At 34.7% G+C, this 144,179-nt stretch overlaps 9 protein-coding genes across 12 annotated transcripts in view; 1 reads left to right on the forward strand and 8 right to left on the reverse strand.

The window, feature by feature from the left end:
• The window catches only part of LOC139853909 (oleoyl-acyl carrier protein thioesterase, chloroplastic-like), a 7,546-nt gene extending 1,066 nt beyond the window's left edge, over positions 1–6,480 (reverse strand). Inside the window, exons 1-4 of the mRNA XM_071843249.1 lie at positions 6,115–6,480; positions 5,756–5,868; positions 5,541–5,654; positions 5,040–5,135 (exon numbers count right to left, since the gene is read on the reverse strand). Of these exons, the coding sequence (XP_071699350.1) occupies positions 5,040–5,135; positions 5,541–5,654; positions 5,756–5,868; positions 6,115–6,480 (689 nt within the window). The remainder of the gene's footprint in view (positions 1–5,039; positions 5,136–5,540; positions 5,655–5,755; positions 5,869–6,114) is intronic.
• Positions 6,481–9,014: 2,534 nt separating this feature from the next.
• Positions 9,015–13,337, reverse strand: LOC139851850 (oleoyl-acyl carrier protein thioesterase, chloroplastic-like). Its single transcript, XM_071841029.1, has 7 exons — positions 12,964–13,337; positions 11,039–11,172; positions 10,829–10,942; positions 10,472–10,567; positions 9,707–9,794; positions 9,554–9,622; positions 9,015–9,414 (listed from the first exon to the last, which is right to left on the reverse strand). The coding sequence occupies exons 1-7, from the start codon at positions 13,318–13,320 to the stop codon at positions 9,130–9,132; spliced, it is 1,143 nt and encodes a 380-aa protein (XP_071697130.1). The 5' UTR covers positions 13,321–13,337; the 3' UTR covers positions 9,015–9,129.
• A 25,828-nt stretch (positions 13,338–39,165) lies between these two features.
• LOC139855626 (uncharacterized) lies at positions 39,166–42,623 on the reverse strand. The gene is made up of 2 exons (XM_071844869.1): positions 42,319–42,623; positions 39,166–40,708 (listed from the first exon to the last, which is right to left on the reverse strand). Exons 1-2 carry the CDS (start codon positions 42,558–42,560, stop codon positions 39,397–39,399), a joined length of 1,554 nt encoding a protein of 517 aa, XP_071700970.1. The 5' UTR covers positions 42,561–42,623; the 3' UTR covers positions 39,166–39,396.
• A 618-nt stretch (positions 42,624–43,241) lies between these two features.
• LOC139853910 (secreted RxLR effector protein 161-like) lies at positions 43,242–43,937 on the reverse strand. Its single transcript, XM_071843250.1, has one exon. The coding sequence runs from the start codon at positions 43,935–43,937 to the stop codon at positions 43,242–43,244; it is 696 nt and encodes a 231-aa protein (XP_071699351.1).
• A 5,680-nt stretch (positions 43,938–49,617) lies between these two features.
• On the reverse strand, positions 49,618–52,649 carry LOC139855422 (DNA-directed RNA polymerase subunit 10-like protein). The gene is made up of 4 exons (XM_071844647.1): positions 52,518–52,649; positions 52,350–52,408; positions 51,108–51,202; positions 49,618–50,141 (listed from the first exon to the last, which is right to left on the reverse strand). Exons 1-4 carry the CDS (start codon positions 52,551–52,553, stop codon positions 50,116–50,118), a joined length of 216 nt encoding a protein of 71 aa, XP_071700748.1. The 5' UTR covers positions 52,554–52,649; the 3' UTR covers positions 49,618–50,115.
• Positions 52,650–67,455: 14,806 nt separating this feature from the next.
• Positions 67,456–71,239, forward strand: LOC139852832 (FHA domain-containing protein FHA2-like). Its single transcript, XM_071842168.1, has 3 exons — positions 67,456–68,187; positions 69,280–69,437; positions 70,893–71,239. Exons 1-3 carry the CDS (start codon positions 67,524–67,526, stop codon positions 71,100–71,102), a joined length of 1,032 nt encoding a protein of 343 aa, XP_071698269.1. The 5' UTR covers positions 67,456–67,523; the 3' UTR covers positions 71,103–71,239.
• A 504-nt stretch (positions 71,240–71,743) lies between these two features.
• LOC139855703 (uncharacterized) lies at positions 71,744–74,099 on the reverse strand. The gene is made up of 4 exons (XM_071844950.1): positions 74,000–74,099; positions 73,505–73,618; positions 72,810–72,914; positions 71,744–72,266 (listed from the first exon to the last, which is right to left on the reverse strand). The coding sequence occupies exons 1-4, from the start codon at positions 74,094–74,096 to the stop codon at positions 72,007–72,009; spliced, it is 576 nt and encodes a 191-aa protein (XP_071701051.1). The 5' UTR covers positions 74,097–74,099; the 3' UTR covers positions 71,744–72,006.
• Positions 74,100–75,173: 1,074 nt separating this feature from the next.
• On the reverse strand, positions 75,174–79,362 carry LOC139852944 (ethylene-responsive transcription factor-like protein At4g13040). Of its 4 annotated transcripts, none has more exons than XM_071842294.1 (7): positions 79,147–79,362; positions 78,160–78,216; positions 77,851–77,975; positions 77,157–77,229; positions 76,342–76,516; positions 75,793–75,914; positions 75,174–75,519 (listed from the first exon to the last, which is right to left on the reverse strand). In XM_071842294.1, the coding sequence occupies exons 2-7, from the start codon at positions 78,197–78,199 to the stop codon at positions 75,389–75,391; spliced, it is 666 nt and encodes a 221-aa protein (XP_071698395.1). In that variant the 5' UTR covers positions 78,200–78,216; positions 79,147–79,362; the 3' UTR covers positions 75,174–75,388. The 4 variants fall into 4 exon arrangements, with proteins under 4 accessions (XP_071698395.1, XP_071698396.1, XP_071698393.1 ...); XM_071842295.1 differs by having other exon boundaries at positions 77,157–77,226; positions 78,160–78,220; XM_071842292.1 differs by having other exon boundaries at positions 78,160–78,220.
• A 17,403-nt stretch (positions 79,363–96,765) lies between these two features.
• On the reverse strand, positions 96,766–97,409 carry LOC139853912 (uncharacterized). Its single transcript, XM_071843252.1, has 3 exons — positions 97,187–97,409; positions 97,018–97,112; positions 96,766–96,873 (listed from the first exon to the last, which is right to left on the reverse strand). The coding sequence occupies exons 1-3, from the start codon at positions 97,407–97,409 to the stop codon at positions 96,766–96,768; spliced, it is 426 nt and encodes a 141-aa protein (XP_071699353.1).
• Positions 97,410–144,179: the final 46,770 nt, after the last annotated feature.

Here is a 144,179-nt window from a genome sequence, read left to right on the forward strand (position 1 = left end):
AGCAAAATGCTCCGGCAGGTTAGGTAACTTATCAAAACAAGTAATACTGTTACTGTTGGAAACTAAACTTGATTGTGGGCTATTTGTTTTGGATTTGGGCTTGCAAGTATACAAATATTTTGGATCAAGATTATAGCCCATTATGTAGAAGCTTCTTGTAATATGTAGTAGTGAAAGTGTGTAGAATGTGTGTAGAATAATCTTGTAAAATATCTAGGTCTAGAAATACTAAGAAATATCTAGATAGTAGTAGATGATGGAGTGATCTAGACTACTCCATTGAGTAGTATAAATAGAGGGCTTCACCCCTCATTTGTAATCAAGCAAAAAAGCAATTCAATAAGCAATAAAAGAAGAGTTTTCAAGATCAATCAAACTTCTAAATCATCAATCATCTCTCCCACAAATAATATACATAACCTCCTATTTTCAACAAATTGGTATCAAGAGCTTGGTTCGACAAGATGATGGCCAACAATGTCATCACGTTTCCTCGCCTCACAAAGGATAATTATGATCGATGGAGCATCCAAATGAAGACCTTCCTAGGTGGACAAGACTTATGGGAGATTGTGGAGGAAGGCTATGAGGAACCTGCAGAAAAAGGTCCTCTCGGCAAGGAGAAAAAATTAATGAAGACGAACGATCAAAAGGCTCTTTCCATCATCCAACAAAGTGTAGATGATGGAGCTTTTGAGAAAATTTCAAGTGCAACCACCGCCAAGAAAGCATGGGAGATCTTGGAGAATTCTCACAAGGGAGTTGAAAAGGTGAAAAAGGTTCGACTACAAACACTACGAGGTGAGTTCGAATCCTTAAATAAGAAAGACTCAGAATCAATTTTCGATTATTTTACAAGAGTCTTGGCGATTGTCAATCAATTAAAGAGGAATGGTGAAACTCTAAGTGATGTAAGAGTCATTGAGAAGATTTTTAGATCATTAGATTCGAAATTCGACTATATAGTCGTAGCCATCGAAGAATCTAAAGATCTAGAATCAATGACTATCGATGAACTCATGGGTTCACTACAAGCCCATGAAGAGAGGTTCAATAAGAAAAATAAGGAGCCTTTGGAGCAAGCTTTACAATCAAAACTGTCTTTCAAGGAAGAGAGTAGTGAAAAGACTCATCAACCGAGTCAACGAGGTCGTGGTCAAGTACGTGGCCGAGGACGAGGGCAAGGATATTCCAAACGTGGAGGTTATAGTTCTTATAAAAATGAAGAAAGAAGTCAAGATTTTCACCCGACAAGAGGTCGCGGGAGAGGCTACACAAGTAGAAGGCCAAGGTATGACAATTCTCAAACCAAATGCTATAATTGTCATAAATTTGGCCACTATGCCTCGGAATGCGAGAAATCAAACAATTACGTGCAAGAAAGAGCAAATTTAGTGCAAGAAGATACCGAAGCCGTGAAAAACACTTTGTTACTAGCATGCAAAGGTGAAGATAACGGAGAATCAAATTTGTGGTATCTCGACACGGGTGCAAGCAACCATATGTGCGGTGACAAAAACATGTTTGTGGAGTTAGACGAGGTAATTAGTGGAAATATCACCTTCGGAGATTCCTCTAAAGTCCCGGTTAAAGGCAAAGGTAAGATTCTCATCCACTTAAAAAATGGAAGGCATCAATTTATCTCTAACGTGTATTATGTGCCTAATATGAAGACGAATATACTGAGTATTGGACAACTCTTAGAGAAAGGCTATGATATTCACATGATAAATCGTACTCTTTCTTTAAGAGACCAAAAAGGAGGTTTGATTGCTAAGGTGCCAATGTCAACGAATAGGATGTTCATGCTAAATATTCAACATGACATTCCAAGATGTTTAAAAGCATGTTTCAAAGATAATTCTTGGCTTTGGCACATGAGATACGGGCACTTAAATTTTGGAGGGTTAAAATTATTATCAAGTAAAGGAATGGTGAAGGGTTTGCCTCCAATTAATCATCCGGATCAAATATGTAAAGGATGCCTTCTAGGAAAGCACTTCCGAAACAGTTTTCCAACAGAAGCTTCTAGTAGAGCGAAGAAACCTCTAGAACTTATTCACACGGATGTGTGTGGACCCATAAGCCCACCGTCTTTTGGTAAAAATAGATATTTTCTTCTATTCATTGATGATTTTAGTCGAAAGACATGGGTCTATTTTCTAAAAGAAAAGTCGGAAGCTTTTGGAATGTTCAAGAAGTTTAAAGCGTTTGTGGAGAATCAAAGTGGTCTCACCATAAAGGCAATGAGATCCGATCGTGGAGGAGAGTTTACATCCAAGGAATTCAAGGAATTTTGCGACAACAATGGCTTACGACGTCCTCTAACTCTTCCATATTCACCTCAACAAAATGGTGTTGCGGAAAGAAAAAATAGGACCATTCTTGATATGGCCCGGAGTATGTTAAAGAGCAAAAGGATGCCTAAGGAGTTTTGGGCTGAGGCAGTGGACTGTGCGATCTATCTAGCAAATCGCTCGCCCACTAGAAGCGTCAAGAACAAAACGCCCATTGAAGCTTGGAGTAGAAGGAAGCCCGGCATCTTACACCTTCGAGTGTTCGGAAGTGTGGCATATGCTCATGTGCCAGATCAGAAGAGGACGAAGCTCGATGATAAAAGCGAGAAACTCATATTCGTGGGCTATGACTCAAGTTCGAAGGGTTACAAGTTATACAATCCCAAGACCGGTAAAGTAATCTCAAGTCGAGATGTGGTGTTCAATGAAGAAGCAACATGGGATTGGAATGTTCCCGAAGAGGAGAACTACGACTTTCTCCCTTATCCATTCGAGAGTACTGCAAGGAACGAAGAATATATAGAAGTTCAAGAATCTTCTAGTACACCATCTCCGCACTCTCCACGTACTCCAACCACTACACCTAATGAAGTGACACCAACATCAGGAGGAGAATCAAGTAGGCTACAACATCACACAAGGAGCATTGAGGAGTTGTACGAGGTAACCCAGCCTATGGAGGATCTATCATTGTTCTGTCTTCTTGCCGACTGTGAGCCAATAAGTTATGAAGATGCAGCAAAAAGCCAAAAGTGGAAACGTGCTATGGACGAAGAGATTCAAGCAATCGAGAAGAATAGTACGTGGGATCTTGCCACACTACCAAAGGGACATAAGGCTATTGGTGTAAAATGGGTGTACAAGGCCAAGAAGAATTCCAAAGGTGAAGTTGAAAGATATAAGGCAAGGTTGGTGGCGAAGGGATATAGTCAACGAGCCGGCATAGACTATGACGAGGTATTTGCTCCCGTTGCTCGTCTAGAAACTATAAGATTGATAATCTCACTTGCGGCTCAACATAATTGGAAGATTTATCAAATGGATGTCAAATCTGCGTTCCTTAATGGCCACTTAGAAGAAGAAGTCTATATAGAACAACCTTTGGGATACATCGTGAAAGGCCAAGAGAATAAGGTGCTAAAATTGAAAAAGGCCTTATACGGGTTGAAGCAAGCGCCTCGGGCATGGAATAGCAGGATAGACAAGTATTTCCAACAGAATGACTTTACGAAATGCCCCCATGAGCATGCCCTCTACACCAAAGTTAGCAATGATGGAGATGTTATGATTGTGTGCCTATACGTGGATGACTTGATATTCACCGGTAGTAATCCCAAAATGTTTGAGGAGTTCAAGAAAGCAATGGTTCGGGAGTTCGAGATGACCGACATTGGACTTATGGCTTACTATCTTGGGATCGAGGTAAAACAAAAGAAAGAAGGAATATTCATATCCCAAGAAGGTTATGCGAATGAGGTGCTCAAGAAGTTTAAGATGAATGACTGCAAGTCAATGAATACACCGGTGGATTGCAATCTCAAATTGTCAAAAGATGATGAAGGATACTTGGTGGACCCAACACAATACAAGAGTTTGGTTGGAAGTCTGAGGTACCTAACCTGCACGAGGCCAGATATTCTCTACGGAGTTGGACTAGTAAGTCGATACATGGAAGCACCTACAATAAATCACTTGAAGGCGGCCAAGAGGATACTTCGCTACATCAAAGGTACGATTGACTATGGCCTGTTTTATTCGCCTTCTAAGCACTTCAAGCTAGTTGGATACAGTGATAGTGATTGGGCTGGAGACATAGATGATCGTAAGAGTACGAGTGGTTTCGTGTTCTATATGGGAGATACGGCGTTCACATGGAGCTCGAAGAAGCAACCCATTGTGACTCTGTCAACGTGTGAAGCCGAGTTTGTAGCAGCAACATCGTGCACCTGTCATGCAATATGGCTCAGGAAGTTACTAAATGAGCTTAAGTTTTTTCAAAAGGAAGCTACGGAGATATATGTGGATAACAAGTCTGCGATTGCTCTAGCAAAGAATCCAGTCTTCCATGATCGAAGCAAGCACATCGATACGAAATACCATTTCATCAGGGAGTGTGTTACAAATAAAGAGGTGCAGATAAAGTACACGAAGTCATTCGACCAAGTTGCTGATATTTTCACAAAGCCTCTAAAACACGAGACTTTTCAGAGATTACGGAATATGCTCGGAGTGACGAAATCAAGTTTAAGGGGGGCTGTTGGAAACTAAACTTGATTGTGGGCTATTTGTTTTGGATTTGGGCTTGCAAGTATACAAATATTTTGGATCAAGATTATAGCCCATTATGTAGAAGCTTCTTGTAATATGTAGTAGTGAAAGTGTGTAGAATGTGTGTAGAATAATCTTGTAAAATATCTAGGTCTAGAAATACTAGGAAATATCTAGATAGTAGTAGATGATGGAGTGATCTAGACTACTCCATTGAGTAGTATAAATAGAGGGCTTCACCCCTCATTTGTAATCAAGCAAAAAAGCAATTCAATAAGCAATAAAAGAAGAGTTTTCAAGATCAATCAAACTTCTAAATCATCAATCATCTCTCCCACAAATAATATACATAACCTCCTATTTCCAACAGTTACAGTTTGGACTGTTTGTCAAAACAAGTAATATGGTTACTTGGTTAGTTTACATATGACCATATGTAATTGGTTACATTATGTATAACCAGAAGAAAATCACCTCAACGTCTTTGGGCAGAAAACTGAATATTCGTCTATGACGTCATCACTGAATTTCTGGAGTTTTCGAGTCTCAAGATTCATCGTCACCCATTTGCTGCAGTTTTAACAGGAAATTGTTAGCTTATATTTTTTAGATTATTTCATTATGCACAAAATATAACATAAGGAATGAGTCTTACTAAATATGCAACAGCTGCAACCTAATATTATTTACTACCATTAAAAGCCATTTACATCCAAACATATGAAAATGAACTCTTTCATTACAATATTCTTTTACTATTTTTTATTTTTTAGTTCAGATCTTTTATAAAAGTCACACACACACGCGCGCGCACACACACAATTTATCATTGATATACTGTATACATATTTTTCCATCCTGTAACAACCTCTTGGTTACAAAGTTAGCGCGATAATTATTAATTGAGCTTCTTTCATTGTACTCTAAATTTCCAAATAAAAAAATAAATAAATAATAATAATTATTGTAATGCACCTTGTAGCCCTTCCAATGACCTCGCCATTAGCGTAGTCTCTAATAATCCAATCACGTCTAATTGCAATCCTTCCTTCACCTTGACACCAAGTCTCGATTTCAACCACATCCCTCCTATTACAAACACCAACACATGAACAATTATCTTATACCCAACTTTATAAACTAATTAAGTGAAAACCATTTTTAGAACGAAATAAAATAATTAATTATACCAAGCAGGGTATCTGTAAATTTCGATATGCATTCGTGCAGCCACCATTATATGATGCTTGGCAAGTCTGTGGGTGATAAATCCAGCACAATGAATATGATTACCCACACTTTCCTGCAATTCATTTCATTAAATCATTATTACAATCTACAATAGATATTATAGAAGAAATTACTCAATAGAGCTCTAGGATCCACATGACCGTATGGATTGATGGATCAAGTCTCTGTTATGCGGTTCGGGTTTCCGCTTGGAAACGCATGTGTGTGGTCCATAATCAGGTGAGTGGTTTCTATCCGCGTCAGCGATTTCAAACTCAGCTTTCCAAAAAAAATGTAGAAGAAAAAAAAAGAGACTAACTTGTAACAAATTAGCCATGGTTTCAATAGTGGCAGTTTTGTTAACACCTACTTCATACCACCTTATAAAAAACCTTTCCTTATACGATAATCCATCTTCCGTCAAACTTCCTAACCGTAACTGTTCTTTCAAATTCCTTCTTTCTTCCTCTGAATCAACCGCAACGCCGTTAGGATGATTAACTGTTGTCGCTGCTACCGGAACAAGTCTCGCGTTCGACAAATTACGTAACAAATTGTTTTTTCGTAGGCGAATTGAGGTGGAATTAAAGGTATGTGGAGGAATTAAGGCAAGTGAGTAGTTATTAGTGATAGCATTGCATCCTGCAGTGGTTGCTGCAGTTAATGTGCCCATTGAAATCATCATGTTTACAAATTTTATTGTTTATTTTTTATTTTTTTTGCCTGATATTGAGTTTTAAGGAGGGGGAGGAGAACTGTATATATGGCCGATTAAACCAGAATGGCGATGTTTGGATAATTGACATGAATGAAAATGTATTTGAGAGATTTTAAATTTAGTTCACTAGAGTCAATATTGGAGTGTAGTACTTAATTAGACCACTAATATTGGTGGAGGCTTACACCATGCTGTCAAACTTTTTACTTCCTGAGAGAACACTAATATCACAGGGCTCTGCCAAAGAGCGTTTTCAAACATTCGGCCTTACTCTTGCCCTTTCTCAAATTTATTTCAGAACAAACCGTTCTCAATTGTGGCTTTAAATGTTTCTACACTCTGCGTTAGTGTTTGTAACTTTGGTTTTTAAGAAAGGTGTCATGGATGGTATATGAGGTCCTTGTTCAGTTTTCAGGAGTAAGTGCTAAGGTGTCGTTGATATGTAAATCAATTATAAAAAGTAAGTGTGTTGTTGAACTCTTAAATTGTGTTGTTTATTGAAAAAGTCTTAACTGTACTTTACACTTTATGAATTTCATTTAATTTAGTCAAACACTCAATGCAATTATTTCAGCAAATTATTTTATATCATTTAATTGGTATTATGAGTATGATTATGATATTTGCCTGTAAAATGCCTTCGATTTCATTAAAAGCCATACATGACTCAAAGCCTAACCAAAGAATTTAGTATTCAGTTACGGACTACGTGCTACTGAATGGATCAATGAACTGATTATCTTTCCGAACCCGACTGAGAATTGATGAATATAAGTGTTTTGGGGTTTTTCCCTAAAATCAAACACGATTATTGAAATACTAAGGAACTAACTCATAAGTAGGTGGTCATTAAGTAGCTACTGAAGCAAATTTAGCAACTTAGCACACTTAATATTATCGTGTGAAATAGAGTGTTTTTCAAGTCATCAATTTACATGTTACATAACGTAACGATAACAATACTTGCAATACTCTTTTCTTAGAACTATCTATGTCGTTTATTATGCTTCATTCATACATCTAATTATACAAGCATGAGTGACAATTTGGGTCGGATTGATGAGTTGAGTGTCCGATTCAAAACCAACTTGATAAACAAGTTTATGGGTCAAAAGTATCCAGGTAAGAAAATATCTGCATAACTAATTTAGATGAACAGACAGATTGGCAGGCTAAATTTAGGTTAACGAGTTGGGTGCCACCGGGTCAGGTAGCAAATGAGTCAAATTTAATGGATTAGTTTCGGGTTTAAGGGTCGCTTTTGTATCAAACGGGTAAAATTTAATAGTACATTACGTGTTGATTTGATGTTAGAATGTTAGTTTTGCGTGGTAAAATTTAATAGTACATTACGTGTTGATTTGATGTTAGAATGTTACTTTTGCATTGAAGGGTTATTTTGTGTCAAATGGGTCAAATTAAATGATTAATTTCGGGTAAATATGATATTAGCGGGTTAGTTTTGGGTTGACAGGTCGGTTTGTGTCACCCAAGCCATATTCAAAGGTTAATTTCGGGTTGTATTAATGTTAGTGGGTTTGTTTTAGGTTGAAGAGTTGCTTTCGTGCAATACAAGTAAAAAATAATGTGTTAGTTTCGGGTTGGAGGGTTGACCTTTTACCTTGAACCAGACCTGAAACAGGGTGAGTTTGAGAGTATAATAATTGATATGGAAATCATTTATTGCTTAATAAATATAAAGTAGTGTGGAATTAAATTGATCATATCTGATAAGTCCAATTTGGAGCATGCTAAACACATGGACATGATAGTTAAAATAAATCCATAACAAGTAGACTGGAATTAGTTTGACCATGTGTGTTTCTCATAAATAGGTGGGAAGAACCATGCTTAAGGGTACTTATTAAGTAGTTAACACAGGCAAGTTTAACATCTCACAACACATTGATGTCAAATAAAGGGTGGTTTTTAAACACAAAATAAGATAAGATTAGTTAAAAGGGGAAGTTGTGAAGAAATGTAGATCATGTGAGGCGTGTAATACTCAAGAAGGTAGCCGGTGAAGAACTATGGAGGTAAAGTTGACGACGTGTACTACCACATAGGCGGAATGGTGACATGGCAATAGGTGATAACAGGAGTTGACTAGTTACACACATACGCAACCAATCCATTTTGCACTTGGTTGCAGTAACACAGATCCAAAGTTTCACTTTTTTTCCCTCGTGATTTAATCAGAAGTATCGAAAATTTGGTTGTTTAACCATTTGCAAAGAAAGTTTGATGGTTTAATCCTTACGTTTATCTTTTATAAAGATTTTACCATTTTAAATTAATCCATATTAATCATCTAAGTTTGATGGTTTAATCCTTACGTTTATCTTTTATAAAGATTTTACCAATTTAATTTTTTCCATATTAATCATCTAAGTTTCAAAATTTTGATGGTTTCACGAGTTAAACCAACAAGTAAACGCAAACTTGAAGGATTAAATCATTGCGGAAAAAACTTAGATGGTTAAAGCATTATGATTTTCAGGATTAAACCATTATATTGGCTCTAGAAACTCGGTCCAATAACATAGACAAATTGGCAAAACCAAAACAATACAACTGATAACATACAAACCATTGTATATTTAGCTGTTATGAAGCTCATCTTTTTACCGGTTTTTTTCTCCATTCAGTGCGACACCTATTTATTTCAAGACCACTATTTATTTCAAGACCATCACCAGATGATCTCAGTAAATGCAAAAATTTATTCAAATTATCCCCACTTTCATTGGAAGCAACGGATCCAATTTTTGAAACTGAAGCAGCTTCAAGTGGTTCAGGAGTGGTTAGAGAATCGACAATGTCATCATGCTGGCATTCGCGTCTGTAGTCTAAAGTTATACTTTGCAGTTCTTGAGTGTCTATAACGTCTTGTGGTATGCTCTATCGATCACAAATACATCAGAAATGGATTAAAAAAAAAAAATGATATGAACACATGGAGCATTGAGATTTTGAGGCTTGAAAAGCACATTGAAACAGTCTTTTACTCGTAACGTAGAAAATAGATAGTCTGACTAACCTCAAGAACCCATCCAATGTAGGTAACGTTGTTGACATGCCTGTTCATATCCAGATCAGCTCTTCTCGGCTATATATTGTTAAGATTACTGATAGTTAATAGTTATTTATAGAATTTTAATTTTATAAAATGAATATATAAATGTAGCCTTACCACAAGTCCTAGCCTGGAATATTCAGCTGGATCTTCCAGTTTCCCTATTTTCTTCAGACTGTTATTGTTCTCTTCAGGAAATGCTAATCTGAACCCACAACGTTATTAGCAATCATTAAAGCAAAAACAAATTAATATAATTATAACTTATATCTTATAAACAACTGGCATTGCTAGAGGTGGCAAGTATGATTACATAATTTCAGCTCTAACCAGGGTTGCAGAACTCGGAATTACTCGGTTTTTGCAACTGGGGGATTACTCAGCAAGTACTTGGTCAAACTCGGCCAAAACTCGGGATTACTTAGAAAATCGGTCAAAACTCGGCCACAACTTGGGATTACTCGGTAAGTTGGTAAAATCGGTCAAACTCGGTCAAATCGGTCAAAGTCAAACTTTGGTTAACATCCGAGTACTACCAGAGTTGTCGAGTACTCCCTAAAAATTCCGAACGGGGTACTCCCCGAATAGCGACTTTTGCAACCTTGACTCTAATAATGCATTGAAAATATATTTTCTACAATTTTTTATCCTTTTCCTTAAATCTAATTTCTGTATTTGACAGGTTAAAGATAAACTCACTAAGAACCTATCATATAGATGGGTCACCTCTATCGCCAACTGACACAATTATCCTGTTAAAAAATGCCTCAAGTTATTTGTTTCATTTAGTTTAAAGCTGTAATTATTTACATCACTCTCGACAATTCACAACGTGTTTTAGAAGGCATCAACATTTAAAGGAAAATCGAGATGTAAATCTACCTCAATGTCTTGGGACAAAAAACTAAATATTCGTCTCTGACATCATCACTGACTTTCTGGAGTCTTCTAGTATCTTCATTCATCATCACCCATTTGCTGCAGTTTTACGTGGAACTTATTAACTTATTATTTTGGTGCAACAATATTTATTAATTTTTGCCCACAACATACAACAGAAAGAATTAGTATTAGTATTAGTAACGTTTTACCACTTGTGGCCTAATATTTGGATTCAAAGCCATTTAAATCAGAAGAAATAAGAATGACCTCTTTCATTACAAGGTTCATTCATGTTACTTTTGTCATATACGATTTATTTCCAAGAAAAAGATAAAAATGAAAAATCATGTAATGCACCTTGTAGCCCGTCCAATGACCTCACCATTGGCATAATCTTTAATAATCCAATCACGTCTAGTTCCAATTCTTCCTTCACTTTGACACCAAGTCTCAATTTCAACCACATCGCTCCTAATACAAACAACGATATGTTGAACAAAAAAACTATTTCCAAAGCTATAAAATATGTGAAAATTGAAAGTTTTTAGACAGATCAGAGAGTTATACCAAGCCGGGTATCGGTAAATTTCAATATGCATTCGTGCAGTCACCCATATAAGATGCAATTTTCTCATCGTCGTTGTAGTAGCAAATCCATCAGTCGAAAACCCAACACTCTGAGCATGATTACTCCCAACCTCCTAGAATTCATTCATTACTCATTATTTATATAATTACAATAAATGCTATTAAGAATAACATTCAAAAGACTTCTGAGATCTGCAGCATTTACAGCATAGAAACACAATTGCTAAAATTTCAAAGAAGATCTTTGATAATTAGTATATATATTGACCAATTCATCGATGAAACATAACTAAAGTTGCAAACGAGGGCAGCCAAGCTCAACCTCGAAAGGGATTTAAATGGTTTGAGTACAGCTCAAAAAACCTCATTCATGTTAAAAAGAAATACATGATAACCATAAGTAAAAAAAGTATCATCAATAATTCTTTGCCCCCTAACAATTTATTTGCCCCTTATTCCTTACAAACCTCCCCTCAAACCCAAGTCCATCTGGGCCTCCCCTCCAACGATAGTCCGGATCCAACCTTTACCGCCGCCAACTCGGAACTCTCAACCTGGTGGGAGGGCAGGGAGATTTCGATACAAGGCTTCCAGGATCAACTCATCCGTCCACCACAACGGGGCTATAGCCTAGCTCTGATACCAGTTGTAAGGATCGCATAGCCCAAACACAATGTCCTGCAACATAAGCTCAAGAGTCCATCCTTTTCTAAAACCAATTGGTGATAGAATGACTTTCCCTTAGACTTATATACATACATTTGTTTTGTCCCATGACCGATGTGGGACTTTGGTTTGCACCCTTACACTTATAACATATGGTAGGGTTTACATTTCACTCTATTGACAAATGGTGGATAAAATAATTAAAAAAAGAGAATTAAATTAAATGTGTACTGTATATATTTGCTCCCTCACTATAAATACTCTAGCTCAGCCTATGGGGAACATGAAAGTAGTGTTTCTTTAGATTTAATTCTCATCCATGTATTTGACACAAAAACTCTTATCTAGTGAAATATTCATTTCAATGAATATATAAACAAAATAATTTCCTTTAATTATGTAAACACGGATCCATACATGGTTGTAAAAGTCCCCAACTAGTCGGAATTTTGAAGTAGTTTGATTGTTGGTGTTTTTAGTGTCATCTAACAATCATCTTAGTCAGTTGCGATTTCCTTGAAACCAAGAACTGTCTAGGTATACTTAACAAAGGGTTTGGAGACTGCAGAGTGCATAACGGTAAGAGTTTACTAGACACTGTCGTGGAAACAATGGGTTCAAGGGGGTCGCGCCCCTTGCGCGGTCTAGGGGCAATGCACCTAGTTGGGGCCCCGAAAATTATATGTACTACATTGTATGCCTAAGAGTTGCATCCCAACATATTTTCCCGCCAAAAGTTGTGACTATTCAATCAAAAGGTTTTCCTGTCAAAACGAATGGTTGCACCCTTTCATTTTCAAAATGTCATTAACAGAGTTTCAAATTCATTACTATGACATATTTGCTTTCATTCATGAACACACATAAAACAGAAAACGCAAATACTCTGATATTGATTAGTGATTTCATTTGCAAAAACACTAATTATTACTCTTGTCTTATCATTATAAGGATTTAGTGAACCTTGGCATCAATTGAGTCGAAATATCTAATAGATAAAGTGTTCACACGATTCAAGGATCAATCCAGGTCATCAATTTCAACCATGTTTTCTAACATTGACTAGTCCCGACTAATCTACAACTTGGCCGATTTATTCGGTCAAAATCAGTCAAAGTAGGTCATATATTCGATCTCTAGGTGCTCAATAAAAAGCCAGAACACTTCATATGTCAATATTATATTCACATTCACACAGCAATTAAAAGTAAATTAAAATCAAATAAAAAAAAACTAACCTGTAACAAATTAGCAATGGTTTCAACAGTTGCAGTTTTGTTAATACCTACTTCATAACACCTTATAACAAACTTCTCCTTATACGATAATCCATCTTCCGTCAAACTCCCTAACCGTAGCTGCTCAGCCAAACTCTTTTTATCCTCCTTTAAATCGACGGCAACGCCGTTAGGATGCTTGCCTGTCACCGCCGCTACCGGATTAACTCTCCGGTACGACGGATTGAGTAACAAAACGTTGTTGCGTAGGCGAATTGAGGTGGAATTGATGGAATGCGTAGAAATTAGGGCACCAGAGTTGTAATTAGTAACGGCATTGTATTTTGCTGCCGTTAATGCGGCAGTTAAAATCATCATGTCCACAAGTTTTTGGTGTGGTGGTTGAGTTTGACGGAAGGGAACGACAACTGGAAACATATATGGCCGGTGGAACCGAGATGAATTACAATAATGACATTGAAGTTGGAGTTATTTTACATTTTTACCACTAACGTGAATTTTTGTGCTTTTATCTTTTGTAAAAATTTAAAAAATTTAGTTTTTGTTATAATTCAGTACGCTTATAATTACCTTTAGTGGCCTAGTTCTTGACTGTAGACTAATAAGTATATAGAGAGAATATGAGAGAATATATTTAGTGTGTGTTTTATAAACTCATAACACACATATTTATACTCAAAAAATCTACTATACAATATCTATCTATAATAATAATAAAATTAACATCCAATTTAACTTTTATAACACTCCCTCTTGGATGACAATTTTATTAGAGAATAACTAGTACTGCCTCGTTAAAAACCTTGCTAAAGAAAACCCATTGGGATAAAACTTTAGCTAAGGGAAAAAGAGTGCAGCATAGAGTTGACTCCCCCTCAAGTAGGCAACGCCTGAATTGTTACATCTTCTGAACATGCCTCATGCCAATATTATGAATGTGTGTTCTGAAAATAGCAGTTGGAAGTGCTTTGGTGAAAAGGTCAGCAGAGTTTTTGCTGGACTGAACATATCTCATTTCAATCTGGTTGTCCTTAATGAGATTTTGAGTGTATGAGAAGAATCTAGGAGGTATGTGTTTTGTTCGGTCACTTTTGATATACCCTTCTTTCATCTGTGTTATGCAAGCTACATTATCTTCATAGATAGTTGTTGGACTTTTATCGCGTTCTAGTCCACAAGAATCAGTAATGAGTTGTGTCATTGATCTCAACCAAAAACATTCCCGAGTAGCTTCATGTAATGCAATCACTTCGGCATGATTTGATGATGTTGCAACAAGTGTTTGTTTTTGAGAACGCCATGATATTGCGGTACCTCCATTTAGGAATACATATCCATTTTGAGATTTAGCTTTATGTGGATCAGATAAATAACCTGCATCTGCATAACCAACCAAATCTTGTTTCGATTCGTTAGAATAAAATAATCCTAAATCAGTAGTTCCTCGAAGGTATCGAAATATGTGTTTGATCCCATTCCAGTGTCTTTTGGTAGGAGCTGAGCTGAACCTTGTCAACAAATTAACTGCAAAAGAAATGTCAGGTCTTGTACAATTTGTAAGATACATAAGAGCTCCAATTGCACTAAGATATGGTACTTCTGGTCCTAGGATATCTTCATGATCTTCACAGGGACGAAATGGATCAGTGTCAACATTAAGTGATCTAACAACCATAGGAGTACTTAATGATTTTGCCTTGTCCATATTAAAACGTTTTAAAATCTTTTCAGTATATGTTGTTTGATGTACAAGTAAACCATTAGGTATATGTTCAATTTGTAAACCAAGGCAATACTTGGTTTTTCTGAGATCTTTCATTTCAAATTCTTTCTTTAGAAGTTGAATGGCTTCATGGATCTCTTTATTTGTACCTATGATATTAAGATCATCAACATAAACAGCTATGATCACATATCCGGATGTTGTTTTCTTAATGAAAACACATGGGCAAATAAGATTATTGGTATACCCTTTGCTTATCAAGTAATCACTTAATCGTTTATACCACATGCGACCCGATTGTTTCAACCCATATAAAGACCTTTGTAACTTGATTGAGTACATTTCTTTGGGTTTTGCATTGGTTGCTTCTGATACCTTAAATCCTTCAAGTATCTTCATATATATATCACTATCAAGTGATCCATAAAGATAAGCAGTCACAACATCCATGAGATGCATTTCTAAATTTTTAGAAACTGCCAGGCTGATTAAGTATCTAAAAGTAATTGCATCCATAACAGGAGAATAAGTTTCCTCATAATCAATTTCTGGTCTTTGAGAAAAACCTTGAGCTACAAGTCTAGCTTTATACCTTGTAACTTCATTTTTCTCATTTCTTTTTCGCACAAAAACCCATCTATATCCCACAGGTTTCACATCTTTAGGTGTGAGAATGATAGATCCGAAAACTTTTCTTTTATTGAGCGATTCAAATTCAGCTCGTATTGCTCCTTTCCAATGATCCCAATCATGTCTATTTTGACATTCTATGACAGATTTTGGTTCTGGATCATCATCATCATTCATGATGTCATATGCAACATTATATGAAAATATCTCATCAAGATTTTTCATTTCATTTCGGTTCCATAATATTTTTGAATGTGCATAATTGATTGAAAATTCCGTATTGACATCATCAATCTCCTCTGCAGAAGGAGTATTGATTTGTAGTTCTTCTTGAACACTTTCTTTTACCTCATTATCAGCTGATTTTCTTTTTCGAGGATTTTTATCTTTGGAACCAATTGGTCTCCCACGTTTCTGGCGTGGCAAAGACTCAAGAATGACATTATTGCCAGTTTTTGGAATTTCAATTCGAGCTGGAGCATTTGCTGCTGGTATATATGATTTAGTCACTCTTTTTGTATCTGTAAATGCATCAGGCAATTTATTCGCAAGTTCTTGCATATGCATTATTTTTTGAACTTCGGTCTCGCATTCTTTTGTGCGAGGATCAAGATACATTAATTGAGGTTCACACCATGAAACATCATTTTCTTTATTTTTTATTTCTCCCCCTAATCTAGGGAATAATGTTTCATTAAAGTGACAATCAGCAAAACGTGCTGTAAAAACATCACCCGTCATGGGTTCAATATATCTTATTATTGAAGATGTTTCATATCCAACATATATTCCCATCCTTCTTTGAGGACCCATTTTAGTGCGTTGTGGTGGTGCGATAGGGACATAAACCGCACAACCAAATGTTCTAAGGTGGGAAATATTTGGCTGATGGCCAAAAGCAAGTTGCAAGGGAGAATATGTATGACTTGCGCTTGGTCTAATGCGAATCAATGTTGCAGCATGCAAAATTGCATGACCCCATACAGATACTGGGAGTTTTGTTCTCATTATCAATGGTCTAGCTATTAGCTGCAATCGTTTAATTAATGATTCAGCTAAACCATTTTGTGTATGCACATGGGCAACAGGATGTTCAACAATAATCCCAATAGACATGCAAAAGTTATTAAATGCTTGAGATGTAAACTCACCGGTATTATCTAGTCTCACCCTTTTAATAGTATAATCAGGGAAATGTGCTCTCAATTTAATAATTTGAGCAAGAAATTTTGCAAATGCCATATTTCGACTTGATAATAGACAAACATGAGGCCATCTACTAGATGCGTCTATTAGAACCATAAAATATTTAAATGGTCCACATGGTAGATGAATTGGTCCACATATATCACCTTGAATTCTTTCAAGAAACATTGGTGATTCTTTTTCAACCTTAAGAGGTGATGGTCTTATTATCAACTTTCCAAGTGAGCATGATGTACATGGGATAAGTGCATCATGAGGGATCCTTTGATCCGCCAATGGATGTCCATGTGTATTTTGTATTATTCTTTTCATCATTGTTGATCCTGGGTGGCCTAATCTCTCATGCCACAAACTGATCATTACAGGATCACATGATTTTTCTTTAACTACCACATTTACTTCAGGTACATTTATATGTGTATAATGTAAACCAGAATGAAGTCTTGGTAGTTTTTCAATTACAAGATTCGTATCAGTGATACTTAAATATTTTTCATTTTCTGTTGTCACTGACTGATAATCATATCCATTTTTTTATATGTCAGAGAAACTTAACAAATTTCTCTTTGACATTGGAGAAAATAAGGCATTATTTATCAGAAAATTCGTACCATTTGGCAACATGAATTTTGCCTTTCCCATTCCTTTTATTAAGTCCACAGGACCTGATATAGTATGTATAGTTCCTTCCGTTGCTTTCAAGTCTGTGAAATATTTTTTAGATTTGAGTATGGTGTGAGTGGCACCACTGTCTGCAATACAAATATCTCCACCATTTAACTGATTTTTTACTCCAGCAGTATACATCATGAACTTCAAAAAAAATATGAGAAACAAATAATGATTACATAATTCATCAATATATTACATTCAAAACATGTTACAAACGATAGCACATAATAAGGAAATATGTAGTAAACTAGATATGGTGTAGATTGAAAATCTACAACCATTTATTTAACGGGAACATATAATAGGATATATATATATATATATATATATATATATATATATATATATATATATATATATATATATATATATATATATATATATATATATATATATATATATATATTAGAAATTTATTCATTAAAGTAGTCACAAGTTGGCTCAGTGATTTTTGTATCAAGGTCATCCACAAGATTTGCTTCTTTTCGTTTTCCCTTTAGGGATTCTTGATACCGATTAACAGAATTCTGATTTGTTAGGCAGTTTTTAGACCAGTGGCCAATTTTACCACATCGGTAACAAGAATCTTCAACATTTTTTGAAGAGCCTTCTTCAACATTGTGATTTGTGGGATTGTATGGTGTTTGAATTTTATAATTTTGTGGATTATTATTTCTTTGTCCACGACCACTACCACCACGACCACGACCACCACCACGACCATTACCATAAGGGTGATTTCGAACATAGTTATGATTTTTATTATTGTTATGGTAATTTCCATGATGATGGTTTTGGCCAATATGGCCACGACATTGTCCACGCCCTCGTCCATGTGCATTTCTTCTTTTGTTATTATTATTGTTAATAGCATTAGCTTCAGGAAATGCTAGCGCACCGGTAGGACGAGATTCTTGATTTTTCATCAATAATTCTTTATTAACTTCTGCAACTAAGAGATAAGTTTGAAGTTTGGAAAAAGTTTTATAATTCTGCAATCTTAAATTTTCTTGCACAGTTATGTTTGCAGAATGCATTGTGGAGAAAGTTTTCTCCATCATATCAGCATCATTTATTTCTTGACCACAGAATTGAAGCTTTGAACGGATCTTGAACATGGCCGAGCTGTATTCACTTACCTTTTTGAAATCTTGGAACCTTAGATTTCTCCATTCTTTCCTCGCAGCTGGGAGTAATATTTCCTTTTGATTATCGAATCTACTCTTGATACTTTCCCATAAAACATGTGGATCTTTGATAGTGAGAAACATATGTTTTAAAGTGGTATAAATATGTTTGCGAATAAAAGCAATTGATTTTAATTTATCTTGATCGGAACAAGTATTATTTTCTTTTAAAGTTTCTAGAATACCCAATGATCCAAGATTTATTTCTACGTCCATAACCCATGATGTGTAGTTTGTTCCCGATACGTCTAAGGCATCAAACTCAAGCTTTGATAAGTTTGACATTTTCTATTTTCAGAAAGATGAACAACATAAATCATAATCATAATCATAATCAATTTTTTTTTTATAGACAAATAACAACATGAAATTAGAATTAGTTTAGATTCATAAGTAGCAAACAAGGGAATAATGGTATGATTACAAATAATAAAACCATAAGGGAATGATAGAATATAGGTCCATATTATATTATTAATAATATTATTATAATATATATTAAGTTATAATATATATTGTTATAATATATTTTTCTTATTTTAACTTTTAAGATTTACTTTTAATAAAAATACAAACTACTTTTTCTTATTTTAACTTTTAAGATTTAATTTTAATAAAAATACAAACTACTTTTCTTATTTTAACTTTTAAGATTTATTTTTAATAAAAATACAAACTACTTTTCTTATTTTAACTTTTAAGATTTACTTTTAATAAAAATATTTACTTTTAATAAAAAAATACAAACTATTTTTTCTTATTTTAACTTTTAAGATTTACTTTTAATAAAAATACAAACTACTTTTTCTTATTTTAACTTTTAAGATTTACTTTTAATAAAAATACAAACTACTTTTTCTTATTTTAACTTTTAAGATTTACTTTTAATAAAAATACAAACTACTTTTTCTTATTTTAACTTTTAAGATTTACTTTTAATAAAAATACAAACTACTTTTTCTTATTTTAATTTTTAAGATTATAAATTTAAGAATAAACATTAGTATGCATGAAATAAATAATGATTAATTGCATAAGTAATAATAAATGTTAGATAACATATAAAGACCCCATCGTATTCGTATTGATCGGAATTAATCTCGACCCATGGTACCGTGTTGTCAAATGACGTGTTGCGTACATAAAGTATCGTGTTGTCAAATGACGTGTTGCGTACAATCATGAGGTCTTATTAACATAAATATAAATGTTAGTGAAGTTAATAAGAGTTAGATTACAGAAAATATAATTCAGGCGGTATAACCGACCATATATAACTTAAATAACATAAATATAAATGTTAGTGAAGTTAATAAGAGTTAGATTACAGAAAATATAATTCAGGCGGTATAACCGACCATATATAACTTAAATAACATAAATATAAATGTTAGTGAAGTTAATAAAAGTTAGATAATTTCTTACCTTGATTAGTGACGTGTGCTTGCTTAGATAAACCTTGATTATACGGAGCACTTCGTGCTGATAACGTGTTATAATTCAGTAGGCTTATAACTACCTTTAGTGGCCTAGTTCTTGACTGTAGACTAATAAGTATATAGAGAGAATATGAGAGAATATATTTAGTGTGTGTTTTATAAACCTGTGACGACCCGTCCTAATCCTCCTGGACGAAGTCATCAACATCTGGTCCCATTGCGATGATCGACTCCAAGTAATGTCCTTAAAATGAGCAAATGCACAGCGGAAGACTTAATTCGTACCTGAGAATAAACATGCTTAAAAGTGTCAACCAAAAGGTTGGTGAGTTCATAGGTTTATCATAACAATCATTTCAATATTTTAATAGACCACAAGATTTCATAATCATAAACATAATACACTCGCAAGTGTATGTAAAGCATTCTAAGTGGTTGAGCACTTGGTAACCATACTTAACTATTAATCAACGTCGCATATTCCCTTTATTATGAAATCTCACTACACTGTACCAAGTGTAGCCTACAAAACGAAGTACTGTGCAACCGTTGAATACTGGTCGTCCAGTCCAGTTGGGGTTGTCAGGCCCGATAGATCTATCAACATGATTCGCATTTTACAATACCCATGTAAATAGTAGTTACCAAGCTACAGGGAAGTATGCCAGTGGTACAACTCAACGTAGAATATATTTTTAAGTACTTGTGTCTATTTCGTAAATATTTATAAAAGCAGCGCATGTATTGTAACGACCCGAATTTTTCCGATCGTTTTATACTTATGAGATTAATATTTACATAAAATAAACCTTACCAACATGATAAGCAATCCAAACTGTTGAGACTTATGTTTTTGAAAAGAGTTTCACACAACGTTTGACCGTCCAATTTGACCGATGATATCACGAACTATATAACACACGATAATTATACGATTATGTATATGTACATATCTATACATTTTTAACATGATTTAAGGATGGTTTAACATTTCATTGTGAACTAACAACAATGAGTTATAAGTATACTTTGAGACCACTAACTTAAGTTTTCAAAACGATAACTATATGTAACATTCTTTGACATATATACTTACAATATATAATGTGTTGGTGATCTATGTCACCAATATGATTTAAGTGTAATGGGATTAATTTGTAACCAAAATAATCTTGATAAATATCGAACAAGTTTGGGGAAGTGTGGAGTGCACACTTGTTTGAACTTATCTTGATTATGACGGGGGTTCGGGGGCAGCGCCCCCGATAAGTGGGGTCCGAGGGGTGGCAACCCCTGGCGGGGTCCAAGGGGCAGAGCCCCTGGCTGGGGTCGAGCTGCCAGGTCAGCTTGGAAATTTTTTTTTGGGCTAACATTGCTTTATTAAAAATGTCTTAAAATTTTATTTTGGCCCGGTTTAACCCAAAAATAAAAGCCCAGTTTTGAGCCTCTTTTACAGTTATAAACCCGTCCATATTTGAATTCTCGTTCTGATTCCTCAAAATTTCTACAAGTATATCTAGGGTATATGTAACCGTATCATACCCAGCTTCTATACGTATTTACTATTGGTATATACCAACAATAAACTTCAATGATCAGCCACTAGACATGATGTTACATGTGGGAACCAGCCATTTAACCTCATGTGTGACTTTTGTGCAAGAAAACAAACTAAATCTCCTATATATCCATCCCATAATCATGCTATTTTGCACACACACACATACAATTTCATTTCCAATTTTTTTTCAAGTTAATTCACTCCCTAATCTCTCTTCATTTACCTACTCAAGAACGTATCAATATAGTCATCCGATTTCAAGGAGATTACTTCCAATCTTTCAATCCCACTCCACCACTCTTTTGATTCCAAGATTTTTCTTACCTTTTCCAGTAGCTTTGTCCAAGTAACTTGAGGTAGTAACCTTATTCATAACCTTATTCGATTCATATTTATATAGCTATCTTATTTTGTGTTATAAAATTTTAACAACAAGAACATAGTTTGAGTGATTTCAAACTTGTTCGCAAACTAAATAGATCCTTCTAATTTGATTTTAAAAACACTTCAAGACCTGTAATATATCATATTATGACAAAATCGGATTAATCATATCTTGGCTAATTAACATAATATTTAATATATATTTACTTATGATTTGATTTTATATATTTCAGGACCACCCGTAAACAACACGAGAAGATTAATCATAAGACCTCATGATTGTACGCAACACGTCATTTGACAACACGGTACTTTATGTACGCAACACGTCATTTGACAACATGGTACCATGGGTCAAGATTAATTCTGATCAATACGAATACGATGGGGTCTTTATTTATTTTATTTAAGCAACTAATTGTGGACCACTAACATCGGACTGCTAACTACGGACTAAGAAAATATTAAAAGTATTAAAAGTATATATATATATATATATATATATATATATATGTAACGATTACTTGAAAAGAAAATATGTTGATATATTATATATATGGTTAGGTTCGTGATATCTATCGGAGACCAAGTCGAGTTAAATACCTTCAAGACAAAAGTGAGTATATAGTCCCACTTTTAAACTCTAAATATTTCGGGATGAGAATACATGCATTTTATGATTTACGTTATGGACACAAGTGATTAAAAATATATATTCTACATTGAGTTGTACCACTGGCATACTTCCCTGTAACTTGGTAACTACTATTTACATGAGGTATTGTAAACGCGAATCCTGTTGATAGATCTATCGGGCCTGACAACCCCAACCGGACTGGACGACCAGTATTCAACGGTTGCACAGTACTTCATTTCGGTGACTACACTTGGTACGGTGTAGTAAGATTTCATAATAAAGGTAATATGCGACGTTGATTAAATGTTAAGTATGGTTATCAAGTGCTCAACAACTTAGAATATTTTTATTAAAACGTTTATATATGAAATCTTGTGGTCTATATTCATAACGCTGCCGGCATTAAACCTATATCTCACCAACTTTATGTTGATGTTTTAAGCATGTTTATTCTCAGGTGATAACTAAAAGCTTCCGCTGCAACATGTTGAATTTAAGCAAGATCTTGAGTATGCATATTTGTGTCAAAAATAAAACTGCATATCGGAGGATTTGTAATGTAAAATATGTTGGAGGTCGTATTGTTATTATCACATGTAAAGTTTGTAAGTCTAAGATTATCGCTAAACGATAATCATTATTAAGTTGTTTAAACCTTGTATTTGTAATAAAAGCTATGGTTTGTATTGTAAAAACGAATGCAGTTTTTGAAAAATATCGCATATAGAGGTCAATACCTCGCGATGAAATCATATGTTATTGTATTCGTCCTTATGGTTAAGGTCGGGTTATGACATGTATTCTCAGCCCAAAAATATATATTGCAAAAACAATTAAAAAGGGGGCAATTGAAACTCACCATACTGTATTTTGTAGTAAAAATACATATAACGACATTGAACAACTAAACAATGCAAGGTTGGCCTCGGATTCATGAACCTATATCATTTGTATATTCATTAATACATATAATCATAACTGAATGAATTTATTTATTATATCTTAATTTATATATTATATATATTTAATTTGTGTATATATTCAAAATGTTCAATATTTATATAGTTATATTGATATATATTTAATTAGTATTTTAGTAAAAATACTTAACATGTTATATATAAATATTTATATAAACTTTGTTAATTTGATTAAAAACATACTTACATTCTTAATAATATCTTTAAAGCATTTATTGTCATAATCATATTACTTTTAATAATAATGATATTGATCATACCTCTAATAATAATAATAATAATAATAATAATAATAATAATAATTGAAATAATACTAAAAGAAAAGAAATCTACCTTTAAGGAATCAGTTTAAAAAAAAAAATTGTCCCGAGCCAGGCTCGAACTCACGACCTCCCGAATACTCATTAACACCCCAAACCATCGAACCGTTAGATGTTTCTTGTTATACCTCGCACTTTTATTTATTTTAACATGTAACACGATGTTTGCTTTTCTCAACCCATTTCATCATCGTGAACATTATCATTTTCGAGCAAATTTAGTAGTAGTAACAGGGAATGTTTACGATCATCATTAACATTTACCAACATAAAATCATAACAGCCATATCATCTTCCATAATCACTAACTATGACCCGTTTCCCACCTCTTTGATAAATCAATCTCAAGATCGAATATTGAGCCCAATTCAAATGTATTAACCCACTAACTAATAAGCCCACTAGAAAGAAAACGTTTAGCCCGTTTACAGCTTTTAAGAAGCAAAGGAATAGTCGATGTTTAGAGTAGACATGGAAACAAGTGGTGTAGGGTTATTCTTCTCCTTTTACAGCTCATCATTCCACCATCAACTTTAATTATCACTTATCATCTAATTCGTGGATTTAGGAGGTAAGTAGCAGCAATCGGGGTTTGCAAAAAAAAAATAAATAGGTATGTGTTTGTACAGCAGCCCATCGAGAGAAAAAAAGAAAGGAAAGTGAAATAAAATATCAGCGTTTTGTAGTTGATAGAAAGGTGTAGCAGCGGTGGTTGATGGCGGGTTGTGTTGGAAGTTCACGGTGGTTTCAATGAAGGTTGGTGATCGACTGGATGATGTTTTAAAATGGTTGTGGGTCTCGTTTGTGGTAGAAAACCGAAACAAAAACAGAAACTCTTAAGCAGTAGCAGTAACACACAATAGCAAATGGGTTTTGATTGTGTTTCCCGGCATTAATGGCTTGTGATAGTTTGTGGGTTTGTCCGAAGTAAAAACAGAAAACAAAGGTGAGAGAGGGAGAGATAGAGAAAAGGATTTAGATGATGGTTTTTATGGTGGTTTTGAGAATGGTGAAAGGTTCTTGGTGATGATGGTTTCGATAGAAAACAGTAGCGTAACAGTTTTGGTAGTTTATGATAGAGATTCAGAGAGAAAAAGAAGAGAGAGAGAGAGAGAGAGTGAGGTCGAGGGTGGTGGTGATGTGGTTGCTAAGTGATGTTGATATTAAAGGAAATAGCAGCAGCACAATGGAGAGCTTATGGTTGTTATGGTGGTCGATAGGTGATGTTAGGGTGATCCGGTGGTTAGATAGTCAATGGAAACAGAAACAGATACATGCTTTTGTGTTAATGGGTGTGTATGGTGGTGGTGGAAGGTGATAGTTTGAGTTTGAACAAGGTGGTAAAACGTGGTGATCATGGTGGCTATGTATATCCTGTATAAAAAAGGTGATGAGATGATCGAGTTATATATATATCCTCTATGAATATGTAAATGCCTATGTATATATATATACTATGAAGATGTATTATATATTTCCATATAGAACAAATTCTGGTGATCTAAATTCAAAAGCTATACAGTATTCCAAATAGTAAATTAAGACATCAAGTTGTCTCCTTCTACCGACACTTAGATAATTTTAGAGTGTTATATCGTGTCCATTGCTAAACAGTTGACGTATGAAAGTATTCCTAAAAATCCCAAATTTTTAGATTAGGCATATTAAATTATTTCACTCATTACCTGTTTGAAACCTGATTAAAAGGATTCGAAAATTATTTATTTTCTATTCCGATTTATATGTACAGAGTGCTAATATTTAAACTTAAAAAGTCAAAAATATTTTTAACAAATCTAAAACCTTCGAAATCGATTTACAGTTCAACTTTTATTTCAATCCTTTATAAACTTATATTAAATCTATATGAATGCTAACGGAATGTCAACCGAGTATTACTGACGTTTACTAATTAAACTCGAAATCATTTATATTACCTTTCTATATATAAATAGTTTTAAAATAGCAAATTTAATTACTTAAAACAAATATATTATATATTTTTGAACAAATAGACTTAATATAACCTTATATATTTACAAGTAATATTTATATACATATTTATATATATCTATATATTTTCAAATATGGTTTCAATTAATCGTATTTTATTTTATTTAGTTTACAGTATAAATCTTAATAATCTTATTATATAATATTCTAAATTATATTTCAAATTATAAATACTTATTTAAATATATATGTTATCTATTTGCAAATAGTTGTTCGTGAATCGTCGGGAATGGTCGAAAGTCAAACGAATATGTGAAATGGTTCAAAATTTTTGTGACTCAACATTACAGACTTTGCTTATCGTGTCAAAGATATTAAATCGTATCGAGAGTTTGATTAAAAAAATTAGTCGAAATTTTCCGGGTCGTGACAGTACCTACCCGTTAAAGAAATTTCGTCCCGAAATTTGATCGAGGTCGTCATAGCTAACATTAAAAATGTTTTTTTTTCATGACGAATATGAGTTGATAAATAGAGTTTTATCATTATTGAGTAATATAGATAAAACAATTCGATCATACTAAGCGTATGAGTGAAGCTATCACAAAAGAGTGAAAAGTTTCGTCTTAACTTTTGACGTTGTCTCGATTGAATTTCGGAATTCAAGGAATTTAAGGAAATCTTCTAATCAGAAAAAAAAAATGTATTAGCACGAATTATTAGCAACTGTTGGAATTACAGAAGAACAGAAATACCAAAGAAATATTTCCGTGATATGCTTAGAGATTAAGTAGAATGAAAGAGTCGTGTAACATGGTACATGATGAGGATAAGATCTGTGAATCATCACGTTCCATTAGAAATTCAGCATGACTTACTGTAATATAACCACGTTGGCCTGACGTCATTACATTATACTAACTCATGCTTCAATTCCCAACACTTCTCTAGGAAATCATTCATAATTTAACTTGAATTTTAAAGAATATAGAAACTAAAACAGTTTCTTTTAGGATGTAGCACAGATAGCACGAAGAGATAGATAATTTCGGACAAAAGTATTTATGAACGTATCTTCAGAAATATCGGAGATATTTATGACGATATTTTGGAATTTCTAAGATCGAAGGTTGATGAAGAAAAGATTTTCCGCAAGATTTTAACATGACTTTGGAGCAAGATATTCTCTAAAGATTTCATCGGATTCGGAATTACCTGAATTCTTTGAATATAGGGTTTAGTCCTTACATTTATCCTTGGTCTTCTTCATTGTGTGCTCAATCCGATTTTCAGTACCAAATTTAACTTTTAAGATTTACTTTTAATAAAAATACAAACTACTTTTTCTTATTTTAACTTTTAAGATTTACTTTTAATAAAAATACAAACTACTTTTTCTTATTTTAACTTTTAAGATTTACTTTTAATAAAAATACAAACTACTTTTTCTTATTTTAACTTTTAAGATTTTAAATTTAAGAATAAACATTAGTATGCATGAAATAAATAATGATTAATTGCATAAGTAATAATAAATGTTAGATAACATATAAAGACCCCATCGTATTCGTATTGATCGGAATTAATCTCGACCCATGGTACCGTGTTGTCAAATGACTTGTTGCGTACATAAAGTACCGTGTTGTCAAATGACGTGTTGCGTACAATCATGAGGTCTTATTAACATAAATATAAATGTTAGTGAAGTTAATAAGAGTTAGATTACAGAAAATATAATTCAGGCGGTATAACCGCCCTTATATAACTTAAATAACATAAATATAAATGTTAGTGAAGTTAATAAGAGTTAGATTACAGAAAATATAATTCAGGCGGTATAACCGACCATATATAACTTAAATAACATAAATATAAATGTTAGTGAAGTTAATAAAAGTTAGATTACAGAAATATAATTCAGGCGGTATAACCGACCATATATAACTTAAATAACATAAATATAAATGTTAGTGAAGTTAATAAAAGTTAGATAATTTCTTACCTTGATTAGTGACGTGTGCTTGCTTAGATAAACCTTGATTATACGGAGCACTTCGTGCTGATAACGTGTTATAATTCAGTAGGCTTATAACTACCTTTAGTGGCCTAGTTCTTGACTGTAGACTAATAAGTATATAGAGAGAATATGAGAGAATATATTTAGTGTGTGTTTTATAAACTCATAACACACATATTTATACTCAAAAAATCTACTATACAATATCTATAATAATAATAAAATTAACATCCAATTTAACTTTTATAACAGTTTTTTTTATTTTTTATTTTTTTATTTTTTGTGTTTTTAAATTTATTAACCTTGATTACTTCTTTAAGGTAACTTGAGTTTTCGATATTACGTTTATCAATTGAGCTTTGACCATAAAAAAAAAATTCATACCATAAATTTCTAGCTTAGATCCGATTCAAATAAGTTAAGTTACATATTGTATTAGGCTGTAAAAGTCGTTAGTCGAGCACTAGTCAATTAAAATTTTGTGGGATTGATCGGTCAAAGGACTAGTTGAACATTGATTAACTTTAGTCAATGTTGACGGATTAAATTTGACTTTTGTCCGAATGTTCGATTCTAACTAATTGACTATCATTGACCGTTGACTTATAACCAATTGAACTTAGTTCGGACTACTTAACGCTCTTGATTAAACAACTTTTTTACTATCATAGTTTTACGTTGATAAAATGTTCAATTAACTCAAATAAAATGTATCAATACCAATATACAAAGTATATTAGAATGCTACAACTATAACTATAATTTATTTTAATAATATTCATATATTCATATTCAATATAATTATAGTAAATGTTAAAAAAATATATAAAAACTTATCCTATTTGGTTCGGTTAATTCTGTTTAGTTTTCGACTGAAAATGAAAGGTCTAGAGGCTTAAACCAAACCGAAATTTTCAGGTCGTTGGTTTTTGCTTATTGTAGAGCCTAGAGTTTGCAAAACAGGTAAAAGGTTCCTATCGAACTTTTAATTTGAAATGTGTTGTTTAATCGAACATATATGGTTTTTGCTTTTAGTTTACACATGAAATTCATTTAATTTGTCAATTACTTGATGCACCTATCTTTTTTTTTGAACGGCAAGCTTGCATCAGCGTATCATTTATTTCAACGACACTCATCATTTGCACACACACACACGCGCGTTCGGGAGGAAACCCGAATCGCATTACAGGAACCCGATCCTTTAACCATCCCGAGGGGCAGGCGGACCGGGTTTGAATCCTGAATAGATCCGGGAGAAAACCCCCCTGGGGTCAATCTGGATATCCATATTTCAGACAGATTAATTAATAGGATGGGCAGAGCGAGGCTCGAACCCATGACCTAACCCCCAGCCCCAACACACAAGGTGAGGGGATGCCGTTGAAGCAATGTTTCGTTGGCTTGATGCACCTATCTTATTCTCCACATACTTGTATTATATATTGTTGGTATTATAATAGGGACCTCTTATAAAAACGGCATACATGACTCAAGCAATTACTAATTATTATACAAAGTGTTTTCATCAAAATGACATAGTGATATTTCTTTTATGAATTTTGCTAATAACGACTATCGTTAAGATGCTTTATATTACGGAGTAGTAAACAATTTGATAACATAAATGACAACAACATCCTTAAGTTATTAGCAAAATCCTTCTTTTGTTAGAAAAACTTTAATTTTTAAATTATCTTTTTGAATTATTCGCCATTTTATTAATAATTTTAAGGGATTTTGAAGATTTGCGAAAGAGAGAGCTCAAATATTGGAAATGATTTTTATCCATTCCTTTGATTATATGATATGAAAGCTGCAAATTTGTATCATAAGTAAAGACTAACTTCACTAATATTTATGGAAGATTTTTTCCAAAATTCTCTGAAAAAACTAATCTTCTATAAAAGCTGAAACTTCACTTTCTCCGAGTTTTTCATGGTTTAATGTGGTTTGGTTTTCTTAATGTGTCACGAAGCATACCTTTATTTTATGGCTGTTATTTCTTTTTGTTATAAGATATGAAAGCTTTACTTATATGATATGAAAGCTGAACTTTTTTATCATAAATAAAGACTAGCTTCACTAATATCTAGGAATTCATCTAAGGTGGTTGTTGCAAAATTATGTTATGCTGCTACGATATATCATATTTGGCAAGAAATGAATTCTCAACTCTTTAATGCTACACAGAAAACGGTGGATCAATTATCCGAGATTATTTGATCAAATGTACGGTTAAAGTTGATCTTCAAGGCGTCTTCTTGTGGCTCAAATAAAGACCGATTGGCACCTAATAGGTGTTAGTCAGTTTTACTTTGTTTTTCTAGCTTTCTTGTATTTAGTTAGCTAGTTGGATGTTTGTGGGGCTGCTAGGCGTGCTAGCAGCAGCCGTTTTTCACTATATCATTCTTTTATTATTTTTATTAATATTTGTCGTGTAACCCTTTATCAAAAAAAACTTTTCTTACTCCAGACTCATTAAAAACAAATAAAATATTTAACAAGGAGAAGAGAACAAATGTATAAATCTCAAGCTTTTGAAACTTCACTTGTATCTAATTTAATCATATTGTTGGAGTCATACCTTCTCCTATGATATTTTAAGAAATAGCTCTTACACATTTGTATAAAGCTTTTCCAAAAAAACTTCATTGTGGATGCCTTAAGACCTCTTCCATCAGTTGTCTTTTGTCACACCCCCAAATAGGGTCTGGGGTATTTGTGTCTAATTATATCAAATCACGGTTGTATAAACGAAAACGACTCTACATGTGACGTTTTGTTGAGTTTTTCAGCGGAATATAAATATGTCTTTAATTGATATGATATGTAATGAAGACTCCAAGCATAGCAAGCAATCATCATCAAAGCAGTAGATATACAGCGGAAGCAATATTTAAGTACCTGAGAATAAACATGCTTAAAAAGTCAACACGAGGTTGAGTGAGTTCATAGATTTGTCATAAATAATGATTTCAGTAATAGTATTAGACCACAAGATTTAATAAAGTAGATCTCGCAGATCCAAAAGTTGATCTCCCGCAGGATCAAAAAGTTATGCCAGTGCGTGATATTTAGACTAAACGTTGTTTGCCCCGTGACAAGTTGTTCTGTCCTTGTCGTTTAATTTCATTATCAAGTAATACAAAGACTTAGTCAAATGTATCGGGGACGTTACTCCCGATAGGCCTATCCCCAATAATTAAGAATGCCGCGGCAATTAAAAATATCACTGTAGGGACTTAGTCGGACATAGTTGGGTATAGCATAGTTTAATAGTTGGTACTGATATTTAGACTAGACTTTCAAGTTTGCCCCGTAACAAGTTATCGTTTATACTTGTCGGTTGTGGACTTGATGGTCATAGCCCAACATATCACAGTTTAATAGTTGGTACTTGTATTTAGACTAGACTTTCAAGTTTGCCCCGTAACAAGTTATCGTTTATACTTGTCGGTTGGGGACTTGCTGGTCATAGCCCAACATATCACAGTTTAATAGTTGATACGTGTAAAACAGTTATAAAAGTTGCGCATGTATTCTCAGCCCAAAAATGTAAAGAGTAAAAGGGATCATATGAAACTCACATTAAATAGCAGTTGAAGTATTCCACGCAAGAAGGAAAGTAAAGCAAGTAAGTGATCTGGATATCAACCTTGAGGTATAACGTTTGATTAGTTAATGTCTAACTTGACATAAAGTATGTTTATTAATATAGCAACTATATTGACAGTGACGGTTTTTGAGAAAAGTTCATATTTCTCAAAAGTTTCTATTTTTGGAAACCTACTATTTATGAAAAACTTCCACTTATAGTAAGCTTCTAGTTTAAGAATGTTCGGGTTATAATTCTTAACAAAGATGTTGTACAATCTCGCCCAAACTTCGTCGCTAACATGCAAGTCACTCGAATGATCTATTGTTACCGAGCGGCCCAGGATCTCTTGACCAGAATCTAAGTCTTGGCATTCGAGATCCACAAGCGTCCCATAATGGTAACAAGGATCACCCTAGGCCACAAGTAGCAGGTGATGTTTGTAGTTTTTGTACGCTATCTTTAATTATAACCTTCACGTTAGGTGCGTATATACATATATATTCATTAATTCGATTTTAATTATAACTCCTATATATTAATTCATAAAAATACTTTTATAATTTTTAGTAACATATATTACTAATTATAACATGTTATTTATTTTAATTTTAATTGTATATAATTTATAACATTATTTACATGTTTCGGTAAAAAAATAATAAATCGAAGTAAATAGTAAAAAGTAAAAAGTAAAAAGTAAGAAAAGAATAATTACTAGTAGTAATTCTTCAAAGAGAGAATGAGAGAAATTTTGGTGTGAGTTTGAATGAGAAATAAGGGGTATTTATACTTGAAAAAATTAGGTAAAAAGAATAAAATAATTAAAAGAAAAAGAAATATTTTAATTTTTAATGGGATTTTAAAATTCAAAAGTATTAAATGTTAGGTCATGGGATAATGCACAAAATAAAATAATAAAAGTAGTTTTCCATTATAATTTTTAATTAAAAAGTAATTTATTTATTTATTTATTTATTTTATTAAAAAAATCATTTATTTTAAGGATTTTTTTATATATATATATATTTTTTAAAATAAACAAATTGATTTACTACTTTTCCAAGAATATTTGTCAATATTTTTTTTTATTCATAATAACAATACTGATAATAAAGATATTAATTATTGATATCTTGTTTAAAAAGGATATTAATAATAATAATATTAATATATCAAATTAATGCGTAATTATTTACAAATAATTATTCGTGAATCGTCGGAATTAGTCGAGGTTAAATGAAATCATATAAAGATTTTTGTTTAAATTTTGCCGAAAATTTACGGGTTGTCACAGTATACCCCTGTTAATAGAAATTTCGTCTCGAAATTTAGTTGTTGCCATCAGTCGGCGTTGTTTGTAAACAGGTGAGGATATTTTCGTTTTATTTGGTCTTCATGTTCCCAGGTATGCTCGGGGCCTTTCGTGAATTCCAACTAATAGGATATTGTTTTGTTTCTAGCGTTTAAATCTTACGATCCATAAATTCTACGAAGTGCATTTTATTATTAATGCGGAGGTTATCTAAAGGATTTAACAAGAGTGTCATTGATTTGGTTTTCCTCAGAAAGAGATGATGACGTTATACAAGCATTTCAACATACATGAAATGTGTGATGAATAATAGTGAGCTTATTTAAACCTTGAGCGTTTATTCCACAATATTAGGGTAGATAAAACAGAGAAGAGTTCATGAAAATCATAGTCATGAAATTTGATAGAGATCGTCGTTCTTTACAACAAGAATGATGAATATGAGTTGAAAATTAGAGTTTTATCGACATTTAATAATATGGATAAAGTAATTCGATTATAGAAAGAGTATAAACGAAGCTATCGTAAAAGATTGAAATGAGGAAATTAAATGTTCGTCTTAACTTTTGACATAGCTAAAGTTGATTTCCGGAATTCAAGGGTATTAAAGAAATCTTCATACTCTTTATAAGATTTGATTCTCCGGTAATTAAGGAAATTAGGATTTTCTTTAATTAAATGCGGTGAATTGCCTCAATTGTTGTGTCTGAAATTTCGCTATAAATTAGCTTCTTCCGTTTCATTATCTTCACCACTTCTCTTTCTTCCTCAATCCATACTTCCAAAAGATTTGTTAATATGCTCAATCCAGTTCTTGTTCTTGACCTTATATTGGTTATCGCCACAATCTTCCTTCTTTTCCAACTCCCACCAGAGGAGTCTGTTTACTTCTATTATGCTCTAGGATTTATTGTATTTTTAGTTCTCCCGTGTCTTTATATTGCTATACGCATTGATATACACGGTTTGTAATTTCAGTGTTGTTATCGGGCTTTATATTTTCCCTTATATGTCGGAGCTCTTTGCCTTTTTATTCTCCTCTCGACTCTAAGTAAAGCGAGTAATGGTCCAGAATTTGTAGGTATAAAGTTTCGAATGTTCATAATATACAAAGCAAAAGGAAAGGTAATAGCACGATTTGATTTGTCAAATTACCAGAATATCCGGAAAGATGGAACTATCAAGAAAATATGTTCTTGATATGTTTAGAGATTTAAGTAGAATGTAAGAGTCGTGTAACATGGCAAATGATGATTATAAAGTCTATGAATCATCATCTTCCATTAAAAATTTAGCATGACTTACTGTAATATAATCACGTTGGCCTGACGTCATTATATTATACTAACTCATGCTTCAATTCCCAACACTTCTTCAAAACATTTATAATTTAAACTTAAATTTTACAGAATTTAGAAACTTAAACAGTTTTCTTTATGATGTGATAAAGATATCGCAAAGAGATAATTAATTGCGGACAAGAATCGTTATGAAGATATCTTTAGAAATATGAAGGATATTTATAACGAAGAATACGATGATATCTTATAATTTTTTAGATCCAATGACGAGGAAAATTCTTCTGTTTCCTCTACATTTAATGTTACCATATCTGAATCATTGGTTATCAATCCGAGATGGTTTCAAGAAATTTTATTTTTAGATGATTAAACGCTGATTGTAATCGTCAACAGATCTAATGGTTAACGAATAGGCATTATTGATTTTAAAAGTAATGAATGATAATTTCGGTGGTTTGATATGATAATTCATCATAGAATATGAATGAATACAATTCATGAGAATCAGAATTGAAAAATGTACAATGTAATATATTAATGTGAGATATAAATATTTCTAGGGTATTACCTACCCGTTAAAATATTTTCACAATTAACAGTTTGTACAAAAGAGTTTTAATTACAGTCTTTATGAAAATATACATACATATATATTTTCCTTCAGATGTAATCATGGATTTAATGAGTTAGTATAATATTAAACTCATTTGATTTACGGTTGAAACGAGAATGAATAATCTCCAAAACCTTAGAGATTTCATAATTGTCGCTAAATATTTCGTTAATGAAGTTATGAATCAATACATTCATCGTTACACTTGATTTATTATGAAATGGAGTTTATTGTGTTGAAGCAGTGATTAACAATTATTAAGTCATTAACAAAGGATGTACATCATAGCATATTAGTGATATGAATTAACCAAGTAGTACATACTAGTTAAGATTCACACGTAATAGCTTAGTACGAAAAGATTTATTATTGTTCCAATTCATATATATATATATATATATAATGTATACATATATAATTCTTCAGAAAGAATGAGTCAATACATCTTAACTCATTATTACTAATATTCCTTAGTATCTAAGGGGCGTATGATGTTGATGTTTGTGATGTTTGGGGTACTGAGTGTGATGTGGGATGCGGATGTTGTTGTTGGTGAAGCTGATGCTGTTGGTGGTGATGCTGATGGTGCTTACAATTCTTGTGGTGTTGATAATGTTGGTGGTACCGATGGTACTAGTGGTGTTGCTGGTGTTGCTTGTGGTACTTGGGTAGTAGGTGTGAGCCTAGCTTCCAAATTGTGTACTGTTTTCTCCAGGGTTTCTACTTTACGCTCGAGTCTATGGATTTGTTCTACCCATTCCTCCGTAAGGTTTGTCAATTCTTGATATTTAGTTCGAAGTCTTCTAACTTCTTCTAGTAATCCTATCTGATTAGAATTTGGGAGTAGAGGACGAATACTGTCTTTGACTACGGTGAGACGACCTTCGAGGTGGAAAATCCTTGCGAAAAGAGTGTAAACGGTATTACGAACAGGTTCGCCGGTAAGCGGATCGAGTACTCCGACATTTGGTGGTAAGTTTGGCTCATGATAAGGAGTACCTTCTTCGTTTCTCCATAGGGTGAGTATTTCACGAACCCATCCCCATCTTCTGAAGAAATCACGGTAGTTGATCGGTTGTTGGGTCCCCGTCATGCTGTCTTCGGAACTAGAGGAATTTGAAGAATCGGGTGAGAAATCCATATTATGTGTTTGGAATAGGGTTTGATATGAAATGAATACTGAATGATATATTTGTCTCCTTGAATACGTATATATAGCAAAAAGATTTTCGTAATTTACGGAGGAAATTTAGGAAAAGTGTTAGACAAAGTTTATTGGGATAGATATGATAAGATATGATTTGTCTATACTCCAATAATGGCAGTATGACGTGTCGAGATTATAAAATGATAAGCATGTAATCTAATAATCTTTCGATTAAAGACTTTTAATTCGTATACTGTGATAACCAAATGACATTTTCCGGTTCGCAAACCGATGCATAAAGGTATAAGGCATATAGGTACGTGATATAACAGGGAGTTATATACGTTTGAGTATGAATAGTAACAATTATAGTAGTTTCAAAAATCATGGATAATATTTCATGTAATACATATGTAATACACAAAACCATGATAGATGACATAGGAATGTCAAGAATTTCAGAAATCATGGTGTCGCATTTAAATGAGGTGGCGTAATTGGATAATACTTAGGAAAGTGAGCAGAATTCTTAGGTTGGCTCGGCATTCTAAGATAAGTAAAGTTTCTAAAGCATAGTGTAGCATTTAACAGTTAAAGGCAACTAGTAAAGGCACTACGGTCAAGGAAAGTTGTAGTCCTACATTGCTAAGGTACCTAATTGTATAACGCACACATAAAATGCAATCCTGGTTCTCTACAACAACCTGGCTCTGATACCAATCTGTCACACCCTCAAATAGGGTCTGGGGTATTTGTGTCTAATTATATCAAATCACGGTTGTATAAACGAGAACGACTCTACATGTGACGTTTTGTTGAGTTTTGCAGCGGAAGATAAATATGTCTTTAATTGATATGATATGTAATGAAGACTCCAAGCATAGCAAGCAATCATCATCAAAGCAGTAGATATACAGCGGAAGCAATATTTAAGTACCTGAGAATAAACATGCTTAAAAAGTCAACACGAGGTTGAGTGAGTTCATAGGTTTGTCATAAATAATGATTTCAGTAATAGTATTAGACCACAAGATTTAATAAAGTAGATCTCTCAGATCCAAAAGTTGATCTCCCGCAGGATCAAAAAGTTATGCCAGTGCGTGATATTTAGACTAAACGTTGTTTGCCCCGTGACAAGTTGTTCTGTCCTTGTCGTTTAATTTCATTATCAAGTAATACAAAGACTTAGTCAAATGTATCGGGGACGTTACTCCCGATAGGCCTATCCCCAATAATTAAGAATGCCGCAGCAATTAAAAATATCACTGTAGGGACTTAGTCGGACATAGTTGGGTATAGCATAGTTTAATAGTTGGTACTGATATTTAGACTAGACTTTCAAGTTTGCCCCGTAACAAGTTATCGTTTATACTTGTCGGTTGGGGACTTGCTGGTCATAGCCCAACATATCACAGTTTAATAGTTGGTACTTGTATTTAGACTAGACTTTCAAGTTTGCCCCGTAACAAGTTATCGTTTATACTTGTCGGTTGGGGACTTGCTGGTCATAGCCCAACATATCACAGTTTAATAGTTGATACGTGTAAAACAGTTATAAAAGTTGCGCATGTATTCTCAGCCCAAAAATATAAAGAGTAAAAGGGATCATATGAAACTCACATTAAATAGCAGTTGAAGTATTCCACGCAAGAAGGAAAGTAAAGCAAGTAAGTGATCTGGATATCAACCTTGAGGTATAACGTTTGATTAGTTAATGTCTAACTTGACATAAAGTATGTTTATTAATATAGCAACTATATTGACAGTGACGGTTTTTGAGAAAAGTTCATATTTCTCAAAAGTTTCTATTTTTGGAAACCTACTATTTATGAAAAACTTCCACTTATAGTAAGCTTCTAGTTTAAGAATGTTCGGGTTATAATTCTTAACAAAGATGTTGTACAATCTCGCCCAAACTTCGTCGCTAACATGCAAGTCACTCGAATGATCTATTGTTACCGAGCGGCCCAGGATCTCTTGACCAGAATCTAAGTCTTGGCATTCGAGATCCACAAGCGTCCCATAATGGTAACAAGGATCACCCTAGGCCACAAGTAGCAGGTGATGTTTGTAGTTTTTGTACGCTATCTTTAATTATAACCTTCACGTTAGGTGCGTATATACATATATATTCATTAATTCGATTTTAATTATAACTCCTATATATTAATTCATAAAAATACTTTTATAATTTTTAGTAACATATATTACTAATTATAACATGTTATTTATTTTAATTTTAATTGTATATAATTTATAACATTATTTACATGTTTCGGTAAAAAAATAATAAATCGAAGTAAATAGTAAAAAGTAAAAAGTAAAAAGTAAGAAAAGAATAATTACTAGTAGTAATTCTTCAAAGAGAGAATGAGAGAAATTTTGGTGTGAGTTTGAATGAGAAATAAGGGGTATTTATACTTGAAAAAATTAGGTAAAAAGAATAAAATAATTAAAAGAAAAAGAAATATTTTAATTTTTAATGGGATTTTAAAATTCAAAAGTATTAAATGTTAGGTCATGGGATAATGCACAAAATAAAATAATAAAAGTAGTTTTCCATTATAATTTTTAATTAAAAAGTAATTTATTTATTTATTTATTTATTTTATTAAAAAAAATCATTTATTTTAAGGATTTTATATATATATATATATATTTTTTAAAATAAACAAATTGATTTACTACTTTTCCAAGAATATTTGTCAATATTTTTTTTTTATTCATAATAACAATACTGATAATAAAGATATTAATTATTGATATCTTGTTTAAAAAGGATATTAATAATAATAATATTAATATATCAAATTAATGCGTAATTATTTACAAATAATTGTTCGTGAATCGTCGGAATTAGTCGAGGTTAAATGAAATCATATAAAGATTTTTGTTTAAATTTTGCCGGAAATTTACGGGTTGTCACATCTTTATCCTGTCTTTCGCACTTCTTTCTTTTGGTCCGTCTTTGGGAATCTTTGGGTAAAACTTCTTGGTGAAGACGGTCTAGCATGAAGAATAGTAGGACTGGTATGGGTATATATATTTTTTATTTTGATTTTATAATAACTTTTTACCGGCGAATGTGAAGCCGAAAAGTTCAATTCTTCAACCTTCCATCATTAGTGTTAAATATTTCTGAAAAAGTGTTAGACGTAGCGTTAACTGTCAATTCAATTTTCAGTTCTTTGGTCATCAAATGTTTGAGTGGTCAATTAAGTTTAAAGTGGTGTCTACTTCTGATTGAAATATGAGCATTTTATTTTAATATATCTGCTAATAACTGTAAAAAGGGCTTGATTCCATCTCCTTAATATGTCACAGAAATGAAAAATGTAACTGCAGATGTTGTAAGCATAGAACTGAAAAGCTATACAAAGCGGAAACATGCACATTGTTAATCAATGATGAAACAAAGTACTGGGAATATAATTACAATATCATAGTTCTAGTAATAAAAAATAACATTAAATAAATAAAGGAATGTTATCAACTTAAACCAGTGTCAGTATTACAACATACAAGGGACGAACATATCATTCTAGCTTCCAAATTGGTCGCCAAAAATTTACAATTGATTTGATAAGGTAGAAGTACAACATATACCTCATATGGGTTCTTTATAAAGTTTTAATCCCAAAAGTATAACTTATTAAATATTTAAATCTTAGACCCAAACTGCACATATATAAAATTCATCCAAAAAAGGATGAGATAAAACATATACAACTTTATTACCTCAAAACAGCATTAGAACGCCCATTTAGGCGACGAATGAACTGCAGCTGGTCGACGAGCCCTAATAGGCCGCTGCTGTTCCAAATTGTTTCGTTTCTTCATGATAGACGACACAGTAGGATTATAATATTCATTACTTCTTTGAGACGTTGCACCTTGTGAATAAACCTTTCTATTATGCATGTAGCTTCTTTGCTTTTCAAGAGACCGTCCACGAGCCACTGTATTAGCCTGGACCGGACCCCACCGGTTGTAGTTTACACAGCTCTGGCTCCGACCCACCTGCTGCTGACTGAACTGACCGAACCGTCTTTCTTTAGGGCTCGGGTAGTTACGGCTCTCGGCTGTTTCTGCTGAGTACATTGTAGTCTCTCCTTCACTTATATAATCATTTTGTCCCTCGTTTGGGGACGAACATGACTGCACCTCACTATCGGCCCCGTTTACCGAACCTACTGAAACGATCTCATTTTCAAATACAGGTTTTGATTGTTTTTTTATGGGTGTCGTTGGCCCGATAGGTTTATATATCTTTGGAGGGAAGTTGATGTCTAAAAGCTGAATTGGGGGATTTTGACTTTTCTTGACTAACACGGACGTCAGTTTTGGTGACTCGTATATTTCGGGTGTTGGGATTCCCTGTACATGAGTGGGCTGGTCAGAAGATGTTGTTTCATCTTGGATGGAACCGGGGCCCGTTTGGTCTTTGACTTTTGAGGTCAAATTAGCTGAAGATGGAGTTGGTGGCTCGCTCTCAGGTTCGGTTGTCTTGAAAACTTGTCGCATAGTAAAAGAAGTGCACGATTGTTCGCTCTTTTGACCAGTTGACATTAATCTGATAAGAGGTAGTTTTGGTTTGCTCATTAGATCATCGAGGTTGCCTTCCCAATGTTGGTTTAACCAATCACAAATAACAGGGATCGGGATGCCAAATTGCATATGCAAATCTTTTTTTGACAAGGTTAAAGAAGATGATGATGTCGGGGTGGATTTCGTGTTAGGAGATGTTGATAGTTTCATAGGGTCACAAACCATGAATGAAAGATTACCTTGAGCATCGAACCCAGCTGAACCAGGGCTCCATGTTACACCATCGGTGCACACCTTTATGAGGTTGTCAGTGGCTATAACCACCTTCCCTTCGCCAACCGTTAGCTCGTTATTCTCGGTGTAGCCTAAAAGGTATATAACACTTCCAAGGTTCAGAGTCGGTTTAAAACAAGTTTTCAAGTAGTGAGGCTGCGGAATCGACACATTAGAGTCTCCATCTACCGAGTCAAGGCCCACTATTGTCAGATCAAGAACAGAGCTTGTTATGAAAAACCTGTTATTCGATTCAGTTTGAAAGTGTGAGAAAGTTCTTTTTGCAGTACTTTGAAAGGTAAAACAAATAGAGTAATGCCAATGGCGACTTTAGTTGAGGACCTGTGGGGTCCTGTGACACCACTAGTTTTTCGAAATTTATCACAAAAAACTTATTTTTTTTTGTACAGGACACCATTAAATATAATATCGGGACCCAGTAAATTTTTAAAGATTATAATTTGATAATTTACACTACTGAAATATTTGAAATTAGCTCACTTATGATTTTATAGTATGTGTCATTGAATATATTTTATATAAAAATAAACAAACCCTTATCCACTTCCAATTCTTACGGCCCGACTTTCTTCTACATCACAATTCCTGACGGTTCTATCTTCAATCCTTCATCCTAGTCGATAACCATTCATGATTCAACCTACATCCTTCGAATCCTTCCTCTGGTAAGTATTTCTCCGCTCTCAATTATTAATCTCTAATCTCATCACTCATAACTACCTCACTTATTCTTTTCAAAAAGTAAGGGGAAATTGCAATTTTACAGCTAATATTAATTTTATGCGACTCATATTGATAATAGCTTGTAAAATTTCAATTTAAAATTTCTAGTGTAAAATTTATACTGTATATGAGTTAAAATACTATTGTAAAATTGTTGCTACTGTATAAGTTATGTGCTAAAATACTATTGTAAAATTGTTGCTAGTGTATAGGCTATTGCTACTTTAAAATTGCTTCTGTAAGATAAAATTGCTACTATATAGGTCAAGGGGTAAACCACTATCGTAAAATTGCTTGTGACTATTGACTAATGTTACTTGAAATCAATTTTACAGCTAATTTACAATAAACACAATCAAGAAAATGTTAAAATACTTCAAAAAGTCAAGGAAACCTAAAATTTCCGCTAGTGCTTTGGTAAACACCGTTGAAGAGTAGTCACAGGTTCAGAAAAGATTACTTGAAGAGGATGAACATCAAGCCCCTTTCAGAAAGTACACAAAAATTGATTTGAACTTCTGGCTGATCCGGGAGAGCGTCCGAGCATAGAACACTACCACCCAAGTCAGCGAGATGAAACTATGTGTTTTGGGAGCGACCCGACCCGATTTGACCCGACACATTCAATATTTTGTGCAAGAATGATATCGAAATTTTTTTTGGGACCCCATTGAGTTTCGATCCTAAAATCGCCACTGAGTAATGCAATAATAATTCCATTATTTGGGCATTCAAAGGTAAATAATCCCATTCAATATTCTCTTTTTGTGCAAACTTGAACATTAAAAAAGGACTTACATTACCCACATTGTGCAGTATACATATATGCTATGAAGCTTACTGTCCTACATACATGCTCTTCTAAAACATTTCAGGTTGAATTTAACTAAAATAATAAATCTATTACTCTATTTAAAAATGAATTTAATTAGGTCAATCACTGAGAAGCCTATTAGATCTACCAATCTACCATCACAATTTTCAAATTCAAGCATAAGTACTCAATACAAACATATAAATATAAATATATAATGATATACATTATACAGCGTATAATTGTAAAAATGTCAATCATCAGATCAAATTGAAATAGATATATATGTATACCTGTGCGGGAAAAGGTTCGCACCGACACCGTTTTGAAGACGGATCTCTGCAGCCTCAGCAGAAGCCACCGACGGAAGTATAGCGTGAGTTGTAAGCAATAGATTCCGGTGAATAAGGAATCCGGTACCGGTAGAATCAATTCGAGCCATGGCGGAGCCTTTGCCGGAATAAATTGAGGCTTTGGTTCTCTCTGACTTAATTCCGCCATTACAAAAACACCATGACTCGCCTAAAACCCCCATTTCAAATAGCTTGAAGCTTCAATTGTGATTAAGATATAGATAGATTCAGCAATTTAGGGGACACGTTTATATATGTATATGTGTGTGAGTGAGTGAAAAAGAGAGTTGAAGATGGGGACGAGAAGCTCATGAAAATATGACAAGGAAATTGAATGATGAACAGGGTTTCAACTTTCAACTACGAGTAGTTAATTTAAGGAATAATAATCAATTACTTTATTTAACGGTTTTTTATTTATGATTATTACTTTCTTATTTTATTCCGATTGGATGGATGGCAATATGGGATATAGTTTTGATTTAAATAAAAAAACTAAGCTCAACATTTAATAGTGTAATTTTTACTCAAACATTTATAATTATATGGCTAGTATGTATAGTAAAAGAATTAATAACTTGCTAGAATCAAAGTTAAGTAAACAAACACGTATGAACAAATTGAAAACTAGACATGTATTGGTTGAATTTTCTTATTATATCACCATGATAATTTGTCTAGTATTTATACTACATTACAAGAGTAAATGACAAACTAGCTTTAATAAAAGAGATATAGACAATCTCTTTATTAAATACAAGATCTATAAGAGATATACACAATCTCTATATTAAATTAAATACAAGATATATAAGAGATTTGCACAATCTCTACAAGATATATCTTGTGACAATAGAATCCATTTAATTAGATTGCACTAATATTTTAACACTCCCCCTTAGTGCAAACTCTCGATCAATAATCCCCAACGTTTCTCGAAATTCCATGAACTTGGTTTTCATTAAAGCTTTAGTAAAGATGTCGGCTACTTGAGCATTTGTCCTTACGTTTGCTAGCTCGATCTCCCCACTAAGAACCTTTTCACGAATAAAATGATATCTCATTTCTATATGCTTAGTACGTGCATGAAACACGGGATTCGAAGCAAGCTTGATTGCACTTTCGTTGTCACATTTCAATTTGACAACATAATCTACTTTTTCAAGTATGTCACCAATCAATCTTCTTAACCAAATACATTCTTGAGCCGCCATTGTTGCAGCTATGTATTCTGCTTCCGTGCTAGACAAAGCAACAACATCTTGCTTCTTGCTACACCATGAAATAACCGCGAAACCCATGTTAAAACAGTAACCCGAAGTTGAATGGCGATCATTTGCGTCTCCCATCCAATCTGCATCCACGAAACCATTTAACAAAACATCTTCACACTTCTTGTACCACAAATCGTGACCCATTGATCCTTTCACATAACGAAGGATCCTTTTTGTTGCATCAAGATGAACATTAGTTGGACATTGCATAAATTGAGAAACAATGCCAACCGAGTAAGAAATTTCCGACCTTGTGATGGTTAGATAGATCAAACTCCCAACCATTTGTCGGAACAACTTCACATCCTTGAGCTCTTTTCCTTAATCTTTCTTCATTTGAGGTTTGGTTCCATTGGAGTAGTCATAGGTTTTGACTCCCCCATGTTGAAACGTTCCAAGAGACTTCTTGCATAACTCCTTTGAGAGATAAAGTACCCGTTTTCTAATTTATCAACTTCCAAGCCAAGAAAACATCCAATCTCCCCCAGATTCTTCATTTCAAAATGAACCGAAAGATCATCACTTAAACGAGAGATTTCTGACTCGTTTCCTCCGGTGATAATCATGTCATCAACATATAATAACACCAAAACATGTAAACCTGGTTCTTTCTTTACAAACAAACTAGAATCCGCATCAGAAATCTTAAAACCACAAAAGACAAGGTATTGTGCAACCTTACCGTACCAAGCTCTCGGAGCTTGTTTCAAGTCATAAAGAGCTTTCTTCAACCGGCACACATATTCTGGAAATTGATTTGAAATGAACCCAATAGGTTGTTCCATGAACACCTCACGATCAAGCTCTCCATATAGAAAAGCATTTTTCACATCAAGTTGCCACAATTTCCACCCTTTGTAAGCTGCTAGTGAGATTATTGTTCTCACCGTTACCATTTTAGCCACGGGGCTAAAAGTTTCCTCATAATCAAGCCCATAACTTTGACAAAAGCCACGAGCCACCAACCGAGCCTTGAACCTATTAATGGTTCCATCCGAGTTCTTCTTCAAACGGTAGACCCATTTGCAAGTAACCGGTTTACATGCTTCCGGTTTCTTGACAAGCTCCCAAGTTTCATTCTTTTCCAATGCATCAGTTTCCTCTTGCATTGCTTTTCTCCAATCCGGAGAATCTTTAGCTTCTTCATAACATGTTGGTTCTTCGGTTAAGCCTCCTGAAAAGAAACAAGTTGTGACTGTGTTCACCTCATAGTCACTTAGATGTCTTGGTTATCTCTTTTCTCTTGTTGACCTTCTAACTTGAGTTGGTACTTCTTCACTAGGTGTCTCTTCTTGAGTTTGAGAAACACCATCATTCTCACTTTCTTCTTGAGTGTCGAAGCTAGGAAACATAAATTTGTAATCTCTATTTTCTTCACCATTTTTGCTTGATTCAGAAAATCGAGAAGACACTTCATCAAATACCACATCTCTTGAAGTGGTAAACTTCTTTGTTTCTAGATCCATACACCTCCAACCTTTCCTGTGAGAATCATAACCAACAAAAATACACCTTCGAGCTTTTGGGTCAAGTTTGGTTCGGTTAGATTTTGGAACATGAACATAACAAATAGAACCAAACACCATAAAATAGCTTACATTAGGCTTTTCACCATAAGCTAGCTCAAAAGATAATTTTTGTGTACCTGGCCAAGATGGTAACCGATTAGACACATGACAAGCACATTGAAGTGCTTCCGCCCATAGCTCCCTAGGCAACCCCTTGTCATGTAATCAAGATAAGCATATTGAAACAAGGTAATCAATCTTTCTTTCTGAAACCCCATTTTGTTGTGGAGTATCCGGACAAGTCATTTGGCGAGAAATACCATTTGTTTTACAATAAGTAAAGAAATCATTTGACATGAATTCTCCACCATTATCACTCCTAAGAGCTTTTACCTTTCTCCCAAATTCTGATTCTGCCGCTTCTTTGAATTCTATGAACTTTGATAAAGCTTCGCTTTTCTCCTTTAGGAATTTCACCCAAGTAAACCGAGAATAGTCATCAATTAACACCATGACATAGCAATGACCGCTATAACTTGGTGTTTTTGTTGGCCCCATCAAGTCCGTATGAATCAAGTCAAGCAAACCCTGTTTTCGATTTGTTGACTTCTTATATGGAAGTCTGTATGACTTTCCATATTGACATCCTTGGCATATTACTTCCTCACGAACATTCTTTAATTAAGGAATTCCATCAACTAGTTTATGTGAGAATATCTTTTGCAACATTTGATATCCCACATGGCCTAGTCTAGCATGCCAAATAGCTCCATTGTCGGTTTGACTTGTTTTCTTCACATAAGCCTCACCTGCGGACAACACAAACAAAGAACCTTTCTTTTCTCCCGTGAAAAGAACATCACCCACAATCTGCTTGACATTCTCAAGGACTTTCACATCCGTTGGACCAAAAAGAATATATTTTTCAGATTCGGTAATTTGAGGTACCAAAACTAGATTCTTGGTCAATTTAGGAACAAGATAAACATCTTCCAAAGTAAAAGTATTATTATTAACATCAATAATAGCATTACCTTCCTTTTTAACCGGATGAGTTGAGTTATCGGCCGTGATTACAACTCGATTTTGATTGTGATCTCTAATGTCATGAAGAAGAGTTCCATCACCGGTCACATGATGAGAGCAACCCGAATCAATAATCCATTGATTCTTCTTAACAACCGTATCAACGGTAAAACATTGCTCCCATTTGACTTCATCATCATCGTTGCTTGAACAAGTCACGTTTGCTTTTGTGACTTTAGAACGACAATATTTCTTGATGTGACCAACCTTCCCGCACTTGTAACATGTGGGAGGTTTCTTCTCATAGTTACTTTTGTAACTAGTTTGCTCTTCTTCTTTTTCTTTGCTAGAAGAACCTTTATTGGAGTTCTTCTCTTTTGAAAATAATACCGCATCATTTTCAAATCCTTTAGCCATTTGCTTGGCCAAAGCTTCTTGATTAGAGAGCAAATTCTCTAATTCTTCAACCGAAGGTTGAGTAGACCACTCCTGTATAGAGGTTATGAATGGAACATACTCTTTCTTCAAACCACGAATTAAATATCTTCGCAACCGAGATTCACTAATTTTCTCGTTTGTATCAATCTCTGAAATTTCAGAACAAAGAGTTTTCACCCGTAAGAAATATTCAGAAACTGACATACCTTCTTGTCTTGAGATTGCTAACTCATTTTCCAAGAATTGCAACTGTGCGGTATTCTTCTTGGTAAAGAGTTTCTCAAGAGTATCCCAAACCTCCTTTGGCGAGTTAAGATCACGAACATGTTCTATGAACTCTTTGCTAATTGATGTCCTCAACGCAAAGAGAACCTTCCCACACTTAATCTTCCATTTTCTTCGTGACTCACCTTGCTCAAGAGTTTCTACGGGAATTATGGCATCGCTTCTGGCCACAAGTTCCCATAGATCTTGACCTTGGAGATAAGCCTCCATACACATCTTCCAATACTTGTAGTTATTGCCTACAAGTCTTTCCATACCATTGAACATACCTCCATTGTTTACGTTTGAGACTTCCATTTTTGATTAGCAAGAAACTAGTTTACACTTTGAGTAATTGCACACAAAGTTTAACTTAGGACTAAACTTATAACCAGGTTTATAACCAAGCTCTTGATACCATAAAAGAATTAATTACTTGCTAGAATGAAAGTTAAGTAAACAAACACGTATGAACAAATTGAAAACTAGACATGTATTGGTTGAATTTTCTTATTATATCACCATGATAAATGATAATTTGTCTAGTATTTATACTACATTACAAGAGTAAATGACAAACTAGCTTTAATAAAAGAGATATGGACAATCTCTTTATTAAATACAAGATCTATAAGAGAGATACACAATCTCTATATTAAATTAAATACAAGATATATAAGAGATTTGCACAATCTCTACAAGATATGCACAATCTCTACAAGATATATCTTGTGACAATAGAGTCCATTTAATTAGATTGCATTAATATTTTAACATATAGTGTGTGACATTTTGATACGCGTTAATAACCATTCACTTTTTACCTTCAAAATTCTCGAATAACAGTAACCGAATCACTAAGTCTAGCATAAGTAAATACTAAACACTATCACTCATTCAATTTTTATATAGAAAGTTCTCGAATAATACTGAATTGAAAAATGAGTTTGACATGTCGTCCTTTCGAGTAGCATGATCTCAAGAAAGCACAAGTAAACATCATCACTTATTCAATTTTTACCTTCAAAGTTCTAGCATAATGTTGAACTGAACATCGAGGTTGCCATGTCGTCCTTCCACTAGCATGATCCTAAGAAAGCCACAATAGTATATTGAATTCGCACCATTAAACCAGTAAGTCAAACTGTGGTAAATTCACTCCATGTACTCTATCTACTCTATAAGAACCAAGGTCGGATATTGGGGCGTGCACTACATACACTTGCACATGGCCCAATATTCAAAAGGTCAAACAATATATATGTTTGAATTATTTATTTATAAATGTTTGAAGATTAAAAATTAAATACTCAAAGTTTAAGGTAGTTTACACATTTTTTACCTGACTTTCATATCTCCGACTCGATTTCAACGTCGACATTCATCAATTCATTTTACTAAACTTGTGAATTACATAGTATGAATTACCGTTTACTTATTAACAAGACGTCACTGACAAGAATATACCTACTTGCATCAAGTTCCTTTAGCATATTCCGTCTGAATATTATAGATGGCGTTCCAATCACTAAAGTCAGTGTTACTTCTTTTTACATGTTTTGTTAGAACGACAGACCATTTTTTTTTTACATATAGGACTTAGTAGAAAACTCCTACTAACCACCGCGCTTCTAGCCTAGTGGTATTCTCAATCCTTGTGTTTTGGGCTAGGGTTGAGGTCATGAGTTCGAGCCTCGTTCAGCTCACCCTCTTAATTAATTTGCCTGGAGCTCCAGATTGACTTGAGAGGGGTTTTCTCTCGGATCCATTCGGGATTCAAACCTGGTACGCCTGACCCTCGGGAGTCGGGATGGTTTAAGGATCGAGTTTCTCCAATGGGATTCCGGTTTCCTCCCGAAATTACGTGTGTACTTTGCAAATATCTGCAAGTGGTTAATTCCCTTCTGGATGATGCTAACAACTTGTCTTAAAAAAAAAAACCTTAAATAAATTTGTATTTACTGTACTAATAATGAATCCGAACCATTTGTCAACTCCTTTTCTGTAATGACAAACAAAATCTGATTTGATGTTAAAATATAGCAGTTGGAAGTCACACTATTCTATTAGAATGCATGTAAATATGGACTTATAGAGGGGACCATTGTAAGTAACAAAATAACTCATTAGAATTAAATAAAAGTTACAACTCATTTTAGTTATTGCAATATCTAACACACAAAAGCACCCCATGTGAGCTTCCTTATTCTGCAATTTTTTTTAAATAAATATTATTGCAACATTATTTCATCTGTTTTCATTAACAAAGACGCTGTAGATCATGAACAAATCCAATTGCAAGAAAAATCACGTTGCTTGTTTACCTTTTGGAGTAAAAGTACAAACCTAAAAAGAAAACAACAAATATAATAGCTTTCAACACACATCTTTAAGTATTTGCTAAGTTATTCTAGACTCGAACAACTTTATCAATTCTCCCTTAAATTCTTGATGTGGACTCAACCACACTCTAAAAAGATTCAAAGTCGAGGGAAACACCGAGTAATACAATTCTAAAGATCAAATTAAATTACTCGGTTAAATTATAAAAATAATTTCACCGAGTCATTTTTATTTGACAAGGTTCCAACAAGCTTTTCTATGAGAGAGGACCATTTCGTTAGCATACCATTGAATCGAAAAATCTACAAAAAAAGGTGTTGATACCACAATTCTAGCAAAAGATGTCACAGTATATAACCGAATAACAATAAAAATAAAAGATGAAATGAAAAATTTGCTTCACATTATTTTTATTATCTCAATAAAAAAACATGTCACATGATAAGGACCCCAGAAAACTCGCATCAATAATTGGAAGGGAAACAACCTTCACAAGTTGTAACTGGCATGCAGCCTAAATAACTTTTGACATCACACATAAGTTGCAGTATAACAAACTCCATATGGTGACGTCTGAGAATCAAGGATAATATGCTATACATATATATGTATGTAGTTATATATTAAAAAAAAACCCGTATCACCACCATGGAGCTTTACGTGAGCACAAGCAAAAGAGAGTATATTCAGATAGCCAATGCATCAACACAGACAAGTTTGCAAGCATTTGATAAAACAAACTTAAAGCTTGAAGATGTTTGTTTCCAACAAAATCTACATTAATTCTAGATAGGAACACAGTTAATCATCCAGTACATTTGTTTAAAGTAATATCACTCACCACTCCATAGGAGAGCTATCTACCAACATTCTCCAACGAGGTATCAATTGGTATCAGATTTCTCCAAAGCTGCAACAAAGTGTCATTTAGTTTTATAATAAGATGAAATTACAAATTTACTGCTTGTTCCACATCAAACATCGAAATAAGTATGATTGACATAAAATAAAAAGATTTTTTTTGTTTACAATAACCTTATTATTATATTGATAAAATACTCACCTTGTAACATAATCTTGTGAGACATTCTCCTCGTTGCAACTTTTTTAAGAAAAATTATTTAGGTCCCCTAAACTACCCCTTGATTTTATATATACCTGGCAATTTAGACCCATACTCTCAAATTTGGATCAAATGGGTCAAGCTTTCGGGTCAATTAGGTCTTGAAAAAAATTAGGCCCGACAATGTAAACCAAAACTTGAAAAAGATCCAATGAGTTTTTCTCCATCCTATTGGGTCTTATACAAAATATAAAATAACGGGTCAAATGGGTATCAAATCCTAAAGCTCAATAAATAGAGATAGGTCTAACGGGTCTTGTGAATGAGTCAAATGGGTCGAGCATAACACGTTTCGTCCGTCAATCATTTATGAAAGCATTAATGTTATATCAATTATTATGTATATTACTATGTTCTCATATATATATATATAAAATATATAATAAATATTAAATATAAATAATTATAACTAAAACAATATAGTAAACGTAAAAAATCAAATGTGAAAGTATATGACCCGTCTAGACCTATTAGACCCATTTGAGCCATTACCCGTTTCGACCTGTTACCCAAACAGACCCAACCTGACCCATTTGGACTCTTTTAAAATTTTTACCCAGTTGACCCATGACCCATTTAAACCCAAAACCATTTTGACCCGTTAACCAAACCGACTCAACCTTACCCGGTTGCCAGGTATAATTTTATACTACACGAGCATAGACATTTAACATAGTCACCAAGCAATCAGATGTAAAGTTAATATAAATAATGGAAAAATTAATTCTATCGTAATAAAAAAGGAGAGATTACTGTTGTAGTTCAGAAGCTTCTCAATGAGATCAACGTGAGTCATCAACATTCTTCTGCAACAATAGCGAACAAGCCCCAAAGCATCAAGAGCATCTCTGCAATAGCATTGAAATTGTAAAACAAATTTTAAACAAGTTTCGGTATACAAGAACACTATAGCATCATCAGACACTGACCCAAACCCTAAAAATAAGCAGATCATGTAAGCATTATGTATATCTATCTGTATCTATTAATCCATATGGTGTGTTTTGGTAACACGGATGGTTGTATACTAAAAATTAGTCACTGATTCAACAAGATGAGGTAATGACATCGAGCAATTTTAGTTCAAGTTTCCTTTATGTACAGTAGCAATCATGTTCTAGTTCAAGTCATGTTTTTGACTTCAGTCCATGTTCAAGACGACATAAGTTCAGGATTATTTCAAGTTTTTCATGCTCCAAGCTTAATTTACAAGGGTTGATTTCACTCAACAATCGTGTCAAGACATTTTGACTAATGTGCATCTTCATTTAAATCTTTATGGTATCAATAAATACTATTTCATTCTTCCCAAAGAAAGAACAGCATGTATATACATAATAGTAATCGTTAACAGATGTTTAGAATGCACATATATACATTTATTTCTTAGTTTCATATTATGATAAATATGTCATCCACTTAACATATATCAATCAATAAGGCATTTTTCTATTATGAGGTTTGGCTAAATTTTCTTCTTTTCTAAAACTTCTAGTATGATAAATTCACATTAAGTAAAAAAAACACTCATTGTGACCCCCAATCATATTACTTATATATAAACATCATAATGCTTCAGCAACTTCACCCATTGTGGAACAACTATAAAATCGATGCACGTTCAAGGTGTAATTGACTCTAATAACCATTGAACTGTAAAAAAAATGTATTTTTTTAACTACGTGTAAAGTTCAATCTTCTAAGGTCCCAAAAGTAACTTCAAATCTGTAAATTTCCAAAAAGTAACCATACAAAATGTTTAATTTGTAGAAATAAATCGGCTTGTGACCACAAAAATTTAGTTTTTTTAACTTATAATAATAATAATAATAATATAAAACGTGAATACAGAGACATTAAGCATTAAGTATCCATTCACAAGGCGGCATAAACACGCAGAGTTTTCAGTATTCCAGTCTCTAAACCCTAATTTCTTCTGTTTAAATAGAACATTTATTTATGAACAGAAGAATGATTAACATTAAATTAACTAACCCTTCGGTGTAATCAGATTGAAGAAGATCGAGATACGTGTCCCATTTGTTTCCAATAACCTAAAGGTACAGGTTTGTGAAGAAAAACAAAATTAGGGTTGGTGAAAGAGAAAAATTAAACTGCCGACGAAGAAGAAGAAATATAAGGTGGCTGAATTAGGGTTTGTACCTTGCCGCAGGTGAAGCAGCGGACTGGAATGATCATCTTTGCCCTAGTTTGTTCGCACAAATTCAAGCTGCGACGGTGGAGGGTTGAATATGATGTGGTTTCTGTAATCTAGTGTGTAGCTGTTTATATACCCCCGGCTATTATGAGGCGAAGACCCAAAATTGTAAAACCCTTTGTCTAAAAGATTGAAAATTGAATATGTTTTTATTTTTAATGAGTTAGATTAGATATAAGAAAGTTTTTTTTAATTTAGTTTTTTTTTTTAAACATTAAATATAAGTAAAAAATATTAGAAAATCTTAAATATTACAATTGAAATGTGGCATTGTCTCATTACACCACCTTACGTATATTGTACACCACAATTGATCTAAACCATAATCCACAACTATAACAAATGACCAAATAAAATAACAAACATTAAACATATACCATTGCAAACGAAACACGCATTAAACAATCTATAAAAGAACTACTTAAGCAACTATAACGTGAAACACATTGTAACATCCCGCATTTTTCCATTAAATTTATTTTTAACACCGTCTTTTTTTTTTTAAATAATACCTTTCGTTATTTAAAATCGTATTTTCCGTTGACTAACGTTCTTAATATTCCCGTTATTTAATTATAACATCACTCGTTTACTCGAGCGTTTTTAAAATATTCGTTTGGTTAATTCCCGCACCCGCTTTCAAACTTGAGGGACCAAAGTTGCAAAGGGGCCAAACTAGTTGACTACGTCAACTAGTCAAACCCCACTCTCCACCATTCATTCACTCCATCCTCCACCTCCCCATTTTCTCTCTACTTCCATTTTATGAACTCAAACACCCAACTCACAAAATCATCATCTAAATTCGAATCATGAAGCAAACATCAAAACAAATTACATTTTCGTGATCCTCTCTTCATCCTCTACATTTTGGTACCAATTTCATCACATTTGGGTAACATTTCTAAAACTCTAGATTTCTATAAATTCGTGTTTTTGACTTGAAATGGTGTTAGTTAGTGTCTATGGCTCAAGTCTAACATGAATATATGTTTGGTTTGCTCGATTTGTTGTTTTTGGAGTAACTAGCATGAACTTGAAATGGGTGTGCTTAATCTTTGATTTTGGATGAGTTAATGTTGTTAAATTGTTAAAGTTCATGTTTTAATTGTGTTACTAGTATCACTAGCTTCGTTTTGATGCGTAAGTTGATTAAGAAAACTTCAAAAACATGAATATTGATTTTTGTGGATTTTGGTTAGGGTTTGATAGACTTAAAACGAACTTTTTGATGCTTGAATGCCATGAAATGTAAATTGTAAATGTATAGTTGTAACGTATGTTTCATTACCTTCGAAACGGCATATCGTATGTGTAAATTGGATTCCCGAATCATAAAATACGTTTTACGAACTTGAAACTTTGAAAATAAACCTTTCTTGATCAATTGACGAGTTTTCGGTTATTGTAATTGATGTTTTTACGTGTGAAAGGTAGTTAATTGTATTCCTTGTCAAAAGAGCTTTCCAATGATATAAGATGCGTATTCTAAGTGTTTACGGTTTGCGTTTTGTGCTAAATTGAATTTTGGATCAAGACTTGAACTTTTGAAACTGACCAGGTACCAGGCCACGCCTAATGTCGCGGCGCGACACCTCTGGCCGCGGCGCGGCATTTGCCGTGTTTGGGTTCTGACCTACACGGTCAAAATTTAGAAAATGTTTGCTACGCTACGCACCTCCGATTCACATGTAACTTGTTCTAACATGCTTATATATGATTAAAAACCTTAGAAAAATAGTTCGGGACCCGACCCGAACGTGTTAACTTTTTCATTGACTTTGACTTGACCGAGTTTGACTTTTAGTTAAACTTAACCAAACGTTTATGCAATCGTTCTAATCTTATTTTATACTTGATTCTTGCATGAAACTTGACAACGTGATTCACATGCTATATAATCGAGTAGTAATGAGCCATAGGACTAATTGAACACATTTCGCCCGACCTTGTGTCGTAACCGGTTAATTGATACAACTTACTTGTTTAGGTCAAGGCTAAGCAACATTCATGCACACGTTTACTCTGTGAAGTACATTTATACTCGTGCACTCGAGGTGAGATCATAGTCCCACCTTTCAAACAACTTTTATGCTTTAAACTATGGGATGAGAAACATATACGTATCATACTTTTACACTTTGAATACAAGTACGAAAACGAACATTCCACGTACGGGTTTGAACAAAAAGCCTCAATTCAATTATCATTAGTTACACTTGCAGGGTGTAAACGAGAACTTATATTATGTGATCACATGGGCTTGACGAGCCTCATTCGGACGGTTCGCTACCGTTAGCGGATGAAATATATTTTCGGGTCTAGTGTATGTTCTAACACTACGCAAAGGGTGCAAAACAGTTAAGTTTGATAATTGGGTGCCCGGGATACAAATAACAACTTTTGGAATGCAAATGATTTTGATAATCATCTTATATTAAATCTTGTGGTTCAAATACAACGTTTACTAAAACACCTATGACTTCACCAACGTTTTTCGTTGACAGTTTTCTATATGTTTCTCAGGTTCATACTTGGCTATTTGTTACATGCTTCCGCGTACACTCATACTTGCTTGGAGTCAAGCATACATACATACATACGCTAGTGATAGCACCTTTGGATTCAAACTTTTGTCTACAGACTTACGCTATTTATAGCAACCGTGATTTTCAACTTACTTTATGTCGCAACTTTATTTCATTTATACATTACTTTTGTAAACTTAAACTTGTAGTCAATCCGTTTGGTAAACTAAACTTTGCAAGTCTTGTACTTTTCAAATGAATGCGACGTAATTTTGGTCAAACGAGTCTCATATAGGGACTACGACCACGTAACGGGACCTAAGTTAGCGGCGCCGTCAATGACGATTTTGCCGGGTCGCCACAGATGGTATCAGAGCGTTGGTTGTAGGGATCTAGGATGTGCATTAGTGTGTCTGACAGAGTCGTTAGGACGCATTAGTGAATCTAGACTACAACCGGATAGTTAGCCATTGCATTCTGACATACATTTGCTATAGATAGCACTTACTTGACTACTTGTGCATTATACTTGAATCATTCTTAGGCAAACTTCTTAATGGTACCAAGTTTTCATCATACGAACTCGTATTCTGCAACTTTCTGGTAACACGCGTAAATTCAGGATTCATACCCGTAAGGATGACGACGACTTCATTAGTCACACTTGTTCGGGAACTCTGTCTCCCAGATTGTTATTCGCCACCGTTTCAACTTACTATCGGTGTCACACCGGTGTACCTTACTATCTACCACTTCTTGTTACTGCCATCACTACTCTAGGTGAGTATCGTCGTCACTACTTATCACTACGATTGCGTACTACTCGTTATCATGATTCGTTGCTCTTTTCGCGCCTAAAGACATTATTGTTTGACTTGAACCGCATTGACGAGAACAATCATTTATACACTTCCCTCGGGGAACGCTTCTTTAGAGTTGCAAAAATTCTTGCGATTAAATACGAGTCACGTTGGTGACGTCGCTATGCTTTGTTCATTTTAAAACTTCACGATTACACGAACCTGAATCTATGGAGTGATGTGGGGATGGAGGTATGAGTTAGCGTAATATAACGACACTCGATCAACGTGGTTATATTATGGTAAGTCATACCAAATTTCTAATGACACGTGATGGTGGTTGGACTCGATCAACCTAATCACCACCATGTGCCATGTACATGATTTCATCTTTCTTGTTAGGTATCCGAAAACTCCGAGAATATTGATAACAACCATACCAAGGACACACCTTCGATTACTGTCGAACCATATTTATGCTTCCGAATGAATGACAAATTCTTTCGACTTCAAACATATGTTACACGTGTATACTATCTCGTTTTCGCATAATTTTATCGACGAACTACAAATGCTTGGTATGCTCACATCGAGGCGGAAACCTCTCTCGCCTTACACTCGCACTTTCGTATAAGGAAATATTTATTTTAAATTCTCAATGGAGGGATAGACTCTTCACGTTATACAAGTATTCACCACGAGGGTGAATAGTCCTAATGAACGTTTTTCAGAACCCGATACGAAACTTGCTCTAATAAACGTCTTCGAAAACCGATAAATTTTCCGCGGCGCGAAATTCTTGAGAAACAGAAACTTGTTCCAACAAACGTTTTCACGTCCTAACAAACTTTTTCAAATATACCTTAAGGAAATGTACCTCGTTTCGGATCGAGATTCTCATTTCACTTCTAGATTTCGGAGTGCCTTACAAAAAGCCTCAGGACCACGTTTAAACATGAGTACCGCGTATCATCCACAAACCGACGTACCAAGCAAACACATGATTCAAACCTTGGAAACCATAATACGAGTTTGCATTATCAACTTCAAATTTACTTGAGAAAAGTTTTTGCCTTTAACCAAATTCTCTTACAACGATGGTTATCATTCAAGTCTTAACGTCACACCTTTTGAAATCTTATATGACCGGAAACGTCATTCTCCTTTTGTAGAACCAAGTAAATGATAATCAAGTCACCGAACCTGGACTCATTCATGGAGTAACCGTTAAAATCGTTTCAATCCGAGAAAGGCTCGAGACGGCCCGTAGTCGCCAAAGGAGCTATACCAATGTTAGACGTAAACCTTTCGAATTCCAAGTGGGTAACCGCGTAACGTTAAAAGTCGCACCTTTAAAAGGTGCAATCCGTTTCGGAAAACGTAGAAAGCTAAATCCGCGATATTTTGATCCTTTAAAAATCTTGGGGCGTTTTGGACCTGTTGCTAGCCGTTTAGACTTTTTCGACTCAATTGAGCTCCGTTCATCCTACATTCCGTGTATCAAACTTAAAGACGTGTCTTGTGGAACAAGAACTTGTTATCCTTTTGATGAACTTCCTATCGATGACAAACTTCACTTCCTAGGAGAACCGGTTAAAAAATTTGAATCATGAAACCAAATTCTGAAACGACCAAAAATCCCGACTCTCAAAGTTCGTTGAAACACCCAAAGAAGTACCTTTACTTAACCGTAGAATTGACAACGCAAGATTTCAAGGAAGAAACGACAACTACTACTTCCAACTAAATTTCGGGACGAAATTTCTTTTAAGGTGTAGGTAATGTAACATCCCGCATTTTTCCATTAAATTTATTTTTAACACCGTCTTTTTTTTTTAAATAATACCTTTCGTTATTTAAAATCGTATTTTCCGTTGACTAACGTTCTTAATATTCCCGTTATTTAATTATAACATCACTCGTTTACTCGAGCGTTTTTAAAATATTCGTTTGGTTAATTCCCGCACCCGTTTCAAACTTGAGGGACCAAAGTTGCAAAGGGGCCAAACTAGTTGACTAGGTCAACTAGTCAAACCCCACTCTCCACCATTCATTCACTCCATCCTCCACCTCCCCATTTTCTCTCTACTTCCATTTTATGAACTCAAACACCCAACTCACAAAATCATCATCTAAATTCGAATCATGAAGCAAACATCAAAACAAATTACATTTTCGTGATCCTCTCTTCATCCTCTACATTTTGGTACCAATTTCATCACATTTGGGTAACATTTCTAAAACTCTAGATTTCTATAAATTCGTGTTTTTGACTTGAAATGGTGTTAGTTAGTGTCTATGGCTCAAGTCTAACATGAATATATGTTTGGTTTGCTCGATTTGTTGTTTTTGGAGTAACTAGCATGAACTTGAAATGGGTGTGCTTAATCTTTGATTTTGGATGAGTTAATGTTGTTAAATTGTTAAAGTTCATGTTTTAATTGTGTTACTAGTATCACTAGCTTCGTTTTGATGCGTAGGTTGATTAAGAAAACTTCAAAAACATGAATATTGATTTTTGTGGATTTTGGTTAGGGTTTGATAGACTTAAAACAAACTTTTTGATGCTTGAATGCCATGAAATGTAAATTGTAAATGTATAGTTGTAACGTATGTTTCATTACCTTCGAAACGGCATATCGTATGTGTAAATTGGATTCCCGAATCATAAAATACGTTTTACGAACTTGAAACTTTGAAAATAAACCTTTCTTGATCAATTGACGAGTTTTCGGTTATTGTAATTGATGTTTTTACGTGTGAAAGGTAGTTAATTGTATTCCTTGTCAAAAGAGCTTTCCAATGATATAAGATGCGTATTCTAAGTGTTTACGGTTTGCGTTTTGTGCTAAATTGAATTTTGAATCAAGACTTGAACTTTTGAAACTGACCAGGTACCAGGCCACGCCTAATGTCGCGGCGCGACACCTCTGGCCGCGGCGCGGCATTTGCCGTGTTTGGGTTCTGACCTACACGGTCAAAATTTAGAAAATGTTTGCTACGCTACGCACCTCCGATTCACATGTAACTTGTTCTAACATGCTTATATATGATTAAAAACCTTAGAAAAATAGTTCGGGACCCGACCCGAACGTGTAGACTTTTTCATTGACTTCGACTTGATCGAGTTTGACTTTTAGTTAAACTTAACCAAACGTTTATGCAATCGTTCTAATCTTATTTTATACTTGATTCTTGCATGAAACTTGACAACGTGATTCACATGCTATATAATCGAGTCGTAATGAGCCATAGGACTAATTGAACACATTTCGCCCGACCTTGTGTCGTAACTGGTTAATTGATACAACTTACTTGTTTAGGTCAAGGCTAAGCAACATTCATGCACACGTTTACTCTGTGAAGTACATTTATACTCGTGCACTCGAGGTGAGATCATAGTCCCACCTTTCAAACAACTTTTATGCTTTAAACTATGGGATGAGAAACATATACGTATCATACTTTTACACTTTGAACACAAGTACGAAAACGAACATTCCACGTACGGGTTTGAACAAAAAGCCTCAATTCAATTATCATTAGTTACACTTGCAGGGTGTAAACGAGAACTTATATTATGTGATCACATGGGCTTGACGAGCCTCATTCGGACGGTTCGCTACCGTTAGCGGATGAAATATATTTTCGGGTCTAGTGTATGTTCTAACACTACGCAAAGGGTGCAAAACAGTTAAGTTTGATAATTGGGTGCCCGGGATACAAATAACAACTTTTGGAATGCAAATGATTTTGATAATCATCTTATATTAAATCTTGTGGTTCAAATACAACGTTTACTAAAACACCTATGATTTCACCAACGTTTTTCGTTGACAGTTTTCTATATGTTTCTCAGGTTCATACTTGGCTATTTGTTACATGCTTCCGCGTACACTCATACTTGCTTGGAGTCAAGCATACATACATACATACATACGCTAGTGATAGCACCTTTGGATTCAAACTTTTGTCTACAGACTTACGCTATTTATAGCAACCGTGATTTTCAACTTACTTTATGTCGCAAGTTTATTTCATTTATACATTACTTTTGTAAACTTAAACTTGTAGTCAATCCGTTTGGTAAACTAAACTTTGCAAGTCTTGTACTTTTCAAATGAATGCGACGTAATTTTGGTCAAACGAGTCTCATATAGGGACTACGACCACGTAACGGGACCTAAGTTAGCGGCGCCGTCAATGACGATTTTGCCGGGTCGCCACACACATCAATACCCCGAAGTTCAAACATCACCAAACCATGCTTCTTATGGAACTATATGGAACGAAGATTCAAATTGAACGACAAAACACACCGTAAACCTTATCCAAACCAAACCAAGAATCATCCAAACCGCTCCTAAGAAACCATGTACACTATAACATTCCTAAATTAACATATAATAGCAGATAAGAGGTAATCCAGCCATAAAATACAGTGTCACCACCGGAAAATAAACAAACTAAAATGTTGTCCAACCCATCATGGAAAGCCCAAACCACAACCATCAGATACTAAGGCCCACGACAAGAAATATAGAAGGATAATAGTGTTCAGTTGAAAAAGAAATAATATAAGAGTAAAACGTCGGGAAAAGAAGTATGCGAGAGAAAAAATGAAAACGGTACTTGAGAACAACGGGGACATGAGGTCTACAAAGGAGTTACCACCTACACACATTGAAGAACCTGTCGGCAACTCACCATCATTGTAAAATTGGGGAAGTCCATTAAATCTGACGACAACCCATTATTCTGACAAGGAAATACAAGAGCCACAATTAAACACTCAAAACTAGATGGCCACCAGCAGTATACAGGGAGACATCCTTATTCGCTCCTGCAAAACGTCATTGAAATGGAGCAAGAAATCGACGATCGGTGACTTCACGGATAAAGGAGGTCATCGGAAAACCAAAAAGAAATCGCATTTGAGGCATTGGTGAACGAAGTCCATTGTATATGAAGTTGTATATGTAATTTGTTATTTATAACAAAAAATTAATACAGTAAGTAATTAGAGGTGAGATCTATTAAATTTGACACATTTACCTTCATGTTATAAAAGTAATAATTGGATGATAATTTTATTATTATTATAGATATTGCATAGTATATTTTTTTGAGTATAAATAGGTGTGTTGAGTTAGAGTTTATTGGATGTATTTTTTGGTTAACAAAAACACTCTCTCTCTCTAGATTCCAAATTCCACCAAACTCTCATTGTACATTTTTCTATAAATAAAAAACCAATTACTCATACCTTTTGTTCAACCTTTGTTTTCTCCGTTTTACAGTATCTCTATCTCTATATACCTTCTACAGTCAAGAACCACTAAAGGTAGTTATAAGCCTATTGAATTATAACACGTTATCAGCACGAAGTGCTCCGTATAATCAAGGTTTATCTAAGCAAGCACACGTCACTAATCAAGGTAAGAAATTATCTAACTTTTATTAACTTCACTAACATTTATATTTATGTTATTTAAGTTATATATGGTCGGTTATACCGCCTGAATTATATTTCTGTAATCTAACTTTTATTAACTTCACTAACATTTATATTTATGTTATTTAAGTTATATATGGTCGGTTATACCGCCTGAATTATATTTCTGTAATCTAACTTTTATTAACTTCACTAACATTTATATTTATGTTATTTAAGTTATATATGGTCGGTTATACCGCCTGAATTATATTTCTGTAATCTAACTTTTATTAACTTCACTAACATTTATATTTATGTTATTTAAGTTATATATGGTCGGTTATACCGCCTCAATTATATTTCTGTAATCTAACTTTCATTAACTTCACTAACATTTATATTTATGTTATTTAAGTTATATATGGTCGGTTATACCGCCTGAATTATATTTTCTGTAATCTGACTCTTATTAACTTCACTAACATTTGTATTTATGTTAATAAGACCTCATGATTGTACGCAACACGTCATTTGACAACACGGTACTTTATGTACGCAACACGTCATTTGACAACACGGTACCATGGGTCGAGATTAATTCCGATCAATACGAATACGATGGGGTCTTTATATGTTATCTAACGTTTATGATTACTTATGCAATTAATCATTATTTATTTCATGCATACTAATGTTTATTCTTAAAAGTAAATCTTAAAAGTTAAAATAAGAAAAAGTAGTTTGTATTTTTATTAAAAGTAAATCTTAAAAGTTAAAATAAGAAAAAGTAGTTTGTATTTTTATTAAAAGTAAATCTTAAAAGTTAAAATAAGAAAAAAAATCTTGTCCTTTATATTACTCATACGCGTTTTGATATAGTGACTTTATTCGTTAACTTCAACTAACGACGTTACAACGGTCATATATACATAACGGTTGTTAACGTCAACTGACGACGTTACAACAACTATATTTTTCAAATATAAAATAAACATCTCCGTTTTCACATTTTCACAAATCAATCTTCATTTTTCAGATTACTACTCTCAAAAAGTTTTTGTAAAAATGATTCACACAAGGATGATTTTTCCTATTGTATTGGTCATATTAACTATCATCATTGTTGCTAATATACCACCGGGTGAACCTATATTCTATCCTGCCCTTGTGGTTTTATTATTTGTAATCATACCATTATTCTGTTGTTTGCTGCTTATGAATTTAAAATGATTCTAATTTCATTTTATTATTTGTCTATGAATAGAAGTTGATTATGATTATGATTTATGTTATTCATCTTTATGATAATAGAAAATGTCGAATTTGAAAAGGCTTAAATTTGCTCATTTAGAACAAGTGGGAACAACTACTTAACATGGGTTATGAATGTAGAAAAACATCTCGAATCAAACTGTATTTTAGAAACCCTGAATGAAAATAACAATTATTCCGAACAAGAGAAAGCAATAGTAAGTATTTTTCTTAGCAAACATATTGACGAGTCCTTAGAATCTACATATTATATGATCGAAAATCCAAGTGTATTATGGAAAATACTCAAAGATAGATACGATATTAATTATCAAAAAATAAAATAAAAAATAAAAAATAATAAAAAATAAAAAAAATAAAAAATAATAACAGTGATCCATGAAAGAATAAAATTAAAGATATTAGTAGACGCTCTTATAAGAATTCCGGAGATTCTTATTAATGATCTGGTAACGTGGATCACCAGTATAGTATTTCTTGAATACATGAACATCTTGTTTAGCTCTACAAATAAGTCCCAAAAGAAAAGAAAACGAGAGTGAATCTGTTGACAAATCTTGATTAAATTAACCCTGAGCTACCTTGAGACTTGAATGGTTTGAATTTTCTAAGATGCCTAGTTTTTTTATGTATCACTCATAAATAAATGGTTTTAGACCATAACGCATATGTTTTATTAAGTGTTATCTTTTATGTACTTCATATTATAACTTGTTTGCAGGTAATATAATTTGATTATCTTGCTGAAATATAACTCATTATTTGCATATCTTATTTGAAGTTTTAGTATGAATCCTGCAGAAATACAACATCAATTAAATGGTAAAGACCTATGTATTGCAGATAGTAGTAACATACACACTATGATCAAATATAAGAAATATTTCATTGATTTAAATCAAATGAAGGAATTATAAATACTATATCAGCTCTTGCAAACTTGATATAAGAAACGAAAAAGGCAAAATTTCATATTACCAAATGGTACGAATTTTTTGGTAAACAATGTCTTGTTTTCTCCCAAATCAAAGAGAAATTTGTTAAGTTTCACTGATATATATCATAATGGATATGATTATCAGTCAATGATAATCGAAAATGAGAAATATCTATGTAGCACCGAAAAACGCATAGGATTAAAAGCGCATATGATAAAAAGCGCATATGATGAAAAGCGCAGCGCATATGATTAAAAACGCATATGATAAAAAGCGCATATGATGAAAAGTGCATCGCATATAATTAAAAGCGCATATAATGAAAAGTGCATATGACGAAAAGCGCAGCACATATGATTAAAAGTGCATATGGTGAAAATGATATATAATGAAAATCACATATGATGATTAATGAAAAGCACAAATAGTGATTAATGAAAAGCACATATAGTGATTAACGAAAAACACATATGGTGATTAATGAAAATCACATATGGCGATTAATGAAAAGCACATTGAGAAATAATCACCAATGTTTCTTGAAAGAATTCAAGGGTATATATATGGACCAATTCATCCACCATGTGGACCATTTTTCTAATAGACGCATCTAACGCATGGTCTCATGTTTGTGTGTTATCAAGCCATAATATGACATTTGCAAAGTTTCTTGCACAAATTATTAAATTAAGAACACATTATTCTGATTACACCATTAAAAGGATGAGACTTGATAATGCTGGTGAGTTAACATCTCAAGCTTTTAATGATTATTATATGTCTACAAGGATTGTTGTTGAACATCCAGTTGCTCATGTGCATACACAAAATTGGTTTAGCTGAATCAATAGATAAACGCTTACAGCTAATAACTAGACAATTAGAAATGAGTACAAAACTCTCAATATTTATATGGGGACATGTAAATTTACATGATGTGACATTAATTCGCATTAAATCAAGTGCAAGTTATAAATATTCTCCATTACCAACTTAATTTTGGTGGAGACCAAATATTTTCCATCTTAGAACATTTGGTTGTGCAGTGTATTTTTAATTGAACAACCACAACAAATGGTTCCTCAAAGAAGGATTGAAATATATGTTAGATATGAAACATCTTCAATCATAAGATATATTGAACCCATGACGGGTGATGTTTTTACAGCAAGTTTTGTCAATTGTCACTTTAATGAAACATTGTTCCCTATATTAGGGGGAGAAATGAAATATAAATAAAATGATGTTTCATGGTGTGAACATCAATTAAGGAATATTGATCATCGCACAAAAGAATGCGAAAAGAAAGTTCAAATATAATGCATATGCAAGAACTTGCAAATCAATTACTTTATGCATTTAAAGATATAAAAATAAGTGACTAAATCATATATACCAGCAGTAAATGCTTCAGCTAGAATTGAAATTACAAAAGCTGGCAATCACTCATGAGTCTTTGCTACGGCAGAAACGTGGGAGACCAATTGGTTCCAAAGATAAAAATCCTCGAAAAAGAAAATCAGCTGATAATGAGGTAAAAGAAAGTGTTCAACAAGAACCACAAATCAATACTCCTTCTGCAGAGGATATTGATAAATGTAAATACATAAATTGCAATAAATTATGCAATATTATGAAACTGAAATGAAATGAAAAATCTTGATGAGATATTTTCATATAATGTTACAATGACATCATGAATAAAGATGATGATCTGGAACCAAAATCTGTCATTGAATATCAAAATAGACATGATTGAGCTCAACAGAAAGGAGCAATACGAGCTGAATTAGAATCACTCAATAAAAGAAAAGTTTTCGGATCAATCGTTATCACTTTTAAAGATGTGAAACGTATGAGATATAAATGAATTTTTATCCGAAAAAGAAATGTGCAAATGAAGATACAAGGCAAAACTAGACTTGTAACTCAAGGTTTCCCACAAAGACCAGAAATGAATTATGAGGAAAACTTATCCTTATGTAATGGATACAATTACTTATTAGATACTTAATCAACCTGGTAGTTACTTAAATGCATCTCATGGATGTTGTTACTACTTATCTATATGGATCACTTGATAGTGATATATATGAATATACCTGAAGGGTTTAAGGTATCAGAAACATCTAACGCAAAACCTAAAGAAATGTATTTCATTGAATCACAAAAATTTTTATATGGGTTGATACAATAGTATAACGGATTAAGTGATTACTTGATAAGAAAAGTGTATACATATAAACTTATTTGCACATGTGTTTTAATTATGAAAACAATGACCAGATATATATCGTAGTTATTTATGTCAATGGTCTTAATATCATAGGTACAAAAAAAAGAGATCCATGAAGCCATTTAACTTAGAAAGAATTTGAAATGAAAGATCTCGGAAAAACCAAGTATTGCCTTGGTTTACAAATTGAACATATGCCTAATGGTTTACTTGTACATCAAACAACATATACTGAAAAGATTTTAAAACGTTTTAATATGGACAAGGCAAAACCATTAAGTACTCCTATGGTTGTTAGATCACTTAATGTTGACACTGATCCATTTCGTCCCTGTGAAGATCATGAAGATATCCTGGGACCAGAAGTACCATATCTTAGTGCAATTGGAGCTCTTATGTATCTTACAAATTGTACAAGACCTGACATTTCTTTTACAGTTAATTTGTTGGCAAGGTTCAGCTCAGCTCCTACCAAAAGACACTGGAATGGGATCAAACACATATTTCGATACCTTCGAGGAACTACTGATTTAGGATTATTTTATTCTAACGAATCAAAACAAGATTTGGTTGGTTATGCAGATGCAGGTTATTTATCTGATCCACATAAAGCTAAATCTCAAAATGGATATGTATTCCTAAATGGAGGTACCGCAATATCATGGCGTTCTCAAAAACAAACACTTGTTGCAACATCATCAAATCATGCCGAAGTAATTGCATTACATGAAGCCAGTTGGGAATGTTTTTGGTTGAGATCAATGACACAACTCATTACTGATTCTTGTGGACTAGAACGCAATAAAAGTTCAACAACTATCTATGAAGATAATGTAGCTTGCATAACACAGATGAAAGAAGGGTATATCAAAAGTGACCGAACAAAACACATACCCCCTAGATTCTTCTCATACACTCAAAATCTCATTAAGGACAACCAGATTGAAATGAGATATGTTCAGTCCAGCAAAAACTCTGCTGACCTTTTCACCAAAGCACTTCCAACTGCTATTTTCAGAACACACGTTCATAATATTGGCATGAGGCATGTTCAGAAGATGTAACAACTCAGGCGTTGCCTACTTGAGGGGGAGTCAACTCTATGCTGCACTCTTTTTCCCTTAGCTAAAGTTTTATCCCAAAGGGTTTTCTTTAGCAAGGTTTTTAACGAGGCAGTACTAGTTATTCACTAATAAAATTATCATCCAAGGGGGAGTGTTATAAAAGTAATAATTGGATGATAATTTTATTATTATTATTATAGATATTGCATAGTATATTTTTTTGAGTATAAATAGGTGTGTTGAGTTAGAGTTTATTGGATGTATTTTTTGGTTAACAAAAACACTCTCTCTCTCTAGATTCCAAATGCCACCAAACTCTCATTGTACATTTTTCTATAAATAAAAAACCAATTACTCATACCTTTTGTTCAACCTTTGTTTTCTCCGTTTTACAGTATCTCTATCTCTATATACCTTCTACAGTCAAGAACCACTAAAGGTAGTTATAAGCCTACTGAATTATAACACTTCAAAATTTGACCACATTAAACTCAAATTATTATTCTAATCTCCATTTTAAAATGAATTTACATCAGCGTCACTGGTTAATTTAACCGTAACATATGTTCGCAGTAAAAATTATGGAGTAACAGCGTTCGTCAGCCTATTATTACGGTTCGTCCCCAATTCCTTGGTCGAGTTGAAAACCCTAGAATCACCATTTCGAATTACAGCAATGGCAAGCAGCGATGTAGAAGCAGGTTTCGCAAAGCTACAAGGCGAAGATTTCGAATATTACATGCAGACTTACTCCATAATTCTCGGCCGTAATTCCAAAAAATCAACCGTCGATGTTGACCTTTCATCACTCGGTGGCGGAATGAACATTTCACGTCATCACGCTCGTATCTTTTACGACTTTCAACGACGTCGTTTCGCATTAGAAGTCCTCGGTAAAAACGGTTGTTCCGTTGAAGGTGTTCTTCATCTACCTGGCACGCCACCTGTCAAACTCGATTCACAAGATCTGTTACAAATTGGTGATAAGGAGTTTTATTTTTTGTTACCTGTTAGAAGTATTTTAAGCAGTGGTGGTGCTGGTGGTGCTATTGGACCACCACGTCAGCATGTTTCGGTTTCAAACCCTAATAATAATAGTAATAATGCTGTGAGTGGTTATCAGAATGTTGCTGGTGGTGGTGGTAGGGTTTTGTTTGGGGGGAAGAAGGGTGGGAGAGGTAGGGTTAGTGAGGAGTTTGATGATGCTTACGAAGATGATGACGTGGATGATGGTGGAGTTGGGAAGAAGATGAGGATTGGTGGTGGTGATGGACTTGATAGTTATGCTTATGGTGTCACTGGTGCAGCGGCGTCTGGTTCCGGCGGGAGATCGCTCTCTGGTTAGTGTTTGGTTCCAACTTGATTACACATAATTACTGTTGTTCTTTTTGTTAATATAAATATCCTGTAAGAACTGTATTGGACCAATCATTTACAGATGCACACATTGGAAATTATTTGCAATGCGCATGAATAAGATGCATATGTTTATTTTAACTGCGAATTTAAATTGATTGATTAATTGTGAGTAACATTGTTAGTGGCTTTCTGTTCTTGTGAAATGTGAGTGGACTAACAAGTTTATAGGATATTTTCATATGAATTTATGAGATTATCTGGTTAGTGACTGTAATTATTTAAAGATACGTGGTGTAGGGATATTGTTCATGTGTTAAACGTGTCTATCATAGATTAAAATTTAAATTTTCACAGACTTGTATGAACACCAGTGACTGCTGCTAACTCCAAGTAACCTTTAAAAATGATGTGAAAATATTTTAAGATTATACCCATGGGCTTGAATTAGTTAGGGATGACTGCAGCTCATCAACTAAGAATCTAACCTTCGATTCAATGTTGCACTAGATAGAAATAATGAGGGAAGAAGTAATTGAGAAGGTTGGATCATTCTCGTGTCTGAAATATTATATGATTTCATTCTAGCTGTTTATATGCAAATGTATGTAACCATTTTCTTTCTTTCTTTCTTTTTTGTTTGTGTTATTATTCCCCCTCTCCTTAGCTTAAAATTATTTATTTTGAATTGCAGTCTATGTAAGTATGGCTGCTTTATTGAAAACCGACTCAAGTGTCTTTTGCTCACTCAATGTACAATGAGTCGATGACTAATGCATTTGATACAACTATACATGTGTATGATCTGAATAATCAGATTCTTGTACATATTGGGTGCTAACAGAAATTTCCAGCTGCTCCATCATCATTAATAATCAATTTTTGCAGTTCTAACTGATTTTCAATCAATAAAATACCATCTCTTTTCTACTGAGATTTAATTGCCCAGCTGCATTTGCCATCTAAAACTCATATTGTTGTCTTGTTGGTCCTAGTATACGTAGATGGTATACCAAGGCATTGAATATGTATTCATGTGCGTCTAACTGAGACAGCATATTGTGTTGTTTTTGTAGATCGAAAATCCGAGGGAAGATCAAGGATTGACAGAGAGTCTGACAACCAACAGCTGTTGCAGTTAGAAGAGAAAGATGTAATTTCATCTGTGGCTACTGTCCTATCTGATCTTTGTGGTCCCAGTGAATGGATGGCTATGGAGAAACTTCATACTGAGGTAAGATTTCTATACTCACAACTTTGTAGGGGAATTCAACTGGATGAGTCCAGACCAGAAACTTAAGTAGTTGGGTGGTACTGGTTTTTATTCGGGTAAGTTCTATAGTTTGGTTGGTCATACCGATTTTTGCACATCACTACCAGACTCCCCTAATTGATGTTTCTGCTAATATGCTCGAACACAATGTGTTCCTTACTTTGCTTTCTGTATGCATATAAATCAGTGTTGCAGAACTCGGACTTACTTGGCGAGTACTCGTTTTTTGCAACTCGGGTAGTACTTGGCGAGTACTTTGTCAAATTCGGTCAAATTTGGTCAAAGTTTTGGTCAAACTCGGCATTAATCGGAAGCTCGGCTAAAACTTGGGATTACTCGTAAAATCGGTCAAAATCAGTCAAATTCAAACTTGGTCAGCATCCGAGTACTCCTCGAGTTGCAGAGTACTTCCTAAAAAGTCCCGAACGAGTACTCCTAGAGTAGCGATTTTTGCAACTCTGATATAAACATCCATTTAATAAGAGTGGCTGCTGGGGTCGAAAAACTTCCCCAAATGCATCGAAATTTGAAAGGGCGTACTTAGGTCGAGTTAGCGAATTTCATAGTGGCTGAGTACATTCGTAAAGTTGTGATGTGTATAATGATCCTCGTCTGCAATCATTTTGGACAAACAAATGCAAAACTGATTTCATAAGATTATTGATCCAAAGCAGCATTTTGGCGACATGTCATGCCCTCTCTTACATCGTTAAAAAACCTTCAATTGTTGCATTCCAGATTTGACTCTTTTAAGACCACGTGTTTCTGCCTTTCTGGGCTCTTGATGTGTATAACTAGGGTATACAAGCAGAGCGCGGTTCTAATTTTGCGACTTAATTTGATAATTGGATATGTGTATTTGTCAATCAGCTGTGGTTTAAGTTTTCATTGTGTCCAATGAAACTGTATGTACGAATTCAATTTGGAAAAATAAGCTCTGGCGTGATATAAACTAAAACTTTTTTTAATATTAATGACAACAATGTGGTCTTTTTCTATGTCATTACGAGGTCTGGGTGTTTTTGCACTTCTAATGCCTGATGCCGGATAACTGTGAAAAGCTTAGGCATAATTAGAGGTGGATCTTTCTACCCCATTTACTTGTAGATGGGTTGATTTTGGATGTTTATCTTTAACTGATCAATCAAGGATTTAACTGATAAGTACTTGAATGCAACAACCTACTAAAATGCTGTACCATATAGCTTTTGGTTATGGACATCAAATGAAGTGTTTGCAGGTTAGCCTTGCCCGGCTGATGCTCAATATGTAACCTCTTGGGACAACATTTCGATTGTGTCCATTTCTCTTTTCTACTGATCATAACTTTTTTATTTTTTACTGTCTGATGTGAAAGTCTGTTATAATAATCAAATAAATTGGAATGGCTAACTTTGTATGCTCTTTTGGATGTAGTTGGTTGAACAATACGGTGACATCTGGCATCACAGTCGTGTTAGGAGATATTTGACATCAGAGGATTACCCAAGCCCTGAAGCCAAGGGCAAACCATGGTTCGGGCTGCTTATGCTTTTGAGGAAATATCCCGAACATTTTGTCATAAACACCAGATCTAAAGGCCGGGTCACACAGGAGTTTGTATCACTTGTGTCTCTCATTTCATGAGAGCATCATGATGTTATGAGTTTAAATCTAACTAGAACCTTGCAGAAAAATCAAACTTGAGTTAAGCAACATTTGTCGTCATTTGTAAATTATCCTTTGGGCTTTTGCTTTATCTGAAATACTCCTTTGAATGGAAATTTGAGAATCATCTTATATCTTTATTCCTTGTGGCTTTTTATCCCTTCTGATTTAAGCAATTACTTTACTTCTTATCGAAGGTGCAGAAAGTATCGTAGCAAATTGATTATTATCCTCGAGTGGATTTACTAAAAACTTGGGTTCTACCTTCTACCTTCTTTCTTTAATGGATATAACTTTCGGAATTTGGTAAACAAGGATTCCGTCCTTCTGAGAAACCATTTATCTGAATAATGGATTGTAGATACAAGGTTTTAGTTTTCAAATGTTAGATTTGAAAAGAAGCAATTTGTAGTTCATTTTATTTGTGTATGTCACAATGATGTGTTGTTGATGGCCAAATACATGTGTGGTGTACGCATTATAAACTGGTGTACCCATTATATGTGACATGAGCATCGAACACTTGAAAATAAGTAAAGATTTACATAAGGCATTCAATTCAATAGAATATGTTTTATTTGGGTTTGCTTATACTATTTGGCATGGTTGTATATTAAAAAACTAAACAGAATATGATTTCTTGTGAAAAAATAGTAGTGTTTTGTGAATCGATCGTGGTTCAAAGATGTCATCTAAGATCCAAACCTAGGATAAAATAAACCTCCAAAACTCGTGTCTTTGTAATTTGCCTGCATCTTAAAGTCAATATGATTCTAACTTGAATCTCACAACAAATGCTTATTCAAGTTTATACTAGTATAAATAGAAGCCACAATTCTATAACAACCAACCAAAAGCTTTCTGCAAAAAGTAGCATCATCTTTTATGAATCTTCTTTTGTCAAATCACGAATCCGAGCACGTAGATTTTCCTCGCGTGCACGTTTTGCAGCCTGAGCTTCCTCGTCAAGAACTTGGATGGGTAACCATTCTGGCCATTTGAACCAACTGTCTTTCTTGTCATCACCGGCTAACGATTCATACATGTTCTTGAAAACAGGCCTTAGTTTTATAGCAGCAAAATCAACCCCAGTTCCTACAAGGGCGATTCCAATAGAGTAACGGACCGCACCCGGAACACCACCTGAGATCAAAATTATAAGAAATGTGTCAATTGTCTTATATATAGATATAATCAATTTATTAGACGGGAAAGATAAGTTAACTGTTTTGCAATAATAAAGTACTTTTAAATTTTGTTTCCAGAATCATGTAATATGACACATAATAATATCTATATATATCTATTTATTTCCTGCATTTATGATAGTGTGTGATTAATCAATAAATCTGATTACATGACGTTAAGAATGTATTAAACTAACTACGTAGTATAACATTAATGTCAAATTCTTAATCCAATGTTAACCTAGTTTTGCAACGTTTTGAACTTCTGAAAGAGAAAAGAAACCAAAATTAATACAAATGCTTCTAAATTTGCCCAAACAATCAACTTTCTGAGGATCATGAAAAATCTGAAAGTGCAACTATTGACAGAGAAGTCTACATAACAAAAAAGAATGAAAATAAACAAAAAGGCAAATGGAAAGACGGTCATGTGGGTTACATACGTTCAAAAACTGATACTAGATTTTCGTTTAGGGTGTGTGGTTCATAAGTGACTAACCATGTAATCTTCCTAAAATAGCGCCAGTACCAAATCCAGCAATTGCCGAGTCAAGAAGATCGTCAGGCTCTGAATGCCTGCTGGCTCTTACGATCTCCCGAGCACCTGTCATAACAAAAAAAAAAAAAAAAAAAAAAAAACAAATTAAATAGTTTAGAATGCTAAATGATTTTTTTAATGGAACCCAATTTAGAATCAAGTAAAAGACAATGAAATCACATCTCCATCCGTTTCGACACCTCAACTCACTATATAGAATGATAAATGAAGAATATAAACGGGAACCAATATTATAAAACATTTTTAAAAAATCTAGAGATGTATTCTCCAATTAACTATCACCAACAACGTTCTACAAAAGACATCAATGACAACTCGAAGTGCATATGTACTATAAGCCATGCAATAAGACTTATATTTGATAAAAGCCCTTATGTAAGCTACTAACTCACTATTTCTAGGTTCTAGTCACAAACTCCACAAGTTCAGTACTCACCATTGCATCCGCATTTGAGCAATTAACGTTGTTTTTTACAAGAGTAAATGATAAGAAAAATTGAGTTAAAGACCAAGTGACCAACCTAACATTTTTCATAAACATAAATTATAGCCAGAAGTTAACTTCTTAAGGGTGTTATCACACAATCATACGAAACATGAAATATTCTCTAAACAGGAGGAAGGAGATAGTTTACCACAATAACAACCGGTGACAATGGCAAGATTCGTGGCGTAAGTCGCAGACATGTTTGCTAATCCGTGAACTTTTCGATGCTTCGATACTAATCCAATTCCACCTCCCACAATTCCTAATTAAACAACAAGTATTCAAAACATAGTTACAGCATCATTATATTTTTATGTGTTTGGGAAATTTACTTACACGTATTCAAGCTATAATTCAAACAAATAAATAAAATAGCATCAAAATCAATATTAGTCCGAATAACAACAAAAAATTAAAAAACAAATAGCCAACATTAAAAAACAAAAATACAAAATTAAATTCACGATGATGTTTAAACTGCTAGTGTCGACTTAACAGAAAAGCTATCTGAATGGATTAACAAAATAGCAAGTAACAAAATCTATCAATTACATGTATAAAGCCTAAATTTTAAAGTATTTGCTGCATTTAATATTCAACTGTAATAACCAAAATTAAATGAAATGAATTTGGGGAAAAGTACCTCCAAGGAGAGTAGGGTAGATAATACGACTTCTCCAACTGATACCTTCTTCTTCTTCTTCTTCTTCTAGGGTTTTAATTTCATCTGCAGATTCCATTTCTGAGCATAGTCTTAAACCTTGATTGATTTATTGACGAGTTCTATATCATTTTTCACACTCGAATCGACCGGTTTAATAATCGTTTAGGCGGACGCTCATTGGGCACGCTAATTGGGCCTGTTCGATATGCATACAAAAAAGTGATTGGCCCAAAACGAATAAGTGAGTTGATCCGCGAACAACGATGACAATGAATCGGATATGAATCGGTTGATTCTATATTGATACCCAACTAATTTTTTAAACAATATTATAAATACATCATTACACACCTCAGTAAAACTGAACATTTTAATATTACTTAAAGTGTAATTTCGTCTTTTATATCTGGCCTATTTATATACTCTCGTCTACTTCCCACCAGAAGCTTCTGCCTGCTGTCTCCATCGCCACCACATATCCTCTCCATCGCTACCACCTCCATCTCTACCACACATCGGCATCACGACCACCTTTTGCTTGGGGTTTTACTTTCTCAACTGCCAGTCTGCCATTAATCTCTTACGGAATTTCCATTCATATTCATTTAAATATATATCATTCATCCATAACTATACCGTAAGATTAAACCGTTTGATATCTGTATCTACACTGTTAGATTAAAGCGCTTGATAGATATACGACAGATATCACATTTTTTTTCTTCCAAAGTACATATTATCTAAATGCATGCTAAATGACAGTGACATAACGGCTTAATAGCAATTAGAAAAATGTACAATCAAAAGTCAATAAATTCTAATTTGTATAATCAAAACACAGTCTTCTACTTTCTATAAGGTTAGATGAATAAAGTAGTTATAGCGCAAGTATATACACAATCCTCGTTGGCCCCGCCTCATTCGTCTTTGAGTTTCATCCATACGACGAATTAACTTTGGTTCCACTCACCTACGTAATAAGACAACCCACTTTTTATGGCGTCTTTTGCATCCTGAAAATGAAGGAGCCAACGTCACTACAGTTGGCTCCGGTCTTAGAGATTAGACAAAACTTCACACAATCACAGATTACTACGAAAAAATGGATAAAAGGTAGTTAAGTTTTTCAAGCTTATTTCTGTAGCATAAGGTCTTAAAATATCAGGTAATCAGGCAAATAACAGCACTATTCTATCAATAATCTCTTCTATATATACAAATAAATGAGACAAATTCCCTCCTCAAAGTTCAAACCATATTTGGATCTCAGATTCCGCCATCGTTTACACTAATAATTAACAAAATATCAGTGTGGCACGTGGTACATCACCAATAAAAAAATAAAATCGACGAATAAATAGGATATCATCACGCTAGTGACATATCTGGGTCATCAGAACCTGAGAAGCCATTTCTCCCTTGATATGCTTCTGCTCCCGAGTCAATGTTGAGATGGTGATTCTCAAACTTCATCCTCGAACTAACCCTTCTCTGATGTCCTGGCCAAAAAAATGTTCATTTTCAGCATAACTAATCATAAACCTAATTTCAAAGCTTAATACTCGATACACATTAAAACTTAGCTGATTAGATATTTTGGTAACAAATTTGGTCAGGAATCACATATGTGATATGTCACAAAACTCACATAAACATATATAGAGTTGTTTATCTCTAATCTCGTACGTGCATTATTGAAATGATTGGTTTTTGGCTTAATATCTTGGTCTTTTAGGAAATTAACTCTAAAAATAAGAAGCAAATATAGTTACTCTTGTTGTTGATTGCATCACGGGTCATGATTAAGAATTCATCCCAGGTCAGTTTACTCAGTTCGTCTTTTTCTTCGACTGTGAGTTCAAAGTTTGGTTCCCTTCCACACAAGAAAGCAGCCCTGCAAGAAACAAAATTGAACCAGGATGTGTAACTGTGCAAATAAATAAAAAACGTTCGTCATACATGAACGGTATATGTAGCCTGAGCTAAAATGTTTGTTGTTGACAATCAAGAAGATAGTTATACGGAGTAATAACCAACTCTTTAAGCTACTATATTATGGTCTCCGCAACTTGCAAAGAGTATACTACGGAGTATATAATTCTTGAATCAAGTATTTCAAAGAGGTGGTAGCTTCGACCCATTTACATTATAGATAATTGGCTGTTTTAAGCCGTATATAACACACTAACTACTATCTTTTAAGGAATCAGAGGAAAAAAAAAGATTAAAAAGGGGTTTGCAGGATAATTGGTAGTGTGAGGACTGCTAGCACCTATTTGACTTAAACCCGTAACACTACCCGCCCATTTTGCCACCTCTACCTGTCATATAAGCGTGCAGCTTCTTCTTGAGAGCCGACGGTGCCCAGATGTATTTGTTTCTTGTCGACTTTGATGGCAGCTTGCCATTTCATGTTTTTAAAATACACACCTCTCATCACGCACGCTTCTTGGTTCTCAAAATTCTTTCTTCTGTGTCTTTTACGTCTTTTGAAAACTGAAATAAACGAAACAATTGTATTTGTCATTCCAATTTTTTTTAATATTTTTCCGTTTTCTGGGTGTTTATTTATTTTTATTTTTTTCATTTATCTTAAAATAAAGTATAATCTACGATTCAAAATTTAATGTAAATGGCACCTACAAAATAAAAACACGGAATAACAGCTTAAAATGCTATCTTTAACCACACAAATTTTAATCCATGGTTAATGCATATGGATTTTAAAGTGTTACTCCCATTTATCCCACGAAAATTGATACATTTTCCGGTGAATAATGTTTCATAAAATTCCAGCAGATCCGGTTCTTGAAACTTTCAAATTCAAACTTACATTTATTCGTCATCACCAAGACCAATTAAAATTAATACTATTTTTTTGGCCGGGTACATAATACTACCTAATATTGTGACATCTTTACAATATATCAAGTCAAACAATGCAACTTTCATTAGAAATTGGACTTACATTGTACCATCTGTTGATTCAGATAACAAATCTGATAATTTTATATCAACTTTTATTATTAGAGACGGAGCAACAAGTGGTAAATACATCATATTAGATTGAATTCAACGAATTTAATTTACCAAACTAATGAAATTGTGTAATTAATCAAAAAAACGAGAAACAAACCTGGAAAGCCAGCAGGCTGCTTAGACTCATTGACATTTGAGGGTTCAGGTTCTTCGGATTTTGAATTGTCCTGCTAAACATAACATTAGTGTAAACCTTGGTTTATACCCAGTAAAAAGGAAAAGAAAAAATTAATAAATCCTGCAAAACCAGTCCAATTTCGATATTGAGCAAAGAACACGTTGAACAACCCAGGGTTATTATATAACAGAACCATTTTTTTAGACTGACAACGGGCAAATTCGTTGAAAGTTTCAAGCTCCTCTACCTAAATGAAATTAACTACAATTTTAATTTCTGAAATTAATCATGAAAATGGAAAATTCTCTTCTAAAAGTATCTCAAGTGGAAGATACTTATCTGCCCATTATTTACTATTTGAGATTTATCAGAACCATTTTACATGAACAAATGCTGTGATTAGGTACAAAAATTTACTATTTTTAAAGGTACATTGCAAATCTAAGAACAAGTCAAACACCTACATTAAACCAAATATCCAAGTCAAACAATTACAAATTTTACCAGAACTTTTTATGGCATTAGCATAGGAGCAATACAAGTTCTATCGAGGTATAAAAAGGTGCGAGACAAAAACGAGTCGGTCGGGACCTTGAAAGTTCGAGTTGGTTGTTAAAAAAAGAATAACTCCTGTAAATCATTTATTTTCAAAAAATATTTATGTTTATTTTACCTCATTAGTCCCGTCAACATCAACTGAACTTGAACGATGAATGGCAGGTGATCTTGTGGTTTGCACCCGATTTCCAGGAGATTGTCCATTTTCATATGACGAAAGCAAATCAAAAGTGCTTCTCCCTGAATATTCACATCCATCGAGTCATCAATAAATGAATAAATGTAACAACTGAAAACGCACAACAATGTGCACCAATTATTTGGTTTATCTCAAAGACCGGGTGTAAAATCAAGAAACGACAACCAAAATGACAATAATACTCAATAACATGATATTAACATAAAGCAAAGAATATGAACTTACCATAAAGTTTAATGAGCCTTTGTCTACGGATGCTCACCATAGTGTCTTAAGAAGATTCTAACTTCATTCAAAAACTAGATTATCACTTATACCAAACATTGGAATAAAATAACAAAGCTAATTACAAGATATTAAAGGCCGGCTATATGCACACTTTTTGTGATATATATTACTACATTGCTACTTACTGAATCGGACTTACATCTGTTGCTGCTTCAGGTCCAAAAGGGATTTTCGGATTAAACAAGATTCTGATAATGTTAGCTAGTTCATAGAGACAATGCATCAAACAGCATGAATCAAATCTAATTAGCACAAAAGTATATGGCTGTTGCATCATAAAAATATGACATAAGAGTAAGAAAATTCAAAGTCAACCCAATAATCATCTACTACTCATGGCTGAATTTTATTTTTTTTATAATTCAAGAAAAGCAAAACCACCCAAATAATTCAAGATCATAACATCAATGTGACTGCTTGTTTGGATAAGTTATAAAAATAATTATTAATTAAAATAAAGGGGAAAAAGTTTTGAGCTTGAATGGACCAATCAAAATCAAGAGTAACACACAGAGATAGAAGCAAACACTATATGTCAATCAAGTGAACTGAAGAAATTGATAAGAATAAAATAATAAAAAAATATAATTACCCAAATTGTGTTCTAAACAACAAGTCAACCACCAACCTACCACCTTTTTATTATGAAAACGAGACAGTAAAAATACAATCAATCATGTAAACTTGAAAAATAACGCAGATTAAAAACAAATAAATTCAAAAAAGCACAATCACATCATCTACAACCGAATGCATTTGGAATTACATAAAGAATTACCACCCAAAAAAATATAAACAATAATTAATAAAATCTTGTAGATAATTAGGTAGGGTGAGCAACAAAATAAGAGATTATGCAAAATATATAGTATTATTATTATTATATATAAAGCTAAAAGTAGATTGGGTGTTTTGTTTTGTTACCTGAGAAGAGATCAGAGAAGGTGGCGGAACGAAAGAGTGAGCGGAAAACCCACAATAAATAAGAGTGTGTTTTTCTTTTTTTTTTCTTTTTTCTTTTTTTTAATCAAGCGAAAACTGGGTTTTAGTTTACAAGTCTTTTGAATTTGGGTTACAATTTACAAAACATGATGGTTTGGAAAGAGAAACTTGAGATAAGTTGACAAGGATTTTGGGTGTTTTTTCTCAATCTTTTGGTATCATTATATCATTCTTGTAACTATATTATTATTTTGTTATATTTTATTATTTTGATAAAATATGGGCTAATATAGACCACAATAAATCTATAAAATGTAGTAGTATACATTAACATTTAACAAGGGTGTGTTTGGCAACGAATTTACGAGAGTTTATAGGAGCTTGAGTTTATGATTTTAATAAGCTATAAGTCATAACTTCTGTTTGACATACAACCAAAAGTATAGCTTATGTAAAAAAGAAGCTCTGGAAAAAGAAACTTTTAGAAGTAGTTTTTTGAAAAAACTAAAGCTTATGATAAGCTCCAGCTCCAACTAGTTTCATCCAAATACACCTCTAAGTTACATTCGCACACAAGTAATATACAACTTTATAATTTATAAATTTATCAAAAAAGAGTAATAATTTTAATACTACCAATATTTTTTTAAAGCAAATTCTATAAATAAGGAAAAAAATATCAAGACGCTAAAAGTAGTACGAAATATACTGGAATAAGAAAAAACGATAACTTACACGAACACGATGTGACGACCCGAAAATTTCTGACCAAATTTAAACTTGATCTATATATGATTTCGATACGATAAGCAAAGTATGTAATGTTGAGTCTAGAAAATTTTGAAACGATGTTCATATATTCAAATGACCTTCGACTGTTCTCGACGATTCATGAACAATTAATTGTAAATAGATATGTGTGTGTATATATATAAATAATAATTCGAAATATTATATGTTGTTGTATTAAAATTGAATATGTAAAATAAAATAAAAATATGATATTATGATAATTAATATTTAAAACATATCTATATATATAAATAAAGTATATTAAATATATATTTTGTGATTTCGAATCTATTTTGTAAATGGCGGTAATGCTCAAGTGTCATTCGATTGATAGTAAATGAGTTAAAAAGGAACTTATGTGATTTTAAAATAAACGGTTATTCGAAAATGAGTTTTATAACTTATAGACTTATTAATAATATATTTAGAAGTTTTTTGTTAAATTTTAAAACTTTTTAAATTTTACTTAGGGTTGGGAGTGAATAATTAATGTAATTTTTACTTAATAATTAATGAACAAATTTTATACCATAATGACCAAAATAATTAAATATATTTAATTTAAAAATATGAAATTTTTCTGAACACTTTTATTCGCCACTGATTTCGCGATATAGTACAGTCCGTGAAAACTGTCCATAAGATACCAAATATATGGTGGCTATACTGTGTCCATGCACGTTTTTCTTTTTTTCATTTAATATATATATTACTATTTGAAATTTGTAAGTAAATGAATATATTCAACGAGATTACTGTGTTTGTTTGTAGATATATGTAATAATCTCTTTCATCACAGTATCCTTTTATCCATCCTCTATAATATATATACATATATATACCTTATGTGATTATATATCCACACCATGTCCACTCTTCATTTTTCTGCTACTCGACTACCCGAGCACAATCACCATTTACTTTGAATCGCCACACCACAACCATCTTCTCCGACCACTTCCCACTGTGAACATCACGGTTAACCGCCGCCCATTTAACCATCACACGCCACCACCATCTCCATTTTTTTTTTGATGCTGTATCTTCTTCTGTTTCTTGTTCGAAGAACGTCACCAAAACAACCATCATCACTCTCACCACTTTATCATAATCACCATGATCACCAACACCCATCAATCACTCTATCATCGACAATCCTCTTCACCATCTTTCTCTGTGTACTTTCGGTTCACAACCCATCATCAAACCTGTTGACATATGTTTATGTAATAGATTTGTGGCGCACGGTTTTATTATTTCTTTGTAATGTATTTACTGTATTTACCATGGTAACTTGTAACTCTTGTAACTTAGGAGGTTGTCATATATAAACAACCTCCTCACTTGTTAATGATTTAGTTATCTATTTTGCATATTACATATCTTATCTTTCCTCTCTAGTGTTCTTGATAACTAATACTTCCAACCCACTAAACATCCATCAAAACCGTGGATCCAAGCTTCATTTGGGACTAACAATTGGTATCAGAGCGGGACTTGCTATCTTGCTTGTTGATCCAAGGATTGAAGCTTCAAGAATCGTGTTTTTGGAGAGTTTGGTGTTCTTCGGTTGAGGTATCTCAATTTAAACCCATTCGGTCACGAATTAGCTGTTGTATGTTAAATTCTCTTATTTTTATGCTTGTAATCTGTCTTTAATGATTGAACATGCACTAGAACTCGTATGATTTTTCTCATTGTCACTTGTTTCTGTAAACTTTATGCTCGAAAATTTTTCAGATTCCAATTTGTTCGATATTCTTTTTGTGATAAATTATGCTTATCATGCTTCTGTCGTATGAAAAAGGCTTGTATGTCAAAATGATATGAATACCGTGTAATTTTCTGGTATATTTGTGCTTAACTCATATGCTTTATTCATAGTTCTTGCTTCATATGTTCATATTTCTGATGCTATGTTTAAAATACTATGACTTTGTCACTTTATTACACATTATACTCGAAAAATGCTTGAAATTCTTCACTCCTGTCATGTTAAAACCTTTTAAATGCCTTATAGACACATGATACATGCTGTTTTGCACTTAATCTTGACTAAATCTGCTTGAAATTACTTGAAAATTGCTTAAGTTTTTTCCAGAATCTGTGCTCGAAAAACCCCATCTGGGTTTGAAACTGCTCGAAAACCTCTTAGGGTTGCTTCACTACAGTGAAACCCTAAGGTTTTGCTCGAAAAACTCATTGTTTTTCACACGTGTTTAGTAGTTTTTGGCTCCCAACTTTGGACCTACGGTTAATACCCACCGAAAACCACTTTACCCGATAGTTTTTGGTACGATAACGACTTGTCCTTGACATATTACCTTGACTTGTGTCAGAAAGGACAAAGGACTTGTCCTTGTGTGCATCACCTTGTACTTATGTGTAAGAGCTCACGTGCATAACTTTCTCTTTCTTAAAAGTCAAACAAGTTTGAATTTAAAGTCACTGAACTAATTGTTTTCCAGTCAAAATGCTCGAAAACTTTGAAAAAGGGGTGATTTTTGCTCGAAAACAGTAAGCAACTTGAGCATTTGCTCTAAAAAATTAAGTTTAAACTTTAAAAGATTGACTGAAAAACAGTGATTTATAGTGCCCGAAAACCTTGCAAGAAAATTTCAATTTGCTCGTTAACTTTAAAGATTTTGTCCTTTTGTGCCCGAAAACCTTGTGTCCAGATAACCTGGTCTTGCTCGAAAAACCACCCTATTTTGAGGGCTTGGTTTTGCTTAAAACCCTAGTTATCTGCTCGAATACTTTAGGTGCTCTAGAATTAAGTAGGTGCTCGAATACCTTAATTGCTTGAATACACTACCTGCTCGAAAACCTTACTAGTGCTCTATTATCTTGCCTGCTCGAAAACCTAGGATTTTGATCTCAGAATTGTGCTGCTCGAAAATCTCCATTTCCCTTATTCTTTAGTGGTGCTCGAAAACTTAATCTGACTTGAAATTTGGCTTTGTTCAAAAACCACTCAATTTGTACAAGTGGTTTTACACCAAAACCCTAATTTCAATCTGCTTACACAAGTGTTCCTTCACTCTAAGCAATCTCTTGTTTAAACTTCTGTCCTTTGCACCACTCAGTTCACACTTCTAAGTTAAGATGGCTACTGCAAACCGTGATGCTTTGGTTGTGGGCTCAGATACTCGTCCTCCCATGCTGTTCGAGGGACTGTTTGACGAATGGAAAGGAAGATTTGACAACTTCATCGACGGAAAAGGAGAACAAACCAAATACCTCTGGGAATCATTTCTCATTGGACCCAAGATCTCACTTCACCCTGACACCGGCGAAGTCCTAAAACCCTATGAACTTCAAGGTGAAAAAGCTAAGAGAGCTCAAGCCGATATTGATTCCAGGTCCATCATCATGCAAGCCCTTCCTCATGACATGTACAAATCTGTCAGCTCTCTGAAATCCGGAAAAGAACTTCTAGATGAAATCACCCGTCAACAGGAAGGATACAGTCAATCCGAACAGACAAAACTCGACATAGCGCTCGCAATGTATGAGGACTACTTTCAGAAACCCGATGAACCCCTAAAAGACTGCTACAGACGTTTCTGTGAAGTCATTAATGAGCTAAAGAAGGTTGGAGTGAAAAAAGAAAATCAAGAGCTGAACATGAAATTTCTGAAGAAACTAAATGCCACCTGGGCTCCTTATGGAAACAACTTCCGTGCATCCAAAAACACCAAGAAGTACAACATCCATGAAGTTGTAGGGAAACTAATGAATCATCAACCTGATGTTCTAGCCGCCCAAATCCCTAAATCCAATCTCACTGAAACCAGTGATCCAATGGCCTTGTTTGTTAACAAAAGCTCCACCAAAACCCCTTCCAACCGCTCCAACTCTCTCAAAACAAAACAAACCATTTCCTCTGATGAGGACACATACTCTGATATTGATGAAGAACATCGGGATCTCGTCAAGGCTGCCGCAATGTTCAGTAAGCAACTGAATCTCAGGAGATCATCTGGAGGCTTTAAGAAAAACAACAACAATCGAACCTCATCCAGCTCTTCTTACTACAAAAAACCCGAAACACCTACCACTCAATACCGGGCCCCTGACAGCAAGGACCCCGATAATGTTTGTTTCAACTGTGGTAAAACAGGTCACTTTGCACGAGAATGCAGACTACCCAAACGAAAGGATGCCGAGTACTACAAGAAAAAGATGTTGCTCACCCAAGATGCCGAAAAGGGGAAGGTCCTCAAAGCCTCAGATGACGTTTGGCTAAACTGGTCAGACAGTGAACAGGAGCCCGAACGTGCCAACGTAGTGAAACTCACCAACATGAACCATGCTCCTGACAGTGTTTCTTCCGATGATGAGGAAGAGGTACAACTTTACACCGACATAATTCATGAATATTATAACTCTGTAAATAATAGTTCTGAATGTATTTCTGATGTATTGCAAGCAACCTCTAAGAGACCCAATGAACCTTCTATCCAAATTAATGTGCCCATTAGAAATGAACCTGCTTCTCATAATCATGATAAGAAGCTCCCTGAATTACCTGATATGTATATTGACAACTTTGCTAAAATGAGTAAGGATCTTAGATCATTTGCTAGTCAAGTTAGTGGACTACAAAATGAGAACCATAGGTTAAAAGCTGAATTGAAAATCAAAGTGTCGAACAATGCATACCTAACACTTCAGAAGGATCTAGCTGATAAAGTAACACAATTAAAGGAGCTAGAATCTAGTGTGAGACCGTTACGAATAGAAAGGACAAACTTTAGGTTAAGAAATGAAGTTCTTTGTGAGAAAGTAGACAATGCTGAGAAAGAAATTAAGAAACTCACTGCTTCTAAGAAAACTCTCCTAGATACCTTAGAAGAAAAGATAAGAGAACCTCTCTTCGATCTTGCTAAGAAAACCTCTAAATGTTCTAAACTTACTGCACATAATCTAGAGCTTCAAACTCGTCTAGGAAAATTTGAAGAAAAGCTCTACAGGACCGAACAGTCTAAGGTTGTTTTAGTAGGACACATCTCGAATCAAACCCTTTTCATGAATCGTCCAAAGGACTCCTTCCGTGAGAACAAAGGCCTAGGTTTTGAAAACCCTCTCACTTTGTCCAAAATGGCCAAAGCAGAGCCCTGTTTGTATGATAGTAAATACTTGATGATTGGTCTACCTGCACGACTCACATTTGCATCCAACAGTGAGGTTGAGGAAGCATTGGCTAAAAGATCAACTAAAATGAAACGAGAAATTGCTCTAATCTATGATAAAATCAACGCTCTTTATTTGAAAAAGAAAAACTCATTTTCATATGAAAGCTTACCTGATTTGTTTAATGAAAGTGAGAATTTGGAAGGTCAAAAACGTATTGTCTATTTACCAACTCTGGTATTAGAAAAATACATCATCAGTTTGGAAAAGGAACTTTTCGAAAATAAAATGAATTCTTTTGACAATGAACGAAAATTTCTGATGATCATAAAAGCCATGCAACACCAAATCTCACTCCATGTAACAACTAATGATCAACTTGCTCATGATGTGCATGAACTTCAAAAACAGATTGCTAGTCAAGCGACCACTTTCTGTGAAATGATTTCAAAGTCCAAAGCCCCTCAGGGACCGTCGCCCTGCCACCCCATCGAACCCTCAAATGTTCTTGCTGATTCTCTCGGGAAAGAAATCGTTGACTTAAAACTTGAACTAAAAGGATATAAGAAACATGTTGCCCTTATTGAAAAGGACAACATCGATTTACAAGTAAAAGTTTTAATGAATCGTGATTTTGAAAAAGCCGAAAAGAATTTTGGTCCAACATTGTCACAAAATTATTCTCATCAAAAGGAATCAAATTCAACAAAAGAGAAATTTGTACCATGGGTACCCACCTATTCTCAACGAGTTCTCTCCCCACATCACCAAGGCTTTCCTTACACTACGGTAGTGAATTCAAGGAAACCTATCATTTCGGCTATCACCATCCTAAAAAACCCTATTCGTGGCTCTCGTTTGGAGATGATTGTCACTAAAAGGGGTGCTGATCCCAAACCACCACATTTCGCAACCTTGATAGGAAGGCGAAACAACCCTGTTCAAAGAATTATCCAAGAACATGGTGTGTATGACCACTCAGCAAGAAAAGCACACAACCACCCTGCACCGTCTACTCTAGACAAGAGGGGTGGTTCAAGCAGCCATCACGTTCTCCAAAATTTCAACCACTCTAACTCCTTCCAGAGCAACAGTGGTAGATCATTGAAACACAACCCCAAATCCATCAAACATCCGCAACTACCAAATCTCAACCAGGCTGCAAAGCGGATATCTGATGGATTAACCAAGACTCAAAAGTGAAACCGTCGCAAAAGAGCACAAAGGGCTAGACAGTCATTACTTAAAGACATGAATCATTTTCAAACTAGGTCTAAATTTGGTGTTTTAAATTTCACAGGACCTAAACCAAAACAAAGCATTTTGAAAGCATGGAAACCCAAGACTGAAACAGTCCAAGCATCTTCAAGTCTTGCTTCTCAGTCCGGGTCATTAATGTGTAATAGATGTAAAAGACGTCTGTATTTTGGTCATCAAAACCATGATTCGTGTGTTGTAACGAATGTTCAGACCTTGTTGAATGTTTCGTCTAATGATCCTAATGATCTAAATTCTCTGAGTATATCTGCTTACAAGGAACCCGAGATAACTGGGGTCCCTAAAACTCGTGCTTAACTCTGTTTTGCAGGTTATCCCAGCATGTGTTTAGTATCTCGATTCTGGTTGTTCCAGACACATGACTGGTGATAAATCAATGTTGACAAACTATGTCAACAAGTTTCTAGGTACTGTTCGCTTTGGAAATGACGAAATTGCAACAATCGAGGGGTATGGAGATTATGTATTTAACGGTGTGATCATCAAACGTGTGTCCTATGTTCGTGGTCTTGGGTGTTGTCTCTTCAGTGTCAGTCAATTCTGTGACAGTGATCTTCGCGTAATCTTTGAAAGATCTATGTGCTGTGTTCAAACCATGGAGGGTGACAACCTACTTGAAGGAAAACGTGAATCCACTCTTTACTCTCTTGCCATGGAAAACATGTCTTCAAACTTACAACCACTCTACCTGGTTTCCAAAGCTTCCTCTGAAACCTCATGGTTGTGGCATCACCGGATGTCACATCTACACTCTCAGAACCTCAACAAACTTGTCTCCAACAACCTTGTTGACGGTGTTCCACTCATCTCATTCGATACTTCACACGTTTGCCCTTCATGTGCTATGGGAAAGATTCATAAATCCTCCCACAAATCAAAAACCGAATTCAACACCTCCAGTCCACTTCATATGCTTCACATGAACCTTTGCGGGCCAATGCGTGTTTCCAGTCTTGGTGGAAGAAAGTACATCCTGGTGATAGTTGATGACTATTCACGATACACATGGGTCAGATTTCTAAAAAGTAAGTCTGAAACTCCGAAAATAATCATTGATTTTCTGAAAAGAATCCAATTATCCACCAATATGCTTGTACGTAATCTCAGAACTGATAACCGCACGGAATTTCAAAACTATGTTCTTAACTCTTATCTCGATCATGCCGGCATCACCCATCAAAACTCTGCCGCTCGTACTTCACAACAAAATGGAGTTGTAGAAAGACGTAATCGCACCCTTGTTGAAGCAGCAAGAACAATGCTTGTTTATTCCAAGCTACCCCCGTATCTCTGGGCTGAAGCTGTTAACACTGCGTGCTTCACCCAAAATCGTTCCATTATTAATCGTCGGTTCGACAAAACTCCATACGAAATGCTCTTCAAACATCGACCCAACGTGAAGTACTTTGGCATATTCGAATGTGTGTGCTATGTTCTAAACGATGAGGACAACCTTGGAAAGTTTGATGTTCGTGGTGATGAAGCAATATTTATTGGCTACTCTCAAGATCGTGTGGCATATCGTGTTTATAATCGTCGAAGTCGAATCATTAAAGAAAGCACCAATGTCAAGTTTGATGAGATGTCTGGAATGGTTCTTGGTCATAACGGCTCTCGCCCCGGACTCAATTCTGATCCTCACTTTCGACATGTTCCACTGGCCACCTCTGATGATCTAGATGTATTGTTTGAACCCATCATCCCTCCATTGCCAACAAACTCCACGGTACCCTCTGAACCGGCTCTCCCCGAATCAATCACAATCAGTTCATCTACTCCAGCGGTTGTGGGCGAATCACCATCGAACGAAAGTAATTCCTCCGATTTTCTTCTTCTAGATGACCTTAATACTGGAGTGTCTTCCTGAAACAACGCTCCCATTTTCAACCCTCATCCTTCAGCTGTTGAATCATCTCCTCTCAAATCTAGTGAAGATACTCCTTCTAATGAAATAGGTACTAGGTCTCTAGACGCTGCAACCCCTCCCATTCTATCCACCGAACAAAATGCAGATACCCTTGTTCCTCTGTGGGAAGAACATGCAACATACCCCGCTGACAACACTGAACATTCTGGATCCTCATCTTCCTCGCATACCGACTCCTCCCTTAATGATGAATCTACTACACCTCTCCCACATTCCATGAAATGGACTGCGGATCATCCAATTCATCAAATCATTGGTGATCCTGACGCTCCCGTTCGCACTCGCAAGGTTTCCAACAATGAATGTTTTTTCGCTGCCTTTCTGAGTACGATCGAACCTAAAACTGCCTTTGAGGCCCTCCAAGATCCCGACTGGTCTATAGCCATGCAAGAAGAAATTCATCAATTTGATCGGCTTGAAGTATGGGAACTTGTTCCTCGTCCATCTGGAAAAACCATTATTGATACCAAGTGGATCTTCAAAAATAAGAAGGATCCTCACGGCATCATCATTCGTAACAAAGCACATCTTGTAGCAAAAGGATACAGACAACAATAAGGAATTGACTACGATGAAACATTTGCTCCTGTGGCTCGATTAGAAGCCATCTGTCTATTTCTTTCATATGCTGCTCACAAGCGATTCACCGTTTATCAAATGGACGTAAAAACTGCCTTTCTGAACGGGATTCTTCAAGAAGTGGTCTATGTCAGTCAACCTGAAGGTTTCATAGACTCCAAACACCCAAATCACGTGTATCTCATTTTCAAGGCTCTTTATGGTCTAAAACAGGCACCCAGGGCATGGTATGAAACCCTAACCGCGTTTCTTCTCAAGAACGGCTTCTCACGTGGAACCATTGACACGACTCTATTCATCAGAAAATAGAAAGAACACATCTTGTTAATTCAAGTCTATGTTGATGACATCATTTTCGATTCCACTTCCCCCGCTCTCTGCTATGAGTCTTCTGAACTCATGAAGAACAAGTTTGAAATGAGCATGCTCGAAGAACTCCACTTCTTTCTAGGATTAGAAGTTAAACAACTTCCAACGGGGATTTTCATAGGTCAATCAAAATACATTTCTGACATGTTCAAAAAGTTTAACTTTCCTGAGATGAAAACCAGCTCCACTCCAATGTCAATCAACATTTCATTACATGCTGATCTGGATGGTCAATCTTTCGATCAAACACTCTATAGGAGCCTCATTGGCTCATTGATGTATCTCACTGCTAGTAGACCTGACATCATGTTTGCTGTATGTCTGTGTGCCCATTTTCAGGCCAACCCTAGATATTCTCACTACAAGGCTGCAATGAGAATCTTTAGCTATCTCAAAGGCACGCCCAATCTCGGACTCTGGTATCCCTTCGGAACCGGCTTCAACCTTACAGCATTCACGAATGCTGATCATGCTGGTGACCAAGTAAACCGGAAAAGTACCTCTGGTGGTCTCCAATTCCTAGGTCACAAGTTAGTCAGCTGGTCCTCTCGCAAGCAAAATTGCATCTCTCTTTCCACTGCTGAATCTGAGTATATTGCAGCTGCAAGCTGTTGCTCCCAAGTACTGTGGATGCAGTCCCAACTACTTGACTATGGATTCAGATTCCACAAAATCCTGATCTATTGCGACTCTCAGAGTGCCATTGCTATCACCAGCAACCCGGTGCACCACTCTCGAACCAAACACATTGACATTCGTTACCACTTTATTAAGGATCATGTTGAAAAAGGCAATGTCGAATTGTACTTCATACCCACCAAAAGTTAACTTGCTGACCTTTTAACCAAGGCCTTAGATGAACCCACATTTAAATATCTAGTTGACAAAATTGGCATGATTGATCTCAACTCCATTTAGGGTCCCGGCAAGTGTCTAGGGGGGGTGATGCACTTGCCTAGGGGAGCGTTGTGTTTTTCAAAATCCGATACTTCATATTTTGAGGGGGAGATAAGAACAATGGCTCTCACATAAATTACAGTGTGAGACCCGGTTTCATAATGTTAATTTTCAAAATCTAAAATGACTTTTACACGAACATCAATGTAAAACTCGCTCTTACAAAACTAACTCTCCTGAAACTGGCAACTGTCTAGGGGGAGTTAACATCAAAATGTCAACAAATGATGGAGGATGAGTCTCTGTGATCACCTCAAGAGGATGTGTCTAAATGACTGCCTCAAAATCTCAGTCAACAAATGACGGAGGATAATACTCTGTGACTACCTCAAGAGGATGTGTCTAAATGACTGCCTCAAACTCACAGTCAACAAATGACAAAGGATATGTCTTTGTGACTGCCTTAAGAGGATGTGTCTATATGACTGCCTCATGGTTCCCGGTCTAAATTACTGATAAAACCTGAGAAAATTAAATTTTGAAAAATAATTAAAGTTTAAGTGATAACTTGATTATTTCACAGAATTTCTTAAAATTCTTAAAGGTTATTATAGGGTACCAAAATCCCTTAAAATCCAAAATCTAGTGAATGTTTTCGAGCAAAATTCTAAGACTGAAGGTTTTCGAGCAAATTGTGCTTGAAATTGAAATTTTCGTGCAACAACTCTGAACTTATCCTTTCTCGAGCAAAAACTGACTGAAAAGCTAATTTTTCGGACTTCCTGTGTCAATATAAGGTTAAAGGTTCACTTTCCAACACATCACTTTCAAATATCACTTTAGAAAATCTAATTTTATCAGGCTCACGTGCTCTCAAGAACACCCTATTCATTGCCACTGTTCATCATCTTCACAAGTAAACCTAATCGGTATTTTCACTTTAAAATCATGTGTTTATGGCTAAAATTGTTGTTTTATAGAAGATTTTCTGTCTCTGTAATCACTTAAAGTGTTGAACTTGCCATGATTTGGATAAGTATTTGATGAATATATGCTGTGTGTATACAGGGGTGTCGAACCCTAGAAACCTAAGTTGATTGATTGCATCCATAAAATGAATCTGTTATAATAAATTAACTTAGGGATCTTGATTATGATAAGAAGAACTTGATTTATTCCTTAATTACTTAACTAGATGCTTGTTGCAACCTCGAATTTGAATAGGAATAATTTTAGGGTTCAGGAATAAATCTGAGAATTTCAGATGATTTGTCTTAATTCATGATGTTAAACAGGTTTAGTTTACAATAGATTTCATTCATTAAATCTTAAATTGGGCCAATTGTTGTATTTTCTGCAAAAAGATGAACATGAAACTTAAACAAACAGGGTGCTCGAAAATCTCTTGATTTTCGAGCGCTCGAAAAAGGTGCCCGGAAAAGTCTTGACCGAAAACCTTTTTGTGCTTGAAAATTTAGTTGTGTGAGAACCTCCCTTGTGTCTGAAAAGGTCTCTGTCTGAAAACCTAACCTGCTCAAAAAATGTGTCTGACAACCTTCCTGCTCGAAAAAGGTTGTCTGTCTGAATACCTTTCATGTATGAAAAACTGTTGTCTGAAAAACCTGTTATTGCTCGAAAAGTGTGACTGAAAAACTTTATGCTCGAAAAAGGTTGTCTGTGTGAAAACCTTTGTCTGAAACCCTTTGATAGATGAAATGCTTGCACAAAAACCTTCATGATCTAAAACTTTTCTTTGCCCAAAATTTCACTAATGCTCGAAAACCAATTTTGTTCAAAATTGTTAAGTATTAGTACTGTTTCAAATGAACTTTAACAATCTTTTAAAATTGAAACAATTAATGCTTTATCACTATTTTCACAAAACACCAAATGAACTGTGTTTTTCAATAACCTTGCTCATGATTTCACAGCAATGTCAAACAATGTCTTTTTCAACGAGGATGTTCCCACCCCTTGCTCCTACTGGATTCCCATACTTCTAAATCACCCAATGCATAACCTTTTCACTGAATTCGACCATGTCTCAATACGACAACTTCGTCTAATGCGGGACACCATGACCTACCACCCTCCAGTTAACGATGCACCCGACTATTTTTCTTTTCTAGCCTCTCAGAACCCTGATCGGAGAGCCACCTTCACACTAGCTGACATGAGACGATTCTTGGGAATTCCCGCCCGTGCTCAATACGATATTTTCCCTTCAGAAAATGCAATGCTTGCTGCCGTACATCAACTTGGATACGAAGGAGAGTTGACAAAGATAAGGGATTTCAAAAAGAAACGAATGGCACAACGATGGGCTGTCCTATATACTCTCATCAATCGCTGCTTCAATCCAATGCAAACTGGAACCGATCACATCACAGTATTCTTGTTAAAAATCTTCTATGGCATTGTGTTCTTGCCATCTGCTGACTTTGGTCGTGTCATCTGGGAACGCATGATAGAAATCCACTCAGCACCTCTCCTATCATACATTCAATTCCCAAGATTCTATTCCCTAATTCTTGGAGCAGTAATTGATGTCAGCAACCAGACTCCAGATCCCATACCTAGAGATCGTGTTGAACCACTAGTAGAGCATCCGTTCATAGAGTTCATTCAAAAGAGAATAGGATCACAGAATGTGCCAGCTCAACCTATTCCTGTGCATTTACTAAATCTTGGACCTCGTGATGATCCAAGAATCACTGCTTATATGAGACAGATAGGAGCTCCTATGGATCCTCTACAACCCGGGGTCCTGCCCCAGGAACTGATAGGACACCTGGTGAGGGGTCTAGTAAGCGAGGGTCACAGAAAAAAATTTTTGAGGGGAAAAGAAATGAGGGTAAAATTAGGTCTAAAAGAAAAGCAGAATCAAAGCAGGTAACCTCTGAACACCTTCAGAAGGTTCTTCACGATATTGTTCAGAGTGATAAGGATGGAAATGAGGGCGTGGTTGAAAAATTAAGAGAGGATGTGCGGACCGGGTGTGAGATGGGGCAAAAAAAAAAACGTTAGCCTCCCCAAACATTAGGAAGCCACTCAGATGCTCAAACATCTGTTTCATATGAGTTAGAATCGGCATCTCTAGATGAGATTCGCCAAAAACAATTTGAGAATGTGTCTAGTGCTCGTAGGGATTTGGTGCAGTCCTATACCGAACAATATGTGTCTATAGCTCAGACTGCAACAACAAGCGTAGAGGTTAGCAAATCCCCAGAAATTGCTTCTCTAAGATCGCTTGGAAGTCCTGTCTCAACAGGCCTCACTGCTCAGCTTTCCAGCTCAACAGTGGTGACAACTGAGTTTCATCAAGAATCTCAGGCTATTTTTACTAACACTTCCTTACAGGGCTCTATCACATCCTTACCAATTATTTCCACAGCTCCATCACCACCACGACTAACATTACCACCACCTGATCTCAATGCTTCACCACCGCCACTGTCACCTCCAATCATGACATCATCCCCTATCACCCAAACTGTCACTCATCAACCAAATCTCACGTATATTCAACGGGTAAATGAATTTCATGCTCACCTTCTCTCAGTTAACCTTTCTGAGGGTGATTACATCAGAAAAGCTATTCTCGGTCTTCTTCAACTCATCCCGAATTATCCACCGGTTCTTGAACCGATCCCGTGTTGTGTTGATCAACCATCTTCCTCTCGGCGACATGATGACCCCGATTTCGGCGGCCAACATGAGGGGGAGAATATCGGAGGAAGATCCACTGTGTATATCACCCAAACTATCAGTCAAACACAATCTGCACCTAGCTCTTCCAGGAAAGGGAAAGAAATTATTGATGACTCTGATATACCTGAAGGAATGGTCGAAGGGATCGAATACATAGTAGAAGAAGATGATACTGCCCCAGACGGACATGATGTGATCACAATCAACTCCGACGATGAAGATGATTTCGATGAAGTTATGTTTGTTGATGTCAAAGAGGAAGTAGAAACCAATATCGATATACCTGAAGAAGTGGTTACCTCTGCCGAAACTTCTCTTGCCATGGTGGTGTATACAGGTTCAGACATTGAACCTATCACCTCCTAGTCTGAAACTATCATCACATCCACTCCACAGCTTATCATACCAAAATCTGAAGAAGAAGAGGAAGAGTTCTTCAGGAACTTGAAACCCCAGCCTACCGCGGTCATTGAAGGAGCATTCACCAAAGAAAATTACGTAAACTTAGAAGCTCCGGATGAGGAAGAGCTAAATGAATTTGATCGGTTTGTCACTCAGGAATACATCGGTGAACCTGCACCAAGGTTTCCGAAACCAACAGATCCACCACCTCCTGATCAATCCACGTCATCCGATCCTCAACATGGAGAATTCAACAAACACAGATCACTTCCAATCAATCTTGGTGAACCTCAATCTAAAGAAGTTTTACAGGGCTGTTGGCTAGAGGAACAAGCTTATAGGTCATTGTCTAAGAGAGTGTATACTCCATTTTTTAGAGTGATTCGTTCAAACGACCAAGAGTACATGTTCTCGGAATATGATCTAATTGAACTTAATCCGGTTGATGTGTTGTTTCTGTACAATTGGTTGAGAAACAAAATAAGAAAGACTTGGGTTATTGAAACGGCAATCGAAAGGGTCAGAAGGTTCATGAAAGATAGAATCAAACTGGCTTCTCAATATGATCTGCAGTTAGGTGTCGAGTCTATTCGAAAGAAGATTCTGCTCTCCGCACCAAATCAAACCATCGGCGATCTGGATTTGTCTTCTTTTAGGATTTGCTATTGCTTAGACGCCCCTGAAGAAGGTTTCATATTTCGCAACAAGATCAAAAAGCCAATTTTCATCCGCAAATCAGAGCTGCCAAAATACTCTGACGGGACTCTCAAGCGTGCACTAAAGTATTTTGACATATGCAAGCGAACAGAAAACATTGGGAACTATCAAAAGCTGATGACAAATGAGATGGCAAATCACATCAATGAACTTCTTGAATTCAGGCTGTACATGAGGCAGTTTGACACTTCGCTGGAAATCAACCGAAAGAAAAACTACTTCACAGGGTCACAATATGTTCCAAGGTTCGAATACAAAATCACCAGCCTCAAAGAGTTCATCTTTCCCAAACACTATGAAAGGAATTACACACCGAGAAGTGACGTGATCAAAGCATTGAAAGCTGAGGAAGAAGCAAAGAAAAAGGCCTCAGAAGGTGCCAGTCAAAGCTGATGATTCGGTGATGATTTTTTTTGAAAACCGCACACCAAGGGGGAGATTGTTGACATATGTTTATGTAATAGATTTGTGGCGCACGGTTTTATTATTTCTTTGTAATGTATTTACTGTATTTATCATGGTAACTTGTAACTCTTGTAACTTAGGAGGTTATCATATATAAACAACCTCCTCACTTGTTAATGATTTAGTTATCCATTTTGCATATTACATATCTTATCTTTTCTCTCTAGTGTTCTTGATAACTAATACTTCCAACCCACTAAACATCCATCAAAATCGTGGATCCAAGCTTCATTTGGGACTAACAAAACCCAAACTACTGCTCCTTGTAATTCTGTTCTTTCACTGATCAAACACCCTTTTGCTCGACTATTCCTGCTACTTGTTACTATTACTGCTTCTTTTGGTGACACCACTATCACCATCTTGAAAACCACCAACTTGCATAATTTTCTCTTTCTTTTCTATTTTGGTTCAGCAAACCATCCAAACCCAAAAGATTTTTATCATCTTTTGTTACTATCATCCTTTGTTATTAATTTAACTGTTGCTACCTCATGGCTATTGATATTCAATAACACCTTCGATCATTGATCAAGCCAAAATTGACCTGAGTGCAAAAGATTGTTGTGACTAACGTTCGGAAGGGGTTCCTCCGGTTAACGCGATGGGTTTGAAGGGTATTGTGGTGGTTGACTTTTGCCGAGCCTCCAAGGTGAACTAATCAAAGTGATCAGTAATGGTAAGTGAATGTTGATTGTTTAATGTGTTGTAAATGATTGATTATGGCTAGTATTTATAGGAGAAAGATGGCGATTATTCTATGTAACTACCATCAGTCTACTAACCCATGATTACCACTCCTGGAATCCTTTAATCATGCCCACTAACTACTCCACGTTCTCCTGATTTTTCGGACGGACAAGCGACTGAGGAGACTGAAGACAGCGTTGACTTAGTTGTAATGCAACCAGGAATTGAAGCTAAATGTCCAGCTAAGAAGTACGCCATGTGTCGCATGTGATGGTCATGGCGGGACGTACGTCATTAAGTCCCCCCAGTTTGGTTGGAATCAACCGACACCTTCAGATTCTTAAACCAGACAGCAATGCCTCATATTCCGCTTCATTATTGGAGGCGGGGAACTCAAAATGCAACGCGTAGGTATGTTCCTCGCCGTCAGGGCCAATTAGGATTAGACCTTCACCTGCACCGTCAGAACTTGACGCACCGTCAGTGTATAGTTCCCATGTGACGGTGTTTGGTACCTCTTCGACAACCGGCTCTGGTGTCGCGGCGCCTATAAATTCAACCATAAAATCTGCCATGATCTAGCCTTTGACAGCGGTACGGGAGGCGTAATGGATTTCATGTTCACCCAATTCGATTGCCTACTTGGCTAGTCTGTCTGAAACCTCCGGTTTGCTCAGTACCTGCATGGAAAACTTGTTAGAATAAATTTCCTCCAATTTACTCCAGTTTCGACCGCCGTACCGTACCTGTTTAATAGGTGAATCTGTTAGCACCAGCATTGGGTGTGCTTGAAAGTACCGTCTCAATCGTCTTGCGGTGTGTACTATAGTGAAAATAAGCTTCTCGATTAGTTTGTAGTTAACTTCGCCATGTTATAGCACTTTGCTCACAAAATAAACTGGCATCTGCGTGCCACCACGTTCCGCGACGAGCACCGAGCTAATAGCCTCAGTTCCCGCCGCCAAGTAAATTGTCAGAGTTTCGCCTACAAACTCTTAACACGTTAGCGTTACAAGATATAAAAATTCGTAAAAAATTATCACGGAACGGTTACTTTACCCGGTACAGGTGCCGTTAACGTCGGCAACGTCCTGATCAAGGTCTTCATTTCCTGGAAAGCGCAATCCACTTCAGGGGTCCAATCAAAGTTCCGTCCTACGTTTTCCTTCAACACTTTGAAAAATGGAAGTGACCGCTCCGCTGCTTTCGACAGGAATCTGGACAACGCTGCCAGCTTTCTGTTCAAGCTTTGCACTTCCTTCCTTGTTCGCGGTGCTACCATTTCTTCAACAGCTTGAATCTTCTTAGGGTTTGCCCGTATGCCGCGCGTCGTGATGACGTGTCCCACTTCCCTCTTCGAATCCAAAACTACACTTGTCTGGATTCAGCTTCATGTTAATTCTTCGCAGCGAGTCGAACGTTTCTTGGATGTCTGTCAAAAGATTTGGCTCGGTGTGACTTTTGATTACTATGTTGTTGACATATGCCTCCACATTTCGACCAATTTGTTCCCTAAACGCAGCGTCGATGACGCGCTGGTACGTGGCTCGAGCATTTTTCAAACCAAAGGGCATCTTTTTGTAACAAAAAATGCCTTGATCTGTGTGGAACGCGGTTTTATCTTCGTCGCGTTCCACCATCTGGATCTGGTGGTATCCCTTGTAAGCAACGAGGTAACATTTGAAACTAAAACCCGCCAGCGACTCTACCTTCCAATCTATCTCTGGTAACGGATAATTATCCTTGGGACAAGCCTTATTGATGTCTTTAAAATCGACACACATTCGCCACGAGCCGTTCGCCTTCTTGACTAATACTGGATTAGCGACCCATGTCTGATACTTAACCTCACGTAATATGTCTGCCTGTACTAACTTTTCTATCTCATTTTTTAAGAAGACGCTACGCTCCAGAGCCATACCCCGTTTCTTTTGCCACACAGGAGTTATACTTGGGTTAGCGTTTAAGCGATGTTCTGCTACGGTGCGGGGTACTCCCGTCATGTCAGACTCTTGCCACGCGAATACATCGACGTTGTTTGCCAAAAGTTCACATAATGCGCTTTTTGTCGCATCGGATAGCGTTTGCCCAATCTGAACTGTCTTTTCGAGAAAGGAATGGTTAATGATGACACTCCCCTCATGCTCAACTGGTGCCGTCCGCTGTAGCGGTTGCTCGACCTGGCCTACAATCGGTATTCGATAAGAGTAAACGGTTGCAACGGCTAATGGGGTTGGGAATTTCATCATTCCGTGTACTGTAGAAACTATAGCACCGAATTCACACAACGCTTCTCGTCCCATGATAATGTTATACTTCGATTGGCTTCTAACGACCACGAAATTCAGGGCTACTGTTCGCCACTTCTCATTTTCTTCTAGCGTAACATCAATATTTACCCGGCCCAAAGGCCAAGTGGTTTCTCCCGTGAAATCCGCGACGGGATGAAGCGGTGGTTTTAACTTATCCTGCACATCCTATGGTAACTGTAAGAAGCAGTGTTCGTATAAGATGTCAACGGCACTTCCTGTATCCACATAAATCCTGGAGACCTTGCACCGTCCCACTGTGGCGGTTATTGTCACGGGCAAATCGGTAGGACAGACTCTCCAAAAAGTAGGAAACGTGATAGGGGCACATTCCCATTCCTCCAAAACTTCTGCCTTTCGGACGTGAACTGCGTGCCACATTTGTATCATGTGGATGTGCTTTTCAGGAGCTTTTTCTTTTCCTCTTTCCCAAGAAAATTTCTTTGCCCCGGGGGTTTTAACACGTGACGGCTTCAGATGGTCAAATTCCCCAAGCTTCAATCGTTCGACTATTACCTTTTTAAGTTCCCTACAGTCATCCACATCATGCCCCTTATCTTCATAAAAGATACACCACTTACTTTCATCCACAGCGAAGCGTGGCTGCATTGGTTTCGGTGGCGGAAAATCTTTGCTTAGTTCCTTCGTTGTCAGAATTTCCTTAGGCGTTTTCGACAACGATTTTATCAAACTCTCCTCTTCTGCTGACAACCTTTTTGGGGCGTACCGTTCGTAAGGACGATAGCTGTTACGGTGGTCAGACTTGTGGATGGAACGCCCGTAGCCCCTGTTGTTGCCGCTTCCACTCCCTTTGTACTTGTTACCTGCGTTGCCTTTGCTATTTCCCTTATCGTCTTTATCGTGCCGGTCCATTGTGCTGTGGTCCCCAACGGCAGCATCTGCAAACTCCTCGGAATGTACATAATCCTTTACCATTTTCACAGCCTCAACGACGTGTTCGGCAGTTTACGCCGCATCGACTTTACTAACGACAAATAACGGGTTTGACAGATTCCCATGATGTACGCGGAGATCTGCTGCGATTCAGGCAGATCGGGGATCTTTTGGCACTCCGCCATGAAGCGAGAAGTGAAATTCATCAGGGATTCACGCGTCCTCATCTTGATGCTGTGCGCATCCAGGTGAGTGAGTTCAGTGCGTTTAAAGTTCTGGAAACGTTGCACGAACTTAGTTCTGAGGTCGGTGTAGCTGGATATGCTCAAGGCAGGCAACTTGGCGAACCATTCTCTCGCGACGGCTTGTAGCTGTCCCGAAAACATGTGGCATGCCGTCGAACTATCCCAATGCTGCTTCTTGACGGCGTGTTCGAATTATTGCAGAAAGTCTTCCGGATCTGTGGTGCCGTCATACATCCCTAGCGTGAGAGGGGTAGTAAGGACGGCGGGCAACGGATGGGTGGCTATATCTCGAGTAAACTTCTCCGATGTTGCGGAAACTTCAAACGTTCGCTTAACGTTGTCTCCCATCATAGCGTACCAATTGTTCAACATGTTATCCGCCACGCCAGGCTGCTCGACCTGAGCACTCATGGATTCCGGTGCGGCTAGAATTAAGTTCTCGATTAAGTCTTTTCGTGCCTCCTCTATGGTTTTGCCAGAACTCTTACCAGCCTCTGACACTGAACGTGTAGAGCTTCGTGGATGAACTTTGGACATACCAGTTGGTTTTTTGCCGCCTTTGGACATGAGCGACGGTAAAACAAATCCTCCTTTTGCTAAAAAACGTATCGCCTCTTCGCCACCGATGGGTTTAAGCTGGCTTAAGTTGGCTTCAAGGGTTCCTGTCCCCTCGATGTCACGCTTATTGGTCTCATCATCATCGTCGAATTGCAACCTAGTACGCTTGATAGAGTCGTCTGGTGTCTCGTAACCGCTGTCGTCAGTGGGCTTCAAAGGATCATACGGTTCCTTGCCAGTGTTGGAGGTTATTGACGGATTGAAATCACCTGTCATCTTGTGTGAAAGTGTTGATCAAACGGTCCCACGGATGTCACCAAATGATCAAGCCAAAATTGACCTGAGTGCAAAAGATTGTTGTGACTAACCTTCGGAAGGGGTTCCTCCAGTTAACGCAATGGGTTTGAAGGGTGTTGTGGTGGTTGAATTTTGCCGAGCCTCCAAGGTAAACTAATAAAAGTGATCAGTAATGGTAAGTGAATGCTGATTGTTTAATGTGTTGTAAATGATTGATTATGGCTAGTATTTATAGGAGAAAGATGGCGATTATTCTAGGTAACTACCATCAGTCCACTAAACCACGATTACCACTCCAGGAATCCTCTAATCATGCCCACTAACTGCTCCACGTTCTCCTGATTTGTCGGACGGACAAGCAACTGAGCAGACTGAGTCAACATTCAACGGTACGCTACGGGTGGCGTAGTGTGAGAACAATCATGACCTGAAGACAGCATTGACTTAGTTGTAATGCAACCAAGAATTGATGCTAAATGTCCAGCTAAGAAGTACGCCATGCATCGCACGTGACGGTCATGGCGGGACGTACGTCATTAATCATCACCCAAACCATCACCGAGACACCATCACCATGTACAACCATAACCCTTCGTGAGCCAACCATTACAACTAACGACAACCATTTCCATAACTGAACTGAACTGTTGCTATGCTGTTCTTCCTACCACTGCTCGTTATTTTTTTTATTTATTATTATTTTTCTTTTCTTTTCTTCGTTTTATATAAAAAAATTTTCTTCTCATCGTGGGCATTTCATGATTTACAAAGACGATGCAATGATACAGTGATGTGGTGATATGGCATAGATGAAGATAATTATGAACGAAGAAGAGGATATCGAAGAGGAGGATGAGTGCTCCACGTTCCTTTTTTCTTATCTGTTTCATTTTTTTCTCTTCTTTTCGAAACCCCACACCCCACTTGTTTTAATCAATTGTTTCTGAATGTTTGTTGGGCCACTCCGTATATAAATTGTGCTGTTGGGCCGAATGTAATATTGGGTCGATGGTTTGGTTTAAATGTATTTAAGTTGCTTCATAAATCAGAAAATTTGGAACAGAGGAGTGGTATGAGAGTGTTGTTAGGTTTCAGGAGGTCACAGGTTCGAGACTGGGCTGTAGCATTTTTTTTATAGATGAAGGAGAGGAAGAAACAGAATGGTAACTGGTTAAATAAATATAGGTACGATAACAATCAGGAAAAACATAATAGCTTGGGTGGTTTAGGGTGTGCTTTCTAATCGAGAGGTCTCGGGTTTGATTCTCGTCTAGAGCATTCTTTTTAGACAAAGCTTTAAGGGTATACACAATTACTTTTATTATTATTATTATTATTATTATTATTATTATTATTATTATTATTATTATTATTATTATTATTATTATTATTATTATTAGAATTATGTGTATTATTAATTATTGTTATGATTATGATTGTTATTATTATTATTGTTAGAATTATAATTATTATTACTAATGTCATATTTATATTTATAAGTATTAAAGACATTATTTTCATTAAAATAAGTATTATGAATATTATTAAAAACTATTATCTTTATTATCATTTTTACAAAAATTATCATTTTTATTATTATTAAAATTATTATTATTATTATTATTATCATTTCTATTAAAAGTATCATTATAACTAAAATTATCAAAGTTATCATTTTTATTAAATCTATCATTTTTATTATCAAAATTTAACATTATTAGTAAAGTTATTATCTTTATCTTTATTAAAATTTACATTTTTATTTTTATTACTATTATTACTATCATTATTAGTATTATTATTATCTTTACTACTAGTATTATTATTATTATTATTATTATTATCATTATAACTAGATCACTATTATCAATACTACTATTAATATTATTATCTATATGACTATAAAAATTAGTCATATAAAAAAAATATACTTAACAAAACTATATTAATATATTTATTTCTTTAAAGTATACAAAATAAATACATTTAATTAAGTTACTAATGTAATACCTAATCTACTAAGATAACATTTATAATATATAAATCTAATATATAAATCTGTTCGATTACAATTAGAGGTGTTAATATATAAACTTGATATAGGTTCGTGAATCCAAAGCCAACCCTGCATTGTTCAGTTGTTCAATGTCGTCATGTGTATTTTTACTACAAAATACAGTATTGTGAGTTTCATTTGCTCCCTTTTTAAATACTTTTGCAATATATATTTTTGGGACTGAGAATACATGCGCTATTTTTATAACTGTTTTACGAAATAGACACAAGTAATTGAAACTACATTATATGGTTGAATGGATCGAAGTCGAATATGCCCCTTTTAGCTTGGTAGCCTAAGAATTAGGGAACATCACTAATTTTGAGAATTAGTGCACTCCTAATTGACGCGAATCCTAAAGGTAGATCTACGGGAACTAACAACCCCCATTCTGGAATTTGGAATGCTTTAGTACTTCGATTTTATCATGTCCGATGGGTGTCCCGGAATGATGGAGATATTCTATATGCATCTTGTTAATGTCGGTTACCAGGTGTTCAATCCATATGAATGATTTTTATGCATGATGTTTATGAGAAATGAAAATATGAAATCTTGTGGTCTATTAAAATTATGGAAATGATTGATTATGATAAACTAATGAACTCACCAACCTTTTGGTTGACACTTTAAAGCATGTTTATTCTCAGGTATGAAAGAAATCTTCCGTTGTGCATTTGCTCATTTTAAAGATATTACTTGGAGTCATTCATGACATATTTCAAAAGACGTTGCATTCGAGTTGTTGAGTTCATCAAGATTGATAATAAGTCATTCATATTTTGGATATATTATGAGATAGCATGCATGCCTGTCAACTTTCGTTGTAATGAAAGTTTGTCTTTTAAAAACGAATGCAATGTTTGTAAAATGTATCATATAGAGATCAAATACCTCGCGATGTAACCAAATGTAATGTATTCGTCCATATGCATTAGGACGGGTCTCTACAGGTGGTATCAGAGTGGTGGTCTTAGCGAACTAGGTCTTGCATTAGTGTATCTAACTGATAGTTGTTTAGATGCATTAGTGGGTCTGGACTTCGACCGTGTCTGTATGTCAAAAGTTTTGCTTATCATTTAGTGTCGAAAATTATTTGCTTATCATCCTTAAAGTCTAGACACGTTTTACTGCCTCTATTGCATAGACAGTGTATAGATAAATTCATATCTTAGCGTATATGTTATTGTTACCTTTGCCTGACAGCTTCCGTAGATTCCTCCATAACTTATAGGATTTTAGTATTATATATGCATATGTAAATTATGTATTGCAGGGTACTAATCTACATCCTATAATCTATTTCTTATTAAAAAAATCCTTCATCTGATCGTACGAGATGAATCCCTCAACCAGTTCGAGTCCCTCAGATTCCGATAGCTATTCCGATAGTTATTCCGACAGCTATTCTGACATGGTTATTCACCTAAGCTCCGAAAGCAGTGTAAACAAAATGGATCAACCAACTAGTCATCTTCAATTCTGGATGAATTGGGGATGGGATCGTAGTCTACTTAATCATTGGAGACAAGAAGAAGCGATCCTTTTCATCCACCATATTGTCCTCTGTGCAAAGAACTTGAAGCATTCACCAGCGAACCAATCCGAAACACCATTTTATCTCTCATTTCCAGAGTATCTCGCCACGATTATATCCTATCTAAAATTCTAAACCTTATTCATCCACTCGTTCTGACAGACAATCATCCTGGAGTAATGGAAGAATTCAACGAGCTTCGCGTTCGAGTAATCAATTTGGAGAATATGGTGCAAAACTTGCCAGCTTCAGCAACACCAGTACCACCAACAACCTACGTTTCAACATCACATGCCTTGATATCTCATTCTGTACCTCGAGCATAATCATCGTTCTACGTATCGTTCTATCTATTTTATCTTCGTTCTACATGGCGATTATGTAATCTCTAATGTTTTAGAGATTATATATTCTGGTTCTAACGAAAAATCAAATGAGGTCAATATCCTATTGACTAATTCAATTCATGATTACATCTGAAGAAAATATATATGTATATATGTTTTCATAAAGATTATAATTAAAAATTCTTTTGTACAAACTGTTAATGGTGAAAATATTTTAACGGGTAGGTAATACCCGAGGAATATTTAGATTTCACATTAATAAGTTATACTATACATTCTTCGAATCTGATTCAACGGTCATTTACTATCCTACTTACATCCACAGATATACGTATCCGTTCACCACAGAATAACCATTTTTATTCAATTTCATATTTGGATTTGACCTATCAGAATCCAACAAGTGGCATAATAAAGAAAACATTGGACAAAAATAAAATTTGTTAGAAACAAACAAATTAACTATGAGAAATTTTGTTAAGATTCCACGCTAACTGTTCCTAGCTAACTGATTACATTTTATTTATCGCAATTTAATTATCGCAATTTATATTCTCGCAATTTTATTTATCGTCATTTAATTTCTGTTATTTATTTTACGCACTTTAAATATCGGGACACGTATACAAGGTTTTGACATATCATATCGACGCATCTATATATATTATTTGGAATAACCATAGATACTCTATATGCAGTATTGATCGAGTTAGCTATACAGGGTTGAGGTTGATTCTAAAATAATATATATACTATAAGTTGTGATCGAGTCTGAGACATGTATACAATGAGTCACGAATACGTATTAATTAATTCGAATATTATATATTAAACTATATATGAATTATTGAACTGCAAACTATGGACTACTAATTGTGGACTAATAACATTGGACAATTAAAATAAATTAAAATATTGATTATAACATATGAAACTAAACATATCTTCAAGTTTGCCACTTGATTTCATCTTAAACTTCATTTGTATCTTGACGATTACAATCTGCGTTCAAACCTTTCATGATTCTTGAAAAACACCTCAATCGAGAGGATGAACCAACCGCACTTCATCTACGGAAGAAAAGATTGATGCATATAGTTATGCACCTGAAAAACTCTCAGAACCTGAGTAAACGTTTAACACGTATCTGTACTAGCTCCTTTGGCATTATTGTTACCGAAAATAACATTGCAATTTTTTCAAATTAGCCAATTTTATCACAGCTCCAGCAAGTCAACTTCGACTTTTTGTTCGAAACAACCTTATTATAACCTCGATATGTATGCGTGCTCTTTTATTGTTACCGGGGAACCTTTTATATTCCACCATATTACCATCAGCGTTTAATCATCTAAAAACACAATACTATTGAAACCACCTCGAATTAATAACCAATGATTTAGATATTGTAACAGACAGAAACCTGGGCTAGATGTAAGATGACATTTTTAGCCTTAGGCATATATGTGTGGTTATATATGTTTTTATTTTAATTTAATGTTTATTGTTATTTTATTATTTGGTTAAGACCAGTTTGTGACAAGGGTCATAGAACATGTTTGTTTATTTAATTTGGACTCCGTTAGGGCCGCCTAACGAGGTATGAATGATTTCAGATAACTGATAAATACCCGTGTATTGAGGGGTATGGGTTTTAACCCAAATAAGTGTAAATGAGCTGCTCATTTATCTCATTTCCACCTTCTCTCTAAAAACACCCCGTACCTAACTTTCACCTCCTTGAAAACCCTAAATCATCCAATCTCGTTTTTGTGTTTAAATCAAGTTAGAAACCGATTCCTTGTGTCATTGTGATTCTAACAAGGTAAGGTTTGTAAGATTTCATGATCAAATCTATGATTTAATGGGTTTTAAAGTTAGTTTTTGTTAAAATGGGTTTTTGAGTCAAATTGGTCAATTTTGATGTTGTTTGTGTGAAATTGTTGTGGGTTTAGGTCCTATAACGTTCTATAAACAAGATGTAGTTGGTTTTAAGGTCAAATTTGAGTCTAGGAACGAGATTTGGTGATTTTTGGGCAAAACCCGTCACTTTTGTAGCTGTTTCTGCTGAAGAACACCGTCGGACGATCGTCCAGGACGTTGACCCGATCGTCTAGGACGTTGACCCGATCGTCCAGGACGTTGACCCGATGGTCGACCTACTCCCCGATGGTCGACCTACTCCCGATCGTCTGAGACCTACTCCCGATGGTCGACCTACTCCCCGATGGTTGACCTACTCCTCGATGGTCGACCTACTCCCGATGGTTTGAGACGTTGACCCGATGGTCCGAGACTTTGACCCGATGGTCAGAGACCTTGACCCTACGGTCTCCTGCGTTTTTGGAAAAATTGTTTTGGTCGTAACTTTCAAACCGTAACTCCGTTTTTGATGAACCAAATATCGTTAGAATCATATTGACGAGTAGTTTTCAATGGTAAACTTTTAAGAAGCTATATTAAACTGTTTTTGGGGTGGGAAAATAGGATTTAGCGTGTATGACCCGTTTTGCACGCACTTATGCGATGATATTGATTGGGCTTATGTTGTAGACTTATAATATGATGATATAACATAGTTTATAGTATGATTTGACTATAATTTTGATTAGGGCCCTATACTAACTTGGTTTATATTGTTCTCAGGAGATAAGAACAAGGAGGAAGCTCAGATTTAGATAACTGAGCTGAAGCTGGTAATTGGTGAGTGGGTCTATCTTCGGATAGAGTTTAAGTAGCATGCCATGCTACTATGATTTATTCTATTACCATGCTTGGATATAGTGATACTGCCATGCTTAGATAATGATTGCATGCTTACTGTGATTATGTGATATTATGTGCGCACTGTGTTTGACACCAGCTGGGCCTGAGGAGGCTGGGGACTTCTAACTGGGCCTGAGGAGGTTAAAGTTCGTATGAGGTCAACCGGGCCAGAGGAGGTTGGGTCCATGGATTATCGATTGTGGAGTATAGTTTTGAATGACGCACCCCCTGCGTCCGGATGACTATGCTGTGAATCGTGTAGCAAGGACTATCGGTAGACTCTAGCCCAATCAACTAGGAGTCGTGTGCTCGTACAAGCTGTCGATCCTCATATTGTCTTTAGTTGTATGATAGTTGGACGTTCGCATGTGTGGTGCTTATGCGATATCTGTTAGATAGATTCCATTCACTTAGCGTTATGCTAATCCCCCACATTTCTACCATTGCAGGTTTAGGTACTGCTAGTTTGGACGGGTGCTTGTGATGAAGACATGTTTGACATGTGAACTCTGATGTGTACTTTGTATCATGTATTTTGTAATAAATAACACCGTTGTGTAAACTTAATTTTAATTATGTGGATTATGTTTGTGATATATTAAATGTTATGTTTTTAATATATAAGTCTTCCGCTGTTTTTTAAAAAAAATGGCCGGTGTTACAAGTTGATATCAGAGCATAGGTTTGGCAGCAAGTACATGCATGTATATTGTTCCCAAACTTTGTGACTAGTCAAACATGTCAGTGGGATGGGGGTTATGTTAATGCAGGATATGTGTGTGTTAGTTATGTTTGAACTAACCGCTATCCACTAAGCTTTTGTGTGAGTTATTTTGTAGCACAGGAATGGCTGATAGAAACACAACTGGCCCATCTAACCCCGGAACATACAGAGCACCTGATGGGGTTGTTGAGTCTGATGATGATCAGAATAGTTACATCCTTGAGTTAAAAAGCAAGCTAAAAGAGGCTGAAGATAAAATTAATGAGCTTGAATTGACGAGGCATTCGGGAAATGATGATACACCACCGGGATTCCCAACTGCATAATCCCATACAATTCCTAATATAAATCAGACGCAGTTTCAGTACCCGATGCAGAATCAGTTTCCTTAACAATACAATGTACCGCCTCAGAATGCTTATCCTTATCAAAACCCCTATATGATGAATCAATATCAAATGCCATTGTTTCCACAACAGTTCATTCCACCTCCGAAAAAGTGTTCTTACAAGAATTTCCGTGATTGCAAACCCCCAGAGTTTTCAGGGAGCACAGATCTGACAGAAACTCTTAACTGGTTGCGGGAAATGGAGTGGGTATTTGAAGCCTGTCAATGTGAACTCGAGTTACGAGTTACGTATGCTGGTAGAATGTTGAAAGGTCGGGCAATGGTTTGGTGGGATTCCTTGATATCAAGCATACCAAGGGAACAAATAAGTATGATTACATGGGAGAAATTTTATGGGAAGTTCTGTGAGCAGTACTGTAACCCTTTTAATTTGAATCGCATCAAAACTGAATTTCTAGAAATGAAGATGATACCTCAGATGACGATTGATGAGGTAGTGGAGAAGTATATGGATAAGCTAAGATTTGTGCAACAGTGGGTGCCGGATGAATCATCTCGGATTCAACATTTTGTAAACGTGATTTTACCGGAGTACAGAACCTTCATGAGAACAGCTACATCATTATCTCAGGCTATTGTGCTAGCCAAGATGGTGGAAAGTGATGTTAAGGCAGCTAAAAGTAGGATGTTTGGTAATGTGGTGAATCAGGGCGGATAAGCGTCTAGTCAGTCGGGATCTAAGTCCAAGAAGTCAGGCGGGCTTAGATCAAAGGGTAAAAGTGGTCAGAGTATTTCTGGGTCTGGATCTGGTAGAGGGGATTGGTGCCGTAATTGTAAATCTTCGCATAAAGGTCAGTGTTCAGAAGCAACTAGACGGTGTATAAGATGTGGTGTTATTGGGCATGATCCGCAGGCTTGTTCATTCCCGAGTAGTGTGTGCTGGAATTGTCATCAACCAGGACATCGTGCTGCAAGTTGTCCGTCAAAGAGTGTTAGTTCCGGGGCAGGGTCAGGTGTGCGTTCGGCATCAGCCGGAGGGTCTACTGCCTCGAGTGGGCAGAAGAGGAAGAACCCTCCATCAGCAGAGGTCAGGGCTTTTCAGATGTCAGTTGAGACAGCTACAGCAACTGACGATGTGATCACCGTTATGTTCTTAATCAACTCAATACCTGCTAGAGTATTGTTTGATTCTGGTGCGAATATGACATTTATGTCTTTAGATTTCTGTACTAAGCTAGAGTTACCTGCTACTGTGTTGCCCGAGCCTGTTAGAGTAGAGGTAGCTGATGGTAAGACGGTTCTAGTCACAACATATGTGTCTGGAGCTAGTATAGAAATTGATGGTAGACCATTCGCTATGTCCTGTTTAGTTCTGCCTATCCCTAGTTTTGACGTAGTGTTAGGAATGAACTGGATGAGCTTACATAAGGCCCACATTAAGTGTGATAAGAATATTGTGACTTTCCGTTTGACCGATGGAACCCGTGTTGTAGCCCGTGGGGAACGGGGTGGGTTCAGTTTTCCGCTGATTTCAATGATGAAGGCAAAGAAGTCACTTGCTAAGGGTTGTGAATCGTTTCTTGCATATGTGATTGATGCCAAGAAAGAGAAGAAAACGATCTTCAATATTCCAGTGGTTTCTGAATTCCCAGAGGTGTTTCCAGATGAGTTACCAGGTCTACCTCCAGTGAGGGAAGTGGAATGTAAGATTGATTTAATGCCGGGAACTACTCCAATTGCGAAAGCTCCATACCGTTAAGCTCCGTCTGAGATTCGCGAGATGATGTCTCAGATTCAAGAATTGTTAGATCGTGGGTTTATTCGACCTAGTTCATCTCCATGGGGTGCTCCTGTATTGTTCGTGAAAAAGAAAGATGGTTCAATGCGTATGTGTATCGATTACCGTGAGTTGAACAAAGGAACCGTGAAGAATAAATATCCTTTACCTCGAATAGACAATTTATTAGATCAGTTGCAGGGTGCTTCATACTTTTCAAAGATAGACTTAAGGTCAGGGTATCATCAGGTTCGGGTTGCAGAATCAGATATACCGAAAACCGCATTTAGAACAAGGTATGGTCATTACGAGTTTTTGGTTATGCCGTTTGGGTTGACGAATGCGCCAGCGATTTTCATGGATTTAATGAATAGAGTGTGTCGTCCGCTTTTAGACAAGTTTGTGATTGTGTTTATTGACGACATATTGGTGTATTCGAAAATAGAGGTTGAGCATGCTGAGCCTTTGAGACAGGTTTTGAATCTTTTGAAACGAGAATAGCTGTTTGCTAAGGTTTCAAAATGTGAGTTCTGGTTACGAGAGGTTTAGTTTTTGGGTCATGTTATATGTGCTGAGGGTATCAAAGTGGATCCTTCCAAAATAGAAGCGGTAATGAATTGGAATTCTCCGAAGAATCCTACTGAGATTAAGAGTTTTCTGGGATTGGCCGGTTATTATCGCAGATTTATCAACGATTTCTCGAAAATAGCGGGTTTGTTGACTATGTTGACTCGAAAAGACGTAGCCTTTTGATGGAATGATGAACAAGAAAAGGCTTTTCAGACATTGAAACAATTGTTGTGTCAGGCACCAGTGTTAGCTTTACCAGAGGGTTCAGATGATTTTGTAGTATATTGTGATGCTTCATTTGCCAGATTGGGTTGCGTATTGATGCAGAGAGACAGAGTAATTACTTACGCTTCGCGTCAGTTGAAAAATCATGAGAAGAATTACCCAGTGCATGATCTTGAAATGGCTGCAGTAGTGTTTGCTTTGAAACTATGGAGACACTATTTGTATGGAACCCATTGTGTTATATGCACAGATCACAAGAGTTTGCAGTATATTTTCTCATAGAAAGAAATGAATATGCGTCAAAGACGGTGGCAAGAGTTGATTAAAGATTATGACTGTGAAATTAAATACCATCCGGGTAAAGCAAACGTCGTTGCAGATGCTTTAAGTCTCAAAAAGTCTAATGAGAATATTAAATTTATGCGTTTGTGTATAACTTCAGATTTAATTGATCAACTGAAAACTGTTCAAGCCGCTGCTTTGGAAGAAGAACATGCTAAATCTGAACTTATGAATAAACGAAAATTTGACCTAGCCAATGACTCACGTGGACTTAAAACCTTTCATGACCACGTTTGGGTGCCTATGCTCGGAGACTTGAGGGATTTAATCTTGACAGAAGCGCATAAATCCAGACTGACAGTCCATCCAGGTAGCGATAAAATGTATCATGATTTGAAATCTGTGTATTGGTGGCCGACTATGAAAACAGACATCGCTCGTTTTGTTGAAAAATGTCATATTTGCGCACAAGTAAAGGCAGAACATCAAAAACCCTATGGTTCACTTCGTCAGTTAGAAATTCCTGAGTGGAAATGGGAGCATATTACGATGGATTTTGTGAGAAAATTACCAAGAACTCATAAACGACACGATATTATTTGGGTAATAGTTGACCGTTTGACCAAAAGTGCTCACTTTTTAGCTACTCGTGAAATAGCGTCATTAAGTGAACTCGCTGAGTTGTATGTGAAAGAGATTGTTAGCCGACATGGTGTGCCGTTATCGATTGTATTAGACCGAGATTCTAGATTTGTGTCAAACCTCTGGAACAGTCTACAACAGAATTTGGGTACACGTGTAAATTTGAGTACAGCTTATCATCCTCAGATAGACAGTCAAAGTGAGAGAATAATACAGACTTTAGAGGATATGTTAAGGGCTTGTGTATTAGAATATGGTGGGTCGTGGGATTCACATCTGCCGTTGGTCGAATTCGCATATAATAATTCCTATCATTTGAGTATAGGGATGCCGCCTTATGAAATGTTGTACGGTCGTCGTTGCAGAACTCTGACTTGTTGGTTAGAAGCTGGGGAAAAACAGTTTGCAGGTCCCGAAATTGTTCAAATAATAGCCGAAAAAGTTGCAATTGCGCGAGAAAAGTTGAAAGCCGCTAGAGACAGGCAGAAAATGTATGCTGATCCGCGTAGGCGTCCGGTAACCTTTAGTGTGGGTGAACGAGTGTACCTGAAAGTTTTGCCTTGGAAAGGGGTTATCAGATTCGATAAGCATGGTAAGTTAGTACCGAGATTTATTGGTCCGTTTCCGATCAGTGAAATGTTGAATAATCAGACTGTGGTGTTAGATCTTCCACCAGAGTTAGCCGGTATTCATAATACATTCTTCGTAAGTGTAAACTCGACGATGAAACACAACTTCTTCCTTTAGAAGATTTAAAGGTCGATTTGAATAAGAAATTGGTAGAAGAGCTGGTCCGCGTAGTTGACCGAAAAGTGACTAGCTGAGAAAGAAACGGATTCCAATGGTGTTGATTGAGTGGAAGCATAGTTTGGGGTTGAATCTTACGTGGGAAACCGAAGAGTTGATGAGAGACCGTTACCCTCGTTTGTTTGACCAAGACCAGATTCCGAGGACGTAATCTCCTTAAGGGGGGTGAATTTGTAATAGACAGAAACCTGGGCTAGATGTAAGATGACATTTTTAGCCTTAGGCATATATGTGTGGTTATATATGTTTTTATTTTAATTTAATGTTTATTGTTATTTTATTATTTGGTTAAGACCAGTTTGTGACAGAGGTCACAAAACAGGTTTGTTTATTTAATTTGGACTCCGTTAGGACCGCCTAACGAGGTACGAAAGATTTCAGATAACTGATAAATACCCTTGTGTTGAGGGGTATGGGTTTTAACCCAAATAAGTGTAAATGAGCTGCTCATTTATCTCATTTCCACATTCTCTCTAAAAACACCCCGTACCTAACTTTCACCTCCTTGAAAACCCTAAATCATGAAATCTCGTTTTTGTGTTTAAATCAAGTTAGAAATTGATTCCTTGTGTCATTGTGATTCTAACAAGGTAAGGTTTGTAAGATTTCATGATCAAATCTGTGATTTAATGGGTTTTAAAGTTAGTTTTTGTTAAAATGGGTTTTTGAGTCAAATTGGTCAATTTTGATGTTGTTTATGTGAAATTGTTGTGGGTTCAGGTCCTAAAACGTTCTATAAATAAGATGTAGTTGGTTTTAAGGTCAAATTTGAGTCTAGGAACGAGATTTAGTGATTTTTGGGCAAAACCCCTCACTTTTGCAGCTGTTTCTGCTGAAGAACACCATCGGCCGATCGTCGAGGACGTTGACCCGATGGTCGACCTACTCCCCGATGGTCGACCTACTCCCGATGGTCTGAGACCTACTCCCGATGGTCGACCTACTCCCCGATGGTCGACCTACTCCCGATGGTCTGAGACGTTGACCCGATGGTCCGAGACGTTGACCCGATGGTCAGAGACCTTGACCCTACGGTCTCCTGCGTTTTTGGAAAAATTATTTTGGTCGTAACTTTCAAACCGTAACTCCGTTTTTGATGAACCAAATATCTTTAGAATTGTATTGACGATTAGTTTTCAATGGTAAACTTTTAAGAAGCTGTATCAAACTGTTTTTGGGGCGGGAAAATAGGATTTAGCGTGTATGACCCGTTTTGCACGCACTTATGCGATGATATTGATTGGGCTTATGTTGTAGACTTATAATATGATGATATACCATAGTTTATAGTATGATTTGACTATAATTTTGATTAGAGCCCTATACTAACTTGGTTTATATTGTTCTCGGGAGATAAGAACAAGGAGGAAGCTCAGAGTTAGATAACTGAGCTGAAGCTGGTAATTGGTGAGTGGGTCTATCTTCGGATAGAGTTTAAGTAGCATACCATGCTACTGTAATTTATTCTATTACCATGCTTTGATATAGTGATACTGCCATGCTTAGATAATGATTGCATGCTTACTATGATTATGTGATATTATGTGCGCACTGTGTTTGACACCAGCTGAGCCTGAGGAGGCTGGGGACTTCTAACCGGGCCTGAGGAGGTTAGAGTTCGTATGAGGTCAACCGGGCCTGAGGAGGTTGGGTCCAGGGATTACCGATTATGGAGTATAGTTTTGAATGACGCACCCCCTGCGTCCGGATGACTATGCTGTGAATTGTGTAGCAAGGACTATCGGTAGACTCTAGCCCGATCAACTAGGAGTCGTGTGCTCGTACAAGCCGTCGATCCTCATATTGTCTTTAGTTGTATGATAGTTGGACGTTCGCATGTGTGGTGCTTATGCGATATCTGTTAGATAGATTCCATTCACTTAGCGTTATGCTAATCCCCCACATTTCCACCCTTGCAGGTTTAGGTACTGCTAGTTTAGACGGGTGCTTGTGATGAAGACATGTTTGACATGTGAACTCTGATGTGTAGTTTGTATCACATATTTTGTAATAAGTAACACCGTCATGTAAACTTAATTTTAATTATGTTGATTATGTTTGTGATGTATTAAATGTTATGTTTTTAATATATAAGTCTTCCGCTGTTTAAAAAAAATGGCCGGTGTTACAGATATGGTAGCATTAAATGCAGAGGAAACAGCAAAAATCGTAGATGGTCTAAACGGCCAAATGTTTGATAATAAAGAATGAAAGGTTGGGAACGCTCAATAGAAAATTTGGTACTGAAAAACAGATTGAGCAAACTATGAAGGAGACCAAGGACAAATACAAGGACTAAACTCTATATTTAAAGAATCTTGATGATTCTGTTTTTGATGAAATCTTTAGCGAATACCTTACTCCTTAACCGCTCTAAATCATTGTGAATAAATTTCCTCATCACACTTTGAATCTAACATTCTAAGATATTATCGTATCTTTCATTATATATATCCTCAAATATTTCTGAAGATATCTTCATAAATATTCTCGTCCGATATTAATTATCTCTCCGCGCTATCTGTGTTATATCATAAGAGGAAACTATTTTAATTTCTATATTCTGTAAACCTTCGAATTTAAAATATGGATGTTTTAGAAGTAGTGTTAAGAACTGAAGCATGAGTTAGTATAATATAATAACACTTGATCAACGTGATTATATTACAGTAAGTCATGCTGAGTTTTTAATGGAACGTGATGATTCACAGATCATAACGTCATCATGTGCCATGTTGCACGATTCTTACATTCTATCTAATATATAAACATATCAAGAACATAATTTCTTGATAGTTCTATCTTTTCTCTTGAATTCTGGTAATTTAACCAATCAAGATCGTACTATTACAATTTCTCTCTTAGAACATTAGTCATGTTCATTCGAAACTCCATACCTACAAATTCTGAATCATTATTCGCTTGATTTAAAATCGAGAAGAGGAAACAAAAGTATGAATTGAGGGAGAAAGAATAGAAAGTGTAAGTTGTGAAAATAAGGAAAAGAAGGGAATGGATTTATAGTGAAATATCCGACAAAGCAATCGAGACAGATCATCGCATTTAATCAAAGAAGATCCTAATTTCCTTATTTTTCGAAGAATCAAATCTTTTAGATTTCGAAGATTTTCTTTAAATCCTTTGAATTCCGGAATTCAACCAAGGCGGCGTCAAAATTCAAGACACACCTTATTTTCTAAATTCAATTCTGAATACGTCAAAAGTAAAAACGAATCTACCTTTACTCATTTCATTCTTGTGTGATAGCTTCACTCGTACGCTTCGAATGATCGAATTATTTTATCTATATTACTCAATATTGATAAAATCCTATTTATCAACTAAAATTCGTCATGAAAACATTCTTATTGTTAGCTATGACGACTCCACTCAAATTTCAGGATGAAATTTCTTTAACGGGTAGGTACTGTGACGACCCAGAAATTTCCGACCAAATTTAAACTTGATCTATATATGATTTCGATACGATAAGCAAAGTATGTAATGTTGAGTCAAGAAAATTTTGAAACGATGTTCATATATTCAAATGACCTTCGACTGTTCTCGACGATTCACGAATAATTAATTGTAAATAGATATGTGTGTGTATATATATAAATAATAATTCGAAATATAATTTGAAATATTATATGTTGGTGTATTAAAATTGAATATGTAAAATAAAATAAAAATATAATATTATGATAATTAATATTTAAAACATATCTATATATATAAATAAAGTATATTAAATATATATTTTGTGATTTCGAATCAATTTAGTAAACGACGGTAACGCTCAAGTGTCATTCGATTGATAGTAAACGAGTTAAAAAGGAACTTATGTGATTTTAAAATAAACGATTATTCGAAAATGAGTTTTATAACTTATAGACTTATTAATAATATATTTAGAAGTTTTTTGTTAAATTTTAAAACTTTTTAAATTTTACTTAGGGTTGGGAGTGAATAATTAATGTAATTTTTACTTAATAATTAATGAACAAATTTTATACCATAATGACCAAAATAATTAAATATATTTAATTTAAAAATATGAAATTTTTCTGAACACTTTTATTCACCACTGATTTCGTGATATAGTACAGTCCGTGAAAACTGTCGGCATAAGATACCAAATATATGGTGGCTATACTGTGTCCTTGCACGTTTTTCTTTTTTTCTTTTAATATATATTTTACTATTTGAAATTTGTAAGTATATGAATATATTCAACGAGATTACTGTGTTTGTTTGTAGATATGTGTAATAATCTCTTTCATCACAGTATCCTTTTATCCATCCTCTATAATATATATATATATATATATATATATATATATATATATATATATATATATATATATGTATGTATACATATATATATATACATATATATATATATATATATATATATATATATATATATATATATATATATATATATATATATATATATATATATATATACCTTATGTGATTATATATACATATATATACCTTATGTGATTATATATCCACACCAGGTCCACTCTTCATTTTTCTGCTACTCGACTACCTGAGCACAATCACCATTTACTTTGAATCGCCACACCACAACCATCTTCTCTGACCACTTCCCACTGTGAACACCACGGTTAACCGCCGCCCATTTAACCATCACACGCCACCACCATCTCCATTTATTATTATTTTTTTGCTGCTGTATCTTCTTCTGTTTCTTGTTCGAAGAACGTCACCAAAACAACCATCATGACCCTCACCACTTTATCATAATCACCATGATCACCAACACCCATCAATCACTCTATCATCGACAATCCTCTTCACCATCTTTCTCTGTGTACTTTCGGTTCACAACCCATCATCAAACCCAAACTACTGCTCCTTGTAATTCTGTTCTTTCACTGATCAAACACCCTTTTGCTCGACTATTCCTGCTACTTGTTACTATTACTGCTTCTTTTGGTGACACCACTATCACCATCTTGAAAACCGCCAACTTGTATAATTTTCTCTTTCTTTTCTATTTTGGTTCGGCAAACCATCCAAACCTAAAAGATTGTTATCGTTTTTTGTTACTATCATCCTTTGTTATTAATTTAACTGTTGCTACCTCATGGCTATTGATATTCGATAACACCTTCGATTATCACCCAAACCATCACCGAGACACCATCACCATGTATAACCATAACTCTTTGAGAGCTAACCATTACAACTAATGACAACCATTTCCATAACTGAACCGAACTGCTACTATGCCGTTCTTCCTACCACTGCTCGTTATTTTTTTATTTTTTTTTCTTTTCTTCGTTTTATATAATTTTTTTTCTTCTTCTCATCGTGGACATTTCATGATTTACAAAGATGATGCAATGATACAGTGATGTGGTGATATGGCATAGATGAAGATAATTATGAACGAAGAAGAGGATATCTGATGTGTTGCGAGGCGTATATGAAATAGTGTATATTTTACTAGGAAAAACTATTAAATACTATACAATTTTACACAAGATATTTATTTATTTATAGAATGGATATACCTAAACCTTGCTACAACACTTATAGGCAGTGTACCTAATCGTACAGTAGTGTAGTTTTTAGTAAGTCCGGTTCGTTCCACAGGGAATCTTTTAAACAAAGCTTAACGCTATATTAGTTTTAATTTATAAAAATACAAATATATATATAAGTAATATTATTATTATAAAAGGGGGTTTTTACCGTTTAATGACCGGTTTGTCGATTTTAAAACTTTAGTCGCAGTTAAAACCTAATGTAAAATATTAAATAAATAAAAGACTTAATTTAAAGCGTAAAATAAATAACGATAATGAAATTGCGATAAATAAAAGTGCGATAAAATAAACTTGCGATACTTAAAAGTGCAATTAAATACAATGACAATAAATAAAAGTGCGATAATTAAAAGTGCAATTAAATATGAAAATAAAGGAATTATGCTTATTTAAACTTCCGTAATCATGATGTTTGACGTGTTGATTTTAGTTTTATGCCCATGGGTTAATTGTCCTTTGTCCTGGATTATTTAATATGTCCGTCTGGTTTTTGTCCATAACAGTCTATCAGTCATAAATATAAAGTGCGAGTGTCCTCATCAAATTATCCTTATACCCGAAGTCAAATATTCCAACTCATTGGGGACTTAAACTGTAACAAGATTTTAATACTTTGTTTAATAATTACACCAGGTTATCGACTGCGTGTAACCCAAGGTTTTAATATTTGTTATCAATTATGCCAAGTGTCCTTGTACATAATTTCACCCCTGTTTTAATAATTCCATAGACTATTAATCCATTCCCGTGTCCGGTTAAATGAACGATTATTCATACATATACATATCCCGCCCATCGTGTCCGATTGAGTGTATATGGTTATTTATAGGTACGTCCAATTATAAATCTTTATATTAAAATTAACAAACTATCATTTAGTTAAACAAATATAAAGCCCATTAATAGCACATAGTCTAATTTCCACAAGTGTCGTTCTTTTGTCCAAACCCCAATTATGGTACAAAGCCCAATTACCCAAATTTAATATTTAGTCAAACATCACGATTACTTCGGCATTAAATAAGCATAATAATAATTTAGCTACGAGACATTAATGAAAATAACATAAACATAACTTACAGTGGGTATTAATAGCGTAGCGGTACACGGACAGAGTTTTGACTTACAAAACCTTAAAACATTTGACTAATCGAACCTTATTATTATCACTAACTTAAAATTAAAATTACAAATTGTGATTACGATTTGGAGTGACACTTGATACATAAATTGGGTAAAGAAAATATAAATATAAATATATATCCGTCCCTAAAATCGTTGAACTGCATCCCTTTTTATAGGAAATGGGACCTCCGTGAGTGCGGTCCCTTTTTTTCTTCAGACCTCCACGAGTGCGGTCCCCTCAATTTCAGCTCACCAAACAAAGGATCCAAGGCTGCCGACGGTTTTTATTATAAATATAATATAAATATATAATTTATATAATTAATTATATATTATATTATATTTATATACATAGTTAATTTATTATTTCCGATCCGTTGCGTCGTACATTGAAAGTTGGTTCATGTCTTGGTTCCGGATTTTCGAACGTCCTTTCGTATGATTTAATATCTTGTACTTTGCATTTTGCGGCTTGTACTCTTGTCATTTTTATGGCGTTCCTCATCAATAATTTGAACCTCTTTGCTTGTACTTTGTACTTTTTAGCTTTTTGGTCGTTTGCGTCTTCAATTTGTCGAATCTGCCTTTTGTCTTCACCTTTTAATATTTAAACGAATATTCCTTGTAAATAGGACAACTGCAACTAAAAGCTTGTCTTTCTTGAGGGATAATGCTATGAAATATATGTTCGTTTTTAGCATTATCAAATATTCCCACCCTTGAGCGTTGCTTGTCCTCAAGCAATATAGTCTTGAAATATACTAGAATCACTTCTTTATTCTTCACACTTTGTACATCAGTGATTTCTATACGGCGGTATGAACAATAGTAGTAACGTTATGGTTTACAGTCCCACATGACTATAAAAATTTAGATCCATTAAGGAAATTGGATCTTTATGAAAACATTTGATCTTTTGAAAATTAAATCTAGCTTTTACCCTAGATAAGTTTTCCAGAATAACCCTTCACCGGTGTTTGCAAATTCTTTTTGTGGGTTTGGTGGGTTTCATATTTGAAATTTTTAGCTCAAAACTTGCGGTTTTGTGTCACCCACTTGCTAACCTTGTATTAGGAAAGCAACACGTCCAGTATACTTGTTTCATATATTACCTTTCGATAAACTACCGTCCGGTTATAAAGGAAAGCGTTGAACAAGCAACTGTTAAGGCAATGTCCCCTGACATGCTTTTAATTATGGTCTATAATGTATCGGATGCAATTACTATCCTTTGTAGGAGCAATAGTAAAGCTCACCCTTATAATTTTTCGGTCTGGTACAAGGTCCTGTCTTTGACCATGCTATGCAACCACTTTTCTTACGGTTGACACCCGATTTGGTTCAGGTGACCTAATGAATTCCAGGTGAATTCTCGGAATTTTACGTTCAATGGTAATGAACGCATTGAAAATGGGTTTTCAGAAAACAAATCGGTTTGTAATTTTGATCAAAATATTTTCTCGTTCAGCTCGAGTTTAGATATCATTGAATTTCATGAGTTTGAATTCTCAATCTTTAAGGTCAATCTCTAGGATTGAGTAATATCAGTCTTAAAAGCTGATTTTTGATCTTTAAGGAGATTATCCTTTCTGGGGATCTGATTCATTAGTCTTATCCAGCTAATTTGCACGGCGTCCTCCCCATTTTACAAGATAGATCCTCTCATGGTTAGGATAAGTCTGACCACTTGGCTACCCTGTTTGATGCTGAGGTCCGTGGATTTCCTGCTGATTTTAGAGATGACTTTTCTAGTTTTTCGTCAACCTACAGCTGGTCTGGACGACAACTTCATGACCTAAATCAAGAAGCGCGTTTCTTTTACGGAAAACTTTACTTCCTTTAAATGATGGAATTGATTCATCGTGTAGATCCATCTCTCTTACAGTAAATCGGGTAAAACTTTTTAGATTAGTCCAAAGCAAAAGTATCTTCAGTTATTTGTACAAAAATATGTGATATATGTTTTAAATAACTTTGGTAAATTTTCCCACACTTGGCTTTTATTTTCTTTTATTTGCCTTTTTATTGTCCTCTATTCCATTTTAAATGAATTCTAACATTTTGGTTTGTTTCTCAATTTATGTCCTTTCTGAGGTAATAATAATTTCAGTGTTAACACCTAGTTTTATCGTTCATAAATATGTATAAACATGATTTTGAATTCATTTAATTGAAAATTTTGAAAAATTTTACTAGAATTGGGTAGTCAGTATATAAGACTAGGGCTGTTCTTTATTATCAGAGAGCACTAGATTCTAATACAACTACTGCGTACTAGTATTTTTAATGGTAACCAAGTGTTTAAATCAAAAAATATTTTTTTTTTAAATCCGAATGAATTTAACTCCTTCCCACACTTAAGTTCTTGCAATGCCCTCATTTGCAAGAAATCAGTAACAATTTAAATTATTGAGGGTGATTAGCGTAGAAAAATGATTAAATTTTACCAAAGTTTCCAAACATATTGGCGTTTGTTTGCTGAATGATAAATGGTGCACATATTTGTTCATTCCGTCTGTTGGTACATCACATTTGTTTTTCATTTTTTTTCTTCGTCAAAAGTACTAGCTTTTGCTGAACTTAATGCCAGTCTTTGAAAATGCGCCGTTTTACCCTGTTTTGTACATGAGATAAAATACAAGCACATATATACATATTTTTGAAGTTGGGTTTTCACACCACATTCAAAAAATTTTAAAATCTAATAAAGTTAGAAAATTATAAAAGCTATTATAATAATAAAATAAGAAATAAAAAATAAGAAAATTAAGAATTAGTAACATTACAATAAAATAAACAAAAATAGAAAATTACGGATGAGGAGGATGGTTCCAGTATGGGTCCCAAGCGTATCCATAGATGCTGTAAAATGCTTGGGCCGGGTCATATGTAGGATATGGTGGTAAGCTCTCTAAAGTCCAAGGAGCAAATTCGGGCATAACGGTAGGAATGTAGTCTCTATCTACGTGTGTACAATGACTTATGATTTGGCTTTGATGATATTGCCAATCTTGAAATGCTTTTTGTCTAGCCATTTCATACTCATGTCGAGCCATAAAAATTTGCATTTTCGTCATTGGATTACCCCCTCCCGGTTGACCTTGCTGTTGATCTCTCTCAACCTGTGGATGCCTGCCATCATAACGTGCTGATGCGTTATTTCGTTTCTTTAAGACCTTAGCACCATGATAAACACGCAAATCTATTCTATCGCGGGGTTCTGGTTCTGCCATTAATATTCCCCCCCGACTTCTATCCACACCAAGATATTCAGCAATTAAAGTAATAAATATACCACCTCCTATTATACTACTACGCCTCATACCCCTAACCATAGTCAATAAATAATAACCCATGCAAAAAGGTATACTTACAGCACTCTGTGGGTCTCGAATACAAATGTGGTAAAATAAATCCTGTTCATTTATCTTTTCCTTATTCTTACCTCGTTGTGTAATCGAATTGGTTAAAAACCTATGGATTACTCTTAATTCAGCTCTATCAATATCAAGATAAGAGTATAATCCCCCCTGGAATCGGCGATGGCTAGTCATCCTACTCCATATGTCATTTGTATCAAAATTCTCATCCACCCTCCTACCATAAACTATTAACCTCTGGCAATCATAAGATGCAAGCTCCTCGGGCGTATATATACGTAAAGCCCGAGCCATATCTAGTAAGGACATATGGCGCATCTCCCCTCCTAATAAAAATCTAATAAAACTACGATCGGTTAAAGTATCTACCCGATCATTTATTTCAATAGTACGCAATAACTCTATACACCATTCTCTATACACAGGTCTACGCATGTTGAATAAACTTACCCAATCACTAAAAGTAGAATTACCATACCTTTGAGTAAGTAATTCCCTGATTGGGTCGGCCAATTCCACTACCTCTAATGGTTCCCAATCTATAACTCTGGGTACCTCAACATTATTAGACACAAGGTTGTGCAGGTTCTTTTGATATTTTGGATAGTCTATCCAATATCTATCAAATCTCAAATTCGGATGTAAATCTGCCTCATGAATGTTTGAATATGAAACAATTGGGTGAGGCATATCTTGTCGGTAATGGTTATTAATTTCCTGTTGATTTGCATCTTCCGGAGGAGCATTGCGAGCCTGGGATGAAGATTCACCCCTTTCAGTCTGCAAAATATATCAAACACAATTTTTGTGCATCCAAATATGTATTAGTTTTAGCAAAATAACAACTTAAAACAATCACAATAACATGTTAAATCAAAATTAAACCTATACACATTTTCACATTTTTTTTATAAAAAAAACCTTATACTATTAAAAACATAAATTAAATTTAAAATTTTGTTTTTCCTTTTATTTAGGACGAGGTTGTTTCGTAACGATGTCCTAGTCCGTCCCTCGACAAAATTTTAAAATTTTGTCATTTCAAAGCGTTGATTTAAAAGCAAAGATTTTTTTGGTTTTTTTTAATATTTTTGGCATACTTTAATTCAATAAGGTTAAAAATAATGATAATAAAAGTTCTCGTCCCTCCCTTGGGTAAAGCAATTTCGGTTCAACGACCTAGTCTTCAACTCACGACGAATTTTAAAAATCATATTTTTAACTTAGCGAAATAAAGTAAATTTTTGTTTTTAAATTCACACCAAACTTAAATTTAAAATGCATAAAATTGAAAATTCATATTAATAATTAAAAATTCACACCAAACTTATATTATATTTTTGTTTTTATACATACAAACTTATATTAAAAATATTAAAATTTTCAAATATTTACAAACTTAAATATATTGATTTTAAAAAAATTCACAATATTAATTTAATATTTATATATTAATTTTAAAAACATGGTAAAAATAAAATTAAAAATCTTTTTGGCTTTTATCCCACTTTAATCAATCAAATATTATCAAAAATATGCGCCCCTCTTTTTGGTAAAGTAATTTCGGTTCCATGACCTAATTTAACTCATGACGAATTTTTGAAATATTTTTGGTTGATTGATTAAAGATATTTATACCTTAAGAATAAACGTTAAATTTTGCAGTGATGTAATAAATTTTTGTATGATATCAATAATTTCGGTCGCAAGACCTAATTTTATCGAATACCAATTTAATACTTTATAGCGAACAATTTAGCATTTATTATCAAAAGGTTAAAAATAAAAACAAAAATAAAAATAAAAACTGTACAAACTTACCTGTGAAAGAGATTTCTTAGTGATATGCTCTAGCCCACTCATAAGATAGTCGGACTAATTGATTTTCCATAGCTACATAGACGTAACCTCGAGCATTCAATGTTTTTTCTTCTAAACATATAAACGGTCCGTCTCTGCATAAAGTAACAAATTCGGTGTTTGAATAGGTTTGATTATTTGAACATTTACCTTCGTGTGACCATTTTCCGCATTTGTGACATCTTTCAAGGTGTCGTGCTCTTCTTTTCGCTGCGGATTTTGATTTTCCTTTACCAAATTGTAACTTATTATTTTCGCATCTGGATTCTTTTCTTACTTCGTCCAATTTGCCTCTGATTAATGATACTATTTCACTTGGAAGGGTGTCATTATTACGTTTAGTAATCAAAGCGTGTAGCATTAGACCATGGTTTAATTTACAGGAAGTCTTGATTTCGTAAAACCTAAAAAAAAAAAAATTAGAATGGGGGGAGAAGACTAGTTCTTTAGGGTCTGCTAGGGAAAGACCACTCGGGTTCCATTTTCGAGAACTACACGAAAACAGAAAATCTAACTCTAACAGAAATACATATTATCCTTAAAAGACTTGATTCTCCCCACACTTAGTTAGCTGTGGTGTTGAAATTGTGATTAACTTCGTTGTCAACTTCCATCGGACTATCTATGTAACGTTTAACTCTGTGACCATTAACTTTAAATTCAATCCCATTTGAATTTATTAATTCTACTGTTTCGTATGGGAAAACTCTTTTGACTATGAATGGTCCAGACCATCTTGATTTCAATTTTCCAGGAAATAGCTTGAATCGTGAATTGAAAAGAAGAACTTTGTCTCCTTCCTTAAATTATTTTGAACTTCTGATTCTTTTATCATGCCATTTCTTCGTTCTTTCCTTATAGATTAGCGAATTTTCGTATGCTTCTTGTCTTAATTCTTCTAATTCGTTTAGTTGACTTAATCGTAGACGTCCAACTTCATGTAAATCAAGATTACATGTCTTCAAAGCCCAAAATGCTTTGTATTCAATTTCTACTGGAAGATGACATGCTTTTCCGTAAACGAGTTTAAAAGGTGTGGTTCCAATTGGAGTTTTGTAGGCTGTTCTAAAAGCCTAGAGTGCATCCTCCAATTTAATGGACCATTCCTTCGGATTTGATCCTACGATTTTCTCTAGAATACGTTTTAAAGCTCGGTTGGTATTTTCAACTTGTCCACTTGTCTGTGGATGATAAGCAGTGGAGATTTTATGAGTTACTCCATATCTTTTGAGAACTTTCTCAAGTTGATTATTACAGAAATGAGTACCCCGATCACTTATTAAAGCTTTCGGTGTTCCAAACCTTGCAAAAAGACATTTTAAAAAGTTGACTACAACTCGTGCATCGTTAGTTGGGAGAGCTTGTGCTTCCGCCCATTTAGATACATAATCAATGGCTACGAGAATGTAGAGATTATTATGAGATTTTGAAAATGGACCCATAAAGTCAATACCCCAAATGTCAAATACTTCACATACTTGAATGACATTTTGTGACATTTCATCACGTTGACTTATTTTTCCGGCCCTTTGACAAGCATCACAGGATTTGCAAAGAAGGTGTGCGTCTTTGAAAATTGTAGGCCAATAGAATCCAGCATCGTAAACTTTTCTTGCTGTTAGTTGAGGCCCATAATGCCCTCCTGTTGGTCCTGTGTGACAATGGTTTAAGATTTTACTAGCTTCATCTCCAAATACACATCGGCGTATTTTTCCATCTGGACAACTTTTAAACAAATGTGGATCTTCCCAGAAATAGTGTTTTATATCACTAAAGAATTTCTTTCGTTTTTGGTACGACAATCCTTTTTTAAGGAATCCACATACTAAATAGTTTGCATAGTCTGCAAACCATGGAATTTCATTATAATCTATCTTCAATAGATATTCATCAGGAAAGTTGTCTTGTATGGCCGATTCATTTAGAACTTCTAATTCGGGATTTTCAAGACGAGAAAGATGATCAGAGGCGAGATTTTCTGCTCCCTTTTTATCTCGGATTTCAATATCAAACTCTTGTAAGAGTAAGATCCAACGGATTAATCGTAGTTTAGCATCTTGTTTCGAAAATAGGTATCTAAGAGCAGAATGGTCGGTATAGACCACCGTTTTAGCTAGAACGAGATATGAACGAAATTTGTCAAAAGCAAAGACAATAGCAAGGAGTTCTTTTTCAGTAGTTGTGTAATTTGTTTGTGCTCCTTGTAACGTCTTACTAGCATAATATATAGGTTGAAATCGTTTTTCAATCTTTTGTCCTAAAACGGCTCCCATTGCAAAATCACTTGCATCGCACATTAGTTCAAATGGTAGATTCTAATTTGGTGTTATCATGATTGGCGCATTAGTGAGTTTTTCTTTGAGAATATTGAAAGATTTGATACATTCATCTAAAAAGATGAATGGAGCATCCTTTTCTAGGAGTTTATTCATAGGAGTGGCAATTTTAGAAAAATCTTTTATAAAACGTCGGTAAAAACCGGCATGCCCTAGAAAACTCCTAACTCCTCTAACATTGGTGGGATGTGGAAGTTTAGCAATTACATCTACTTTAGCTCTATCCACTTCAATTCCTTCCTTTGAAATTTTATGACCAAGAACGATGCCTTCTTTAACCATGAAATGGCATTTCTCCCAATTAAGAACTAGATTTGATTGTTCACATCTAATAAGCATTCGTTCAAGATTAACTAGACATGATTCAAAAGTATCACCGAAGACTGAAAAGTTATCCATGAAAACTTCCATGCATTCTTCTATCCTTTTAAAGGTTGCAGGGGCGTTGCAAAGTCCAAATGGTATGCGTTTGTACGCAAAAGTACCATAAGGGCACGTGAACGTGGTTTTTTCTTAGTCCTCGGGTGCTATTGGAATTTGAAAATATCCGGAAAAACCATCAAGAAAACAATAGTAACTATTTCCGGCTAATCTTTCCAACATTTGATCAATGAAAGGTAAGGGAAAGTGATCTTTTCTGGTGGCGTCATTTAATTTTCTATAATCAATACATACACGCCATCCTGTTACAGTCCTAGTCGGAATAAGCTCATTTTTCTCATTTGTGATGACAGTCATGCCACCCTTCTTAGGCACGCATTGAACTGGGCTTACCCATGGACTATCAGAAATTGGATAAATTAAACCTGCATCAAGCAGTTTAATAATTTCTTTCTTAACAACATCTTGCATATTAGGATTTAGTCTTCGTTGGCGTTGCACATACGTTTTATGACCTTCTTCCATAAGGATTTTATGTGTGCAATACGAAGGACTTATTCCTTTAATATCATGAATCTTCCATGCAATAGCTGGTTTATGAGCTTTCAACACAGAAATGAGTTGAGATTTTTCATTTTCAGTAAGAGAAGACGATATTATTACAGGTAATTCAGATTCACCATGTAAATAAGCATATTCCAAATGGTTTGGAAGTGGCTTTAACTCTAATGTCGGTGGTTCTTCTATCGATGATTTATATCGATATCTTTCTTCCTCTTTTAGCATTTGAATTTCTTCTGTTGTTGGTTCATATCCATTAGCCATAAGTGTAGCTAACATTTCAGTTTCATCAATTGGTTCAGTTCCTTCTCCTAAAGAACATTCTCCTGTTCCTTGTAATTCTGGAAATTCTTCTAACAATTCTGCATGTGAATCTATAGTTTGAATATAATAGCATGTATCATCTGCAGATTGCGGTTGTTGCATTGCTCTATCAACTGAAAAGGTAACACTCTCGTCTTCTATACTTAGGGTTAGTTTCTTACCAAACACGTCTATCATTGCTTTAGCCGTGTTTAAAAATGGTCTTCCTAATATGAGAGGAACTTGAGAATCTTCTTCCATGTCCAGAAAAAGAAAATCTACTGGAAATACTAAAGTACCAACTTTAACTAGCATGTTCTCCATTATCCCTCTAGGATATTTTATTGATCTATCGGCTAGTTGTATACTTATTCTTGTTGGTTTCAATTCTCCCAGGTCTAGTTTAGCGTATAGTGAATAAGGCATTAAATTTATACTAGCACCTAAGTCTGTCAATGCTTCTATTGAACTAAGACTACCCAGAAAACATGGAATTGTGAAACTTCCTGGATCAGATAGTTTTTCTGGTATCTTATTCAACAGCACTGCTGAACAATTAGCATTCATAGTAACAGCTGAGAGTTCTTGCATTTTCTTTCTATTTGTGATTAGATCTTTCAGAAATTTATCATATCTAGGCATTCCTGAAATCACATCAATAAAAGGAAGATTTACATTTATTTGTTTAAACATATCCAAAAATTTGGATTGCTCGGCTTCAAGTCTCTCTTTTCTCATTTTACTCGGGTAAGAAAGTGGTGGTTGGTATGGTTTAACATAAGGTTTAGCCTTAACTGTGTTATCTTCATTAATCTTTTCAATTACCGGTTCTTTTTCCTTATCTTGTTCAGGTTGTGGTTCTTGTTGAGTAGGAATAGAGTCATCAGAAATTACAGGTATTTCAGGTGGTTTAAGTGTAATACCACTTCTTGTGGTAATGGCTTTAGCTGTTTCATTCTGGGGGTTAGCATTTGTATCACTAGGTAAACTTCCCGGTTTTCTTTCACCTATTAACCTTGCTAGGTTACTTAATTCTTGTTCCAGATTTTGAATAGAAGCTTGTTGATTTCTAAATACTTGAGCATTTTGTTCATTTGTTTGTTTCTGAGATGTGAAAAATTGCGTTTGAGATTCAACTAGCTTCGTCATCATATCTTCTAAATTCGGCTTTTTATCATCGGTTTGTGGTGGTTTGTTTTGAAAATTAGGTCTTTGCTGATTGTAAGTATTATTGGATACTTGTTGATTACTAGGACCTTGTTGGTTGTTGTATGGAACATTTCGATTATAATTCTAGTTTTGGTTGTAAATCGGTCTTGGCGGTTGATAATTATTCTGATAATTATTTCCAGGCCTTTGGTTTAGATATGAAACATTCTCTCTTTGTTCCATTGTTAGTTCAATACTGAGACAATCTTTTGTCAAATGTGGTCCTCTACACTGCTCACAACTAATTCGTATTGAGTGTATATCCTTAGTCATCTTTTCCATTAGTCTCTCGATAGCATCTATCTTTGCAGAAATGGAATCTAAGTCATGGCTAGAATCGGCTCTAGCTGCTTTAGATGATCTAACGATATCTTTTTCTTGGTGCCACTCATGTGAGTGGAAAGCAGTATTATCAATAATCTTATAAGCGTCAATTTCTGTTTTCTTCATAATGGAACCACCAGCTGCTATGTCTATGTCTTTCCTTGTAGTGATGTCGCATCCTTGGTAGAATATTTGTACTATTTGACAAGTGTCTAAACCATATTGCGGACATCCTCTTAATAACTTACCAAATCTTGTCCATGCCTCATATAGAGTTTCATTTGGCTTCTATGTGAACGTAACAATTTCTCCTTGAAGTCTTACGGCTTTAGATGCTGGAAAGAATTGTTTAAGAAATTTTTCAACTAAAATGTCCCATGTATCAATCGCCCCTTCAGGTAACGATTCTAACCAATCTTTGGCTTCTCCCTTTAAAGTCCAGGGAAATAACATGAGATATATCTGTTCATCCTCCACTTCTCTTATTTTAAATAAAGTACAGATCCTATTAAAGGTACGAAGATGTTCATTTGGATCTTCCTTCGGTGCACCACTAAATTGGCATTGATTAGTCTCCATGTGTAGAATTTGTCCTTTGATTTCATAATCTGGCGCATTAATGTCAGGTTGAGTAATTGCGTGACCTTGGCCAGTGCGTTTAGCTCTCATTCGGTCTTCCATACTTAAAGGTTCCAGATTCTCCATGATTGAATTTGTTGAATCTGAATCACTAGAGGATTCTGATTTAATGGTTCGTTCCTCAACAATCTCTGTTTGAATGATTGGTGGTTCCGAAGGAAAGATTAGTGGTTCAGGATCTCGGAATCGTCCCTGAATATTCTCCGGATTCTCAATTGTGAGGTCGGGTTCAAAAAATGAATTATCAGAAATTTGAATTGGAGTACTTGGTCGACTGGATGACGATTCTAAAGAAAAATCAACGGCGACAATATTTGCTAGATGTCTTGATCGAGTTACTGGTGGTGAACGTACAAAAGGTGGTGAACGTTTTGCTCGGTGCATTCACTGAATATCTTATTAGTTTTTAAAAAGAAAGAAAAATTATATAAGTTATCTAATTAATAGACTTTTCTGATTTTGCCCACGTTTCGAATAGCCAAAAGATGCAGCAGAGGGGCAGGATTCGTTTGGTCTCAATATAATTGAGTAATGTTTGGCTCCAATAACCCGGTCCACGTACAAATCCAACTATTACTACGAACCAGAAAATTTTGATGTCTATCAATTTAACCGCTTAAAATAATTTTTCGTTGAAATTTAAGAAATTTAGATAAGAAATAGAGAAAATTCTAAGTCCTAAAAACTAGAATGGCGAGAAATAAGAGAGAAAAAGAGCGCGTCGAAAAATGTCAAAAAATAAAAGGTTGAAAAATAATAGGCGTCGCAAAATAAAAATAAGAAATTAGCGTGTCTAAACTTAAAAAGGCACTAAAAACTAAAAATTAAAAGTTGCGTCTAAAAATATTAAAGCTTAAAAGAAATACTATATCCCAAATGGCAGTATCTTAAAAAGGTACTAAAAACTTAGAACAGCGTCGCAAAATTCTAAAGCACCTAAATCTTAGTCTAAAGAAAAAGCACTTAAGGAATTTTACGGCAAAGCCTAAAAATCTAGAAATAAAAATAACTATGGCAAATACTATGATTTAAAACTAAAAACGAGCGAAAAATACAAATATTAAGCTAAAATGAATAAAAAAAAGTACAAAATATAAAAATATACTTAAAGTTTTAAAAAGTACAATTTTTATAAAAATATTATTTTTATATTATTTATTTAATAAAACTATTAATTTTATAAATTAATTAAACTAATTATAACTTAATAATACAAATTAAATAAATAACTAAACTAATTAATTAAATAAAACCCTAAAAACTAAATAATTAAATTAATTAAACCCTAATTTCGTATTAATTGCAGTCCTAGGTTGACCTGTCAGATTGACCTCCGCGAGTGCGGTTAGGTCCAGTTCAAAAGCTCCGCGAGTCGCGGAGGGTCAAATTTAGGCTGAAAAGGGGTTCGTTTTTGCACAAGTTCAGTTTTTTTCTTTTTCTTTTTTTTTATGTTTTTCTGTTTTATCAAATATATATAAAATATAAATATAACTAAATATTTTTATAAAATAATAAAATACTTATTTTTAAACTCAAAAGTAAAAATACTTTTTTTTAAACTTTATATATTTTTTAACAAACTCTTTTTGTATTTTTTTATTTTTATATTTTAAAAAAAAACTTATATTTTTATATGAAGGACTTAATAAAAACTTTTACAAAATTATATTATTATTATTATTATTTTTATATCATTAGCGTTGCGCTTTCGGCGTTTAAGTTCCCCGGCAGCGGCGCCAAAAATACTTGATGTGTTGCGAGGCGTATATGAAATAGTGTATATTTTACTAGAAAAAACTATTAAATACGATACAATTTTACACAAGATATTTATTTATTTATAGAATGAATATACCTAAACCTTGCTACAACACTTATAGGCAGTGTACCTAATCGTACAGTAGTGTAGTTTTTAATAAGTCCGGTTCGTTCCACAGGGAATCTTTTAAACAAAGCTTAACGCTATATTAGTTTGAATTTATAAAAATACAAATATATATAAGTAGTATTATTATTATAAAAGGGGGTTTTTACCGTTTAATGACCGGTTTGTCGATTTTAAAACTTTAGTCGCAGTTAAAACCTAATGTAAAATATTAAATAAATAAAAGACTTAATTTAAAGTGTAAAATAAATAACGATAATGAAATTGCGATAAATAAAAGTGCGATAAAATAAACTTGCGATACTTAAAAGTGCAATTAAATACAATGACAATAAATAAAAGTGCGATAATTAAAAGTGCAATTAAATATGAAAATAAAGGAATTATGCTTATTTAAACTTCCATAATCATGATGTTTGACGTGTTGATTTTAGTTTTATGCCCATGGGTTAATTGTCCTTTGTCCTGGATTATTTAATATGTCCGTCTGGTTTTTGTCCATAACAGTCCATCAGTCATAAATATAAAGTGCGAGTGTCCTCGTCAAATTATCCTTATACCCGAAGTCAAATATTCCAACTCATTGGGGACTTAAACTGTAACAAGATTTTAATACTTTGTTTAATAATTACACCAGGTTATCGACTGCGTGTAACCCAAGGTTTTAATATTTGTTATCAATTATGCCAAGTGTCCTTGTACATAATTTCACCCCTGTTTTAATAATTCCATAGACTATTAATCCATTCCCGTGTCCAGTTAAATGAACGATTATTCATACATATAAATATCCCGCCCATCGTGTCCGATTGAGTGTATATGGTTATTTATAGGTACGTCCAATTATAAATCTTTATATTAAAATTAACAAACTATCATTTAGTTAAACAAATATAAAGCCCATTAATAGCCCATAGTCTAATTTCCACAAGTGTCGTTCTTTTGTCCAAACCCCAATTATGGTACAAAGCCCAATTACCCAAATTTAATATTTAGTCAAACATCACGATTACTTCGGCATTAAATAAGCATAATAATAATTTAGCTACGAGACATTAATGAAAATAACATAAACATAACTTACAGTGGGTATTAATAGCGTAGCGGTACACGGACAGAGTTTCGACTTACAAAACCTTAAAACATTTGACTAATCGAACCTTATTATTATCACTAACTTAAAATTAAAATTACAAATTGTGATTATGATTTGGAGTGACACTTGATACATAAATTGGGTAAAGAAAATATAAATATAAATATATATCCGTCCCTAAAATCGTTGAACTGCATCCCTTTTTATAGGAAATGGGACCTCCGCGAGTGCGGTCCCTTTTGTTCTTCAGACCTCCGCGAGTGCGGTCCCCTCAATTTCAGCTCACCAAACAAAGGATCCAAGGCTGCCGACGATTTTTATTATAAATATAATATAAATATATAATTTATATAATTAATTATATATTATATTATATTTATATACATAGTTAATTTATTATTTCTGATCCGTTGCGTCGTAAGTTGAAAGTTGGTTCATGTCTCGTTTCCGGATTTTCGAACGTCCTTTCGTATGATTTAATATCTTGTACTTTGCGTTTTGCGGCTTGTACTCTTGTCATTTTTATGGCGTTCCTCATCAATAATTTGAACCTCTTTGCTTGTACTTTGTACTTTTTAGCTTTTTGGTCGTTTGCGTCTTCAATTTGTCGAACCTGCCTTTTGTCTTCACCTTTTAATATTTAAATGAATATTCCTTGTAAATAGAACAACTGCAACTAAAAGCTTGTCTTTCTTGAGGGATAATGCTATGAAATATATGTTCGTTTTTAGCATTATCAATATCGAAGAGGAGGATGAGTGCTCCACGTTCCTTTTTTCTTATCTGTTTCATTTTTTTTCTCTTCTTTTCGAAACCCCACACCCCACTTGTTTTAATCAATTGTTTCTGAATGTTTGTTAGGCCACTGCTTAGATTTTGTCTGCTGGGCCGTATATAAATTGTGCTGTTGGGCCGAATGTAATATTGGGTCGATGGTTCGGTTTAAATGTATTTAAGTTGCTTCATAAATCAGAAAATTTGGAATAGAGGAGTGGTATGAGAGTGTTGTTAGGTTTTAGGAGGTCACATGTTCGAGACTGGGCTGTAGCAAATTTTTTTTTATAGATGAAGGAGAGGAAGAAACAGACTGGTAACTGGTTAAATAAATATAGGTACGATAACAATCAGGAAAAACAAAATAGCTTGGGTGGTTTAGGGTGTGCTTGCTAATTGAGAGGTCTCGGGTTCGATTCTCGTCTGGAGCATTCTTTTTAGACAAAGCTTTAAGGGTATACACAATTACTTTTTTTATTATTATTATTATTATTATTATTATTATATTATTATTATTATTATTATTATTATTATTATTATTATTATTACTAGAATTATGTGTATTATTAATTATTGTTATGATTATTATTATTATTATTATTGTTAGAATTATAATTATTATTACTAATGTCATATTTATATTTATAAGTCTTAAAGACGTTATTTTCATTAAAATAAGTATTATGAATATTATTAAAAACTATTATCTTTATTATCATTTTTACAAAAATTATTATTTTTATTATTATTAAAATTATTATTATTATTATCATTTCTATTAAAAGTATCATTATAACTAAAATTATCAAAGTTATCATTTTTATTATCAAAATTTAACATTATTAGTAAAGTTATTATCTTTATCTTTATTAAAATTTACATTTTTATTTTTATTATTATTACTATTATTACTATCATTATTAGTATTATTATTATCTTTACTACTAGTATTATTATTATTATCATTATAACTATATCACTATTATCAATACCACTATTAATATTATTATCTATAGGACTATAAAAATTAGTCATATAAAAAAAATATACTTAACAAAACTATATTAATAAATTTATTTCTTTAAAGTATACAAAATAAATACATTTAATTAAGTTACTAATGAAATACCTAATCTACTAAGATAACATTTATAATATATAAATCTAATATATAAATCTGTTCGATTACAATTAGAGGTGTTAATATATAAACTTGATATAGGTTCGTGAATCCAAGGCCAACCCTGCATTGTTCAGTTGTTCAATGTCGTCATGTGTATTTTTACTACAAAATACAGTATTGTGAGTTTCATTTGCTCCCTTTTTAAATGCTTTTGCAATATATATTTTTGGGACTGAGAATACATGCGCTATTTTTATAACTGTTTTACGAAATAGACACAAGTAATTGAAACTACATTATATGGTTGAATGGATCGAAGCCGAATATGCCCCTTTTAGCTTAGTAGCCTAAGAATTAGGGAACATCACTAATTTTAAGAATTAGTGCACCCCTAATTGACGCTAATCCTAAAGGTAGATCTACAGGAACTAACAACCCCCATTCTGGAATTTGGAATGCTTTAGAACTTTGATTTTATCAGTTACCAGGTGTTCAATCCATATGAATGATTTTTATGCATGATGTTTATGAGAAATGGAAATATGAAATCTTGTGGTCTATTAAAATTATGGAAATGATTGATTATGATAAACTAATGAACTCACCAACCTTTTGGTTGACACTTTAAAGAATGTTTATTCTCAGGTATGAAAGAAATCTTCCGCTGTGCATTTTCTCATTTTAAAGATATTACTTGGAGTCATTCATGACATATTTCAAAAGACGTTGCCTTCGAGTCGTTGAGTTCATCAAGATTGATAATAAGTCATTCATAGTTTGGATATATTATGAGATAGCATGCATGCCTGTCAACTTTCGTTGTAATGAAAGTTTGTCTTTTAAAAACGAATGCAATGTTTGTAAAATGTATCATATAGAGATCAAGTACCTCGCGATGTAACCAAATGTAATGTATTCGTCCAGATGGATTAGGACGGGTCTCTACACACGACTTCAATAAAAAAAGACATCACGGCAAATACCCCGAACTACATCAAACATCTCCGACTAAGTCCCAAAAGACCGCATATCGATGAAACAAGAAGACACAGACGAATAGAGCGGCACGACCAAAGATAATAGCCACAAAAGACCAAAGCCTCTTGTGAGCCTTCATACGAGGTTGAGGAGTTGTCATCTCAACTTCATCTTTTCCATCGGTCTATTAAGAGTAAACCACTCGCGCCATCTAAGTTTATCACGATGCCTCTTATGTTTCATTTGTTTTTAGCCTGAAAGTAATAAAAAAATGGTGTCTCACTTTTGGTCTACCCTTCTTTCTATGACAAGACCTTTTAGACATCTCTCAACCATGACATACTTTTTCACCGTAACTAATTGGCACATTATAGTCACATCAGCATTTTCTCACCATAACTTACCAGAACTAAATCACTCTCAACCATGACATACTTCATCACTTTTTTATTATATTTATTCAATTCCTTTAATTATATTATAACAAAATTATTTAAACTAAAGGTACTTTCAGTAACTAAATTAAATTTCAGGCAGGATTTAAAACCCATGGAAATTTGATTTTACCATTTTTATGGCGTCTCAATTTTATTTTTAATTTAATTTTATTTTTTTAAAAAACATTTCCTACTTATTGGCCGGAGGTCCACTCGGAAACAATCTCTCTATCCGTCGAATAGAGAGAGGGATGACTTTCTCTACTTTTGAGAGTGTTTCCACTTTGGGTGAAGAAATGACTTGTCTTTATTCTCGGATAGGGGAATGATTGTCTACATCTCACTTCCCCCATACACCACTTATGTGGTATTGGGCTTTGTTGTTGTTGTTGTTGTTGTTGTACTTTCAGTAACTAACATATATCATTACATTTTAAATAAAACTTAATTAACATTTTACTAATAAATTCAAATACAATATAACTTAAATACGACATAATTTAAATTACTAGAAAAATAAATACTATAGCTAAACGTCTTTATCCGACTCCTCAAATTGTTTCACATATTTTTTCTTGATGTTCTCCCGAGTTCTTATCATCATTCTGTATTCGTCGGAATGTAAGTTGGGTGATACCTGTTTTGAAAGCAGCTTTAAACCCTTAAACATCGTACGAGTCTTACTTTCCCCGATAGCTTTTCCATAGTTTGTTTGGTAACTAATGTGGCAGCTTTCGTGGACTGAGCTATTTGTTCGCGAGCATCCTCGGGCGATATACGAGCATCGACTCTTGAAAAATATGTACCCATTTTGCTTTTGGCTCGACCCGGTGAACGGCGGATCGCATTGTCCCTGAATAAACTCTTAAAATGACTCAGGTCTGGGAAGGTTTCGGGTAGTGGCTGAACTTGAACTCGTAGAGGATATAAAATTAATATTAGGAGGGTAAATTTTTTTAAAAAAACCTTGATTTTTATAGCCTAATATCTGTAAAAAATATTTTTACCAGTGTAATTTTAGAAAGAAAAAAAAAGACTAGGTGGGACAACCTCTCCCTCTAACCATAACTAAGTACCACCATTAGTTTCAGTCGAGTTTCTAGTATGCCTTGCGTGTCTTGAAACACATCATCGTGTTGAGTTTATTTCCTTTTGTGGGACACAAGACCATCGAACGATAAAAACTTTGGACAGTCTTTTACTCTTTTAGGACACGTCACGATTCCTCGTACAGAAAATTCTTTTTTGTTTATGCCGTGAATTGCTTGCGAGCTTGATTCATATGATCTTGCCCTCTGATAAGGCTAAAAAGGAACATATATTTCATAGCAAAATCCCCCAAGAAAGACAAGATTTTAGTTGCAATTGTTCCATTTTCAAGTAATATTCGTTTATTTTAAATAAGTGCCAAGACAAAAGGCGAAAACGACGAATTGAAGACACAAAGGTCCAAAAAGCTCAAAAGTACAAGATACAATCAAAAAGGTTCAAATTATTGATGAGGAACGTCTAAAAATGACAAGAGTACAAGTTACAAAACGCAAAGTACAAAATATAAAATTGTACGCAAGGACGTTCGAAAATCCGAAACCGGGACCAGAGTCAACTCTCAACGCTCGACGCAACGGTGTAAAAATTACGAGTCAACTATGCACAAGAATAAAATATAATATTTAAATAATTCATAATAAGAATAATATTAAATAATAAAAAGTTGTTAATTGAGCATAGTTCAGGGGTCATAAGTGAAAATTCAATTTCTAAATTCGCCTATAAAAGGCTTTGTAATCGTAATGTAAAAACACACCTTTTTCTATCTTTTTCTTATTTATCAATATCAATTATCAATATCTATATTCTATATCTCTATCATAATGTTAACTTAATAAGATATAACAATAATCTTAATTTTAATTTTAAATTATGATAATAATAAGATTTATGATAGAGATCGTTTGAGTGTGTAAGTCGAAATTCTGTCCGTGTAACGCTACGCTATTTTTAATCATTGTAAGTTATGTTCAACCTTTTTACATTAATGTATCGTAACTAAGTTATTATTATGCTTATTTGAGCCGAAGTAATCGTGATGTTGGGCTAAAATATTAAGAAGGGGTTATTGAACTTTGGACCATAATTAAGGTTTGGGCAAAAGACCGACACTTGTGGAAATTGAACTATTGACTATTAATAGATGGGGGGTATTGTCTAATTGAGTGACAACTCATTGGAGTCTGTCGAACCTATCTTCAAATTAATTAACCTAATAATTAATATTGATTATGGTTGTCCTATTTAGTGATGTTCATATGGAATCTGTTATAATCATTTAATTAATCAATTGGGTTGGGTAATTGATTATTCATTCTGATCAAGTGGATGAATTAATATTCATAAACTAATTAAAACAGGGGTGGATTACATACAGTGATAACTGGTGTAATTGTTGACAGAAGTGATAACTGCGTCACAGTTTAAATCCTTAATCAGTTGGAATATTTGACTTCGGGTATAAGGGTAATTTGACGAGGATACTCGCACTTTATTTTTATGACCGATGGACTATTATGGACAAAAACCAGATAGACGTATCAAATAAACCAGGACAAAGGACAATTAACCCATGGTAATAAATTAAAATCAACACGTCAAACATCATGATTACGGAAGTTTAAATAAGCATAATTCTTTTATTATATTTCTCATCGTATCTTTATTTACTGTCATTTTATTACTCGCAATTTTATTTACTGTCATTTTATTTATTGTCATTATTTTACGCACTTTAATTATCGTCATTTATCTTTACGCTTAAAATATAGAATCGACAAACCGGTCATTAAACGGTAAAACTCCCCTTTTATAATAATATTACTACTTATATAATTATATATATTTTATATAAATATAGTTAAAAATATAGTAAGTATCACCAGCTCCCTGTGGAACGAACCGGACTTACTAAAAACTACACTACTCTACGATTAGGTACACTGCCTATAGTGTTGTAGCAAGGTTTAGGTATATCCCATCCGTAAATTAATAAAACTTGTGTCATATTTTGTAGTATTTTGTATTAAAAATAATACTATTTCGTACCCTCACGCTACATCATCAAGTTTTTGGCGCCGCTGCCGGGGAGCGCTAAAACGCTATATTTTTAATTATAATAATATTGAAATAAAATATAATAATATAATAATATTGAAATAGAATATAATAATATAATAATATTGAAATAGAATATAATAATATAATAATATTTTAGAATATATTTTGAATCGTAAAAGTTTTAAAAAGTCGTATTTATTAAATACTTCAGGGGTATATTATGTAAATTGTAATTAATAATTTCTATCATGTCGCTTTCATGTGAATAGTAAATTAATTAATTTCTTTTCATTTACTATTCATGATTAGTAAATGAATTAAAAAAAAGTTTTGAAAAAAAATAATAATTATAAAAAAAAGTATTAATTTGTAAAAAAAAATCATTTTTAAAAAAAAAAAAAAAAATTGTAAAAAAAAATGTTTTTTTTTAGAAAAAAAAATTCGTTTTTAAAAAAAAAAAAACGTAAAAAAAAAAAAACTTAAAAAAAAAAAAAAACGTAAAAAAAAAAAAAACAAAAACGTAAAAAAAAAAAACGTAAAAAAAAAAATATTAAAAAAAAAAATATATTTTTTAAGATTTTGTCTATAAAAAAAAAATTGTTTTTTTTAGTTTTATTACCTTTAGATTTTTAGACTATAGTCGCAACTTTTAGTATTAAGTTTAGTTTTGCCATAGTTATTTTTACTTCTAGAATTTTTAGACTTTGCCGTAAAATCCCTTAAGTGCTTATTCCTTAGATTAAGTTTTAGGTGCTTTAGAATTTTACGACGCCGTATTTCGCACTACTTTCTTATTTTTATTTTTCGACGCCTATTTTTCGACCTTTTTATTTTTCGACCTTTTTCGACGCGCAATCTTTTTCTTTCTTATTTCTCGCCATTCTAGTTTTTAGGACTTAGATTTTTTTCTACTTCTTCTCTAAATTTCTTAAAATTACGAAAATTTATTTTAAGTGGTTAAATTGATAGACATCAAAATTTTCTGGTTCGTAGTAATAGTTGGATTTGTACGTGGACCGGGTTATTGGAGCCAAACAGTACTCAATTATATTGAGACCAAACGAATCCTGCCCCTCTGCTGCATCTTTTGGCTATTCGAAACGTGGGCAAAATCAGAAAAGTCTATTGATTGGACAACTTATATAAGTTTTTCTTATTTTTATAACTAATAGGATATTCTGTGAATGCACCGAGCAAAACGTTCACCACCTTTCATATGTTCACCACCTGTAACTCGATCAAGACATCTAGCAAATATTGTCGCCGTTGATTTTTCTTTAGAATCGTCATCTAGTCGAACAAGAACTCCAACTCAAATTTTCGATAATCCATCTTTTGAACCCGACTTCACAATTAAGAACCCGGAGCATATTCAAGGACAATTCCAAGATCCTGAACCACTAATTATTCCTCCTGAGCCACAAACCATTAAATCAGAATCCTCTAGTGATTCGTATTCAACAAATTCAATTATGGAAGTAACGGAACCTCTAAGTATGGAAGATCGAATGAGAGCCACACGCACGGGCCAAGGTCACGCTATTATTAAGCCAGAAGTTAATGCGCCAGATTATGAAATCAAAGGACAAATTCTACACATGGTAACTAACCAATGCCAATTCAGTGGTGCACCGAATGAAGATCCTAACGAACACCTTCGTACGTTTAAAAGAATTTGTACACTATTCAAAATCCGAGAAGTGGAAGATGAGCAGATCTATCTCATGTTGTTTCCCTGGACTTTAAAGGGAGAAGCCAAAGATTGGTTAGAATCGTTACCTGAAGGGGCGATTGACACATGGGATGTTTTAGTTGAAAAATTTCTTAAACAATTCTTTCCGGCATCCAAAGCCGTGAGACTTCATTGAGAAATTGTTACGTTCGCGCAAAAGCCAAATGAAATATTATATGAGGCGTGGACAAGATTCGGAAGGATGTTGAGAGGATGTCCTCAACACGGATTAGATACTTTTCAAATAGTACAAATATTCTACCAAGGCGTAGACGTTGCTACACGAAAAGACATCGACATAACAGCTGGTGGTTCCATTATGAAGAAAACCGCAACTGAAGCTTACAAAATTATTGATAACACAGCCTCCCACTCTCATGAGTGGCATCAAGAAAAAGATATTTTTCGTTCATCTAAAGCGGCTAGAGCCGATTCTAGCCATGACTTTGATTCCGTTTCCGCAAAAATAGATGCTTTCGAAAGACGAATGGAAAAGATGAATAAAGATATTCACGCAATACGAATCAGTTGTGAGCTATGCGGTGGACCACACTTAATGAAAGATTGTAATGTTGAACCAACCATGGAACAACGAGAGAATGTTTCCTATATGAACCAAAGGCCTGGAAATAATTATCAAAATAATTATCAACCGCCAAAGTTAAACTTCAATCGAAATCAAAACATTCTTTACAATCCAAACGGACCCAACAACAACTCGTACAACCAACAAGGTCCGAATAACCAACCAACTCAAAACAACACTTTCAATCAACAAAGACCTAGCTTGTATAAAATACCACAACAACCCGAAGAGAAAAAGCCAAATCTAGAAGAAATGATGGCAAAGCTGATTGAATCTCAAACACAATTCATTACATCTCAAACCCAAACGAACGAGAGGTTTGATCAGTCATTAAGAACTCAACAAGCTTCCATTTTGAATCTTGAAAAACACGTAGGTACTCTTGCTAGCATGATGAGTGAGAGGGAACAAGGAAATCTACCGAGTAATACTGAAGTAAATCCTCGGAATGAGAATGTTAACATGGTGTCAACAAATTCTGAAAAACCAGCTCCAGAAGTTGGGAAGGTTTTAGATGTGAGTAACAATGAAGAAGTTACACCACCACCACCAGAGTATGTAAAGCCAGTGGTGGCACCATATAAACCACCCATCCCGTTTCCAAGAAAAGGAGTTGAGTATGAGCAAGTAATAGGTAATAAAGTTGGTGATACCATTGGAAAGAAGAAGAAGAAGAAGTATAAGAAAGTGCAAGAAACAAAAACCGTAGAAGTAAACCCGGTGAAGACAGTTCCACCAAAACCTCCACCAAGAGTAGGTGATCCGGGTGAATTTATTGTTCCTTGTCTACTTAGTGATTGTGTCATGTATGATGCACTAGCAGATTTAGGTGCAAGTGTAAGTGTTATGCCTCTTTCCTTATATAAGAGATTAGGTGTAGGTAAGTTAAGTCCAACGGATATGAGTGTTTGACTCTTTGATCAAACCATTAAGCACCCAGTTGGAATTGCTGACAACCTACCCGTTCAAGTAGGCAATTTAACCTTTCTAGTCGAATTTATTGTCATTGACATAGAAGAGGACCCAAACATTCCTCTAATTTTAGGTCGGCCATTCTTTGCGTTCACCGGGGCGTTATTTGATGTAGGAAATGGAAGAATGACACTTAAAAGTGGTGACAAATCGATCACCTTTATGATTCGAAAATCTAAACCTCCACCAACCAAAACCGTTGAACCAATAAAAACGATTGGTAATAACCATGTTGTTTTACCAACTCCAACGGCAGTGCTTAGCAATAATGAAACGCCTAAGTGTGGGAAAAATGAAGTAACACCTAATGATAACCCAATAACAAAGGACCCCGTTGTTGATACGAAATTAGATGACCCCGTTATTAACAGTTCAATGAAGAAACTTTTTAAACGGGCTATTGATGCTAGAAGTAAGGGGAACTTTAAGTTATGTAACCGGTTAGTATCCAATCTGTCGCCTAAAGAAAGGACGAAGCTAGTTGAATTATGGGATTTTACGGAAGAAGCCGGGCACTGGCTTAAAGAAAAAGTCACAGATAGGCAAGTTGATTATGGACCAAGAGAAATTGACAATGAAGTTAATCACAATTTCAACACCACAGCTACCTAAGTGTGGGGAGATTCGAATGTTCTAAAAAGATAATGCTGTCTAAAGTTATTTGTTCTGTTCTCGTGTAGTTCCGAGAATGGAATCCGATTGGTCTTTTCCGCTAGCAGACACTAAAGAACTAGTTTTCTCCCTCCATTCTGAATTTTTATTTTTTTTAGGTTTTATTTGAAATTAATATGCATTTTAATTTATGTTTTATTGTGATTTTAAAAAATAAAATTTACTTTATTTCATTAAGTAAAAAATATGATTTTTAAAATTCGTCGTGAGTTGAAGACTAGGTCGTTGAGCCGAAATTACTTTACCCGAGGGCGGGGCGACAAATTTTGTTATCATTATTTTTAATTTTATTGATTTAAAGTATGCCAAAAATATTATACTTTATAAATTTTTGAAAAGTGGGGTTATAAACCAAACTTCAAAAAAAAAAAATATATATATATATATATATATATATATATATATATATATATATATATATATATATATATATATATATATATATATATATGTTTGTATTTTATCTTATGTACAAAACAGGGTAAAACAGCGCACTTTCAAAGACTGTCATGAAGTTCAGCAAAAGCTACTGATTTTGACAAGACGCAAAAAATCAAATGTGAAATAACAATATGTTTGCAAACTCGGTATTTTTAAT

The sequence above is a fragment of the Rutidosis leptorrhynchoides genome, chromosome 6 (assembly GCF_046630445.1).
Source record: "Rutidosis leptorrhynchoides isolate AG116_Rl617_1_P2 chromosome 6, CSIRO_AGI_Rlap_v1, whole genome shotgun sequence".
NCBI classification, from domain to species: domain Eukaryota; kingdom Viridiplantae; phylum Streptophyta; class Magnoliopsida; order Asterales; family Asteraceae; genus Rutidosis; species Rutidosis leptorrhynchoides.

Coding starts and splice junctions, on each gene's coding strand:
- LOC139852944 (XM_071842294.1), bottom strand. CDS start 78,199: ATGGTGAGCATCCGTAGACAAAGGCTCATTAAACTTTATG. Junction 77,230..77,850: donor ATGTTGACGGGACTAATGAG/GTAAAATAAACA, acceptor TGTTATGTTTAG/CAGGACAATTCAAAATCCGA. Junction 75,520..75,792: donor TGATGCAATCAACAACAAGA/GTAACTATATTT, acceptor TTTTTTGGCCAG/GACATCAGAGAAGGGTTAGT.
- LOC139855703 (XM_071844950.1), bottom strand. CDS start 74,096: ATGGAATCTGCAGATGAAATTAAAACCCTAGAAGAAGAAGAAGAAGAA. Junction 72,915..73,504: donor TGTCACCGGTTGTTATTGTG/GTAAACTATCTC, acceptor TTGTTATGACAG/GTGCTCGGGAGATCGTAAGA. Junction 72,267..72,809: donor TATTTTAGGAAGATTACATG/GTTAGTCACTTA, acceptor TTTTGATCTCAG/GTGGTGTTCCGGGTGCGGTC.
- LOC139851850 (XM_071841029.1), bottom strand. CDS start 13,320: ATGATGATTTTAACTGCCGCATTAACGGCAGCAAAATACAATGCCGTT. Junction 10,943..11,038: donor ATTTACCGATACCCGGCTTG/GTATAACTCTCT, acceptor TGTTTGTATTAG/GAGCGATGTGGTTGAAATTG. Junction 10,568..10,828: donor GTCATTGGACGGGCTACAAG/GTGCATTACATG, acceptor GTAAAACTGCAG/CAAATGGGTGATGATGAATG.
- LOC139853912 (XM_071843252.1), bottom strand. CDS start 97,409: ATGGTAGCACCGCGAACAAGGAAGGAAGTGCAAAGCTTGAACAGAAAG. Junction 97,113..97,186: donor GTTAACGGCACCTGTACCGG/GTAAAGTAACCG, acceptor AAGAGTTTGTAG/GCGAAACTCTGACAATTTAC. Junction 96,874..97,017: donor CGCAGATGCCAGTTTATTTT/GTGAGCAAAGTG, acceptor CCTATTAAACAG/GTACGGTACGGCGGTCGAAA.
- LOC139853910 (XM_071843250.1), bottom strand. CDS start 43,937: ATGGTTGGGAGTTTGATCTATCTAACCATCACAAGGTCGGAAATTTCT.
- LOC139855422 (XM_071844647.1), bottom strand. CDS start 52,553: ATGATCATTCCAGTCCGCTGCTTCACCTGCGGCAAG. Junction 52,409..52,517: donor GCTGCTTCACCTGCGGCAAG/GTACAAACCCTA, acceptor CTGTACCTTTAG/GTTATTGGAAACAAATGGGA. Junction 51,203..52,349: donor CAATCTGATTACACCGAAGG/GTTAGTTAATTT, acceptor ATGCTATTGCAG/AGATGCTCTTGATGCTTTGG.
- LOC139852832 (XM_071842168.1), top strand. CDS start 67,524: ATGGCAAGCAGCGATGTAGAAGCAGGTTTCGCAAAGCTACAAGGCGAA. Junction 68,188..69,279: donor CGGCGGGAGATCGCTCTCTG/GTTAGTGTTTGG, acceptor TTGTTTTTGTAG/ATCGAAAATCCGAGGGAAGA. Junction 69,438..70,892: donor TGGAGAAACTTCATACTGAG/GTAAGATTTCTA, acceptor TTTTGGATGTAG/TTGGTTGAACAATACGGTGA.
- LOC139855626 (XM_071844869.1), bottom strand. CDS start 42,560: ATGGGGGTTTTAGGCGAGTCATGGTGTTTTTGTAATGGCGGAATTAAG. Junction 40,709..42,318: donor GCGAACCTTTTCCCGCACAG/GTATACATATAT, acceptor ATCGAATAACAG/GTTTTTCATAACAAGCTCTG.